This window comes from Heloderma suspectum, chromosome 2 (assembly GCF_057233095.1).
Source record: "Heloderma suspectum isolate Gila_16-S chromosome 2, 16-S_ref, whole genome shotgun sequence".
Taxonomy (NCBI): Eukaryota; Metazoa; Chordata; class Lepidosauria; order Squamata; family Helodermatidae; genus Heloderma; species Heloderma suspectum.
This window is the reverse complement of record NC_139459.1, coordinates 10,015,029-10,159,207: the sequence shown is the minus strand read 5'-3', so window position 1 is coordinate 10,159,207 and position 144,179 is coordinate 10,015,029.

Genomic DNA, 144,179 nt, shown 5'->3' with positions numbered 1-144,179 from the left:
GTTCTTATTGTTCTTTATGTTTAAACTAGAATTAAACCAGATAGCTGTTCTAATAGAGGACAGTCCTTCGGCAGCCCTTCGAAAAGAGTAAAAGAGGATTGGGAGGGATCGACGGGGCTTGCCATCTCTTAACCAGCATCCTTCAGACCCATCATGACATTGCCAGGCTGCCCTGAACGCTTCCCAAAGCTGGACTCAAGGAGACTGGCTGTGCCAGGGCGGGGGCAAGTGGCGACAGCACCAATGAAGAGCAGCGCCAGCCGGCAAGTGCTGGAGGCTTGCGCTAATCACTGGGATGGGACTCACCTGGAAGGGGGTGAAGAGGCTGACAGGAGGAAAAGCAGGCTGACACTGGCTAAAAAGTGGGAAAAGAAGATAGAGAAGAGATGGGAAGAAGAACAGAGAACCAAACGGCAGGAGTGAGGAATGGCTTTTTACTTGGGAGATGGCAGCCTCCACGCCTCAGAAGCTGTTTGGACTGCTGAGGACAAAGGAGGCCTGCCCCTCTTCCTCCACTGCCCCTTTAAGAGCAAGCTCCGAGAAGGCTGCAACAGACTTTCCTGATCAAGACTGGAGGGGTTGATGTTTTCTCCAGGAAAGATACCAGGAGGAAACAGAATAGAAAGATTTAGCAGTCGTGGGCACTGTTGCTTCTGGCGCTGTTGGCAGACAAACTGTGTGTGGGGGGGCTATTTTCCGGCCTGGTGTCAGCCCTTGCCATAGGTGAAAGAGGAGAGAATTCTCCTAATGAATGAGCTATTCCCCAGTGGTTTTTAATGTTCTGTTTGAAGACGACCAGTGTTGTAACTAGGAGAGACTTTCTTAATAGACTTCTGAGGTAAAGCTGCTGTGTCTCTGATGGAGTCGATGGACCAAGGAGGTTTTTGATATGCCTTTCCCCAAAGACCCACTCATAAGGATGCATTGGGCACCCTATGAGTGGGACCGAAGTCGTGGTGGCGGTGTGTGCGGAGGCAGAGCCCAAAGTAGGATCTCTCTCTTCTCTCTCTCTCTCTCTCTCTCTGCTGCTGGAGGTGATATGATTACTTTTGATGAGCTTTGGAAATCAGACTAAGGACTGCATGCCAAGAGAATGGCCCCTCTGGAATATTCTTCTCCACTCTTGAGGTTAGGGAATAAAGCCTAGTTTCTCATTCCCCCATTCACTGAACTAATATAAATATGGGCATGATGTAGAGTAGTCCCACACAGCAGTCTCACACAGCATATAGTCCCTCCAAGCTGAATACAGGCTACCAGCCATGGATAGTGTCCCTTCTAAGGTCTCAATCAACCCCTGTTGACTGTAGTCCTATGCAGAGTTACATGGGAATAAGCCTGATTCAGTTCAGTGGGATTTACTTCCAAGCAAACATCAGGCTTTAAGACAGCTGACTAGGGCTGCAAAAGACACTGGGTTTTCCAGGTATCTGGCAGGCTACAGTTCACGGCTGAAGTGTTGGATTCCATGCAGGAATGGAGCAGGGCCTTCTCCATAGTGGCACCTGCAGAATGTCCTGCCTGGAGAGATCTCTCAGGAGATGGCTTTCGGGTTCATCAGGTTCTCATTGTATCTAAACGCATTCCTGCCAATCTCCCCATTTCTTTGCTGCGAACGTGTGGTGTTAGATGCTATTGTTTTAAAGTCTTCATTGTATTACTGTTTTAGATAAGTCAGTGTCATGATCAATTAACTTTGTGTTTGATTTTTTTTCTTGTGAGCTGCATTTTATATAGAAAAAAATGACTAATGAATTTACTAAATAACCATGCTATAGTTAAGACTTCATTGCAAATGTTTAATCTAAGCCTAAATGCTTGCAATCCAAATCTTCTACAATCAATTCAAGTAGAAAAAGCTGAATTGAACTTAATTGATCAATTGAAATAGAAATGCTTGAGGAGTCCAGTCTTTGCAAATTCCTGGAAGGACTGACTTTCCAGACTAATGTACAGATTGAAATGCTATCCATTGGAATATGCACTTGCAAAATGTTGTAACAACATTCTTGGGTTGAACAGTATATCACAATATATTATCACATGCATTTTGGGAGAAAATAATGTAGAAATGTAAATTTTAAGAGAAAATGTGTTCAAAAATACATAGAAATAGGAAGATAAAAATGAGGGGGGGTTTACAAAAATATGATACTTACAAATTAATGACGAAATGAGACAGAATGGATTTATGACTCAACATGTGCAGCGGCAACATGCCTCAGAAGTTTATCATTTCCTATGTTAAAGTATCTTCTTTGGTGGAGCCTTGGAACCTGTAGCTCTTGACCCAACTTCGATGGATCTAAAGAACACCTGATCCCCATTTCAATGTTATTTTATCTTCTTTTCTTTACGCCAGAATCATAAAATTTCTCTGAACTGAAATTGTTGCAAATTTGGAGATCCCTGCTCAGGCAAAACATTTGAGAGATTCAAGTGAAGCTAAAAGGGAAAAAAAAAATTAAAGTTAAGGGTGGGTACCCACACATCCATCAGCTGCCAATGAAGCAACCTATGAGTAGTTAGTCCAGTATGGGGGGGGGGGTACACCAAACCATTTCAAGGGAAGAAACAAACAGTGATCCAAGAAGAGTTGTGGTATATTCCCTGGGGGCGATTTCATACCCTCACATTAAACTAGAACTACTCAATTCCTTCCATATATTTTCACCCAGGATTTACCATCTGCAAATATATCTGTACTAAAGCCTCCCAAAATGACCCTGTTCTTAAAATCATTTTGGGCATTTGCATAAGGTGGGGATGTTTAGAAATCAGGGGAAGGGATCCATTTCTGTTCAAGTTTCTGATCCTTTAGATTCTTGTTTGACATTAAATTAATGGGATTGTACATAAACTTAGAAAGAATCAGGGCCCATATATATTAGCTTGGTTATACATCTGTTCTTAATTGCATATACAGTACAGCATCATTTATCTGAATGGCTTTGGAAGACAGCCAACACTTTGGGATAATCAGGCATTTGGGAAACATAAGGGTAATTTTCATAGGGCTACATTTACATAGGGCTAACACAGGCAACGTACTTTGGATTTAGGTAACTGGGATGTCTGGATTACTGGAGTTTTGAAAATGGGGTTTTTATAAAAGCATTCATAGTAGGGGGTCACACCATTGGTACATGAAGCACTCTGAAAGCCAGTCATGCAATGTTTCCATCTCTCATGCTCTTTCAGTCATGTTGGAAGATCTGGGCTACATGAAGGGGACCCACAATCTGTTTCTTTTCCTGATCCTGACAGCATCACAGGGCTAATTAGTGATGGGTAGAAAATTCTCTCCATTGTGCTTTTTGTTTTGTTTTGTTTCAGATTTACCTGTTCTGCACAACCTAGAGCCAAATGGAGAAAAGGACACTACTTGCAGTCAGAAATCCATACGTTACCACATTTGCAATGCAATCTACAAAAGAACAAAAAATGTGTTAGACAACATTTGAAAAATGAACAAAATAAACACTGTGTACATTTCTAAAATGCATGTGGACATGCTTTGTTCAATGGGGGAATGTGTCTATGAATGCATCTATTAATGTGTCCATTTGAAAAATGCACACAGAAATATGTACAGATTTATTTATTTTTTCCTGGAAAACAGCGACAGTTCAGAGGAACCAGCCTGGAAAAAACTTGGAGGAGGGAAAAGGAGGAAGTTTGCAGAAAAAGACTTGACAGATCTATCCATCCCTAATGCTGATGTGGAGAATGCCATCTCATGAGCACTTCATCTTCCAAACTTTTAGGAGTAGTGTGGGAGGAATTCACAATGCATCAGCTCCTCTGTCTCTTAAGGAAATGGCCCTGAATGGCCAATATGTGGATCCTGGAGAAAAGGGATATAGAAAAAAGAAGCAGATGTAACTAGGGATGCTGGAGAAATTCAAGATGGGCTAAAATGACCTTGGAATTCTAAGAATCCAACCTGTGGAATCCGCCATGGACCTACCTCCTCAGGTTGTGCATAGCCTGTGGACTTTCAGATCATATATATATACACACACACATACATACCGATATATACTTTTGTGAAACGTACACATATTTATTCATAGGAAAATACGCAAGTTTCTGTTGTGGAAAATTGAATGGAATGGGAGACAATGCACTCATTGTCACATACTAAGGTAAATTATGTAAATTGTTGTGGACCCTCTTACAGAAGTATTTACATATTTTTCTGCATAAAAAAGAGAAAGAAATCCATCTGTGAATGGACAACAGAACAAAAGGTACCTGCAATCCATGAAACACAGATGGAGTAGATTTTACACAGTCCCTCCATCCCTAGATGTAACTCATTCAAAACACTGCAAGATTTGGCTCTCAGATTCTTTGATACCATTTTGTTGACTGGAAATAACATGTCCAACGATATATGCTTGCATTCCACTCCTACCACCACTGTTCTATAGAAATGACACTTGACCTTCTTACATAGCTTATAGTTTGTTTTCCAATTCACATGATGAGGCATACTGCATACACAGTACTGTCATAGTGAATCCAGTTCTCTCCTTCTTGTTCTTTTTTAAGCTTCCAAGTGAGTTTATTGCAGATTACAATGGGGGACATAGCGAAACAAAGTTCAGCCCCCTTTGCCACAGTGTTAAACTAGGTCACAAGAAAATATAGTAGTTGAGATTAGGGATGGCGCAGGGACCCATTTCCATCCGGAAATGTGGTGGAACTGCCCATGCCTGCACCCCAGAGACATGCTCATTGAGCCCCTCCGCCTGCTTGCCCCCTGGCCTGCACTCACCCCAGCAGCCTCATCAAGCTTTGTGGTTGCTATTTGTTGAGAAATAAAATGGAGATCATGAAAAAGAATGTTTTTGCATATGCACAAAAATGCACATTTTTACAAATGTGCATATCCGGGCATGCGGAAATGCACATTTTTGAGAATGCACATATTGTGTAGGTGCAAAAATGCACATTTTCACACATACACAAATAGGCGCATTCACAAAAAGCACATTTGCACACATACGCAAATAAGCACAGTTCACAATTGTCATTTTACTTTTTTTTTAATGGTGACTGCAGAGCTCCACAAGGCCGCAGGGGTGAGTATGGGCTGCTCACCAAGTATGGGAGGGCCTTGGTCCAGGGACTGGCGAGTGGTGGCAGGGGCTGGGCCTGGGCCTGGGCCTGGGTGGGATCGCAGAGAACCCAGACAGGGGTGGTACCTAGTTTAGGTTGTGAGTCCACCATCAGTAATTGCTGTTTCTTTGACCTAGCAGTAGTTATGTTCAAACAAGTATGAACATCTTGAATCATTACATATTAGGATGTCTTTCATATGTGTGTTAGACAGGAAGTAAGCTTAGACATTGTTGTTGTTGCCACTGTTGCTGGTTTTATTGTCAGCTTTTATTGTTGTTTTTATTGCTGTTTTATTGTCTTTATGTTTGATCGCTTTTGATATTTTAACTGATTTTATGCATTTCATCGCTTTAAGCCACCTTGGGAGGGCTTCTGACCTGAATGGCGGCCAAAGATTTTTATTAAAGATAAATAAATAATTAGACTGTAAGCCTGTGGGCAGGGATCTATGTACATTTAATGTATTTTCAATATCTAGCTAACATATTTTAGGTGCTTTTACACATAACGGAGGAGGAGCAGGAGGTGTTGTGATTGTGGATGGGGGAGTAATTCATTCAGATCACATTTTGATACAGCCGTACCTGATTTTGTAATTTTGAATGGATCTGTGAACTGAAATTCAGTTATCTTTCAAAATTCACACTTCTCCTACATTTGCAGTGGAGTTTTCCCATCTAAAACGTGCATTGAAAATACCTGTATTGGGGGAAAGGGTACACACATTGGTATATTAGTGGAAATGACCATCATCATCATCACCATCGTCATGATTTCTATACTGCCCCATAGCCAAAGCTCTCTGGGCAGTTTACAGAACTTAAAACACCAAATACAATATACATGGGGATGGCAGAGAATTCCGCCACGGATCTCGGTGTGGCCGAATGCCAGTGCATTCGGCCCCCTGAAATCTGTGGAGGAATGGCCTGCAAACCCCCCCGCCCCCCGCAGATCCCCCCCGGGACAAGACTTACCTGGGGCGGATAATTCGGGCGGCAGCAGCAGCGGCTGGTCTTCCAACCGGCTTCCGCCGCCACCATTTCCAGTCTTAGTAAAAAAAGAAAAGAAAAGAAGACGAGATAGGCTACGTAAATCTTTATGTAGCCTATCATGGCTGGGTGGGCTTTTTTAAAAAAAAGACATGATAGGCTACGTAAATCTTTACGCAGCCTATCATGGCTGGGTGGGTTTAAAAAAACAACAACCCGCATACGCAAATGGCGGCAGCTACGGCCGCCGCCATTTGCGTTCCTTCTTTTTGGCCATCTTGGTCTACATAAATATTTACATAGACTATGACAGCGAAAATAAAGGGGAACGCAAATAGCGTAGTGGGTGCTATTTGCGTCCCCTTTTGATTCGCTGTTTTAGGCTATGTAAAGATTTACGTAGGCTAAAACGGTGAATCAAAAAGGTATGCAAATAGCACCTGCTACGCTATTTGTGTTCCCCTTTATTTTTGCCGTCATAGTCTACGTAAATATTTACGTAGATTGAGACAGCCAAAAAGAAGGAACGCAAATGGCGGCGGCTGTAGCCGCTGCCATTTGCGTACATGGGCTTTTTTTGTTTTGTTTTTACCCAGAGCCCTCCGTGGCCGGAAATCCAGCTGCGGACGGCTCTGGGCTGGCTGGGCCTGGCCGGCTGCTCCATGGAGCTGCTGCGGAGCACAGCCAGCCGTTCGAGGATTCCAGGTGGGAGGAACGGAGTGCCTCCCCCCCGTCGAGGATTCCAGGGGGTGGGACGGAACGCCTCCCCGGCATCATAAACATAATCCGTGAACAGGTAAGTCACTTTCGTACATCCCTAATATACAAAGTTTAAAAGCCATTTGCGTAAAAGCACACAGGCAATATACACAGAAAGCATAACTAAAAACAACTTTGAACTGTAATTCGTAACTAAAGACACATCTGGGACTGATTAAATCTCATCATGCGCTGCCAAATGCCTGGGAAAAGAGATAGGTCTTAACCTGGTGCCAAAAAAGATAGCAATATTGGTGCCAGGCGGACCTCATTGGGGACCTCTTTCCACAGATGGGGGGGCACCACTGAGAAGGCCCTCTCCCTTGTTGCCACCTTCTGAGCTTCCCTTGGAGAAGGCACCCAGAAGAGGACCTTAGATGCTGAATTCTAGGGGACGGGTGGGTCCATTTCAGGAGAGGCGTGCTGTCAGGTATTGCAGAAGGGATGTATGAAAGTGACTTACCTGTTCATGGATTCTGTTTGCAGTGGAAGGAGGGCACTCTGTCCCTCCCCCTAGAATCCTTGAAGGGGGGGAGGCGATCCGGTCCTCCCCCCCGGAATCCTGCCTGGCCGGCTCTGCTCCGCAGTGGCTCCGCGAAGCAGTCAGCCAGGGCCATCTGCAGCCAGACTTCTGTCCGCGGACAGGCTGCTGCGGATGCAAATGGCGGCCGCTGTAGCAGCCGCCATTTGCATTCTTTCAGGCTGCCATGATAGGCTATGTAAGTATTTACATAGCCTATCACGGCATGCCCTCCCCAAAAAACGGTGTACGCAAATGGCAGCGGCCATGGCGGCCACCATTTGCATTCCCTATTTTTCACTGTAGTGAGCTAGGTAGCGTAGTGGGCGTTATTTGCGTTTTTTTTTTTTGCCGTAAAAGCCTACGTAAATATTTACATAAGATAAAACAGGGGGGAAAAGAATGCAAATAGCGCCCACTATGCTATTTGCAGTTCCCTTTTTTTCCCACCATAATTGCCTACGTAAATATTTACATAGGCTAGAATAGCAAAAAATAAGGAACGCAAATGGCAGCTGCCGTAGCCGCCACCATTTGTGTACACTGGTTTTTTTGGGGGGGTTTGATTGGCTTGCTGTGATAGGTTATGTAAGGACTTACGTAGCCTATCACAGCAAAGACCAGAATGCAAATGACGGCCGCGGCAGCCGGTCCAAAGACCAGCTGCCGCCGCCGCTGCCTCCGCCGCTACCACTGGAGCCACCGTGGTCCGGAACATTCTCCCCAGGTAAATCTCATTCCAGGGGGAATCCGGGGGGGGGGGGGCGGGCGGTGGCAGGCTGTTCTGCCACGGATTTCGGGGGGCAGAATTCCAGTGCATTCGGCCTCACTGAAATCCGTGGTGGAATTATCTGCCATCCCTATATTACAGTCCCAAGCTGTGCAGGGCTTTATAGGTTAAAACTGGCATCGTGAATTGAGCTTGGAAGCATATAGGCAGCCAGTGCAAGCATTAGAATGCATCATGTTACAAAAATTGCTGTAAATGTTGTATATTAGGCAACATTGTGCATAAAATGTATGTATTGGGTGAAACGAACACAACAATGCATATGGACTTTAAAGAGAACCTTAAAAAAAAAAAGAATGCTCAAAAGTTTGGTACAAGATTGGAAAAGTCAGTGAGGAACAGAGAGAACCTCAAATTACATATCTGGCCATCCCTAATAGTGAGCCCAGAGAGTGTAAGAAGATGAATGAGGAGCATATCCCTCTCTGCCTTGTACAAGTGGGACAGGACCGCACTGTTAGGATATTTGAGACCCGCTTGGGGACAAGGCTCCAACTTCTTGAAGTAACTGTTTAGGGGTGGAGCCTAAGGGAGATCTGGTGCCTCAAGTTACTTGCTATTTTCTATTGACCCACCAGGAAAAGGAATTGAGCAACACTGATCTGCAGTGATTACAGTAAATATTATACAGTCCAACATAATCATGATTCAAGCATCCACACACATAAAAATCTATTTTGTGTTCCATCATCTAAAAAAGAGAAGAAGGGATATTAGTATGGCCTACTCCAGCAAATCCTGATAGGGTAGTTTGATGTATACCCATATTACCTTCAAACATATTAGCATTTCTTATGGTACCAAGGTCAATGTCTCTTTCTCAAATAACATTTCAGACCTATAATTGTTCATCTACAAGCCGGCAATTATGGGAGAATTGATCAGCCAGTAATTAATGCTACACTATTACACTTTTTAATTTGGAGATTATGCAGCAGCGAGCGTTCACACATTTTTAATTTGTATATTATGCAGCCACAAATGTTTACAATGCCCTTTTTAATCTCCTTACACTACCCAAGCCATTATTCACTATAGATTAATGATATGCTGGATGCTGTGGTTTATTTCATTTACCACTCTTACCAAGAGAGCTGTTAACATTAGTGTGTTCTATTACTTAATGTCTTACTGCAGCTGTTCATGAGCATTGGTTACCTTTTAAAATATTACCAGTCAATTAATTCCTTCCCACTTTCTTCCACTCTTTCTCTTCCTCACTCTCTCATTCAAATGAAAAGCAGGGCTGTGGTGCTCTCCATTTAAAAAAAATAAATAAATGCCAACCAATCCAAATTATGTGAATTCCACCACAAACAGAATTCTGCAACCCTACTGCATCATGTCAGTTAAGAGAATGTATGCCAATCTGCCTACTTGGAAAACTGAGTCAGCAGTGCTTGCTGTTCAGCATACTTTTTTCTGTCTTTCTCATTTTGCAACTTACATGGAGAGGCATGAGATATACAAGGGACTGAAGCTCTGCTCTGAACTTAGGGAAATCATCTGTTTATTTAAGGTTTTGGCATCATGCCTTAGTTCTCATGGCTTACTAGGGATGGCAGAGAATTCCTCCACGGACTCCAATGAGGCTGGATTCTAAGAATCCAGCCGGCTGGAGTCCATGGCGGAACGAAAGACTCACCTCCGCCACCTGGGGGAAACCGTGCTGGCTGGATCCTACCTGCCGCCGTCCGTCCGCTGCCATCCATTGCCATCTGCTGCTGCCTGTCTTCGGACGCAAATGGCATCCGGCATAGTGGACGCCATTTGGGTCCCTGCCTTTTGCCGTGATAGGCTATGTAAAGATTTACGTAGCCTGTCACGGCAAAGAGCAGGGACACAAATAGCATCCGCTACGCCATTTGTGTCCCTGTGTAAATCTTTACGTAGCCTATCACAGCAAAAGACAGGGACACAAATGTAAGGGTGTACGAAAGTCACTTACCTTTTCGAAGTGTGACATCTGCGGTGGGGGGGAGGCACTCCGTACCTCCCCCCCAAATTCTCCCTGGCTGGATCCACTCCATGGCAACTCTGCGGAGCTGCCGGCCAGGTGCATCCGCAGCGGCAGGTCTGCGGATGCAAATGGCAGCTGGCGTAGTGGCCGCCATTTGCGTCCCTTCGCTGAGCCATGATAGGCTATGTAAATATTTACTAGCCTATCACAGCAAAAGCGGGGATGCAAATGGTGTAGCGGCCACCATTTGCTTCCCCGCTTTTGCCGTGATAGGCTACGTAAATATTTACGTAGCCTATCACGGCTTGCCAGGGATGCAAATGGTGGCTGATGTAGCGGCCGCCATTTGCGGCCACAGCCCAGCAGCGGCCACAGCCTCTGCTGCCGCTGGAGCTGCCTCTGGAGCTGCCGCTGCTGCTGGAGCCACCACTGCCGCAGCCGCAGCCAGGTAGGCTCCATTTCAGGGGACTTCCGCGGGATGGTGGGGTGGGTTGCTCCATTCCTCCATGGATTCCAGGGGTCCAAATTCACTGGAATTTGGCCTCCCTGAGATCCGTGGAGGAATTCTTTGACATCCCTACACAAATGGTGTCTGCTACGCCAGACGCCATTTGTGTGACAGGGGCCAGAATTCTGGCTGTGGATGGACCTGGCCGGCGGCTCCGCAGACTCGCCACAGAGCAGAGCCGGCCGGGGAGAATTCCAAGGGGAGGGACAGATCACCTCCCCCCCCCCCCCGTGGACCCCTTCAGCAGACTGGTAAGTGTGTTTCGTACACCCCTATGGCTTACTGTAACTTAGCCAATATACACGTAACCGAAACAAATGCAGTTGTTTCCCTATATACCCCTGCCTTGTGCAGGGTACAAAATCAAAGGGAGACTAGACCAGTAGAACTGGCTCCTGACTACAAATGCTTGCCCTCCATCACATGGAGGGTGATGGAATGGAAAGATGGGAATGCAGCAAAGGGGCCAGGGCTAAGGAGCATTGTCCCGCTCTCTCTCACACAGTTCTAATCATGGGGAGGATGAACACTTGAATAGGGCTCATTGCGTACCTTTCTTTACCAGCATGCTGCTATGCCATTTATAATGTGTTAAGAACATGAGCCCAGCTGAATCAGACCAAAGGCCTATCTTAGTGCCCCTAAAACCTTTTGAGTTGGTGGGCACATTTGGAATTTTGAGTATCACGAGGACTCTCACAAAATGGCTGGCATGGGTTCAGGACTTGCTCATTCATAAAACGGCTGCCACTCACAAAACACTCATTTCCCAGAAGGGAAACTGGTGATACTCAAGGAAAACTAACCTGCCCAAGAAACTGAATACAAAGCAGAGGTGGGTTCTGAGCGTGAGCACCAAACACAAAACTACTCTTTTGAATCTGACTAAAGATGGTGCTTGAGGGCAGGACTAGGGATTAAGGATGTATGAGAAATTCGTTTCAGTTCTTTTTTTGATCCAGATTTACCTAGTTTGCACCTTCTGGACTGAACATGGACTTGGAAGCAACCCAGAAGTCCATCCATTTCTGAGCTTGCAATGTGATTTGTGGACCAAAAAATATATATGTTCAACAGCATGCACATTTGAAACATGAGCATGAAAAAAATGCATACTTTTGAAAAATGTGTATAAATGCACTTTAATCAATGGAAGAGGAATGCATGGTTTTGAAAGATGCACACAAGTGAGGTGTACATTTGGAAAAATACACACAGGAATGAACACAGATTTCCATGCAAAAAAGAAAATGAAAAAAATCAGAAGCTGCAATCTGATATGGATTTGAATTGGAACAAGCCTCACCACAGAATTTGGAGAACTTTGGCAAGCTTGCTTTTTGCTGATTTTCACATCTAGGACTTTGCATTGCAGCATGCCAGTCCACTGTTATTGTTTTTTAACCTTAAGAAATAAATAAAATCAGAAGAGACGGGGAGCCTAGTGGGCACCAAGAATGCTATCCACTGCAACCCCAAGATCTCTGTCCTTGTAAGTCACCACCAGCTCAGATTCTGTCACTGTATGTGAAGATAGCCCGCCCTGCCCCCCTTATCTGCAATCCAGTGTGCATCACTTTACATTTGCTTACGTTGAGCGGCATTTGCCATTTTGATGCCAATTCTCACAGTCCGAAAGATCCTTTTGGACCTCTTCTCAATGTTGTTTTGTCTTAACCACCCTATATAGTTTGGTATCATCAGCAAACATGGTCACCTTATTGCTCATCCCTAACACCAGATCATTTATGAATGAGTTAAGAGGTATTGATCTCAATACAGATCTCTATAGGACACTGCTGTTTACATCTCTCCATTCTGAGAATTGACCATTTATCCCAGCTCTCTGCTTCCTGTTCTTTAACCAGTTACCCATCCATAAGAGGACTTCTCCCCTTACCCCATGATGACTAGGTTTTCTCAGGAGTCTTTGGTGATGGACTTTTGGTGAAGGTTTTTTTAAAATTCCAAGTGCACAATCCCTATCATATCTGCTCTATCCACATGTGTTTATTTTAAATCTATCCAATGACAAAAGTTATCTGGGCGGATCATAAAACAGAAAGAATAAAATACATCACCCCACCCCCAACCAAAAGGCAGCACATAAAAAACAATGTAAAATATATAAAACCAACAATATTATCTAAACTCTAGAACGTATGGGGGGAATAGAGGTCTCTACCTGGCAACAACACTCTGGTGGCCAGATATGTTTATTTCAACCCTCCATTTATTGATCTCAGGACAGTGTGCATGGCTTACTCCCTTTTTATTTATGCATTAACCTTCTGAGGTAGGAAAGAGACAGTAACAAGCAGATCCATTGAGTTGCATGGCTGCTTAGGGATTCAAAATCACATTTTCCTCATCCTAGGGATGAACAGACTGTGTAAAAATCTGCTCCGTCTGTGTTTCATGGATTGTCAGGCACTTTTTGTTTCATCATCCACTCACAGATGGATATGATTTTTTTTCGTCATGCAGAAAAAGTGCACAAATAATTCCATAAGAAGTTTTGTAACATTTTGCATAATTTACCTTAGTATGTAACATTTAGTGTATTGCCCCCATTCCAGTCAACTTTTCCTCAGCAGAAACTTGCGTATTTTCCTACCAAGAACATGCGCAAATTTTGAAAAAAAAAATTTAAAAATCCGGAAGTCCACGAACTCCATGCGGCCTGAGGGGGTCACTCCACAGCAGATTCTGCAGATTGGATTCTTAGAAATCCAAGCTCATTTTATCCATCTCAAATTTCTCCAGCATCCCTACCTCATCTTAACCCATCACTTTAAGTATCCCGGCTCTCATAATCACCGTAGGGTGCAATCCTATGCATGTTTAGACAGAGAAAAGGCCTACAACTCACAGCATTCCCCAGCCAGGCCAGCTGGGGAATGCTGGGAGTTGTAGGCCTTCTCTCTGTCTAAACATGCATAGGATTGTGCCCTTAGTCACTCTTTGTGACAACTAGGCCTGTGTCCTTTGTGAACAGCTCTCCCCATTTTTAAATACAAGTTCTCCAGTCTCAAAAGCTTTTCCAGTCTCAAAAGCTCAAAAGTTGCAGGAGCTTTGCAAATGAGTTTCTCCTCTCCTCCAGTATTCCACACCTCTTTCACCATGGAGATTAAGGAGTTTATAAAATACAACTTGTTACAGCCATGAGGGATTACTACTATATATTATCACTCACAGCTCATTAACCCCGAAGCCCTGCTAACTAAGAAAATCCTCTCTAATGAGGTTTCCTTCACTGCACTGAAGAACAAAAAGGTCTCCAACTTTTGCCTATTACCAATCTCCCTCAAATTATTTCCCCGTAATTAAAACAAAACTCTAAGGCCATTAAATTACAAATCTAAATTTTCTCAACTCATGAAAAATCCAGGGTCAGTAATTCCTCCCTCCTAGCAAAAAGAAAGAGAGAGAGAGAGAGAGAATGAGATTGCTAGAAGTTGCAGCACTGTTTTGTATGTTTGCCGGGGGGGTGTGTGTGTTTGCTACTTAGTAGACACGGAGTTGTGCATTTCGCCCTATTGAATTCTTCACTCAAATGCTTTCTGCAGTAGTGAAAAGGTAAAGCGAAAATGCCAAAAAAGCTGATCTAAAAGGAAGCATTTTTGTTAGACCTGCAAAGAAGAGCTTAGGAAGGCCTGTCTAGGGTGGCAGTTCCAAAAAGAATTTGCCCTCAAACTAAGACAATGGCCGTCTGTGTTCCTGCCAATCTAACACCATTAGGTGAGACTTCAGCACACAACACTTGTGGGCCACTCCTGGAGCCCCTATGCCCCAACAAGGGCCACTGCAGACACCTGCCTTGGACCCGAGAGCTGCCATTTTGATTTCCCAGAAAGCAACAATGTGATCTGTGCTGGGGTCATTGTGGGAAATAAAGACTCAGCTGCCCAGGACTATAAAGAGCAATGCTGCTACCGCTGCCTGCAGCCACCAGTTAAGCCAGTCATCACAGCCTGCCAATAGAGGAGGGGGGCATTAGAGGGACGCATGGATGAACCTGTCAGTGTCAGTTTTCCTCAGTTTCTCATTTCTTCAGCCTTACGTTTGGTTCATCCCAAATATAAAGCTTTTTAAAAAGAGGTGTGCATGAAAATTTATAGACAAGCTTATGCACATTTCCTAATGCATGCATTTTTATGCATTTTTTTCGTGAATGTACACATTTTTGCAAACATGTTTCCACATATAATGATTTTTTTAATGCCATTTCCCCTGATATATGCATTTTTGTACAAATGTTTTTGACTGGAAAACCCCACTGCAAAATTTGGACAAGTGTAAATTTCAAAGGATAACTGAGTTTTGGTTTGCATAGTGGTTCGAAAGTATGAAATTAGGTAAGTTCACATTAAAATGTGAACTGAACGCAATGCTCCCCATTCTTTATCAGAGGGCACTTTGCTGTGGGTCCCTACAAATCTAGAGCTGGTCCTGAACATTATGTATGGATAAGATCCAGAGCTGAGCCTCTCCTGTTGTTGTTGTTCAGTCGTTCAGTCGCGTCCGACTCTTCGTGACCCCATGGACCATAGCACGCCAGGCCTTCCTGTCCTGCGCTCTCTCCCGGAGCATGCTCAAGTTCATATTCATTGCATCCGTGATGCTATCTAGCCATCTCATCCTCTGCCGTCCCCTTCTCCTTTTGCCTTCAGTCTTTCCCAGCATCAGGGTCTTTTCCAGGGAGTTTTCTCTTCGCATTAGGTGGCCAAAATATTGGAGCTTCAGCTTCATTATCTGTCCTTCCAATGAGCACTCAGGGTTGATTTCCTTTAGGATGGACTGATTTGACCTCCTTGCAGTCCAGGGGACTCGTAAGAGTCTTCTCCAGCACCACAGTTCGAAAGCATCAATTCTTCGGCGCTCAGCCTTCCTTATAGTCCAGCTCTCACAGCCATACATTACCACTGGGAAAACCATAGCTTTGATTAGACAGACCTTTGTCGGCAAGGTGATGTCTCTGCTTCTTACTATGCTGTCTAGGTTGGCCATAGCTTTCCTCCCAAGGAGCAAGCGTCTTTTAATTTCAGGGCTACAGTCACCGTCTGCGGTGATCTTGGAGCCCAAGAAAGTAAAATCTGTCACTGCTTCCATTTCTTCCCCTTCTATATGCCAGGAAGTGATGGGGCCAGATGCCATGATCTTAGTTTTTTTAATGTTGCATTTCAAACCAGCTTTTGCACTCTCCTCTTTCACCCTCAACAAGAGGCTCTTGAGATCCTCTTCGCTTTCTGCCATTAGGGTGGTATCGTCTGCATATCGGAGGTTGTTGATAATTCTCCCGGCAATCTTAATTCCGACCTGTGATTCATCCAACCCGGCATTTCTCATGATGTACTCTGCATATAAGTTAAATAAGCAGGGTGACAATATGCAGCCTTGTCGTACTCCTTTCCCAATTTTGAACCACTCGGTTGTTCCATGTCTGGTTCTTACTGTTGCTTCTTGACCCTCGTACAGGTTTCTCAGGAGACAGGTAAGGTGGTCTGGTACTCCCATCACTTTAAGAATTTGCCACAGTTTGTTGTGATCCACACAATCAAAGGCTTTAGCATAGTCAATGAAGCAGAAATAGACGTTTTTCTGGAATTCTCTTGCTTTCTCCATGATCCAGCGAATGTTGGCGATTTGATCTCTAGTTCCTCTGCCTCTTCGAAACCCAGCTTGTACTTCCGGTAGTTCTCGGTTCGCATACTGCTGAAGCCTAGCTTGTAGGATTTTGAGCATCACCTTGCTGGCATGTGAAATGAGCGCAATGGTGCGGTAGTTTGAACACTCTTTGGCATTGCCCTTCTTTGGAATTGGAATGTCAACTGACCTTTTCCAGTCTTGTGGCCACTGTTGAGTGTTCCAGATTTGTTGGCATATTGAATGCAGCACTTTAACAGCATCATCTTTTAGGATTTTAAATAGCTCGGCTGGAATACTGTCATCTCCGCTAGCTTTGTTGTTACTAATGCTTCCTAAGGCCCACTTGACTTCACTCTCTAGGATGTCCGGCTCAAGTTCAGTGACCGCACTATCATGGCTATCAGGGACATTCAGATCTTTCCTGTATAGTTCTTCTGTGTATTCTTGCCACCTCTTCTTAATCTCATCTGCTTCTGTTAGGTCCCTGCCTTCTTTGTCCTTTATCATGCCCGTCTTTGCACAAAACGTTCCCTTGAGATCTCCAATTTTCTTGAAGAGATCTCTAGTCTTTCCCATTCTGTTGTTTTCCTCGATTTCTTTGCATTGTTCATTTAAGAAGGCCTTCTTGTCTCTCCTTGCTATTCTCTGGAACTCTGCATTCAGTTGGCTATATCTTCCCCTTTCTCCCTTGCTTTTTGCTTCCCTTCTTTCGTGAGCTACTTGTAAAGACTCATCAGACAGCCACTTTGCTTTCTTGCATTTCTTTTTCTTTGGGATGGATTTCGTTGCTGCCTCCTGAACAATGTTACAGACCTCCGTCCATAGTTCCTCAGGCACTCTGTCTATCAGGTCTAATCCCTGAAATCTATTCCTCACCTCCACTGTATATTCATCAGGGATATGATTTAGGTCATACCTGAACGGTTTAGTGGTTTTCCCGATGTTCTTCAATTTAAGCCGAAATTTTGCAAGAAGCAGCTCATGATCTGAGCCACAGTCAGCTCCAGGTCTTGTTTTTACTGACTGTATGGAGCTTCTCCATCTTTGACTGCAAAGGACATAATCAATCTGATTTCGATATTGACCATCTGGTGACGTCCATGTGTAGAGTCACCTCTTGTGCTGTTGGAAAAGAGTGTTTGCTATGATCAGCATGTTCTCTTGGCAAAACTCTATTAGCTTTTGTCCTGCTTCATTTTGTACACCAAGGCCATGCCTGCCTGTTATCCCGGTGATTTCTTGACTTCCTACTTTAGCATTCCAATCCCCTATGATGAAGAGGACATCTTTTTTTGGTGTTAGTTCTAGAAGGTGTTGTAGGTCTTCATAGAACCAATCAACCTCAGCTTCTTCGGCCTCAGTGGTTGGGGCATAGACTTGAATGACTGTGATGTTGAATGCTTTGCCTTGGATTCGTACTGAGATCATTCTATCATTTTTAAGATTGTACCCCAGTACTGCTTTTCCCACCCTTTTGTTGACTATGAGTGCTACTCCATTTCTTCTAAGGGATTCTTGCCCACAGTAGTAGATATGATTGACACCTGAATTAAATTCGCCCATGCCTGTCCATTTTAGTTCGCTGATTCCCAAGATGTCGATGTTCAATCTTGCCATCTCATGTTTGACCACCTCCAGCTTACCTTGATTCATTGATCTGACATTCCAGGTTCCTAAACAATATTGTTCTTTACAGCATCGGATTTTCTTTTCACCACCAGACACATCCACAGCTGAGTGTCCTTTCGGCTTTGGCCCAGCCGCTTCACTCTTTCTGGCGCTACTTGGAAATACCCTCTGCTCTTCCCCAGTAGCATATTGGACACCTTCCGACCTGAGGGGCTCATCTTCCGGCGTCATCTCTTTTAGCCTTGTGATACGTTCCATGGGGTTTTCTTGGCAAGAATCCTGGAGTGGGTTGCCGTTTCCTTCTCCAGCGGACCACATTTTGTCAGAACTCTCTGCCATGACCTGTCCGTCTTGGGTGGCCCTGCACGGCATAGCTTATGGCTTCACTGAGTTACGCAAGCCCCTTCGCCACAACAAGGCAGTGATCCATGAAGGGGGAGCCTCTCCTGTAGATCTCCACAAATCCGGTGTTATGAGTGAAGTTGCTCCCAAATATGTTATAGTACTTGCTTAGAGGAAACAGGCTTTCTTAATAACTTGCAAGATATCCAAGCAGAACAGGCCTCCAAGTATCAAACTTTACTTCTCAGGAACTTCCCTCAGAAACAACAAGAAGAAGGCAAGATACAGATATGAGGGAAGTCAGAGAAATCCTCAGTGGATTCAAATGAGTTCAGATGTCTATGAATCCAACTTGTGGATGCTGCAGGAGGAGACCAGTGTTTTCTGAATCATGCAGATACCATGGACGTCTGGACCAGTGTTTTCTGAATCATGCCAATACCATGGACTTTTGGACCTGGATTTGTTTTGTTTTGTTGTTGTTTTTAAGTTTTGGGGGATTAGCGCAAATACAGAAATGTATATTTGTAAACAGGAACAAAATTCTCATGCAAAAATCCAATTCCATCAACGTGCAGATGATGGAATGAAAGCCGCCTGGCAATCCATAAAACACAAAAGGAATGGACTTAACAAAAGCTGTACCTCCCGAACAGATACAGAACCTACAGAACACATGAATCCACTCTGCCATGTTCAGCTTCTGTGTGCAGTTTCAATGATGATCTTGGCAGATGTCCAATAATTCCCCTCCATTCTCATTGTGATGGCTCACGAACAGTACCAATACTGATCAGACACCAAAACATAACAAAATGTGGGGCAATCACCATCCTCCATTTGGCTTCACATGCTCAGATAATACTCAGCCTCAGAAGTGTGGTACCACCTTAACCTGTCTCACTGGGAATGGATGTATAGGTCAGTTTTAGTTTCTTTCTCCTGTGTTTTATTTTACTCATTCATTGTTGTTGTTTTTTAAATGAAGTTCTTTCTGCCCTTTTTATGGAGAAATGTGTGAATTCTCATCAAGTTCTCATCAGACAATGAACGAAACATAATTTTCACCCATCTGCACAAGCCAAGTCCATAGGTAGAGCTATTTCCAGCAGGGTGAGAACCATGATGTGCCAGTCTGACATATAGCTGTTAAACAGGAGGAGCCGAGCCAGACCAAAAAATAGAGGTGACAAGCTCAATTCATCACTATCATTAAAACCCAGACTTTTAAAAGCTAAGCACTTAGAGCCCCACGCCTGGATGGATGAATCTGTCACTTAAGGATATTGAAGCAACTTTATGCTTCTGCTCCGTCTTGGACCACTGGAGTCCAAATAAGGATATCGAAATACCTCTATGCTTCTGCTTCATCTTGGACCACTGGAGTCAGAGGACCGCTACCCCTTCTACTATGTGTAAATCCCCTGTGCAAGGATTTCGATTTCAAACTAGCAATTGTCCAATTCTGAAGGCACCAAATGAGGCTGTCAGTGAGACAGCTTGGAAAAAACAAAAGCAAAAAAGCCAGTGCCTAATATTCAGAGAAACATAGGCCTCCCCATTTTTCAGATGGGCCTAGCTACAGATGTCACAGGCACCCAACTGGGTCTAGGAACCTGCTGAATTCCCCCCCCCCCATGCCCCTGAACACAGCTCAGTGAATTCCCACCCTGTATGTGAGGCCGGGACTTACCATAGCCACCTGGTACCCATGTGAGCATCCATTTTTGTGCGAGATGAGCCATCTTGCTGTAGAAATGAACCTTTATGGCCACCGTTGTGTACTGTAGAGCTACTGTGAAAACAGTAGATCTACAAAATACAGAGCCCCATCTTGCACAAGCATGGAGGTTCTTCAAAACAAACCAAGAGCTGCTAATAGCCCCCCTGATGGCCCAGCAGCTTGCCCCACACTGCTCACTGGGTTGGGTAAGTAGCAGGGGTTCAGTGAGCAGCATGTGGGGCAGGAGGAGAGGTTTTGTCCATCCCTAAGCCTAAAAGAACTTCCAGGGTTATTGATTGCCTGGAATCAATTGCCAGCAAGGCAGGGTGGTGGTATTTAGCCCATCCCTCAATCATCTTCTTAACCCTAAAGTCTGCATTAGAGCCCCCACCACTCTAGACCTAGCCAGAAAATCTAACCCTGCCTCAAATTGTCCTTGTAGACAGGCCTTGATGATGCAACAACATACCGGACTCCAAAATGTGGTCAGCAAGATCACACTAGGGGAAGCTGCCTCTTGATCCCTAAAATTGTGGAACTCCTGCCCTGCCCTTGAATAACCCATGTGGGTGCTGCATTGCCGGCACCTCAGATTTCCAAGATTCCCAAGCTCCAGGGGTTAACATCAAAGTAGAAAATGGAGAAACTTAACGAGCTTGAACATGGCTTGTTCTCCCATCCCTAGGCTGATATAAACAAACATCAAATGTATATTGGTTATTTGGATTATACTGTTTTCAGGGTGCTGTGATTTCTGACAAAAATCCTTCCACCCATCTTGGGAACTATGGCTCATGGGAAGAGGGAATGCCTAGCCAGTCTACTTATGTATTGCCAAAGAAGAGGGAATTCAATTCATCAACCAAAAAGAGGACAAAAGAGAATGCACCTTTGCATACCATTTGTATGTGTTGTTTTATATGTATCATTGCAAATTTAGAAATGCTTCTGGTCATAAAACTGAAGTATAATACATCTCAACCTAGTGGGGAAAATGTGGCTTGGTGACCTGTGTGCCTGCCTGTCGGTTGCCAACATGCTGCTTGTTGATGGAGAACGTCAAGGCCCCTGTTGTCCTTACCTTCTTAGGGTTCTTTATCTTTAAACCCAAACTTAGTTTGGACAGCCTATCATAGAGAAGATATCTTCAAGTGGAGGACTATCCTCTATAGATTAGGACACACCCACTATGAGGGTTAAACCAGTGTGAGTCTGTAGCTTGGATACTCCCCATACCTTTCAGAATGAGATATTTGCTGTAGTTGAAATCTATGTGCTTCTTTCCAGTTCACATTGCAAGTTCCCAAATTGAGTGGTTGGAAAAGAGACCAGTAGAACAAGTTAAGTGGACCACAGTTCAACAAGCTCAATGAGAGTTGATAGGAAATACTTTGTCTCTAGATCGTACTTGATACTTGAGCTATGATACTGTCATTGAGTCGTTAAAATTAAAGGGGGGATGTCTTCACTCTTATTAGAATATCCATCTGGACATTTATGGCATAAAGCTTTAATGGTTCACTTTTGTTAACTCTAAATGCTCTGTTTCTGGGAAGCGAAGCTGCTCATCTATCAAGGATAAAAAAATCATATCAGAACCTCCAAGCCCTTAATATATCCATCCAGGAAGTGAAATGGTTAATGACGTTAATGTGCCATCTGAATTTATGGCTACGTGCACAGCACGTACAGATGAGTATCTGTCTCTGGGGTTCTGTACAACCACAGCCAGGTTACTTACAAGGAGACACATTGGCAAGATTTCTCTTCATTATTGTTCTAAATTATGTCATTTGCAAGTCTGAAAGTGACTTTGGACTTCACGCTCCAAACCAGAAAGTTTCCACAGTCACCTCTGCTGATGAGAACATGCTTCCAAGAAAGTCAAAATTCTTCAGAGGAAGGTTTGTTAAAAGCGAAGGGAAGAATAGGGAGGTGAGAATACCAAAAGACAAATGCAAATAATATACTTACACTTACTTGCTTAGGTTCAGTAGAGGATGAGTCCACTGGATAGGAAGGGAAAAAAAGAGAGGGGAGGGGGTGGCACAAAAAGAAAACCCTAGCCACTTTTGCTCTGGCCCCATGCCCCCAGCTACTGGTGGCACACAGCTCCTGTCAGATTACCCCCTAGGGATTTATTTTAGAGCTGTGCACAGATGGCCTCTTGAAAATCCCACCTACTTGTGGGCAGAAGAATTTGGGAGACAATTTCACCAAATTTCTCCAGGGGGAGGAGAAATTATCCACAGTTTCTCACAGTAGGGCTCCCTCTTGGAAAGGCTTGTAGCACAGCTTCTTTCTTTTCTGCTAAAGCATTTGGGGTTTTTCATACTGCAACAGTATCAGCTATGTTAGCAGGCTGACTCCCCCCCCCCATTTTGCATTCACCACAATGAGGTGTGTATGTGCAGGGGCAGTGTTGTGTCTAGCTCCAGAGATGAGGTGGAGTTAGTGTTCTGCCAAAATCTGTCCTCCAATTTCCTGAAAGTTTTCTCCCCCATGAAAGGGGCTACCACTGTTCTTTCTCAGTCAGGATGTTTTATAGAGATGTTTGTACAGTGAAAAACAGGACACTTGTGCTCATAGAATCATGGAATCATAGAATAGTAGGGTTGGAAGGGGCCTACAAGGCCATCGAGTCCAACCCCCTGCTCAATGCAGGAATCCAAGTCAGAGCATCCCTGCCAGATGGCTGTCCAGCCTCGTCTTCAATGCCTCCAGTGTGGGAGAGCCCACTACCTACCTAAGGTCATTGGTTCCATTGTCGTATTGCTCTTACAGTCAGGAAGTTTTTCCTGATGTTCAGCTGGAATCTGGCTTCCTGTCACTTGAGCCTATTATTCCGTGTCCTGCACTCTGGGGTGATGGAGAAGAGGTCCTAGCCTTCCTCTCTGTGACAATCTTTCAAGTACTTGAAGAGCGTTACCCTATCTCCGCTCAGTCTACTTTTCTCAAAGCTAAACATGCCCAGTTCTTTCAGTCTGTCTTTCAGTCTCTCTCATTCCTTGGCCACCTCTTAAGTAAGGGAAGCCCAAGAAACCCAAACCCAACCCAAGGGAATTTATCTGAAATTTATTCACTGTTGAATTTCTTTTTGAAAGCAATTTCTCTTCTATCAAATTAAATGAGAACAGTCGAAAACAATGTGGGAGAAATTGTCAGCATTTATTAACTAATTTATTTTATTATTTGTTTATTATTGAATATTAATATCATATATCATTTATATACCACCTTATCTACTAAATAAAAACAGGTAAGACAGTAAAAAGAAATAAAAACAAGAGAATTGAAACAGTAAAAAGATTCCAACTACACATTTTGAGAGACCAAATTTCAAAGATGAGTCTTTAGACCTGTTCTGAAGGCGAAGAGAGTGGGAGCCAATCACAGTTATCCAGAGAGTGCATTCCATAGTATGGGAGCAGCACTGGATGATGCCCTTTTGTGCATGCCCAATGAATAGATTTCTGTGGATAATGATGTCCTCAAATGGGCCTCTCCTGCAGCTCTTAATAGTTGGGCAGGTCCATAGCGAGACACCTGAGGATGACATGCAGCCCCTGACATTACCCCCCAGGGAATGCAGCCTTCAATAGAAAATAAAAAGATCCCCCTCTCCCAAATTAAGCCAAAGACTTCACAGAAAACCCCCCTGCCTACACATATGGCCCCGTTGGGGTGTGGGGTTCACAGCCAGGCAGTGCCGCCTGCCCACTTCACTTGGAGGTGAGAGCAGACTAACAGAAGGCAGTTGAGTCTCCTGATGGTGAGAACCTGGAAAAGGAAAGATGGCTTCCAATGTAAAGCCATTACAATGTACCAGCCGATCACCTGCATAGCCCCCAGAATAATCACTGAAGAACATTCTCTAAAGTCACTGAACTACTTGGGTTATTGGGTGGTTTAGAAGGATAAAGTATATATAATAGAATAAGTAAATTTGAGACACTGTCCTTTCCCCCCAACTTTCCTGTATTTCATGGAAGAAACCCAGCCTCTTTTATTCCTAAGTGAAGAGCTCTCCCATAAGCTACACCCCAGAGATTTATTTTATTTTTGAAGGCCAAAGAGAACCACCAGCAATGACCTCTCCTAAAGGTACATAGTCTCTCTTCTGATGCCCATTTCTTCTCATATGCCTGCCTCAGGTCTGTCCACATAAACCATATGGTGGACATGTCTGTGGTGGTGGTTATCCATTTAGGGCCAGCCCTTCGCCAACTCCATTTCTGGAAAATAAGTTTCCCAGTCATAAATGACATTTCAAAGAAGGAGATTACAGGGCAAGCTGTAGGAAGTGGGATGCCCACCCATCACAAGACTTTGGGAAGAGTTTTAGTAAGATTAGTACCATTTCTCATGGGAGAGAGGACCATGCACCTCTAATCAACTTTTGCTGGTTCTCCTGGACAGGGATAGCTTGGCCACAGTGGTACAGCCACTTGTAATCTCAAGACTGGATTACTGCAGTGTGCTCTGTGTGGGACTGCCCTTGAGGCTGCTGCTCCAGAAGCTGGAGCTAGTGCAGAATGCAGCAGCTCGGCTGTTGTCAGGAGCTTCCTCTTTCCAGCATGCAACTCCTTTGCTGAGGGAACTGCACTGGCTGCCTATTCGCTACTGGGCCAGGTTTAAGGTTTTTAGTACTCATGTACACAGCCCTAAATAATGTGGGACCAGGATACCTGGGATAGTGCCTTCTCCCTTACCAACCTGCCTGGTCACTCAGGTCATCAGAGGCCTTGCTGCTGGTGGTTCCACATGGACCTACAGGCTGCTTCGAGTCTACCAGGAGAAGAGCCTTCAGTGTGGTGGCCCCCTCCTTTGGAAGTTCCTGCCCCTGGAGGTCAGGCAGGCGCCAACAGTGCATTGTTTCCAATGCATCCTGAAAACAGCACTCTTCCAGGAGGCATTCCTTAATTGACCAGTTATGTTTATTATTGGCATTGTGTTTTTAAACAAGTGCAATTTTAATGTGTCATTTTAATCTTTTTCTGCTCTTACTGTTTTATCCTTTGCATTCACTGATCTGAAATCGAGATATGGTGTGGTATATAAATATTGTATGAACTTGAGCACACTAGAGGAGAGAGCAGAGGACAGGAAGGCCTGGCGTGCTATGGTCCATGGGGTCACGAAGAGTCGGACACGACTGAATGATTGAACATAAATATTGTAAATAAATATACTCAGGTCACTCAGGAGAGTAGGAGGCAATAGAGCTGCAGTACTTCATCCACCACTGCTACCACCATTGAGGTCGATGGGGAGAGACTTTGTGCCCAACCTTGTAGGAAGGAGAGGAAATGGTGGGCCAGTTCCACAGCCCCATGCAGTTGGCCACAGGGACCAAGGGGCAGAGGGACCCAGAACAATGTTTAGCAAGAAGCTTCCCAATTTACCAATTTCTCAAATATTTGGCTGTCAGCCACCCACTGGTAAAGTCAAGTTCCACTGGTCACCTCCTAATGGAATCGAGTAGGAACTACCCTCCCCCCCCATTATGAATCTTGATTATGAACTAAGGAGGAAATAAGAATATACATCAGTGTAAGGTACAAGAGATCACTTTATACCTGTATTACAGGTGCCAGGACTGAGGCCTAGACACAGAGGTTTGTCTAAGTCCACCTAGTGAGGACACCGCCGAGGCGAGATTTAAACCAGGGCCTTCCCACCTCTTACTCTTAGTCACTACACTACACCACACCAGCTCCCATGTAAGTAAAAGTATTTGGCAAAAGGGTGTTTAATGTGGGTGCTTCCCAATAAGCCTCTTTGGTGGGCCAGTGTCATGAAAGGAGATACTAGACTAAATGGAACTTTGGCCTAATCCAATAGGGCTCTTCCTGTGCTTTTATGTTTTTGACTAAACTAAAGGAAACAGAATGGATTATTAAAGCACCGCCATATACAGTTTAAGAGAGAGGGAGAGGGAGAGGGAGAGGGAGAGGGAGAGGGAGGGAGGGAGAAAGATGAGTACAAATGTCCCAGTCAGGGACAAAAAAAGGCATATTTTCCTTGCAAAAAGGAAGAGCAAGTGTCACTTTCCTGCCTCAGCAGAAACTAACATGAGGTAAAAAATAGCATAACAAATGAAATGATGGCAACAAATTAATATGGACCTTCTGAGAAGACAAATCAAGAAGTATTTCTGGAGACAATAGATGCTTGCATAACAAAACAGGCTGGAATATTAATGGCAAGTTTCACACACCCTGCACACACCTTCTTTAACACCCCCACACACCAACAATCATCCTAGTGCTAAGAGAGGTAGAAGATGCACAATGTTATTGTCTAAACAAGGCTTGTGGTCTTTTCCTGTAATAAGATGGATTCATCCACTACAGAAAGCATTCAAAAAAGATCAAAGACTGCTTTGGGCCTAGCCAGACCAGAAATCCCCACAAGAGATCAGCTTAACAGTGTGGCAAATGATATACAGGATCACTACTGACTCTGCCTCTCTCATTCATATATTTTGTTGTTGTTTATTCGGTCAGTCGCTTCCGACTCGTCATGACTTCATGGACCAGCCCACGCCAGAGCTTCCTGTTGGCCGTCACCACCCCCAGCTCCCCCAAGGTCGAGTCCATCACCTCCAGAATATCATCCATCCACCTTGCCCTTGGTCGGCCCCTCTTCCTTTTGCCTTCCACTTTCCCTAGCATCAGCATCTTCTCCAGGGTATCCTGTCTTCTCATGATGTGGCCAAAGTACTTCAGTGATGCCTTTCATATCATTCCGTCAAGTGAGCGGTCTGGCTTTCTTTCCTGGAGTATGGACTGGTTTGATCTTCTTGCAGTCCAAGGCACTCTCAGAATTTTCCTCCAGCACCACAGTTCAGAAGCATCTATCTTCCTTCGCTCAGCCTTCCTTATGGTCCAGCTCTCACAGCCATAGGTTACTATGGGGAATACCATTGCTTTCACTATGCGGACCTTTGTTGTCAGTGTGATGTCTCTGCTCTTCACTATTTTATCAAGATTTGTCATTGCTCTCCTCCCAAGAAGTAAACGTCTTCTGATTTCCTGGCTGCAGTCAGCGTCTGCAGTAATCTTTGCGCCTAGAAAGACAAAGTCTGTCACTGCTTCCACGTTTTCTCCCTCTATTTGCCAGTTCTCAATCAAGCTGGTTGCCATAATCTTGTTTTTTTTGAGGTTGAACTGCAACCCAGCTTTTGCACTTTCTTCTTTCACCTTCGTCATGAGGTTCTTCAGCTCCTTCTTGCTTTCAGCCATCAAAATGGTATCATCTGCATATCTGAGATTGTTAATGTTTCTTCCAGCAATTTTAACTCCAGCCTTGGCTTCATCAAGCCCAGCATGTCGCATGATGTGTTCTGCGTACAGGTTGAATAGGTAGGGTGAGAGTATACAACCCTGCCGTACTCCTTTCCCAATCTTAAACCAGTCTGTTGTTCCATGGTCTGTTCTTACGGTTGCTACTTGGTCGTTATACAGATTCCTCAGGAGGCAGACAAGATGACTTGGTATCCCCATACCAAGAACTTGCCACAATTTGTGATGATCCACACAGTCGAAGGCTTTAGAATAGTCAATAAAACAGAAATAGATGTTTTTCTGAAGCTCTCTGGCTTTCTCCATTATCCAGTGGATATTGGCAATTTGGTCTCTAGTTCCTCTGCCTTTTCTAAACCCAGCTTGTACATCTGGCAATTCTCGTTCCATGAATTGCTGGAGTCTACCTTGCAAGATCTTGAGCATTACCTTACTGGCATGTGAAATAAGTGCTACTGTTAGATAGTTTGAACATTCTTTGGTGCGTCCCTTTTTTGGTATGGGGATATAGGTTGATTTTTTCCAATTTGTTGGCTATTGTTGTGTTTTCCAAATTTGCTGGCATATGGCATGCATCACCTTGACAGCATCATCTTGCAAGATCATTCATACACACACAAACACACACACACACACACACACTATATATATATATATATATCCTTTCAGATGTGTTGGGTATTAGGCAGGCCGTGATTAAAATGGAAATATTATCATCTTGCTGATGTCAGCAATGATCAAATTAGATATGGAAGCTAGGAAGGAAACAATTTGGTGTAGTAACCACAGAAAAGGGGAGGAGAGACTGCTTGAAATCAGGGGGTCAGATTTGAAAAAAAAGAAGGAATAGAAGATTCATAATTATTGAAAGGCGCAGATATAGGTTTGGTGGTGCCAGAAGAGAATGAGCATTGAGATAAACAGTGCAGGCCTCTATCAGCCTGATACCAGCATGAATCTCTGAAACACAGAATGCCAGTTGCAGAAACATTAAGTCGGAGTCTTGTTGATCTCTTCCATATTTACAGCAATATGGATATGGGCTAACAGATCTGAATTTCACTAGTAAGGGAAGCATTAGCACTGAGGCTGTCTGAAAGACACATCACCCCTTATGCCCTGTGTTAGCAGCTTTCCAACTTTCTAGCTGCAGGGAACCCATTCTCTGCATTAACTGATCTGCTGAAGAAGAACCTCTGTTGTGAGACCCCTGCATGGTGCAGAGGAATCTGGGAAGTCTCTAGATGACATCCAATCCAGGCAGGGCACTGGCCAGGCCTGATTGGCTGCACTGTTGCTCCGCATGAACCAAGAGTGTGCCTTAAAGTGACTCAACACACCAGCAGCTGCACATTTGAGGGAACAATTCATACTGGCAGGCAAGTTTTCATTTAGGGAAGATTGTCCACCATATCTTAGGAGACATATTAACGGAGGGCAGATTGAGCATGATCCTTCCCCATCCATGTATGTAAGACTGCCCATAGGGATTCATCAGAAGCCTGCCTTCCAGTCCCTCTGCCAATACATGGGTGCACTGATGACTGGAGAATGGTCAATGTAACACCATTTTTTTTTAAGGGATCAGGGGGGAAGGGATCCAAGAAATTACAGGCTGATTAGCTTAACATCTGTTCTGGGTAAATTGGTTGAAAGCATTATTAAAGACAAAATTAGTAAGCATATAGAAGGACAAGTCCCGCTGAAAAAGAATCAACATGGCTTCCACAAAACTAAATCATGTCTCCTTAACCTTTTAGAGTTTTTTGAGAGTGTCAGTAAAGATGTAGACAGGGGTGATCCGGTAGACATGGTTTACTTGGACTTCCAAAAGGCTTTTGACAAAGTCACTCACAAAGGCTCCTGAGCAAACTTAGCCATCATGGAATAAGAGGAGGGGTCCTCTTATAGATCAATAACTGGTTAAAGAACAGAAAGCACAGAGTAGGAATGAAAGGTAAATGCTCCCAGTGGAGAATTCCAGTGGGGAACTCCCAGTGGGGTCCTACAGGAATCTGTATTGGGACCAAAGCTTTTCAACTTGTTCATAAATTATCTGGAATTAAGGGTGAGCAGTGAGGTGGTCAAGTTTGCTGTTAACACCACATTATTCAGGATGTTTAATAATAATAATAATAATAATAATAATAATAATAATATTGTGAAGACCTCCAAAAGGATATCTCTCCAAACTGGGACAATGGGCTTCAAAATGGCAATGCAGTAAAATGTAAGCAAGTGTAAAGTGATGTATATTGGGGCAACAAATCCAAACTTCGTGTATACATTGATGGGATATGAGCTAGCAGCGACTAACCAAGGAAAATATATTAGGGCTCTGGTGGACAGCTCATTGAAAATGTTGACCCAAGGCAAACTCCATTTTTGCCTTTTTCCAAACTCCTATTTTTCCCAAACTCCTAGGCACAATTAGGAAAGGAATCAGAAAGAAAACTGCCAGTATCATACTCCCCTTATACAAATCTGTGGTATGAATGATTAGACTTGGAATACTACATACAGTTCTGGTCACCGCACCTAAAACAGGATCTTGTTGAGTTGGAAAAAGTGCAGAACAGAGCATGGGGCTGGCACAACTTCCCTGTGAGGAAAGGTTACAACATCTGGAATTGTTCAGGTTAGAGAAAAGGCAAATGAGGGGAGACATGATAGAGGTGTACAAAATTATGCATGGTGTGGAGAAAGTGGATAAGGAGACATTTTTCTCTCCCCCCCCCCCATGGTGGAAGATTCAGGACAGATAAAAGGAAGGCCTTCTTCACACAGCACATAGACAAACTATGGAACTCACTACCACAAGATGTAGTGATGTCCATTAACTTGGATGGCTTTAAAAGGGGATTAGACAAATTCATGGAGGAGAGGGCTATCAACGGCAACTAGTCCTGATAGTTCTATGAAACCTACACTATGACAGGCAGTATGCCTATGTACATCAATTGCTGGGGAACATGGGTGGGAGGGTGCTGCTCCACTCATGTTCTGCTTGTGGGTTTTCCATGGATAGCTGGTTGGCCACTGTGTGAACAGAATGCTGGACTAGATAGACCCTTGGTCTGATCCTACATGATTCTTATGTTCTTTTGTTCATATGTGCTGTGGTTAATGGTGACCAAGAGTCTGTTGCACATTACCTTGCCAAATCTAGTGCCTACTGTTCTCTAATGTGCACAAGCATGTGAATGGTGCAGCACAATGTCATACAACAGAGCCAACCACTGGCAAACTGAGGTCTTTGGTGTGCCATGAATGGCAATGTGTGTAGCAACCTAGAAATGTTCTGATAAGCAACTATGGGGAGTCTTCTGTGGGCTCCCCTTAGGGTTGCCAACTTCGCGACTGGCTGCTACAACTGCCTGTAACACTACCACAGCTTGATGTTCAGAGGTTAGCTAGTGAAAAGTACAATATACTGGATATTTGCTCATCACCCTTCTGTTAAAAGGACAAGAGCAGTCTTGGCTTGACTTTTTTCTGGTCAGTTGGAAAGCCCAGCTCTCCTCCAGACTTGGAAGGAGATGTAATGTGCCGATGCAAATATCAAGCCCCAAACCCCATTTTACTTTTAGCCATATATTTCCAGAATTGAGGGGTAGGAGTAGCTATACTTTTTGAGGTCTCAATACCGTCCAGAAGTCTCAATGGACCTGGAGTTGTAATTAGGGCTGTGCACCGCTTTGGCCCGAGGCCTGAAGCCTGAGTCAAAGCAGGCTGCTTCGGGCCACTTTGGCCCCCTTCTGAGGTGAAGCGGAGGGGGCATGAAGCAACCCGGAGCGGGCCAGGGGTCCCTTGAAGTGCTTCGGTGTACTTCAGAGTTTTGGCACCCCCATCCCAGCCATGCTGGTGCCTCCAGGTCTTTACCTGAGCTGCCCATCACCATCACTGCCGCCGCTGCTGCCACCCCATCACTTCCATCACCACCGCCGGCAACATAGGTGTCGCTGCTTCCATTGATGCTGTCGCCATCGCCTCCATTGCCATCACCGCCATTGCTGCCTTCATCGCCTCTGCTGCCATCATTGCTGACACCAAATCCTGACCCCTGGATGCACGCCATTTAAAAAATGGTGACTCCCTGCAATAAGAGCTGCCACACATCCAGGGGTCAGGACCTGGCAGTGGTGACGATGGCTGGGGTGATAGTAGCTATCGGGTTCAGGGCTGAGTCAGGTCGAGGGCTCCCTGAATCAGCCCGAGCTAAATCAGGCTTGCCTCGGAAGCCACAAAGTGACTTCCGAGGCAGATTGGGGGGGGTCCCTGCAGAGCCCTAGTTGACTTGTAATGTACTTTTTTCCAGTTGGCTCCTGAGGTGTATAATAGGGATGGGGAACTTGTGGACATCCAGAATTTGAATTTGTTGGACTGCCACTCTCATCACCCATTACCATTGGCTATTCTGTCTGGGGCTGATGGGAGTTGCAGTCCAAGAACATCTGGAGAGCCTCTTGTTCTGCACCTTTGCTGCATAAACTGTGCTATAATTATGAGATCGACTTCTCTTTCCTTTCAGATATTTATTTCTGTTCTTCCGTAATCTTTCCCTGGTGTTTTGGACCAAACAGAAGTATAATTTAAGTGAATAAGATACAATTAAATACAATTAAATAATCTCCCGAAGCTAGAAGCAGGAATAATAATAACAGGGATAGGGAACTTGTATAATAATAACCTGTATAATAATAACTTGTATAATAATAACAGGAATAGGGAACTTGTGGACATCCAGAAGTCGTTGGACTGCAGCTCTCATCATCCATTACCACTGGCTATGCTGTCTGGGGCTGGTGGGAGTTGCAGTCCAAGAACATCTGGAGAGCCTCTTGTTCTGCACCTTTGCTGCATAAACTGTGCTATAATTATGAGATCGACTTTTCTGTCCTTCCAGGTATTTATTTCTGTTCTTCTGTAATCCTTCCCTGGTGTGTTGGACCAAACAGAAGTATAATTTAAGTGAATAAGATACAATTAAATACAATTAAATAATCTCCCTAAGCTAGAAGCACTAAAGCAACTCACAATTACTTTTAAAGTCATGCAGTACATTCATAAATGTATTGAGCTTTATTGAATATGGGGTCTACAAGACCTACAAAACATGTTTTTCCAACACTTCTTGGTAGTTTTGGTAAGATCCAATGTAAAATCTGTCTTCAATACCAGAAGGACTTATCCTTGATACCTATGTTGTTGTTGTTGTTGTTTATTCGCTCAGTCGCTTCTGACTCTGTGACTTCATGGACCAGCCCATGCCAGAGCTTCCTGTTGAGTCCATCACCTCCAGAATATCATCCATCCATCTTTGCTTGGTTGGCCCCCTTCCTTTTGCCTTCCACTTTCCCTAGCATCAGCATCTTCTCCAGGGTGTCCTGTCTTCTCATTATGTGGCCAAAGTACTTCAGTTTTGCCTTTCATATCATTCCCTCAAGTGAGCAGTCTGGCTTTATTTCCTGGAGTATGGTTTGATCTTCTTGCAGTTCAAGGCAAGGATAAAGCAGAGAGTCAGCCAGAACCATTGCCCACAGTCCAATATGGCTTTGTCAAATGTCAAAATCTGATTGGCTATTTGGCTCACTGAGAATCAAAATCAGAGTGAGGACAATGCTTTCTGTCCTTGCTCTGACATCAAGCAGCATAGTTGTGTTACTTTTGCCACCTGTAAGATGGCCAAACATGTTGCAGCTGTTCTTCAAGGCCAAAGAATCACTCAAAAAGGAAGCACCCTTGTGGAGATTACCATCAGGACAATTTCAGCTCAGCTCCATTACAGACTTTTCAAGCTGTCACAGGAAAAGACAGACAATGGAATTATGGGTAATTCTATGCTTTGTAGCACAGCAGAACATGTGTTTCCCAGCAAAGAAACAAACTCCCTGTAAGGGGAGGCATAAAAGAAAACTTCCTTCGCTCGAGACAGAGCAGAGGAGGAGGCAGGGGGCTATATGCCTCAGGACTCTCCAGTTCTGTTGTCTCTGGGAAGCAGCATTGAGGTTCCGCACTGGTTGACTACCAGATGTTCAATCCTGCATCGCTATTGGAAGGTTGCGACAAAGCCCCGGAGAGTTGAATGACAACAATCTGTCAACTAGTCATCATTGTCTCGTGTTTTACCCCCACTCTCATATTCCATTATTCTCCACCTTATGTCACTGTTTTTAGTCTGTAAATTGTTCATTGTTTATTTCTGCTCTTTCTTTCCATCAGTATTTTTTTTTTTAATTTTAATGACATTCTGCCACTGTGCCTGTTCTTTGGAGAGTTGATGTCCCTTTCCTCCAAAGGGGGAAAAACAGAAGCAGGAAAGGCAAGGACAGAGCAATTACTCATCAGGATCCAGAGGTTCAAGATGTGATGACACCAAGGGTAGGAAGTATGATAAATGTGACTCTTTGTGTCCCACTCTCATCAGATACTTTTGGAAAATGATGATAAAGTAATTATTTACAAGTGAAGTCTTTCCAGCTTTGAAAGGTGCATTCACATCAGCCAAAGGAAACAGCATTTAATACTCCAGTAGGGGTACTCTGTCCCCCTACTGGACCAAATGTGCTCCTTTTTTATTTTCATGTTGATTGGGGGGGGGGCATTTCTTTTGCGGAGGTCAAATATATCTCCAAATTGTGAGAATTGTACATTGTGAGAATGTTCAACATTTTTAAACACACTACTGGATTTCCCCTATCTGCTGCTCATTTAGAATCATTTCCCCCTTCTCCTTATTTTGTTTTCTTCCTCAGTAAGTAATATTGTTGAATTATAATCCCAGCAAAATGAGGTTTGAATAATGAACAGGATGACACCCCAACCAATCAGATTGGGCTCTGTGATTATGTCACCAGGGGCAAAATGACACCAATTAAAAGTGAGGAAAATGTTTCCTGGATCAGTCACATGGGTGATCCCAACCAATTGGGAAGGTACAGAGTAAATAGGATTCCATCATGATGCTCATATCACTGAAGGCAAATAAAGCCCATTCAGAGTGAAGGCAATGAATCATAAATAGGGAAACACTTCCATCTTCTTCTGTCTGTCTGTCTGTCTGTCTGTCTGTCTGTCTTTCTAATACATCTAGGCTGCATTTCAGGACAGGAGCACTCCCAAGGCAGTTTACAACAATAGAATAAATGGATACAATTTCATAAAACCAACAATAAAAACAACAACAACAGCAACACATAATAAGGGGAAGGGCAGAGTAAACAAGTAGGTTTTCAGGGCCTTCCTAAAACTTTGCAATCATGGTGCCTGGTGGGCCCCTGATGGCAACCCCTTCCAGAGATGTGGGGCCACTGCAGAGAAGTCCCTCTCTTTTGTACTTGCCTCCCTAACTGCCCTCAAAGGTGGCCAAGTGAGAAGAGTCTCTGTTGCTGCTCTTACACAGTGGGCAGGATGATATGGGTGAAGGCCAAGTAATTTGGTCCCACACATTGTTTAAGGCTTTAAAAGTCAAAATAAACACTTTACATTGGGCTCGGAGGTGCATTTTCTAGGCAATCACTGAAAATTCCCCAGAGCAGGAGTGTTTTTGGACTCTGCCAAATATATTCATAAAAGGGGGAGAAGTGTTCACTTTTGTATCACCCCCAGTCCTTGGCAATAAGTCTAAGGGTTATAGACAGGCTCCAGCTCCTACCAAACCAGTGCGAGGTGATTTACACTTCACACCAAAATGTGCAGAAGCAATGGACACAAGTCATGAAGCACTGCAATGCTTATAGACAATTAACATGGACACAATCACAACTCAGACACTTCAAGTGACAATTTTCACAGGTGAAAACCTTACATGGCAATTTCCACTCTGGCTCCAAGCAATGGACCAATCTGAGAATGTATCTATGTTTCTCTTTAGGGAATAATAGTTCTATCAATGTTGGTCTTGCTGACATAGTCTTGTGTGTGTGGGCAGGAGTGGGGTCATTTCTACATGACCTTGCTATTCTTTAAAAACACACACATGGAAATCTATACAAATAGTTAGTAATGTATGCATTAATGTACACTTTTTGGTGCACATTTTTAAATGTATGCATTTTGGGATGCATGCAAACCTTGTGTAAACCATGGTTTGTGCACATTTTGGAAATGCACCATTTTTCTTTGTACATTTTGTTTTGTTTTGTGGAACACATCACAAGGTCAGAAAGGTACAGCAAAATGCTGTGCTGCAAAATGCTCTAACTGCAAAATGCATTTGAATCCAACTTCAGATCTGGGAGGTGCGAATTCGGTAAATCCATTAAAAAATAGCCTTGATGATGGAGAAAACTTCTCACATATCCTTGTTGTTGTTGTTCAGTCGTTAAGTCGTGTCTGACTCTTCGTGACCCCAAATGGACCATAGCACGCCAGGCCTTCCTGTCCTCTGCTCTCTCCTGGGGTGTTCTCAAGTCCATATTCATTGCATTGGTGATGCTATCTAGCCATCTCATCCTCTGCCGTCCCCTCCTCCTTTTGCCTTCAATCTTTCCCAGCATCAGGGTCTTTTCCAGGGAGTTTTCTCTTCACACACATATCCTTACTTTTTTATCATGTATTCATCTAAAGGTGTGTTGATCTGACATCTGACAGCCTCTTCCCACACTGGTTGGCTAGCCTTTGATGTGCTTCTGCCCGGTGGAAGCTCACAATGGAAGCTTCCCTTCCGAATCTCATGCTGGTTGGCTGTGTGAAAAGTTGGCTGGGTAAGTGACCATTCACCATCAAGATGCTTCAAGTTCCCTTTCAGGGTAGCCATCCATCCTACCCTTGCACTAACCTGCCAGCTTTGACCAAGATAAAATATGCCCAATAAGTGAGATTTGATATTTCTGCCACAAGGATTCCTGTAACATGACATAGATGAAAAAGGTGCTCCCCAGGTACCAAATGTGGGAAACACCACAAAAAATCCTACTCGCTCCCCTCAAGCAACTGGCTAATTCTCAGGTCCATTTTAGCAGCCTCAAGCTGTGTTGATGCAGGGGTGACTGTGGTGTGATGGTGCCATAATGGCTGGAGACCTGAGAGCCCAAGGATGGCAATGCAACCACCCCTAGATGCAGGGTGGGCAGGTGTACCGAGGTCCCTCAGGAGGTAGAAGACTCATTACACCTTTCTGTAACTGAGTCCTCTCCCTGAACCATTAACCCAGGAGCATCTGTTCTCTGGATGAGGGGTTGAGATCCTGTGAGGACAAGGCCTTTACGTCCTGGACTATGACAATTCTCCATTCATTGGCACTTGGCTTCCATTCCTCCAAAGAAGCCAGGGCAAAATTACCCCAACCACAAGGTATAGACTGGTGGAGCACCATTCTCTTGACAGCCTCTGTTACCAGATGATAGCATGCATGACCAAAGGGATCAGGTGACTCACACTGAGCCACAGTGAGTATGGTCGGCAGGAGCAATGCTGCTACAAACTGGTCGAAGATTCTTCACTTCTTTGAGCACACATTGTAATGGTTTGGATTAATCCTTGTTAATTTCTCAGCTGAGAATTGACTAGAGGAAGGACTTCATATCTGATCAATGGTCAGGAGAAACTAGTGAAGAGACTCTCTCTACTTTTGAATAAATATTGGTTTATACATACACCAGAATTAAGTGGACCTCCATGCTGCAGAGAGTATGGAATTGATTGTCATGAACTATTCCTGGCATATGGAAAAAAAACAACAACAGCATCACATGGGAGAAGGCTAGGATCATGAACCTTTCTCAGACACACTGATTTTCTTTTGTTTATCTGCAGCTCAAAGTGGCACAGTCCAGGAAGAATTTGGATATGGAATTCTGTGGATTGTATAAACTGGACCTAAAACCTTTTACCTTTAATTTACTCCAACTGCTCTCCAGAGTTGAAAATGCACTGGGTTGTTCACTAAATGTCCTCTTTGTGATGACTGAATGCTTCTAATCCCAACCTGTCTGAAATGATGGTGATGAATAGATGAAATACTTCCTCTTATAGCACATCAGACAAATGTCCATAAAGAGAGGCATGTGGCAGCATGGAAAAATTGGCTCCACTGAATTGCAAGCTGTTGCATCCCATGTGGTTGCCAGAGCAGGTGGAGCACCCCACAGAAGCATTTCAACAGTTGAATAAGCTGTGTAAAGAGGTTGTAGGATTGACGCCCTTGATGGTTTTCAATGTATGGTAGGAAGCCACTTTAAGAATTGTGGAAAGGCAGAGTCAAATGTTCTCAATAAATAAACATTCAGTGCTAAGTAACCTGTCTTGAAAAATGGGATTGGAATTGGTGGTATTTTCAGACAGACAGCATGGTGTAGTGGCTACAGCGTTGAACTGGGAGCCGGGAGATCCGGATTCTAGTCCCCACTCAGCCATGGAAGTTCACTGGGTGATTTTGGGCCAGTCACAGTCTCTTAGCCCAACCCACCTCACAGGGTTGTTGCTGTGAGGATAAAATGGAGGAGGAGGTGAAGTATATATGCCGCCTTGGGCTCCTTAGGAGGAAAAAAGGTGGGATAGAAATGCCATCCATCCATCCATCCATCCATCCATCCATCCATCCATCCATCCAATCTTACAGATCTCTGATTTCAGGGCTCATATCTACTTTCAGCAGCTTGAGGGCACAGCCAGCGGCACTGTACAGGGGAACTGAGGCCTTTATGTGGGAGTTGCCTCCATAGCCACTGCGCTTTGCACTATCACAGAAGCCCCAAAGGTATCCCCACGATTGTGTAATTCATGATAGCCATGAAGCCCTCTGTGAAGTTATTGGCTGTCTGAATTGGGCCTCCATGTGAATGCTGCCAGGATGTGAATCTGAAAATCACACACACACACACACACACACACACACACACACACTGTAAGTTCCAGATGATTGCAGGTCATGAGCTGGCCTTCTGAGTCCATGACATGAGTGTGCCTTGATCTTGAAAAGGATTCCACTGAGAAAGCCTTCGCAAAATGGAACAACTAACTGGCATAGGCTTCTTTCCTTCTGATCATCACCAATATCTACTGCTGTTCAACGGAGGCGATCAGTCTTAAATGCTGCCCAAAAGATGTCACATGAATTAAGTTTGAGGATTGGCTACAGAAAGGATGCAGCATATTACTTCACTCTACCAGACTCCCCTCTTGTATTCCACCGCATGCATTAACCTTCATTTTATTTGATGAGGGAGGTCTGATTTGTGTATTTCTGTGTATATCATGAATAATTTCATTAAGAAACTTCCCCCACTGTATCTTTTGCTGCTTCCCCAACATCCTTGAAATATTTACAATTCACAATGCATAATATATATGGATGAGGAAGGATATGATTTCTCTGGCTTTACTATTATCAGAGCCTGCCATGTCCTATAACCTTTCCCAGTATATACAATATTCAGTTCTTAAATTCAGCATTGCATTGTGTTATCTCAGTGTGATGATGAGACAACAGGCACATTGGCGCACTCCAGTCACTAATCATGTCTCTTTTGATTTGATTAGCATAGAAATGTTCTTGGATTTATGCAACATCAGGGGAAATGTGTTAAAAATACTTGTCAGTGTCCTTACAATTTATCTTGGAGCCTTGGAGTGTTGCGGCTTGAGAAGGGGAGGGGGGCGGTAAAAGTGTTAGTGGAACTGGAGAGACGGATGTTATGTGGCCTATAATATGACTTGCAGTAGGGATGCTTGAAGAATTTGATTTTTTGCAAATTTTGGTATGAAGTGACCCAATAAGCACCTTCCAGACTAACATGTGGATCACAATGGAGCTAGTAGCTATTAGATTTCACACTTCTCGAAATGTTATGATGCAATTTTTGGCTCAAGGAATGTATCGAAAATGTTTTTAGGAATGCATCTTTTAGCGGAAAAATACATTGAGAAATTTGTTTTTTGCCAGGAAATGCATGTAGGAACCTGGGTTTTCAGAGAACACGTATATGAAGAAATGTGGATTTGGACAGAAAAATACATATTTAAATTCAAATTGTCCTGCAGCTTTCTTTTTTAAATGCAGATTAATCAGAAATGGGAGGGGGGATTTATGAGTGACACAGATGAAAGTGTCACAAACCAAAAATAGACTCATTTATCCATCCCTTCATTGTACTCCTATTCCACATCTAGTTTCTAGCCTATATGTTGGCAGAGAACATGCTTAGATTACTCTAATTTGCAGTCATGAGAGGGATAGCCAATCAGATCTCCATCCAGGGTCCAAACAACAAAATAAAATGGAGATGCATGAATGCAGCTTGGTCTCTTCCTTTCAAACAGCAGCTGCGGGGTGGGGGTGGAGGGGAGGATTGGGTTTGGGACTCTGGCATGGGGAGATGGGTGATGCATCTATTCCTTCATTTTCCTGATGAAATTTTCTCCCTCACCCCACTGAGTCCCCCACTGATTCTATTTATCTATACCCATTGTGATCACACCCTTATTAGAATATATTTTCTAGTTATATTATGAACGTTGTGCTAATGATGGAGATCTGCAATGCAACCCCTGTTAAATTAGATGTAAATCCCATTGAGTCCAATGGTACTTTCTCCCAAGTGAACAGGGTAATCCCGGATCACTGTGGCATTCTTCATCCTGAAAAATAACTTGTCCCTTTTACTGTTATGCAAAGAGACCTTCTGCAATGGACAGAGGTCAGAAAGGGAAAGAGGTGACCTTTTGTTGAGTTGCCTAGGCAACCAGACAAAGCTGTATTACACATTTCTTTATTGGGCGTGCATGCCCCCAGGCATTGTTTGTTTTTTTAGAAACTGCCTAGAATTCGTTCATCGAAATAAAGGTAGGTCTGATAAATTCTCTAAAAGGATTCTAAATGAATTAGTTTATGGAGGAAATTTGTATACATTTGCAGATGTTTGAGCAAATCTCCCATTCGATTGCTGCTCAATTTGCGCAACTTTCCCATTTGTGCCAAGCAAGCAGTGATCATAAGCACAAATGGGAAACAGGCATGAGATGAGCAGTGAGATGATGTTTGGAGAATCCTACAGATCACAAACATTGCTTGTTCGCCCATCTCTAATGGATTCCACCAAAAATTCATGAAATTGGGTAACTAGTCGATTTCATGAATTTTTGATAGAATCGTTTATTCAAGCCAGTCCTACACTTCCCTACTCCCTTGGTTTCCACCACCCCACAGGGTTGCTGGTTGGAAAGGAGGCATTAGATTTTGGAAGCACCTCTGGTCCTCTGGGACCTGGGTTTTTTTACATACTGGAGTGGATGGGGGGAAATATGCTGGCCCTAATCTAGCATGCTGTGCCTCCAGTTCACCAGGAACCCCCCCACACACACACACAAAAAAAAAGCGGGTGGGGAAAAAGCAGTGATAAACGCATAAAACAAGAAATATGATTTATTTAACAGAGATGTATTTAACAGGGAAGGGAAACAAGTGGGGGCAGGGTGGGGGATGCAAAACAGACATCCAAATGAATACACAATTTAAAGTAAGTGTCTAAACAGGGAAGGGAGTCCAACAGCAATACAGTCCACAAAGGTAGGCTATAAAACCTCTCTGTCGCTATGCTTTCTAGGACTCAAAGGTAACTGTAGGCCTCAGTTGTTGACTTTTGGTTTTGGTGCTGCTACTATCTAGTAACTGGGAGAAGGGGATAAAGGTATTACTGCTGCTGTTCTCTTTTCGGGTCTTTACTCAGCTCCCTCAGGACTTATTTTTGTTTGTTTGTTTAATTTTGTTTTTTATCTGCTTGTCTTTCCCTCTTCACAGTTTCCTCAGAAACTATTTTCCTGATCTCGGTCTCCTCTTCTTCTCACAGTCTCCTCAGAAACAGTTTTGAGGTTTAAAATGCTAACTTCCAAATAGTACTGACATCTTGAAGGAAAACCTGATTAATGCCTCCTACCCTAAATGGTCCTATCCTATCCTAAAAGGCATAGCCTTTTCAAAATGTAATGAAATTCAACAAACAGACCCCCAGAAGGTGCTCACCCCTGCTCTGTACTCTGAATATCTCTTGCTCAGACATCAAAATATGATTGTTGCCCCCCTCGTGGCCTTCTGTGGACTTCCCAGCAGAAGCAGCTAGCTGATCAGTGATCACTATTTGGAAACAGTATGTTGGGTTAGATAGACCTTTGTTCTGATCCAGCAGTGTTCTTTTCATGGACCTACATCATACTTAGCTTACAATGGTTTTTCATTCACCTAAAGCCTGTAAGATAGCAAAACTGATAGGAGTATAGGAGAGAACCCGAGAATCTGTCATTTGAGCCCCACTCCACCCACCTGCTGTTTCTTTCAGCACACTTGCCCTCTTAGCACACTTATCCTTTTACAATGGGATAATCACATGCCATCTGTTTTCTCCTCCCCTAGAGAGAAGTGAACTTTTAGGACTGGAGTTATTTAGGATTAGGTATTTCAGAGAAAAAATCTTTCCCTCCTCTTTAATGGTCCTTTGACAGAAATTTAAAGAAAGAAGAAGATGGAATAGTTTAGATTTAGATGGTTTGGGCTGTTGGTTTTGTTTTAAATCAACATTTAAGAAAGCAGCCATAACAAAGTCTCAAAGGCATGTTTTAATGAGGCTTGACTCTGAATAATAATCAAATCAGATGCTAATAATCAGTTTAATAAAAGTCTTCAAATTAACTGCTTTGAAAATACTTTGCCAGGCTTCCAGAGTGTGGTTAAGTGGACCTCCGTGGTGCCAACAGACATGGAAACTGAACTTCCTTCCTTTTCTCTTACATCCCTCTTAATCTCAATGGTCTTCACAGATTAATCTGCCATCAGGCTCTTTTGATACCTTATCCCATTCATCTTTTCCTCTTCTGCTTCCTATTTCTCAAATGAAAAGCCAGAGAATTTCTAAGAAAATATTTGAGCGGTTCAGAACAAATCAGCCCTCTGTTTGTGTGCACAGACATATGTGTGTGCATGTATGTGCGTGTGAGAGAGATTGCATAAGAAAAATATGCCTGTGCATCGATGTGCACATCTTCATACATCAACTCAGTATATTTTAACTCAGTATAAGGCAGCTTCCTATGTTCTTAAATCTGTCAGGTATGGATTCTCATTTTTCCAGTCTTCAGTGCAAGACTACATAACACCATTACCACCATGATTCTAGGGATGTCATGAGAGTCCGCAGGGGTGCAGTCCGACAGACTCCCCGTCGTCCACCCTCCTAGACCCCACTTGCTAAACTGCGGGGCACTTGCGGACCCACTTGGCAAGCATCCCACAGCTTGAGAAGCATGCAGCAACTGCCCATCCTCCCTCATGAGCCACCATTTTGCACAACAATGGAGGCTTGGGCGCTTCTAGGTAGGTAATGTTGCATATTTGGCGGCTGTTAAAGACCATTCATCATGCCTGTAATGTTGCATAGATGGACCCTTTATGGCTGCCAAGCACGTGACATTACATACCTGTAAGCATCCGAGCTGCCATTGTTGCACACAATGGCGGCTCGCTGAGCAGGGGGGCAGGGGGAGGCTTTGTCAGGCACTCTCCAAGTTTTATGTTTCTCCATGATCTTTTGATTTTTTTTTAAAGTTAAGAAACATCTATGCATTTTTGTATACTTTCCCTCCCAATATATGTATTTCTATGCATGTTTACCTAATATATGCTTTTTTTCCCAAGTTTTCCCTTATATCATGCTGTTTTCCTATGTTTTCCACTAATATATGATTTTTTTGTGCACAGAATATTCTCCCCCGCCCCTTTCTTTCACTGACAACAAGGAAACTTCCTTCCAAACAGGACAAGGTTCCAAGTTCAACTAGGGATGTATAGATTTTGTTAAATCCATTCTGTTTGTGTTTCACAGACTGTCAGGCATCTTCCATTCCATCATCCACTGGAATGTGATTATTTTTTTAAGAAATGTTCAAGAATTTTGTTCTACTTGGGCACATGTACCTTAGTGCAAGTGCTCATTAGCATTAATGCTCATTAGTGCAAGTGCACACCTGTGCTAATGCTCATTAGCACAAGTGCAAATTTGCGCAACCCCCACCCCCATTACCCCTTCATGGATCACTGCCTTGTTGTGGCGAAGGGGCTTGCGTAACTCAGTGAAGCCATAAGCTATGCCGTGCAGGGCCACCCAAGACGGACAGGTCATGGCAGAGAGTTCTGACAAAATGTGGTCCACTGGAGAAGGAAATGGCAACCCACTCCAGGATTCTTGCCAAGAAAACCCCATGGAACGTATCACAAGGCTAAAAGAGATGACGCCGGAAGATGAGCCCCTCAGGTTGGAAGGTGTCCAATATGCTACTGGGGAAGAGCAGAGGGTATTTCCAAGTAGCGCCAGAAAGAGTGAAGCGGCTGGGCCAAAGCCGAAAGGACACTCAGCTGTGGATGTGTCTGGTGGTGAAAAGAAAATCCGATGCTGTAAAGAACAGTATTGTTTAGGAACCTGGAATGTCAGATCAATGAATCAAGGTAAGCTGGAGGTGGTCAAACAGGAGATGGCAAGATTGAACATCGACATCTTGGGAATCAGCGAACTCAAATGGACAGGCATGGGCGAATTTAATTCAGGTGACCATCATATCTACTATTGTGGGCAAGAATCCCTTAGAAGAAATGGAGTAGCACTCATAGTCAACAAAAGGGTGGGAAAAGCAGTACTGGGGTACAATCTTAAAAATGATAGAATGATCTCAGTACGAATCCAAGGCAAACCATTCAACATCACAGTAATTCAAGTCTATGCCCCAACCACTGAGGCCGAAGAAGCTGAGGTTGATCGGTTCTATGAAGACCTACAACACCTTCTAGAACTAACACCCAAAAAAGATGTCCTCTTCATCATAGGGGACTGGAATGCGAAAGTAGGAAGTCAAGAAATCACCGGGATAACAGGCAGGCATGGCCTTGGTGTACAAAATGAAGCAGGACAAAAGCTAAGAGAGTTTTGCCAAGAGAACATGCTGATCATAGCAAACACTCTTTTCCAACAGCACAAGAGGCGACTCTACACATGGACGTCACCAGATGGTCAATATCGAAATCAGATTGATTATGTCCTTTGCAGCCAAAGATGGAGAACCTCCATACAGTCAGTAAAAACAAGACCTGGAGCTGACTGTGGCTCAGATCATGAGCTGCTTCTTGCAAAATTTCGGCTTAAATTGAAGAACGTCGGGAAAACCACTAAACCGTTCAGGTATGACCTAAATCATATCCCTGATGAATATACAGTGGAGGTGAGGAATAGATTTCAGGGATTAGACCTGATAGACAGAGTGCCTGAGGAACTATGGACAGAGGTCCGTAATATTGTTCAGGAGGCAGCAACTCAATCCATCCCAAAGAAAAAGAAATGCAAGAAAGCCAAGTGGCTGTCTGATGAGGCTTTACAAATAGCTGAGGAAAGAAGGGAAGCGAAAAGCAAGGGAGAAAGGGGAAGATATATGCAACTGAATGCAGAGTTCCAGAGAATAGCAAGGAGAGACAAGAAGGCCTTCTTAAATGAACAATGCAAAGAAATCGAGGAAAACAACAGAATGGGAAAGACTAGAGATCTCTTCAAGAAAATTGGAGATCTCAAGGGAACGTTTTGTGCAAAGACGGGCATGATAAAGGACAAAGAAGGCAGGGACCTAACAGAAGCAGATGAGATTAAGAAGAGGTGGAAAGAATACAAAGATGAACTATACAGGAAAGATCTGAATGTCCCTGATAGCCATGATAGTGCGGTCACTGAACTTGAGCCGGACATCCTAGAGAGTGAAGTCAAGTGGGCCTTAGGAAGCATTAGTAACAACAAAGCTAGCGGAGATGACAGTATTCCAGCCGAGCTATTTAAAATCCTAAAAGATGATGCTGTTAAAGTGCTGCATTCAATATGCCAACAAATGTGGAACACTCAACAGTGGCCACAAGACTGGAAAAGGTCAGTTTACATTCCAATTCCAAAGAAGGGCAACGCCAAAGAGTGTTCAAACTACCGCACCATTGCGCTCATTTCACATGCCAGCAAGGTGATGCTCAAAATCCTACAAGCTAGGCTTCAGCAGTATGCGAACCGAGAACTACCGGAAGTACAAGCTGGGTTTCGAACAGGCAGAGGAACTAGAGATCAAATCGCCAACATTCGCTGCATCATGGAGAAAGCAAGAGAATTCCAGAAAAACGTCTATTTCTGCTTCATTGACTACGCTAAAGCCTTTGATTGTGTGGATCACAACAAACTGTGGCAAATTCTTAAAGTGATGGGAGTACCAGACCACCTTACCTGTCTCCTGAGAAACCTGTACGAGGGTCAAGAAGCAACAGTCAGAACCAGACATGGAACAACCGATTGGTTCAAAATTGGGAAAGGAGTACGACAAGGCTGCATATTGTCACCCTGCTTATTTAACTTATATGCAGAGTACATCATGAGAAATGCCGGGTTGGATGAATCACAGGTCGGAATTAAGATTGCTGGGAGAATTATCAACAACCTCCGATATGCAGACGATACCACTCTAATGGCAGAAAGCGAAGAGGATCTAAAGAGCCTCTTGTTGAGGGTGAAAGAGGAGAGTGCAAAAGCTGGTTTGAAACTCAACATTAAAAAAACGAAGATCATGGCATCTGGCCCCATCACTTCCTGGCATATCGAAGGGGAAGAAATGGAAGCAGTGACAGATTTTACTTTCTTGGGCTCCAAGATCACCGCAGACGGTGACTGTAGCCATGAAATTAAAAGACGCTTGCTCCTTGGGAGGAAAGCTATGGCCAACCTAGACAGCATAGTAAGAAGCAGAGACATCACCTTGCCGACAAAGGTCCGTCTAATCAAAGCTATGATTTTCCCAGTAGTAATGTATGGCTGTGAGAGCTGGACTATAAGGAAGGCTGAGCGCCGAAGAATTGATGCTTTCGAACTGTGGTGCTGGAGAAGACTCTTACGAGTGCCCTGGACTGCAAGGAGGTCAAATCAGTCCATCCTAAAGGAAATCAACCCTGAGTGCTCCTTGGAAGGACAGATACTGAAGCTGAAGCTCCAATATTTTGGCCACCTAATGCGAAGAGAAAACTCCCTGGAAAAGACCCTGATGCTGGGAAAGACTGAAGGCAAAAGGAGAAGGGGACGGCAGAGGATGAGATGGCTAGATAGCATCACAGATGCAATGAATATGAACTTGAGCACGCTCCGGGAGAGAGCGCAGGACAGGAAGGTCTGGCGTGCTATGGTCCATGGGGTCACGAAGAGTCGGACACGACTGAACGACTGAACAACAACAACACCCCCATTAAAAAAATGATCCTGAAATCTGTGGAATCTGGGGAGTTTAGAAAATGCTGGTCCACTGTAGAATGTGGAAGGTCTATTTCATGGAAATCTGAACTCATTTGAATCTGCTGTTGATTTCTTTGACATCCTTCAGTTCAACCCCTGCCATGTCCAGTTGGAGGTTCTGGTAATAATACATCAGATAAATACTCCCCCCCTTTTTTTTTTCTAAACTTCAGATAATAATTGCTTGCCAGGTTCAACACTACTGCTAGATGTACCACTATTCTGAACCTCAACAAAGCAACTTCTTGCATACTTGTATAGTAATTAAGCCTTAAGATTCAACAGAAGACTAATAATTATATTCATTTTTAAACAACCCTGCATGATGTGGGGGCCATGTTCACCCAATTATCCCAAAGGACTAAAACAGATTTTCCCCCAGCCATGACCACTTTTTTATGTAGAGATTAAACAAAAGTTATCTTAGGAAAACTCTCCAAAGCTGATTACCTGTCCCCAGAGCCATCCATTTCTCCATTGAGAGATATTAAAAAACAACAACAACAACATCAGGGGCTCTGCCCAAACATATGAATTAAAGTGGAAATTGAAAGTATTCAAACATAAATTAATTTATACCCAAGGGTTACTCATGCCAACTAGCAATAAATATGCGGGACCCCACCCCCCTCCGGGGCCCAGGTAATTTGGATGAATACAGGCCAGCAGAAAAAGCAATCAAGAGCAAGAAAGAGGCATCTGTGAATGTTAAAGCATCAGACAGAGAGGACAGATAGAGTGAGAAAGATTAGAGGGAAATTAAAAGGAAGAATGGCCAGAAAGAGATGCAAGGCAGTTGGGTTGCCTTTTAATGGCTCAACCGATAAATCTGCTTGTCCGCTGTGGACCTCCAGTTTAAATTCTCTCCCAGTCATGAGTGAAATTTTAAAGATGAAGCTGGGATTGTCACAGCTTCTTGCTAGACAGACATTTACCCATTTTGTCTTGCAGAGAACCTATATGGCCAACTGAGGAAAATGTTGGTCTTGATCTGATCTGACCTCTCAAACACTGATGATGCAAGTTACCCATTTCACAGATTCAGGGCTGAGGTCCTGATGGAATTACTTCCTTAAGACTACATGAGGATTGTGTTGCAGAGACTGGCACTGCCGCTAATATTGATTTAGCAATTTTTTTTCTTCTGGTTTTACAGAACCCTAGGTGATGGCACCAATTTTTACTTAATCTAACATTTTGAAGCACTTTTGAACATAGTCCTGCTCAGGCTGAACAATAGTGGACATATGAAGGAGTCTACAAGGATTCTGAAATTATTAGTCCATCAGGAACCTAATGGGATGAACTTGAGCACGCTCCGGGAGAGAGCGCAGGACAGGAAGGCCTGGCGTGCTATGGTCCATGGGGTCACGAAGAGCCGGACACGACTGAACGACTGAACAACAACAACAACCTAATGGGACAAAGACAACAATTGGGAGATCCTTTATTTACGTACTTACTTACTCACTCACTCACTCACTCACTCACTCACAACTAGGGATGGCGGAGAATTCCACCACTGACTCCCCAGAGTCCACGGCGGAAGGAAGGACTCACCTCCAGCACCCAGGGGAATCTGCGCCGGCCAGATCCTCCCTGCCACCGTCTGTCCACTGCCATCTGCTGCTACCCACTGCTGTCTGTGTTCGGATGCAAATGGCGTCTGGCGTAGCAGATGCCATTTGCGTCCCTGCCTTTTGCCGTGATAGGCTACATAAATCTTTACGTAGCCTATCACGGCAAAAGACAGGGATGCAAATGGCATCCGCTACGCCAGACGCCATTTGCATGGCTGAGGACGGAAGTCCAGCTGCTGATGGGCCGGGCCGGTGTCTCTGCGGACTCGCCGTGGAGCAGAGCCGGCCGGGGAGGATTCCAGGGGGAAGGGACACATCGCCGACCCCCCCACAGACCCCCCCAGCAGACTAGTGAATCTGTTTCATACACCCTTACTTACAATATTTATATACCACTCCACATCTAGACAGATTCCAGAGCAGTGAAGAATCAAAAGATAAAAAATATGGAGAGAGAGAAGGAATACTGATAAAACCATGGCTGGTCAGTGTCCAGTTTTTTTCGGTGTCGGAAACAGTACAGTGTTGGTGCCTGCCTGACCTCCAGAGGCAGGGAGTTCCATAGAAAGGGGCAGGGGACACCACACTGACAGGTCTTCTCCAGGTGAGTCTAATTGGGCCATAGGTCCATGCAGAACCACCAGGGGCATGCCATCTGATTACCTAAGTGACTGGGCAGGTTGGTAAGGAAGAAGGTGCTCGCCCAGGTATCCTGGTGCCAAGTTGTTTAGGGCTTTGTACATGAGTACTAAAACCTTAAATCTGGCCCAGTAGTGAATAGGCAGCCAGTACAGTTCCCTCAGGAAAGAAGTTGCATGCTGAAAAGGGGCAGCTCCCGACAACAGCCAAGCTGCTGTGTTCTGCACTAACTCCAGCCTCTGGACTAGCCTTAGGGGCAGCCCCAAATGGAGCACATCGCTGTAGTACAGTCTTGAGGTTACTAGTGCCTATACCACTGTGGCCAAGCTATCCCTACCCAGGACAGACCATACCTGGTGAACTAGCAAAAACTGGTAAAAGGCACTCCAAGCCATCATGGCCACTTGGGCCTCTGGGAACAGTGATGGATCTAGGAGTACCACCAGGCTATAAGTCTGATCTTTCAAAGGGAGTGCAACCTCATCCAAAACAGGTAATGAGCCTATCTCCCAGACTGGGGAACCACTCACACACAGGGCTTCCATCTTCCAGGATTCAGGTTCAGTTTATTGGTCCACATCCATTACTGAGTCTAGGCACTGATTCAGGACAAGCATATCCTCTCCTGATTCAGATGTCACAAAGAGATAGAGCTATGTGTCACCAACATACTAATGGCACTTGGCTCCAAATCCCCTAATGACTGCTCCCAGTGGCTTCATATAGATGTTGAACAACACTGGAGGCAGTACCCTGCAGAACCCCATAACTCAATTGCCAAGGGACTGAGGAATGGTCACCCAATGTTACTTTCTGAAATCAGCCCTACAAGTAGGACTGGAACCACTGTAACACAGTGCCTCCAATACCCATCCCACGGAGTTGATTCAGGAAGATACCATGGTCAAATAGAGACAAATAGGGATGTCAGAGAATTCCACCATGGATCTCGGGGAGGCCGAATGCCAGTGCATTCAGCCCCCCGAACTCCGTGGCAGAATGGCCTGCCACCCCCCCCTCCACCCCGCTGATCCCCCCTGGGACGAGACTTACGTGGGGCGGATATTCCAGGCAGCGGCGGCTCCGGTGGCGGCAGCGGCAGCTGGTCTTCCAACCGGCTGCCGCTGCCACCATTTCCAGTCTTGTTAATTTTTTTTTTAAAAAAGACATGCTATCATGGCTGGGTGGGTTTAAAAACAAAAACAAAAAACCGCGTACGCAAATGGCGGCGGCTACGGCTGCCGCCATTTGTGTTCCTTATTTTTGGCCGTCTTAGTCTACGTAAATATTTACGTAGACTATGATGGCGAAAATAAAGGGGAACACAAATTTGCGTCCCTTTTTGATTTGCCGTTTTAGCCTACATAAAGATTTACGTAGGCTAAAACGGTGAATCAAAAAGGGACGCAAATAGCGCCCGCTACGCTATTTGTGTTCCCCTTTATTTTCGCCGTCATAGTCTAAGTAAATATTTACATAGATTAAGCCGGCCAAAAATAAGGAATGCAAATGGCGGCGGCCATAGCCGCCGCCATTTGCGTATGCGGTTTTTGTTTTTGTTTTTCCCCAGAGCCCTCCGTGGCCAGAAATCCGGCTGCGGACGGCTCTGGGCTGGGCTGGGCCTTGCCGGCTGCTCTGCAGAGCTGCCGCGTAGCACAGCCGGCCATCGAGGATTCCGGGGGGGAGGAACAGATCGCCTCCCCCGTCGAGAATTCCAGGGGGAGGGATGGAACGCCTCCCCCCCCACCATCAATATAATCCGCGAAAAGTAAGTCACTTTTGTACATCCCTAGGACAAAGCAGAATTAACAGGGTTGCACTCCCCCTGTACCTTTCTTGATGAAGGTCATCCATCAGGGTGACCAAGGCTGAACCAGGTCCTATAACCAGTTTGAAACCCAGACTTGAATAAGTCTAGATAATCAGTGTGCTCCAAGACTGCCTGCAATTGCTCCAATATGACCCACTATGACTCTCTGCTATGACCCTCTTTGATAAAACCCCTAAGAAAGGGGTATTTGTGACTGGCAGTAGTTTTCTAATACCATTGGGCCCAGAGAGTGGCTTCTTCAGGAGTGATCACACTACTACTTCCTTAAGGACAGTAGGAACCACCCCTTCCCACAGACAAACATTTACCACTCCCTGGGCCCACCCAGTCATCCTCCCTCAGCTAGCTTTTATTAACCAGGAGGAGAAAGGATCAATAGGGCACATGGTTGGTTACATTGCTGCAAGCACCTTGTCCACATCATCAGCCCAGAGCAACTGAAAGTGATTAGAGATGTGCGAACTCATGCCTGCATGGTTCTCTGGAAGCCTGCCCAGCCCCTGCCTCCATTTTCCAGTCCCTGGACTGCGCTCGAGCCCCTCCTATGCTTGGTGAGCATCCCGCACTCATCCCAGCAGCCTTGCTGAGCTCCACGGTCACCATTTTTTTGAAAAATAAAATGGTGATTGCAAAAATGTGCATGTTTCCATATGCGTGAAAATGCACATTTTTGTGAATGTGCATATCTGCGTCTATGAGAAATGTTCATTTTTGCAAAAATGTGCATTATCCCACATACACAAATATGCACATTCACAAAATGTGCATTTTCTCATGCGCAAATATATGCATTCCCCCAAATGCACGTGTTGCACGTGTGCTCATTTTTGCGATTGCCATTTTATTTCTCAAAATATGGCGACCATGAAGCTCAATGAGGCTACCAGGGTGAGTTCAGGCCATTCACTGAGCATGGGCAGGGGGTGAATAGGGGCTCAGCAAGTGGGGCTCGGGGGTGCAGGCAGTCCACCAGATTCCTGGACTGAATTGGGCACCTGTGCTATCCCTAAAAGTTATCCCACTAGGGATGTACGAAACACTTACCTGGCACCGCAGGCAATCTGCAGTGGGGGGGAGGTGCTCTGTCCCACCCCCTGGAAACCTTGACGTGGGGGGAGGAGATCTGGTCCTCTCCCCCGGAATCCTGCCCGGCTGGCTCCGCTCCGTGGCCAAGCTGCAGAGCTGCCGGCCAGCTCCGGCCTCCCACAGCTGGACATCCGGCCGCTGGGCAACCCTGCAGGGATGCAAATGGCGGCTGTCGTAGCCACCACCATTTGCGTCCCTGTATTGCTCCATGATAGGCTATGTAAATATTTACATAGGCGTGCGAAACGGAGCACTTACCTGCTCCCGTCCACGCTGCTTTGTGAATGGTGGCCGTCCTGTGGCCGCCATTCGCTTTATCTTCATAGCTGTGATAGGCTACATAAATACTTATGTAGACTATCACGGCTAACACAGGGACACCATTTGCATCCTTGCACAGGTTATGATAGGCTATATAAGTATTTACGTAGCCTATCACAGCAGGGGGAAAAAACCCAGCGTATGCAAATGGCGGTAACCGCTGCCATTTGCGTACGCTGGGTCCCCCCCCCCTCCGTGATAGGCTACGTAAATACTTACATAGCCTATCACGGCCTCCGCAGGGATGCAAATGGCGTCCCTGCAATAGCTGTGATCGGCTACGTAAGTATTTACATAGCCTATCACGGTTATGAAGACGAAGCGAATGGCAGCCACAGGACGGCCGCCATTCGCAAAGCAGCATGGACGGGAGCAGGTAAGTGCTCCATTTTGCACGCCTTTTGTGGGGTGAGTGCAGCGGGGACTTCATCCCACGCGCCTTTCGTGGGTTGGGGGGGCGGGGGCTTCGTTCCGCGATGGATTTCAGGAGGCCGAATGCACTGGCATTCGGCCTCACTGAGATCTGTCACAGAATTCTCTGACATCCCTAGATCACACAACATCACGCAGATGGTGTCATCAGACACCTCAAATGGAATTTTGATAACAACTGCATTACCATTCCTTTCTTCTTCCTGGGCAAATCCCATCAAACTGATGATCAGAGTATTTTTTTGGCTATGCGGACATAGAATGAGGGAAGTATGTATCCTTTTCAGGAACAAAGTTCAAAATCTGGAGTTTACAGGAGATCCCCCCCCCCCATCAGTGAGGGTATTGCCACACACACACTGCTGTCAATTTCTTCTGAATATATATATATATATATATATATATATATATATATTTAAAAAAGAAAATAATTTAAATTCATATTAGGATTTCTTTCTTTTTCTTCTTTTTTTTAAAGGAAGGAAAAGCACAACTAAAGCACAGCTAAATTTTTGGTTTCAACTACTTGGCCGTGTCTGATTAATTAAGCTCAAGGCTTTTCCGATACTCCCCACAGATTTTGTCCCTGCCTTTGATTAATTTAATTAAGGATTTTCCAGCCTTGGTTCCCCCAAGGGGTGTTGTGTGGAAGATGCTAAATACAATTTTTTGAGAAAGTTGGAGAGGAAGGGAGGGGGAAGCTGAGGAACACAAAATATGATAATTTTGAGTTAAGTTTGAAAGATGTTTTGAAGAACCTCTTGCGGTGGGGTTCTGCTGGTGGTCCTTGAAACAGCCCCTCCTGCACCAAAATAAACACTTTCAGAAAGCCCAGCATGCTATCTCTGTAAGCCAGGGAGAGTGTTTACTAGAGATACATTTTTTAAAGAGTTGTTTTCTTTTTTGTTTTTTTAAGTAGCTTCTGAATGGATGTATGAAGTTGACTAATCTGAGTTAGCTATAGCCCGCCATGGCCAGTATTGTCTACACTGACCGACCGGTAGTGGCTCTCTAGGGTAACAAGGAGAGGTATTTCCTAGTATTGTCCAGTGAAATCCTTTAACTCAGGGTTGGAGAACTATGCTGGTGTTGGCCCCAGTGGGTGTGGACAATGACTGTCAACATCTGGCCCTCCTCCCTACTGATTTTTGCTTTTCACCATGCTTAGAGAAGCACAAAATTCCATACACCACCAACAATGGAGGGAGTGGACACTCCTCTGCCTGCTGACCAAGTCCCTTGCTTTGCACTGTGCCAAGCATCCCTGTTGACATCGTGCACTGCACAAAGCAACTCAGTTGTACTGACAAGAGGAGAGTCTTCCACTTCCTGCATCTTTGCTAATATCTCCATTCTGAGATTGGAGATACAATCAGGGATTCCCTCTGGGGAGATTATTCCAGGAGAAAGTATTTGGAGGCCAAGGTCTGCCCTCTGGAGGAGCTCCATGGACCAGATAAGGGAGACTGGCAAACCAGATTAGGCCTATTGGATGCAGGTTTTACACCCCTGCTTTAGCTGGAAACACCAAGTATTGAGCCTAGGACCTTTGACATACAAACTATGACCCATATCACAGATCTATGGTCCCTCAGCAAAATGGATCCACAAGAGTTTCAACTACTGCTATTTCTACCCTAAAGCAAGCCATCCACCAAGGACTCCAGGTTTTGAACAATAACATATTTGTCTGACTGGGTAGTAGTGGTGCTCTGGGATGTGTGAATCAGCTCATTCTGACATGAATTTGTATCAATTTGCAAGCTTTGGTGGTGGTTGCTGATGTTTTTCACATGAGAATCTGTGCATATTTCCATGCATTTTTTTCCACACAGAAAAAATCAATTGTGTGCATCATTGAAATGTACGCTATTCCCCCATTGATTCAAGTGTATTTGTGTGCATTTTTTGCACACATTTTTTCATGCACATTTTTCAGCTGTATGCATGCTGTCAAATGCATTCTTTTCAGTCTGCAAATTACATTTGGACCTTGGAAATGTGTGGACTTCGACCACAGATTGCATCCAAGTCTGTGTTCAGTTTGAGAAGGTGTGAACAGGGTAAAATCTGTTAAAAAACCAAATTGAAACAAATTTCTCATACATCTTTAGTGGTGCTACCTTACTGAGCTATTTTGGTTTACATATAATTGCAACACAAGTATGTTTGTAAGTGCAGCACAAATGTAGGAAAGATCTTGAGGTGAGTAAATTTTTCAACATGGGTGCATTTTGGTACAGGTTTTTCAAATGTATGTGATTTTGTATGCACACACACATTGACTACAGTATGTTTATGTGCATTTCAGAAATGTACACATTTTTCCTTGCATGCTAAGTACACCAGTTGTCTAATACTTTTTGGTAGGGATGTGCGAGCCCACCCCGTTTTCTGTGGGTGTCCGGACAGCCTCTGCCCCTGCTCACTGGTCCCCGGACTGTGCTTGAGGCCCTCCTGTGCTGGGCAAGGAGCCCACGCTCACCATGACAGCCTTGTCAAACTCCATGGTTGCCATTTTTTGAGAAATAAAATGGCGATCGCAAAAATGCACATTTTGGGGAATGCGCATATTTGTGTACGAAAATGCACATTTTTGCAAAAATACACATTTTCACACATACACAAATATGTGCATTTTTGTGATCGTCATTTCATTTCTCAAAAAATGGTGCCTGCAGAGCTCGATGAGGCTGCTAGGGTGAGTGCAGACCTCTTGCCGAGCAGGGGCAGAGGGCGAGCAGGGGCAGGGGCTCGGGAGTGTAGCTCAGGAGAGTGGGCTGGGGCAGTTCTGCTGTATTCCCAGATGGAATCAGGTGCCCTTGCCATCCCTACCTTTTGGTTTTCTTTTATTAAACATATCACAAACTCAGAAATGTACTGATTTGTGACCACAAATCGTTTTGGCATCTGCATTCACTTTCAGGACCCCTTCATGGATCACTGCCTTGTTGTGGCGAAGGGGCTTGCGTAACTCAGTGAAGCCATAAGCTATGCCATGCAGGGCCACCCAAGACGGACAGGTCATGGCAGAGAGTTCTGACAAAATGTGGTCCACTGGAGAAGGAAATGGCAACCCACTCCAGTATTCTTGCCAAGAAAACCCCATGGAACGTATCACAAGGCTAAAAGAGATGACGCCGGAAGATGAGCCCCTCAGGTCGGAAGGTGTCCAATATGCTACTAGGGAAGAGCAGAGGGTATTTCCAAGTAGCGCCAGAAAGAGTGAAGCGGCTGGGCCAAAGCCGAAAGGACACTCAGCTGTGGATGTGTCTGGTGGTGAAAAGAAAATCCGATGCTGTAAAGAACAATATTGTTTAGGAACCTGGAATGTCAGATCAATGAATCAAGGTAAGCTGGAGGTGGTCAAACATGAGATGGCAAGATTGAACATCGACATCTTCGGAATCAGCGAACTAAAATGGACAGGCATGGGCGAATTTAATTCAGGTGACCATCATATCTACTACTGTGGGCAAGAATCCCTTAGAAGAAATGGAGTAGCACTCATAGTCAACAAAAGGGTGGGAAAAGCAGTACTGGGGTACCATCTTAAAAATGATAGAATGATCTCAGTACGAATCCAAGGCAAAGCATTCAACATCACAGTAATTCAAGTCTATGCCCCAACCACTGAGGCCGAAGAAGCTGAGGTTGATCGGTTCTATGAAGACCTACAACACCTTCTAGAACTAACACCCAAAAAAGATGTCCTCTTCATCATAGGGGACTGGAATGCTAAAGTAGGAAGTCAAGAAATCACCGGGATAACAGGCAGGCATGGCCTTGGTGTACAAAATGAAGCAGGACAAAAGCTAATAGAGTTTTGCCAAGAGAACATGCTGATCATAGCAAACACTCTTTTCCAACAGCACAAGAGGCGACTCTACACATGGACGTCACCAGATGGTCAATATCGAAATCAGATTGATTATGTCCTTTGCAACCAAAGATGGAGAAGCTCCATACAGTCAGTAAAAACAAGACCTGGAGCTGACTGTGGCTCAGATCATGAGCTGCTTCTTGCAAAATTTCGGCTTCAATTGAAGAACGTCGGGAAAACCACTAAACCGTTCAGGTATGACCTAAATCATATCCCTGATGAATATACAGTGGAGGTGAGGAATAGATTTCAGGGATTAGACCTGATAGACAGAGTGCCTGAGGAACTATGGACGGAGGTCCGTAACATTGTTAAGGAGGCAGCAACTCAATCCATCCCAAAGAAAAAGAAATGCAAGAAAGCAAAGTGGCTGTCTGATGAGGCTTTACAAGTAGCTCACGAAAGAAGGGAAGCGAAAAGCAAGGGAGAATGGGGAAGATATACCCAACTGAATGCACAGTTCCAGAGAATAGCAAGGAGAGACAAGAAGGCCTTCTTAAATGAACAATGCAAAGAAATCGAGGAAAACAACAGAATGGGAAAGACTAGAGATCTCTTCAAGAAAATTGGAGATCTCAAGGGAACGTTTTGTGCAAAGACGGGCATGATAAAGGACAAAGAAGGCAGGGACCTAACAGAAGCAGATGAGATTAAGAAGAGGTGGCAAGAATACACAGAAGAACTATACAGGAAAGATCTGAATGTCCCTGATAGCCATGATAGTGCGGTCACTGAACTTGAGCCGGACATCCTAGAGAGTGAAGTCAAGTGGGCCTTAGGAAGCATTACTATCAACAAAGCTAGCGGAGATGACAGTATTCCAGCCGAGCTATTTAAAATCCTAAAAGATGATGCTGTTAAAGTGCTGCATTCAATATGCCAACAAATGTGGAACACTCAACAGTGGCCACAAGACTGGAAAAGGTCAGTTTACATTCCAATGCCAAAGAAGGGCAACGCCAAAGAGTGTTCAAGCTACCGCACAATTGCGCTCATTTCACATGCCAGCAAGGTGATGCTCAAAATCCTACAAGCTAGGCTTCAGCAGTATGCGAACTGAGAACTACCGGAAGTACAAGCTGGGTTTCGAAGAGGCAGAGGAACTAGAGCTCAAATCGCCAACATTCGCTGGATCATGGAGAAAGCAAGAGAATTCCAGAAAAACGTCTATTTCTGCTTCATTGACTACGCTAAAGCCTTTGATTGTGTGGATCACAACAAACTGTGGCAAATTCTTAAAGTGATGGGAGTACCAGACCACCTTACCTGTTTCCTGAGAAACCTGTACGAGGGTCAAGAAGCAACAGTCAGAACCAGACATGGAACAACCGATTGGTTCAAAATTGGGAAAGGAGTACGACAAGGCTGCATATTGTCACCCTGCTTATTTAACTTATATGCAGAGTACATCATGAGAAATGCCGGGTTGGATGAATCAGAGGTCAGAATTAAGATTGCTGGGAGAATTATCAACAACCTCCGATATGCAGACGATACCACCCTAATGGCAGAAAGCGAAGAGGATCTCAAGAGCCTCTTGTTGAGGGTGAAAGAGGAGAGTGCAAAAGCTGGTTTGAAACTCAACATTAAAAAAACTAAGATCATGGCATCTGGCCCCATCACTTCCTGGCATATAGAAGGGGAAGAAATGGAAGCAGTGACAGATTTTACTTTCTTGGGCTCCAAGATCACCGCAGATGGTGACTGTAGCCATGAAATTAAAAGACGCTTGCTCCTTGGGAGGAAAGCTATTGCCAACCTAGACAGCATAGTAAGAAGCAGAGACATCACCTTGCCGACAAAGGTCCGTCTAATCAAAGCTATGGTTTTCCCAGTAGTAATGTATGGCTGTGAGAGCTGTACTATAAGGAAGGCTGAGCGCCGAAGAATTGATGCTTTCGAACTGTGGTGCTGGAGAAGACTCTTACGAGTGCCCTGGACTGCAAGGAGGTCAAATCAGTCCATCCTAAAGGAAATCAACCCTGAGTGCTCATTGGAAGGACAGATACTGAAGCTGAAGCTCCAATATTTTGGCCACCTAATGCGAAGAGAAAACTCCCTGGAAAAGACCCTGATGCTGGGAAAGACTGAAGGCAAAAGGAGAAGGGGACGGCAGAGGATGAGATGGCTAGATAGCATCACGGATGCAATGAATATGAACTTGAGCACGCTCCGGGAGAGAGCGCAGGACAGGAAGGCCTGGCGTGCTATGGTCCATGGGGTCACGAAGAGTCGGACACGACTGAACGACTGAACAACAAATTCACTTCCAGGAGGTATGAACTGGGTAAACTTGCATTAGAATGTGGAGAGAGAGAAAATGTCACTATCCCCGGTGTTCCCTGCTTCTTTTCCAACTCCAAGCTGGAGAGGAATGTTGGGGGTGTAATGTCAGCCTTGGATGGCCTTCTCAAGATCAGCCTCGGATGGCCTTCTCAAGATCAGCCTCGGATGGCCTTCTCTCTTTCCCATCAGCCAAGCTAGGCTGGTGAGGATGATGGGAAGGGCCTTCTCTGTGGTGGCCCCCACTCCATGGAACTCCCTCTCTAGGGAACTCCGCCATGCCCCCTCTTTAAGGAGCTTCCACCACATATTGAAAACTTGGTTGTTCAGGCAGGCATTTGGGGTGGGCTAGGGCATTTTTAGAAATATGATGTTTAATGTTTAATTTTTACTGTTTTAGACTGTGCTGCTGTATCTCCCAGAGAGGCCAGGTGACCGGCGAGATGGGCGAATAAGAAATTAAATAAACAAACAAATAAATAAATGTTTGCTGGAGGGTAATGGAACACTCACTGTGGCAGGGATGGCAGCTAGAATGATGGGTGCTCTGACTTTGGAGCACCAGACAATTAGTTTACAGCCTGCCCTGCCTTCCTACCCCAGTGTATTTCCCCGACCTTAGGCCTGAGCCCCTGAAGGCCAAACTAGATGTGATAATGCCCATTCTCTGTGCTTGAACAGATGAAAGTACCCTAATCATGTAGAAGGAGGGGGTTCCAATTTTAAAATTAAAAAAAAATCCACATGGATAAGGTGTATAGAACCTTTCCCCTATCTTCAGCTTATCTTCTCAAGTGTGTGTATTTGTGTGTTTCTGTGTGTTTTCCCCAGCCAAGGTCAGGAACCAGAATTGAGGTCAGTGGTGAGAAAAGTCCTTGGGGAGGTAAAGTGTAGGTCAGGGAAATGGAGGCCTCTGTACTCCTTACCTATCTGTTATTACCTACCTGTTACCTATCTTCTGTATTAAAAGTGAGCCCCACATCTCCATTTGCTCTGTATTTGGTGCAGGTCGATGTTTAAAACACATGGAACTGCTGCTGCCTCATCTACTTGGACCTGACAATCAGGACAACTGTGTGTAAAGAGGCCTGCTGTTAGGTAATTATCAATTGTGCTTGGATGAGTCTTAGCTTAAAAAACACTGCCCGCTACCCTCTAGTGAGAGCCAGTGAGTTTTCAAAAGCTGTGTTGACCCAGGAGCTGTGGTGTACAGCAAATCCCAAGGAAAGAGACAAACTGCCATTGCAGTTCTTATAATGAAATTTAAGTGATCAGCCCCATAATTTCTCTTATTAGCTGCAGCCAGGATAGAAAAGGTCAATGCCCTGGCAAGCAATGATTCGCAAATAACAGGTGCAGCCATTTTCTGTTACACTGCCATGGGATACAGCTCTGTCACTTTTATTTACTGAATTAATCCACCAAAGTCCAGCAGGAGAACAACAGTCAAATGGCCATTAATTGTAGTCTGATGTGTAGATGAAACAAATCTCCAAAGGGACTATAAACCTTTGTTCTTTTAGCCTCTTCTGGCGCCCCATGCTGGGATTATCAGTAAATCACTCAGCGCTTCATCTGCTTATTAAAAATTTACCCTGCCGATCATCCCAGGTGACTTCCGACCAATCCATTAATTTGTCGGTTGCTCCTTGGCATTCCCCTGTTAAGACAATCCATCATTTAATATGGTGGTATCCATTAAGAAATTGACAAAGCCCAAATTGAATGGAGGGGATGCTTAATAGTACCGCAGGAGTAATAAAAATGTGTTAGTGGTGAAAACAAAAGTTCAATTTAAAACATAATGGGGGGGGGGGAAGAAACCAGGTGCCTATTTCAAATGTAAATCTGCACCAATATTTGAGTCAGATTAGAAGTGGATTGGTGTTGGGTCATGGTGTCAGAATGCTGCCCCAAAGCCATAGACCAGAGCTAGTCCAGGGAAAAGAGCTCAAACCTAATCTACTTACACTGGAGTTCCAAAGCAAATCCAACAGTCTTTGCAGAATGAGATCCAAGGGTTTCAAGACAACTAAGTCACACCTGTATACTTGTCATAGGCAGTAGGTGGAGCTGAGGCACATAAAAAAAAAAGAAAAGATGAGATAAGGCTAGGCCAAGGTCTCACTCCTGACAGATAGGTTGACTGAATATAGAGCTGTAATTATATTCTGCTGGGAAGACATTCCCTTCGCTGATTAATAGCTCAGAGTGGTTGGCTGATGGGGCCTAATGGTTAGGAGATAACTGGGAATCTCTGAGGTTTGGAATGAGATGCCATTTAAGGTATGAATAATAGCCATCTGAAATGTGGAAAGGATGGACAGAGATAAGGGGGAAGAACAATGGTATCTGAAGCTGGAATCCAGGGTGTCCCTCTGTAAATCCCTTGGAACTCATTCTGCAAAAGGCATTGGACTTGCTTTGGAACTTCAAAGCAAGTCCAACATCAGCAGCACACCTGTTTCATTGTAGGAGTGCCTCTTTGCTTCCACTTATATATTTGTGAATTAAGCAAATGTTATGAAGACACCGTAAGTTTTCAGCGCTGTCTCACCCAAAGGAAAATAACAGGCCAGTCCTAACTAGGGATGTATGAGAATGCCATTTGGTTTCAGTTTTCACTCAATTTTTTTTTCCATTCGCAGCCCTGAACATGTCATGAATGGGAGCACAGTTTTCAGAAAAAAAGCTCACACGGTCTCAAGCTTATGACCATGTTCACAAAATGTGCACTTTAGAAAAAATGTACACTTTAAAAATGTGCATTAAAAAAAATAATGTTCACACTTTAGTCTATGCAGGGAAAGTGTTCATTTGGATGCACACTTAACAAAACAAAAAACTGAAATGTTCACTTTCCCCACTCGAATGAAAAGGAAAACAGATCATGAAAGAAAATGGGACTGAGGTGTTCTGAACTTCAAGGTCAGAGAAGTATGCAAGAACTCCAGAAGACAGAAGCAGGTGAACCACCCTGCTGTCATGAATAGATCGTCCTCCCCCTTCACAATCAACACTGCAGAGAATCAAAGCTTTATGACTTTATTTTGCTAAAGACTAGCCTTTCTACAAATGCAGACTCAAGGAAGCTCTCAGACTGCCCCAGGCCCTGAACAACTAATCTGTGATGTCCAAATAGAGAAAGACCAACTGGAGGGTAGTGAAGTTGCCAAGAGTTTGCCCATAAACCTCATGGCCAAACATGCCTTGCAGTGACGCCCTTCTCTTAGGGCGTCTCCCTCCCACATTGGCTTCTAAGAGTGGCTATCCTGGCAGAGCATCTGAGTCCCACCCTAACTTTTCCCACTTTGCCTTGCAACGCTCCTTAGCATCTCTCAAGTCATGCCCCTCTTTTTCCCCCTCCCGCTCAGAAACTTGAGTTCTCACAGTGGAGGGAGGAGGCAGTGATTTGGTCTGGGCCATCTGTTTGTCAAGGCCTTAGGAGGAATCTCTCCTCCTGGTGACTTGGGGCTCTGGGGAAAGTTCCTCCCCTGGACTCCTATCTAGCTGTTCCAACTCTGATTCAGAATCAGAGCTGTCAGACATCTCAAGGGGTTTGGACTCATCCCTGACACGCACTAGCTACAAGGGACCAAAGACATATCATACTGCGCGTATACATTATAATACTGAGGAATGACTCATTTTTTAAAAATAATTCTGAGGATATTCTAGGAGAATATATTTGGCCCATGCTATAGCCAGGGCACAAGAAGGCTGGCAGGAGTGATGGAACAGTATGGTATGCTTGAACGATATCCCATTCTTTAGGGATTTGCACTGAAGGCCCTTAACTGAGCTAGAGGGAGAATTATGCTAAGGCTGCTGTCCTATGTTCACATACCTGTGAGTAAGGCCCATTATTAGTAGAGTTGGATTTCACTTCTGGGAAAACATGCATAGGATTGGACTGCACCAATATAACGTGGCTGAGGTATACTTTTGTTCTTACAAAAAAATCTAATGTGACACTAGCTGTTTACTATGAAGAAACTTGTAGACAACATCTGTTCTACCTTGGATGCCAATTAACCCCCAACCAGCTCCACTGAGTCATGCCAATTTCCCACTTTTCTCCCTCCTCTGAGTTAAACATTCTACTGGCATGCCATAGTTGCTCTGTGCAGAGGCCTGGCATCAGTGCACAGCACCCTTGCACAGCTGCCCAGACCCCATAGCTCTGACAGGGCTCGCTGGTGGTGCTGCTAGCTTTGCACCCCCACATTAGGGGGCTGGGTCTTCAAGTTACCATAATTTTCACACAATGACCCCAACATAGCATCACCCTTGTGGGTTATGGGGAACTTAAATGATGAACCCCTAATGGAGCAATACAATGTTGGGGACTATATGGGAACTGTAAATTGGTAACTTCTAGCCCCCATATATATCTGCAATTCCACCCATGTAAGAGGGAGTCTCCTAGAAGGCATTTTCCCAAGGGCCTCCTCAAACTTGGAGCTGACCTTGTCTATGTTGGAATGACAGGGTTCAGTCCCTTGCCAGGGTGAGGGACAAATTGTCCATGTCCTGTTTTAGAAACTTTTGAGACCTGGGAACCCTGGTCTTATCAGTCTTCCCGGTCATACCAAGATGTTCAAGTGCAATGCACATGCACTTAGAAACTAGGGATGGGTGAGAAATTTGTTGGGTTCACATTTTAATGCAAACATTCCAAATTTGCAGTTCCCCAACCAAAACCTGAATGCGATTTACCATTAAAATCTGTACTTTTCTGAAGCTTGTGATGCATTTCACACACAAAAAGAATATGTAAACAACAGCAAAAATGTGGATGGAAATCTGTGCCACACAAAAAGGCTTTATTAATTGGAAAATCACTTTAAATTAATGTGTTCATTGGAAAAAGTGTGCCTCGAAATGTACACATTTTTTGAAAAATGCCCTTCCCCCAAGTGTATTTTCCAAGATTGCACAGAAAAAAATCTGTACAAATTCTCAGGTGGAAAAAAATCAAAATCAGCTGTAGAAACAAGACATTTTTCTCCCGCTCTCAAAATACTAGAACCCAGGATCATCCTATGAAGCTGATTGGTGGGAGATTCAGGACAGATAAAAGGAAGGACTTCTTCATACAGTGCATAGTTAAACTCTGGAATTTGCTACCACAGGAAGTAGTGATGGACACCAGTTTGGATGGCTTTAAAGGGGAGTTGGAGAAATTCCTGGAGGAAAAGGCTATCAATGGCTACTAGTCTTGATGGCTATGTGCTAACTCCAGTACCAGAGGCAGTGGGCCTATGTACACCAGCTGCTGGGGAACATGGGTCGGAGGGTTCTGTTGCGCTCATGCCCTGCATTGACCAGCTTGGGCAAAAGCTGGTTGTCCACTGTGTGAACAGAATGCTTGACTAGATGGATCCTTGGTCTGAACCAGCATGGCTCTTCTTATGTTCTTATGTTTTTAAGATGGAATATTCTTGAAAGTGAAAAAAAAAATCTGAACCCTATTAGAAAACCTTTTTTCAAAACTTTCTGCTGAAAGCACAATGACCTACAGAGAAACATGCATGCCTGGTGATGTTGTGGGTAGGACCTGTGCATGCATTTCTGCCCCCTATTCACTTTTATCCCATTCATATTCAGGCAAAAGCCTGAACAGGCCTTTAGTGTTTTATGTGATGTGACAGTTTTGTCTTTGGTCCACAAAGGCTCATTCACACATGCAACTTACCATTCAGTGGTCCAGTTATCAAGTGAGATGTATGAAAGTGTGAGCCATTTCTGAATTCAATGTCTCATGAGATCAGGTCATGTTTGTATTTAAAATGGCAGACTCAAAGAGTTGTTCTTCTGTTATAACTTTGCTTCATGGCATCAACATTCAGACTTTCATTCACATCATCTGTATGCAAGGTTGATCCCCATATCTCACCACCAAAGACTGTATTGAGAGCAACCCACTTGGTATCAATTGTCAGACAGTGCTTGAGGCTTCTTGACATATTAGGGAAATATACATACCTGATTTAAAGGGGTGGGGGGAATGATTCAGTTTTTCAACCCCAGTCTTGATGACACCAGAAGTTCTTTGTAGTTCCCAAATTCTCGATTTCTTAAAAAAAACAAACAAGTTATTTATTTATGACCATTTTCATGATTATTTTATCATTAACTTCTGTCCCAGGGCAGTTTTGCTTGATGCTTCTCTGACATACCAAGGCTGCCAGATTCTTGCTGTGCAGATCTTCAGCATGGCTTTTGACAGAGAACACAACACAGAAAGTTATGGGGTGCCAGCAACTCCATTGCATGGGCACTACTTTTTGTTTGCTCTTCAGAACTGGTGCCGCATTAAGAAGTTGGACGTGGGGTTTTTTTTAACACTTGGATCATGAGAAAGAGCACTGCCAATCTAGGAGAGGTCTTTGATGGTGGAAATTCTTCTGTCATTGTCAAACGTGCTTCATAAAACATCCACCAGTTTCATATCAGAAGCAACATTCTCTTATTTCCTTTCTTTCTTTCTTTCTTTCTTTCTTTCTTTCTTTCTTTTGTGAAAGAAAATCTTGTAAAAAGGTTTTAAATAAGGAGTCCCAGAAGAAGAAGAATGGGAATGGGGACTTGGATGGAGAAGGGTCTTGAAGCAGATTGAAAGAAATCAGTCATTTTGTTGGTTGTTAAAACATTACATTGGGGGGGGGGGTAATGTGTAAAGCAGCACAACAGCAAAGCTGTTAGTTAAAGCTGCACTTCAACAAGATATTTGCACCCCAGGATCACATCCATGTCAGTCAGTGTGTTGCATTACCTGCAGTTATCTCCAAGAAACCACTTCTTTCAGGAGCATTGTTGTTGTTGTTGTTAAGTCGTTCAGTCGTGTCCGACTCTTCGTGACCCCATGGACCATAGCACGCCAGGCCTTCCTGTCCTGCGCTCTCTCCCCGAGTGTGCTGAAGTTCATATTCATTGCATCAGTGATGCTATCTAGCCATCTCATCCTCTGCCGTCCCCTTCTCCTTTTGCCTTCAATCTTTCCCAGCATCAGGGTCTTTTCCAGAGAGTTTTCTCTTCTCATTAGGTGGCCAAAATATTGGAGCTTCAGCTTCAGTATCTGTCCTTCCAATGAGCACTCAGGGTTGATTTCCTTTAGGATTGACTGATTTGACCTCCTTGCAGTCCAGGGGACTTGTAAGAGTCTTCTCCAGCACCACAGTTCGAAAGGATCAATTCTTCGGCGCTCAACCTTCCTTATAGTCCAGTTCTCACAGCCATACATTACTACTGGGAAAACCATAGCTTTGATTATACGAACCTTTGTCGGCAAGGTGATGTCTCTGCTTCTTACTATGCTGTCTAGGTTTGCCATAGCTTTCCTCCCAAGGAGCAAATGTCTTTTAATTTCATGGCTACAGTCACCATCTGCGGTGACTGTACCATCTGCGGTGATCTTGGAGCCCAAGAAAGTAAAATCTGTCACTGCTTCCATTTCTTCCCCTTCTATATGCCAGGAACTGATGGGGCCAGATGCCATGATCTTAATTTTTTTAATGCTGAGTTTCAAACCAGCTTTTGCACTCTCCTCTTTCACCCTCAACAAGAGGCTCTTGACATCCTCTTCGCTTTCCGCCATTAGGGTGGTATCATCTGCATATCAGAGGTTGTTGATAATTCTCCCAGCAATCTTAATTCCGACCTGTGATACATCCAGCCCGGCGTTTCTCATGATGTACTCTGCATATAAGTTAAATAAGCAGGGTGACAACATGCAGCCTTGTCGTACTCCTTTCCCAATTTTGAACCACTCGGTTGTTCCATGTCTGGTTCTTACTGTTGCTTCTTGACCCTCGTACAGGTTTCTCAGGAGACAGGTAAGGTGGTCTGGTACTCCCATCACTTTAAGAATTTGCCACAGTTTGTTGTGATCCACACAATCAAAGGCTTTAGCGTAGTCAATGAAGCAGAAATAGACGTTTTTCTGGAATTCTCTTGCTTTCTCCATGATCCAGCGAATGTTGGCGATTTGATCTCTAGTTCCTCTGCCTCTTCAAAACCCAGCTTGTACTTCCGGTAGTTCTCAGTTCACATACTGCTGAAGCCTAGCTTGTAGGATTTTGAGCATCACCTTGCTGGCCTGTGAAATGAGCACAATTGTGCGGTAGTTTGAACACTCTTTGGCATTGCCCTTCTTTGGAATTGGAATGTAAACTGACCTTTTCCAGTCTTGTGGCCATTGTTGAGTGTTCGAAATTTGTTGGCATATTGAATGCAGCACTTTAACAGCATCATCTTTTAGGATTTTAAATAGCTCAGCTGGAATACTGTCATATCCACTAGCTTTTTTGTTAGCAATGCTTCCTAAGGCCCACTTGACTTCACTCTCGAGGATGTCCGGCTCAAGTTCAGTGGCTGCACTATCATGGCTATCAGGGACATTAAGATCTTTCCTGTATAGTTCTTCTGTGTATTCTTTCCACCACTTCTTAATCTCATCTGCTTCTGTTAGGTCCCTGCCTTCTTTGTCCTTTATCATGCCCGTCTTTTCACAAAACGTTCCCTTGAGATCTCCAATTTTCTTGAAGAGATCTCTAGTCTTTCCCATTCTGTTGTTTACCTCGATTTCTTTGCATTGTTCATTTAAGAAGGCCTTCTTGTCTCTCCTTGCTATTCTCTGGAACTCTGCATTCAGTTGCATATATCTTCCCCTTTCTCCCTTGCTTTTTGCTTCCCTTCTTTATTCAGCTACTTGTAAAGCCTCATCAGACAGCCACTTTGCTTTCTTGCATTTCTTTTTCTTTGGGATGGATTGAGTTGCTGCCTCCTGAACAATGTTACGGACCTCCGTCCATAGTTCCTCAGGCACTCTGTCTATCAGGTCGAATCCCTGAAATCTATTCCTCACCTCCACTGTATATCCATAAGGGATATGATTTAGGTCATACCTGAATGGTTTAGTGGTTTTCCCTACGTTCTTCAATTTAAGCTGAAATTTTGCAACAAGAAGCTCATGATCTGAGCCACAGTCAGCTCCAGGTCTTGTTTTTACTGACTGTATAGAGCTTCTACATCTTTGACTGCAAAGGACATAATCAATCTGATTTCGATATTGACCATCTGGTGATGTCCATGTGTAGAGTCGCCTCTTGTGCTGTTGGAAAAGAGTGTTTGCTATGATCAGCGTGTTCTCCTGGCAAAACTCTATTAGCTTTTGTCCTGCTTCATTTTGTGCACCAAGGCCATGTCTGCCTGTTATCCCAGTGATTTCTTGACTTCCTACTTTAACATTCCAATCCCCTATGATGAAGAGGACATCTTTTTTTGGTGTTAGTTCGAGAAGGTGTTGTAGGTCTTCATAGAACCGATCAACCACAGCTTCTTCTGCCTCAGTGGTTGGGGCATAGACTTTAATTACTGTGATGTTGAATGCTTTGGCTTGGATTCGTACTGAGATCATTCTATCATTTTTAAGATTGTACCCCAGTACTGCTTTTCCCACCCTTTTGTTGACTATGAGTGCTACTCCATTTCTTCTAAGGGATTCTTGCCCACAGTGGTAGATATGATGGTCACCTGAATTAAATTCGCCCATGCCTGTCCATTTTAGTTCGCTGATTCCCAAGATGTCGATGTTCAATCTTGCCATCTCATGTTTGACCACCTCTAGCTTACCTTGATTCATTGATCTGACATTCCAGGTTCCTAAACAATATTGTTCTTTACAGCATCGGATTTTCTTTTCACCACCAGACACATCCACAGCTGAGTGTCCTTTCGGCTTTGGCCCAGCCGCTTCACTCTTTCTGGCACTACTTGGAAATACCCTCTGCTCTTCCCCAGTGGTATATTGGACACCTTCCGACCTGAGGGGCTCATCTTCCGGCGTCATCTCTTTTAGCCTTGTGATATGTTCCATGGGGTTTTCCTGGCAAGAATACTGGAGTGGGTTGCCATTTCCTTCTCCAGTGGACCACATTTTGTCAGAACTCTCTGCCATGACCTGTCCGTCTTGGGTGGCCCTGCATGGCATAGCTTATGGCTTCACTGAGTTACGCAAGCCCCTTCGCCACAACAAGGCAGTGATCCATGAAGGGGTTCAGGCGCATAGTTACTAATAAAACTTATTGCATTAGACAATCGGTAACATGCACTTCAATTAATGAGGTTTATTTAACTGAATGTTTGTGTGTGTGTGTTTTAAAGGATGTTGTATGCAATATGTAGGGAAAACTACAGTGGACCTAAGAACAAGATTCTGTAGCCATAATCTGTGGTTCTTAACAAAAAACTGGAGCGGCTTGTTGCAAGACATTTGATTTCAACTCACCTGCACACAGTCTGTATGATTTACAGTTGCTTCTAATAGAGCAAACAAAAGTGACATGCTTGATGAAGGGAAAATGTCTGGATCTACAGGCTTAGTCCAAATAGCCTTAATCAGGAAGACAATTTGTAAGCATAATACCAGTCATACCTCTGTTGTTGTTGTTGTTGTTGTTGTTGTTGCTGTTGTTGTTGTTCTCCTAAGGATTTTTCATCTCCCGTAATTCCAAACTGCCAGTCCTGGTATCCATTTAACAGCACAACTACTTGCAGGGGCCAAAGCTGAAATGTTTCACTCAAAATACATATTTTTAAAAATACTGTGTTGTTAGTCTTTCTGTCTTTCAGTGAGTTTGCTTTCCTATTTGGGAAGGGAAGAGCAAAAAAGAGTGTGGGCACAATGTTTTCGCCTGCTTTCCCTTCCACTCAGAGAACTTGGTGCTTCCAGTCCAGTACACATCCACATTCGGATGTATCCTGTCCACCCTGCAGTGTTTTAGTGGGATGAGCTTGCAGGGCACATCCAAATGAGCATTCCAAATGCACACCCAAATGAGCAGAACCCTCCACATTATGGCCAAGCTAGTTGCATGTCACTATACATTAAATATGGCTGGATCAGGGCTAGGGATAGCGTGGGAGTCCAAAGAGGGTGTAGAGTCAGACACACTCCCTCCCCCCCCAGCCTCCCAGACCCCACTCGCTTAGCCCATGGGTGCTGACAGACCTGGCTGCTGAGCTCCCCAGAGAGTGGCTGGGGACACTGCAGCACCCCAGAGGTCTTGCCCTGGCTGAGAGCACTGGGGAATCCCTTGGCAGCCAGTGCACAAAGGAAGGGTCTCGGCAGCACCCCGTCACTCTTGCTCTGGCCTCCTCGGGGGGAGGCTGGGGGAGAGTACTGGGGGCTGGCTGCACCAGGACATGTCCTGAACCTGAGATTCATCAGCTGGAGACTGGTGCAAAAGAATTAAAGAATTTTGAACCCAATAATTTGTGTTTGAGTGCCAGAACTGAGCTCAAAGTCCTTCAGCACAAAAATCCACATCTTCCCCAAGCTAATTTAGGGTGGTAGAGGGGAATAATTTCTCTATTGTTGCTGCTGCTGCTGCTGCTGTTTGACATTTGGGTATCAATAATCCTTTCCAATCTATGGTAAATCTACCACCATATCCGGATGATCTACCTTCAGCCCAGTCCTTCTGTAAAATGATCTGCTCTGCTCTCTGCTTTTGTTTAGTTTCACAACTTGCTTCCAAATCATACACAAAAGGAAAAGTGCCACATTCACAAAGCATCTTCTCTCTCTTTGTAAATAAGGGCATATGCATTCGCAGGTCAATAAGGTAACTGAGTGAAGAAAGGAGGGGAGAAAAGTTGTGAATAACTGAAATTGATTTTTATGCAAAGCTCTGCGGAGAGACATGAACTACTTATGAGCTCATCATGGCTTCAGGCCTGTGTTAGCTGTTAGCATTATTAGTGATCTAAGGAGGCACTGGTCATGTTGGTTGTGGGGAGGGATATATTGTTGTTGTTGTTGTTGTTCAGTTGTTCAGTCGTGTCCGACTCTTCGTGACCCCATGGACCATAGCACGCCAGGCCTTCCTGTCCTGCGCTCTCTCCTGGAGCGTGCTCAAGTTCATATTCATTGCATCCGTGATGCTATCTAGCCATCTCATCCTCTGCCGTCCCCTTCTCCTTTTGCCTTCAGTCTTTCCCAGCATCAGGATCTTTTCCAGGAAGTTTTCTCTTCGCATTAGGTGGCCAAAATATTGGAGCTTCAGCTTCATTATCTGTCCTTCCAAGGAGCACTCAGGGTTGATTTCCTTTAGGATGGACTGATTTGACCTCCTTGCAGTCCAGGGGACTCGTAAGAGTCTTCTCCAGCACCACAGTTCGAAAGCATCAATTCTTCGGCGCTCAGCCTTCCTTATAGTCCAGCTCTCACAGCCATACATTACTACTGGGAAAACCATAGCTTTGATTAGACGGACCTTTGTCGGCAAGGTGATGTCTCTGCTTCTTACTATGCTGTCTAGGTTTGCCATAGATAGCTTTCCTCCCAAGGAGCAAGCGTCTTTTAATTTCATGGCTACAGTCACCATCTGCGGTGATCTTGGAGCCCAAGAAAGTAAAATCTGTCACTGCTTCCATTTCTTCCCCTTCTATATGCCAGGAAGTGATAGGGCCAGATGACATGATCTTAGTTTTTTTAATGTTGAGTTTCAAACCAGCTTTTGCACTCTCCTCTTTCACCCTCAACAAGAGGCTCTTGAGATCCTCTTCGCTTTCTGCCATTAGGGTGGTATCGTCTGCATATCGGAGATTGTTGATAATTCTCCCGGCAATCTTAATTCTGACCTCTGATTCATCCAACCTGGCATTTCTCATGATGTACTCTGCATATAAGTTAAATAAGCAGGGATATATAGATTTTGTTAAATCTGTTGCATCTGTATTTTGTGGATTGTCAGGCATCTTTTGTCCTATCATCCACTCATGGATGGAATCAGGTTTTTTTTCTGTACAAGAAGTTCACATGTTTGCAAAAGTACACTTGTGCAAGTGTGCATTTGCACAAATCCCCCCCATTAAAAAAAAAAATTGTCTGCAGGTCTGTGGAGACTGCATGACTTGGAAAAAGTGAGTTCACTGTGGAATCTGCAGGTCAGATTCACATAAATCAGATCTCATTTGAATCCACTGTGGATTTCTCTGACATCTCTCCTTTTAGGTACTGGGCTAGATGGACAAATGTTCTGACTCAGTATAGGTAGCATGCTGTGTTCCTAGGTAGCACTGTGCCAAAAACTCACCTGCCCTTGTACAACCTCTTTGTTTCACTGTGAAAGAGGCCATCATTTTCTTGCCTCTTTCACAGGGATGTTGAGAACTTTGGAGAATTTTTTCAGGGTGCAAGGCTTCAGTGCTTGCCTTACTGTAAGGGGGTGCATGTGAGTGTGTGTGTGTGTGTGTGTGTGTGTGTGTTCATGTTGGTGGATGAGACCTTCAGGGACCTATTACCTGTGTCCCACTCCCAGGGTGACTGCTCCTCTGCTGTCATGGAGAATGCAGGTCTCAGGGAAGGAGCCTTTTCTGTGGTGGCCCCCACTCTGTGGAACTCCTTCCCTAGGGAACTCCGCCATGCCCGCTCTTTAATGAGCTTCTGTCATGCATTAAAAACGTGGTTGTTCAGGCAGGCATTTGGGGTGGGTTAGGGTATTTTAGAAAATGTTTTTACTGTAGAATTTTATTGTTTTAAACTGTTTTATTGTATGCTGTACATCGCCCAGAGTGGCTGGGTGACCAGCCAGATGGGCAATTAATAAATATAATAATAAATAAATAAAAAGGAGGGAGTCATTCTAAGGAAGAGGGAAATGATCCCTTAGGAGGGACACATTCCTTGGAAGCTGAACAAATATCCTCTTGCACTGAGGATGTGCCTCTGGGGGGAGGGGGGCTTGTGGTAGTGGGAGGTTCTTAGTGGAAGTGGGAGATCATTAGACACATAGACAGCTAGGTATGTGATGGACGAAGGTTGTGGATATGATGTGCCATCTAGATACCCTAGTAGATAGTGCTGGGGTGGAGTCAGTGGTTGTGGTCCATGTTGGTACCCAGAATGTGGAAAAATGAAGTCGTGAGGTCCTGGAGGTTGAAATCCAGGACCACCAAGGTGGCTCTCTTGGAATGCTACCTGTTCCATGTGCAGGGCCAGCCAGACAGGAGAAGCTGAGGATCCCCAATGCATTGATGTGATGGTGGTGCTGGGAGGTTTTTGTTAGGTACTGGGGAACATTCTGGGACAAGCCAGGCTTGTACAAGAGGGACAGACTCCACATGAACTAAAATGGAACCAGACTGCTGGTGCTAAATAAAAAAAGGGTGGCCGACAAGAGCTGGGAAGCATCCAGTTCAGGTTAAATCATCCCAAAGGAATGAAGATGAAAAAGTTTTTGATTGCCCAAATGTACTGTAGAACGGGAGGAAATAGGCCAGGAGTACATGAACATAATAGCCAATCAAAGGGGCCAATGTCCCAAAGAAAACAATACACATGCCAGAGGCATCTGGGGAGGGATACCATGTATACGTGTTTAAATGAAAAGGCTAGAAGTGTCCGAGCCAAAATGGGAGAGTTGGAGAACTTGATTTTAAAGGAAATCCTGGACATAGTGGGCATTACAGACACCTGGTGGAGTGGAGAGAACCAGTGGGATATGGTCATCTCTGGATATAAACTCTATAGGAAGGACAGGGAAGGGGGTTCTGGGGGAGATGTTAACCTGTACGTCAAAGAAGGCATAGTGTCGGGAAGACTAGAACACCTAAAAGGGATAGGCTCTTCCACAGAAGCGCTGTGAGTGACAATACCAGGCTCCAAAACTAATTTAGTGCTAGGAACATGCTATCGTTCCCCAGACCAGAAAGCTCAGAGTCACCTTGAGATGGACATTATATCAGGGAGGCCTCCAAATAAGGAAGTGTTGTAATAATGGGCAAGTTCAATTACCCCCATATTGATTGGATGAATGCATGTTCCAGCCATGACAAAGAGGTTAAACTTCTCAGTGCCCTAAATGACTGTGTGCTAGAACATTTGGTAATGGAAGTGGCCAGAGGGGAAATGACCTTGGAGTTAATTCTAAGTGGTGTCATGCAGGACCTAGTATGAGACGTAAATGTTGTTGAACCAGTTGGAAACAGTGATCACAGTGCTATCAGATTTAATATAAATGTAAGTGGAAAATTGCCCAGGAAGTCCAACACAGTCACATTTGACTTTAAAAGGGGAAACTTCACTAAAATGAGGGAACTGGTAAAAAGGAAGTTAAAAGGGGGGAGTCAAGAGCATTAAATCCCTTCAAAATGCTTGAACCACAATAGCAGAAGCCCAGATAAAATGTATACCACAGGTTAGGAACTATACCAAGTCCAAGAGGTTGCTGGCATGGTTAACGAGCAATGTTAAGGGGAGCTATTAGAGAAAAGACAGCTTCCTTCAGAAAACGGAAGTCTTGCCCAAGTGAAGAAAACAAAATGCAGTACAAGCTTGCAGAAAAGCAATGCAAGCAGACAATGCAAGATGCAAAAAAGAAGTTTGAAGAACATATCACTAACAACATCAAGGCCAACAATAACTAATTCTTTAAATATAGCAGAAGCAGAAAACCAGCTAGGGAGGCAGTTGGACCATTGGATGACAATGGAGTTACAGGAGTACTGAAGGAAATTGCAGAGAAGCTGAATGAATTCTTTTCATCTGTCTTCACTGTAGAAGATATAGAGCAGATACCTGGGGGTGTGAACTGATGTTTTCAGGAAGGAAGTCTGAGGAACTGAGGCAAACAGTAGTGACAAAAGATGACGTTCTCAACCTTATTGATAAATTGAAAGCAAATCACCAGGCCCAGATGGTATCCATCCTAGGGATGGTGGAGAATTCCACCACGGACTCCAATGAGGCTGGATTCTAAGATTCAAGCCCCCCCCCCCCCGCCGGAGTCCGTGGTGGAACAAAAGACTCATCTGCCACCCGGGGGAATGCACCGGCCAGATCCGACCTGCCACTGGATGTCCACTGCCATCCGCTGCCATCCACTGCCATCTGCTGCTGCCTGTCTTTGGACGCAAATGGCATCCGGCGTAGAGGACGCCATTTGCATCCCTGCCTTTTGCCATGATAGGCTACGTAAATCTTTACGTAGCCTATCATGGGACACAAATGGCATCCGCTATGCTGGATGCCATTTGCATCCACAGACTGGCCATGGCTGGAAGTCCGGCAGTGGCCAGAGCTGGCCAGCGGCTCCCCAGACTCACCGCAGAGCGGAGCTGGCCAGGGAGGATTCCAGGGGGAGGACCGGATCACCTCCCCCCACCACACGGACCCACAGGTGGAGGAGGGTGAGTACAATCCGTACACCCCTAATCCATCCTAGAGTTCTCAAAGAACTCAAGAAATTGATGATATTCTAACCAAAATATGCAACATGTCCCTAAGATCAGCTGCTACATCAAAGAACTGGAAGATGGGTAATGTAACACCAATTTTCAAAAAGGGATCCAGGGGGATCCAGGAAATTACAGGTTGGTTAGCATAACGTCTGTTCTGGGTAAATTGGTGGAAGGCATTATTAAAGATAAACTTAGTAAGCATATAGAAGGACAAGCGACGCTGAAAAAGAATCAACATGGTTTCTGCAAACATAAGTCCTGTCTCACTAACCATGTAGAGTTCTTTGAGAGTGTCAATCAACATGTAGACAGGGGTAATCTGGTAGAAATTGTTTACTTGGTCTTCCAAAAGGCTTTCGACAAAGTCCCTCACTAAAGACATCTCAGCAAACTTAGCAGTCATGGAATAAGAGGAGAGGTACTCTTATGGATCAGTAAATGGTTAAAGAACAGAAAGCAGAGAGTAGGAATAAATGATAATTTCTCCCAATGGAGGGAAGTAAGTAGTGGGGTCCCACACAATAAGACCAATGCTTTTCAACCTGTTTATAAATGATCTGGAATTAGGAGTGAGCAGTGAAGTGGCCAAGTTTATGGATGGCACCAAACTATTTAGAGACTGTGAAGAGCTCCAAAAGGATCTCTCCAAACTGGGAGAATGGGCATCTAAATGGCAAACACAATGTAAGCAAGTGTAAAGTGATTCATGTTGGGGCAAAAAATCCCAACTTCAAGTATAGCCTGATGGGATCTGAGCTAGCAGTGACTGACCAGGAAAGAGATCTTGGGGTTGTGGTGGACAGCCCGATGAAGATGTCAACTCAGTGTGCAGCCACTCTAAAAAAAAAAAAAAGGCCAAGTCCATGTTAGGCAAAATTAGAAAAGGAATTGAGAATAAAATTGCCAATATCACACAGCCCTTATACAAATCTATGGTGCAACCACAGTTGGAATACAGTGTACAGTTCTGGGTACCACCCCTAAAAAAAAAAAAAGAAATTGTAGAGCTGGAAAAAAGTGTAGAAAAGGGGCAACTAAAATGATCGAGGGGCTGGAGCAATTCCGCTATGAGGATTAGTTACAACAGCTGGCGTTGTTTAGCTGGGAAAAAGGAGGGTAAGGGGAGACATAGTAGAGGTCTACAAAGTTATGCATGGTGTGGATAATGGAGATAGAGAGACATTTTTCTCCCTCTCTCAAAATACTAGAACCCAATGGGGGTCATCCTATGAAGTTGATTGGTGGGAGATTCTGGACAGATAAAATGAAAGACTTCTTCACACAGCACATAGTTAAACTATGGAATTTGCTACCACAGGATGTAGTGATGGCCACCAATCTGTATGGCTATAAAAGGGGGTTGGAGAAATTCCTGGAGGAAAAGGCTATCGATGGCTATTAGTCATCATGATGGCTATGTGCTACCTCCAGTACTAGAGGCAGTGAGACTGTGTACACCAGTTGCTGGGGAACATGGGTGGGAGGGTGCTGTTGCACTCATGCCCTGCTTGTGGGCTCCTGGTTGACAGCTGGTTGGCCACTGTGTGAACAGAATGCTGGACTAGATTGATCCTTGGTCTGATCCAGTACGGCTCTTCTTACGTCCGTATGTGTGTACTCTTTATTTCACCATTTTCATCCTGCTCTGTTCTCCCAGCCTCTCCAGCTGTTTGACCTTTCTGAAAAGCACCCCTAGTGCAGCTTTCCCCAACCAGGTGCCCTCCAGATGTTTTGGACTTCAACCCCCATGAGCCCCAGCTAGCATGGTCAATGTCCAGGAATTCTGGGAATTGTGGTACAAAACATCTGGATGGCACTAGGTTGAAGAAGGCTGTCCTAGAGGACTTAGGGACTTCCCCTTTTGAAGCTTTCCAATGCTGCTGCCTGCTGGGTGCCTAAAAGCTGAGTGAGGTGTTTCTGGTTTTGTTTTGCTGTTTTTAAAAGCCCTTTTTAAAAAAAGGAGAAGCAGAACAACAACAAGACAACTCCTCACTCACCTTTCAGCACTCAGTAGGCAGCAGCCCTGGGAAGTCCTAAAACAGGAAGTCCCAGTTAAGTATTCTAGGGGGCTTTTCAAAAAACACAACCAACCGGAGAGGCTGCAAGGACAGATGGGATAAAAATTGTGGAATAAAGAGTGCAACTCCCCTCAGTCACCTCCTTACAGTAAGGTAAGCACTGAAGCCCTGCACCCTGAGAAACCCCTCCAAAATTCTCACCTTCCCACAATTTTGGGGTGTTTATTTTGCCCAACACCCCCCCCCCAATGAATAGTCAAAACAATACATTGGAAAATTCCACATGGGGCACACCAGATTCTTCCAACATCCGATCGTTGAACTGATGGAAACAGTTCTGGGAAATGCCATACAACTCCTTCAGTCTTCTTATATTTTTGGATTTCTGTGTGGGGTCTTACATTATAGTCATAGGCCCAGTTCTCATGCTTCCTTGGCTGATTCTCTTCTTTCTGCATTAGAGAAGCCAGTGTGGTCCACCACTTCCTTAATATAAAGGAGTAGGGCACCCGATTCTGTCCAGGAATCCGGCAGAACGCTCCCTGCCCGCACCGCCGAGCCCTGCTCAGTGAGCCTCTGCCCCTGCTTGCCCCCTGCATGTGCTCAGCAAACAGCCCACACTCACCCCGGTGGCCTTGTTGAGCTCCGTGGTCAGCATTTTTTGAGAAATAAAATGGCGATCAGAAAAATGTGTGTATTTATGTATGCACGGAAATGCGCATTTTTGCAAAAGTGTGCATTTCTGCACATGCATAAATATGTGCATTCACAAAAATGTGCATTTTCACACTTGTGCAAATATGTGCATTTTGTGATTGCCATTTTATTTTTCAAAGAATTGTGACTGCAGAGCTCAACAAGGCTGCTGGCGTAAGTGTGGGCTGCTCGACAAGCACGGGAGAGGCTGGAGTGCAGTCTGGGGAACAGTGAAGGGGAGCGAGAGCTGCGTGGGCACCTGGAGAACCCAGACGGGGGTGGGTCTGCACATCCCTATAAAGGAGTCCGTGGATATTTATTTATTTATTTATTTATTTATTTACAACATTTGCATGCCTCTCCACATCTAAACAGATTCTGGAGCAGTGAATAACAACAGATAAATTGAACGAAAGACAAAAAGAAGAAACATCGTATTAAGATAATTCTTAAAAGAAATAAAAAAAAAAGAGTGCCAAAAAAACTGAGGCTGGCTAACTGAGGAAGGCTTCCTAGAAAAGAGCTGTTTTCAGGAGTTGCTGAAAAGAACCCACTGCTGGTGCCTCCCTGACCTCCAGCAGCAGGAAGTTCCATAGGACAGGAGCCACCACACTGAAGGCTCTTCTTCATGTGTACTCCAGTCAGGCCATAGGTCCATGTGGAACCACTAGAAGCAAGGCCTCTGATGACCTCGGTGACCAGGGAGGTTGGTAAGAGAGCTGGCACTCTCCTGGTGCCAAGTTGCTTAGGGCTTTGTACACCCATATCAAAACCTTAACCTGGCCCAGTAGCGAATAGGCAGCCAGTGCATTTCCCTCAGCAAAGGTGTTGCATGCTGAGAAAGAGCAGCTCCTGATAACAGCCGAACTGCTGCATGCTGCACTAACTCCAGCTTCCAGAGCAGCATAAGGGCAGCCCCACATAGCGCAGAATTTTCTGTTGGAGATGCATCCATTCAACAGCCCCTCAGGAAAAAGTGGGAAATTTTAGGAGTGGCAGAGAATTCTGCCACGGACCCCAGTGAGGTCAGATTCTTTAGAATCCGGACCCCCGAAGTCCGTGATGGAATGGGGCAATCCCCCCGCCACCCCACAAAGTCCCTGCGGACTGGATCCTACCTTCCTCCAGCGGTCCGGATCCGGCCGCTGCTGGCCGCTGCTCCGGTGTGCGGCCGCGAATGACGTCCTGCATGGGGGACGCCATTTGGGTCGCTGCTGTAGCCGTGATAGGCTACGTAAATATTTACATAGCCTATCATGGCTACAGCAGTGACGCAAATGGCATCCCCTACGCAGGAGGACTCCATTTGCGTCTGCAGCAGCCCAGCTGCGGACTGGCCTGTCCGGTGGCTCCGCAGACATGCCGCGGAGCAGAGCCGGCCAGGGAGGATTCCGGGGCGGAGGAACAGATCGCCTCCCCCCCCCATCAAGAATTCTGGGGGGAGGACCAGATTGCCCCCCCCCCCGCAGACCCCAGCGGAGCAAGGTAAGTGGGGTTTTGTACACCCCTAGGAAATTTACATTACATTAGTCTCCAATTGGCACACCCATTTCATGTTATGTGTGTGATGGGGGTAAGTGCACATATCTGCTCTGCTGCCATAGGAAGAGGTTTGTGTTAACTAGCCTATAGGGGGGTGCTGGAGAAGACTCTTACGAGTCTCCTGGACTGCAAGGAGGTCAAATCAGTCAATCCTAAAGAAAATCAACCCTGAGTGCTCATTGGAAGGACAGATGCTGAAGCTGAAGCTGACATATTTTGGCCACCTAATGCGAAGAGAAAACTCTCTGGAAAAGACCCTGATGCTGGGAAAGATTGAAGGCAAAAGGAGAAGGGGATGGCAGAGGATGAGATGGCTGGATAGCATCACCGATGCAATGAATATGAACTTGAGCACGCTCCGGGAGAGAGCGCAGGACAGGAAGGCCTGGCTTGCTATGGTCCATGGGGTCACGAAGAGTCGGACACGACTGAACGACTGAACAACAACAAGGGGGGTGGAAAGTAGGATACCGGGTTATACTGCTGAGTGATGCTTGATTGACGGTGACTTGCTATTTAGATCCCTGGTAAAGGATCAGGTGGTAACGACATTGCTTGCTTGTGAAACTAACCTTGGAAAGGAAGGGCAAACAGGAATCACACCATAGCTGCCACTCTTTTCAGTGAGGTCATTCCCTTCAATGGATCCTCTCTTCTTCTCATAAAGCATGGAATTTCCGTGGCCATGATCTAGCCAAAGTAAAACACTTCTGAGTTAAGTCCCATTCATTTCAATTGTGAGGGAAAGAGTTAGGCACATACAGACTTTCTCAGTAAAATAACAGGGGCATTAAAATAAAAGTGCTTAACTCTGGCTGGATTGAGGCCAACCTACTTCTGTGTGCATGTCTGGGGAGTAAGGTTCACCTTGATGGAGCACAGAGGTGCTTTTCTGCCAATGCCAGAGAATGGCCAAAAGCTTATTGACATCCTCAGAAGAATGGCAGCCTTTTGGCTGCAGACTCCTTGTGCTTCTCTGCCTCTCTTGCCCTTAAGGCAGTTTGCTGTCTCATTTATTTGATTGTGGTGGTCAAGTTGGGAGTCTGAGTGCTAATAGACAGCTGCTCTCTCTTTTAGTTGCTAATGAGTTTGATGGTTTTGATCTGTCTCACTTTGCCTGCTTTAAAAAGAAAAAGAAAAAGAGGAGGATGAGGAATATGGTGCAGGTTTATTAATCTCAGCTAACTTCATATTAGACTTGTTCAACAACAAATATTCAGATATTCTTAGCAAGACTCATTTAACTTCTCTCAACAATCAGATGTTCTGCCCAACTAGGAACACCCAAATTCACTTCAGATTTTGGTCTAAGCAAAGCTTGGTGGCAGCTTTGCTCTGTAATATGGAGGATGAGGCATGTCCATACAACTTTGCCCAACTGGGTTATCTGTAGTGTTGGTGTTGCAGTGGTTTTGTCCAGGTGCCCCATTCCATCCCCCAGTCTTCCAGTTTTGAGTCTGTAGATCTGAGGGTGGGTGCTCTGGACAGAACAGGTTGAGGTACTGCCTATCCCATGGCCCAGCATCCGCCCTTCCAGAACTAGCTGGAGTGGTCTTGGGGGTGATGCTGGAATCCCCCAACTTGTCGTGTTGGAGGACTTCAACATACATGCTAAGGCTGTTTTGTTGGGAGTTGCGCAGAACTTCATGGCCTCCATGGGTCTGTCCCGATTCGTATCTGGCCCCACCCAGAAGAAATAAATCGATTAGGATAAGTAAATGGGAGAAAATAAACAATATCCAAAGCACCTGATTTCATAACTTCAATGCTTCTTTTAATCATATGTTTTGGAAATGCCCAATGGCTGCCTCCTTTTGGGAGGAAGTTATTAGACGGATAAATTTTGTATTGGAAAGCTCTTTAATATCTACTGATGTAAATGCTCTTTTAAATTACTTACCTGCTTCTTGGAACATAAGATATGGTCAGCGTAAATGGATTTTTTGCACCCTTTTGGTTGCTAAAAGACCGATATTATGATATTGGAAGAATAAAAGCCCACTGCCTATAATAACGCAATGGACTGAAGAAGACCTAACAACACTAGCAACATTTGGAAGAGTGGTGTATAGGCGTAACTTGCACATGGGCTTATATGTGGATATTTGGTCTGCTTTTACTGAAGTGTATGTGTAACCTATTCCCCCCCCATTTCCCCCCCTCTTTCTTTCTCAAATATTGTAATATTTGAAACTGAGGATTTTAGAATATGTTGTTGTATTTTTGTTGTTCTTTTTTGGTTTTGCTTTTGTTATGTTTTCGCTTTGTTTTGTTAAAATTCACAATAAAAAATTGGAAACAAACAACAACCCTGTATCTCTACAGGCAACACAGAATCATCATACAATGCAAGAAAGCATGATCAGTGTGTAGTCATGTTATTTAATACCTAAAGTAACCAAATGTGTTTCAACCATAGCTCTTCTTCAGTGACGTAGTATGTAAAAAGGTATATAAAAAAGACACACACAGAGAGAAAAGTATCCAAGCTTCTCACACATATACACAATGTAAAATATTGTCTCCATCTCTCTCTCTCTCTCTCTCTCACATACACACACACACACACACACACACACACGTAAAAAAACCACATGCTATATCTATATCAATGACTATATCTATAAACACATACACACACACACACACACACCCTTGCCAATTCATGGACCTTGCCAAACCATAAATAAGATAAATACATGCAAGTACATACGCATATATAAATAAAATCAAACTAAAAACAGCCTCAGGCATCACTGCAGATATACAATTCTACGAAAGGGAAGGAACTGTAGAAGTCCTGTAAACAAATTCATAAAGACAAATTTATCATTTTGGATCAAACTAAAAATGCACATTTTTTTTCTCCCTATAAAAAATTACATACATATACCAAAATATTAACCTAAATATTAATGATGAGATCGCTCAGGAGGCTTCTTTTCCAAGAACCTACCAGCTGTTCACAAAAACTGAGAAAGCTTGGATCCCTCTTTGAATGCTAGGCTTCACAGGTGTGGTTAATGGAGCCTTAGAGCTGCAGCTGGTTCCTTAAAAGGCACCCACCCCAAACAGCAGCAGCAACAGAAGCCACAACAACCCTATCTACTTTTTTTTTTTTCAAAAACTTCACCCGTTCTCCAAAACACTACATGACACATAATGAACAAACTTCTATAAGTTTTTCAAACAATATACATAGCATGCTTGTTAAGGCTTTGTTTTAGCTAGGGATGGCGGAGAATTCCGCCATGGACTCCGGAGTCCATGGCGGAATGTTCCCACTCACCTCCGCCTCCCGCCGGATCGTTGCAGAGCTGAATCCTCCTCGCCAGCAGCTCCATTCCACAAGCGATACAGCTGCCATTGCCATCCGTATCGCTGCAAATGAGAAACAGGAAGTGATCCGGACGCAAATGGCATCTGCCACGCCATTTACGTCCCTGTTTCTTCTTGCGATAGGCTACGTGTCTGTATTTACATAGCTATTTATGTAGCCTATCGTGTGAAAAAAACAGGGACATTTTTTCACGTGATAGGCTACGTAAATAGCTATGTAAATACAGACGCGTAGCCTATCGCAAGAAGAAACAGGGATGCATATGGCGTGGCGGATGCCATTTGCGTCCGGATCACTTCCTGTTTCTCATCCGCAGCAATACGGCATGGCAATGGCAGCCGTATCGCGTGCGGAACTGACTCACCATGGAGTGGAGCCAGCCAGCGAGGATTCCAGGGGGGAGGAACAGATCGCCTCCCCCCCCCCCGCAGAGCCCCCTGAGGAGCCCAGGTAAGGGGATTCATACATCCCTAGTTTTAGCACATAACCATCCAGTTCATCTCCTCGTTTAAGCTGACTGGAGATTGAGGGAGAAACCCTATGACTCCTAGACAGTGTCTGGGGAGCCATAAGATATTGCAGATCCAGGAATCTGCAACCTTAGATTCAGGAATCTGCGCTCCTTCCCCCCTCCCCCTTGCACTGCAGCCGATGTGGAGAGAATCACGTTGGCGGACTCTTCAAAGCTGCAAAACTGACCTTGGAGATGAAGTGAAGGGAACATTTATGTGGCTGGACTGGGGGGGCCATTGGAGAGGATGGCTTGCAAAGCATCCCCAGGCCTCTCCAACTTCCTTCCCTCCCCCTCTGCAGTGCCCCAGCTAGACAGGAGAAAAACGCCATCTAGTGAAAATGCAGACTGGGAGGAGCACAGAGGCAAACATGGCTTCTACCCCTTCTCCCACTCTGCACTGGATGCCTGTAAGCCTCCAGGTTTGGAGGCTTCCGAGCATTGGGATAGGATTGTGCCCTTAGTCTTCAAGGTGTAGGTCGAATATGGTTCCTTCTGTAAAAGTTTATGGTGCAGCTGCTGTCTGTGGGCATCAACCTTTTCCAAACAGCAGAACTTCAAATCTCTCAGATTATGTCCATATTCAAAGCAATGCTGGACAAGAGAGGCTTGCATCCTCCCTTTTCTTATGCAGCTTTTATGTTTAGGGCTGTTGTGAGTACCGAGCTGGGTCCCAGAGTCTGCCATACTCCCCAGTGTCTGCCCTCCTGGACCCCACCTGCCAAGCTGCAGGTGCTCGCTGAATCACTGCTGCCGCCCACCCTGCTTGCTGGACTGCACGAGACCTGGAGGGCTTTGAGAGCACTCTGGGCGCACCCTGCAGCTGCGCACTCCTTGCTGCGAGCCACACTTTTTATGCAAGATGGAGGATCTATAATTTCTGTATATATCATGTTGCACAAAATGGCATAGAGGGCCTTTTCTGCAACATTAGAGGTGCAACATTAGAGGTGTAAAGGGCCCATTTACACCTCTAATGTTGCGGAGATGGCCCTCTATGGCCGCCATTGTGCACAACATTAAATATGCAGAAATTATGGAGCCCCCATCTTGTGTTAAAATGGCAGCTTGCGGCAAGGAGTGGGTGGCTGCAGGGCTCTTCCATACCGTGCAGTGCTTCGTGAGCATGCACGTGAGTGCCCCATGGCTTGGTAAGCAGGGCCCGGGGTGCTGGGCATGGGGGACTTCTGGACACAGTCGGGCACTTGTGATGTCCCTGCTTTCTATCCCCTGGTGAGTCTGGTGTAGCAATAGCTCACTTCTGTTACTATGCAGGTCCCTATACATGCCCCTGCTCATTCAGCCCCCTTCATGGATCACTGCCTTGTTGTGGCGAAGGGGCTTGCGTAACTCAGTGAAGCCATAAGCTATGCCGTGCAGGGCCACCCAAGACGGACAGGTCATGGCAGAGAGTTCTGACAAAATGTGGTCCACTGGAGAAGGAAATGGCAACCCACTCCAGTATTCTTGCCAAGAAAACCCCATGGAACGTGTCACAAGGCTAAAAGATATGACGCCAGAAGATGAGCCCCTCAGGTCGGAAGGTGTCCAATATGCTACTGGGGAAGAGCAGAGGGTATTTCCAAGTAGCGTCAGAAAGAGTGAAGCGGCTGGGCCAAACCCGAAAGGACACTCAGCTGTGGATGTGTCTGGCGGTGAAAAGAAAATCCGATGCTGTAAAGAACAATATTGTTTAGGAACCTGGAATGTCAGATCAATGAATCAAGGTAAGCTGGAGGTGGTCAAACATGAGATGGCAAGATTGAACATCGACATCTTGGGAATCAGCGAACTAAAATGGACAGGCATGGGCGAATTTAATTCAGGTGACCATCATATCTACTATTGTGGGCAAGAATCCCTTAGAAGAAATGGAGTAGCACTCATAGTCAACAAAAGGGTGGGAAAAGCAGTACTGGGGTACAATCTTAAAAATGATAGAATGATCTCAGTACGAATCCAAGGCAAACCATTCAACATCACAGTAATTCAAGTCTATGCCCCAACCACTGAGGCCGAAGAAGCTGAGGTTGATCGGTTCTATGAAGACCTACAACACCTTCTAGAACTAACACCAAAAAAAGATGTCCTCTTCATCATAGGGGATTGGAATGCTAAAGTAGGAAGTCAAGAAATCACCGGGATAACAGGCAGGCATGGCCTTGGTGTACAAAATGAAGCAGGACAAAAGCTAATAGAGTTTTGCCAAGAGAACATGCTGATCATAGCAAACACTCTTTTCCAACAGCACAAGAGGCGACTCTACACATGGACGTCACCAGATGCTCAATATCGAAATCAGATTGATTATGTCCTTTGCAGCCAAAGATGGAGAAGCTCCATACAGTCAGTCAAAACAAGACCTGGAGCTGACTGTGGCTCAGATCATGAGCTGCTTCTTGCAAAATTTCGGCTTAAATTGAAGAACGTCGGGAAAACCACTAAACCGTTCAGGTATGACCTAAATCATATCCCTGATGAATATACAGTGGAGGTGAGGAATAGATTTCAGGGATTAGACCTGATAGACAGAGTGCCTGAGGAACTATGGACGGAGGTCCGTAACATTGTTCAGGAGGCAGCAACGAAATCCATCCCAAAGAAAAAGAAATGCAAGAAAGCCAAGTGGCTGTCTGAGGAGGCTTTACAAGTAGCTCACGAAAGAAGGGAAGCGAAAAGCAAAGGAGAAAGGGGAAGATATACCCAACTGAATGCAGAGTTCCAGAGAATAGCAAGGAGAGACAAGAAGGCCTTCTTAAATGAACAATGCAAAGAAATCGAGGAAAACAACAGAATGGGAAAGACTAGAGATCTCTTCAAGAAAATTGGAGATCTCAAGGGAACGTTTTGTGCAAAGACGGGCATGATAAAGGACAAAGAAGGCAGGGACCTAACAGAAGCAGATGAGATTAAGAAGAGGTGGCAAGAATACACAGAAGAACTATACAGGAAAGATCTGAATGTCCCTGATAGCCATGATAGTGCGGTCACTGAACTTGAGCCGGACATCCTAGAGAGTGAAGTCAAGTGGGCCTTAGGAAGCATTAGTAACAACAAAGCTAGCGGAGATGACAGTATTCCAGCCGAGCTATTTAAAATCCTAAAAGATGATGCTGTTAAAGTGCTGCATTCAATATGCCAACAAATCTGGAACACTCAACAGTGGCCACAAGACTGGAAAAGGTCAGTTTACATTCCAATTCCAAAGAAGGGCAACGCCAAAGAGTGTTCAAACTACCGCACAATTGCGCTCATTTCACATGCCAGCAAGGTGATGCTCAAAATCCTACAAGCTAGGCTTCAGCAGTATGCGAACCGAGAACTACCGGAAGTACAAGCTGGGTTTCGAAGAGGCAGAGGAACTAGAGATCAAATCGCCAACATTCGCTGCATCATGGAGAAAGCAAGAGAATTCCAGAAAAACGTCTATTTCTGCTTCATTGACTATGCTAAAGCCTTTGATTGTGTGGATCACAACAAACTGTGGCAAATTCTTAAAGTGATGGGAGTACCAGACCACCTTACCTGTCTCCTGAGAAACCTGTACGAGGGTCAAGAAGCAACAGTAAGAACCAGACATGGAACAACCGAGTGGTTCAAAATTGGGAAAGGAGTACGACAAGGCTGCATATTGTCACCCTGCTTATTTAACTTATATGCAGAGTACATCATGAGAAATGCCGGGTTGGATGAATCAGAGGTCGGAATTAAGATTGCCGGGAGAATTATCAACAACCTCCGATATGCAGACGATACCACCCTAATGGCAGAAAGCGAAGAGGATCTCAAGAGCCTCTTGTTGAGGGTGAAAGAGGAGAGTGCAAAAGCTGGTTTGAAACTCAACATTAAAAAAACTAAGATCATGGCATCTGGCCCCATCACTTCCTGGCATATAGAAGGGGAAGAAATGGAAGCAGTGACAGATTTTACTTTCTTGGGCTCCAAGATCACCGCAGACGGTGACTGTAGCCATGAAATTAAAAGACGCTTGCTCCTTGGGAGGAAAGCTATGGCAAACCTAGACAGCATAGTAAGAAGCAGAGACATCACCTTGCCGACAAAGGTCCGTCTAATCAAAGCTATGGTTTTCCCAGTAGTAATGTATGGCTGTGAGAGCTGGACTATAAGGAAGGCTGAGCGCCGAAGAATTGATGCTTTCGAACTGTGGTGCTGGAGAAGACTCTTACGAGTCCCCTGGACTGCAAGGAGGTCAAATCAGTCCATCCTAAAGGAAATCAACCCTGAGTGCTCATTGGAAGGACAGATACTGAAGCTGAAGCTCCAATATTTTGGCCACCTAATGCGAAGAGAAAACTCCCTGGAAAAGACCCTGATGCTGGGAAAGACTGAAGGCAAAAGGAGAAGGGGACGGCAGAGGATGAGATGGCTAGATAGCATCACGGATGCAATGAATATGAACTTGAGCACGCTCCGGGAGAGAGTGCAGGACAGGAAGGCCTGGCGTGCTATGGTCCATGGGGTCACGAAGAGTCGGACACGACTGAACGACTGAACAACAACAACAAAGCTCATTCAGCAGGACACACTTTGGAACCGGTTTTCTGTGTTGGGTGGGATGATAGAGAAAATGATCTGGAGTCGGAGGAACTTTCTATAGTCTGTTGTCCACCTCATTCTGTTTAATGGAACAACTAGCCCTGGGACCTCCCAGCAAACTTCATAGGCAGTACAGAATTGCTCCTCTATTCTCCTCATTTATATCCAATGGCTTTTTCATGGCATTCCATCTGGCTGCCAAATAGGGATGGACAGATCTGTCAGTTTTGCCTTGTCCCATATACATTTTTAATCAAGTTATTTTATTCATAAATCATCTCATTTATTAATAAATTTTAAATTTTTGGTATGTTCTTATCAAAAACAAAGCAAACAAAATGTTCACTAATCTGCACCAGCTAAATCCAATAGGTTAAGCTGCTTCCAACATGGAGACGAGTCAGAGGGCTATGCTGTACCTGTCTGTCATGGAGCTGTTAAAGATGAGGAGACTGTCAGAGCAAAACAAGAGGGGGGGGGGAGAGAGAGAGAGAGAGAGAGAGAGAGAGAGAGAGAGCTGGCAACCCTAATTAACATGGCTGAATGCACAGGGATTCAAGCCCAGACTTTTAATTACTAACCACTCAAAGCCCTGAGCCTGGATGGATGAATCTATCCATTCTGGTTTCTCATATATGTGTGTGTGTGTGTGTGTGTATATATATACACACACACACACATACATACATACATATATAATCTCAGGGTCTTTCTAGCCTATGGATGAAGGAATTTGCATTTTTTTGTAAATTCTTTTTGTTTGTTTGCTTGTTTTGCTTAAAGACCAAAATGAAATTCTCACACATTGCTGCTGCAGAAAAGGTTGAGCTGGGATAACACACAACCCACTGCCTGAATTGTTTGCATTCAGGCTGATCATTATAAGAACCTGGATTGGAGCCTGAGTTTGATAGTTTTGCTCCTCCCTCCTCAACCCATTTTCCTTCTAGCCAATGTCTTTCAGGGCAGGGACTGTCTTTTTTATTTTATTTTTTATTGAACTTAAGTAAGCTGCTCTGAGAACCTTTTTTGGCTGAAGAGTGGGATAGAATTGATCGATGATGATGTTAGCCCTGTTGGATGGTCCAACTGATAACATTTGGCATGACAGCTGCTTTTGTCTGTGCATATTTTGGGATTCATGCATACATTCAGGGTATTCAAAAACATTGTGGATTCTTTCTTTCTAGCTGCTTCTGAAATGTTTCTGTAATTAGCAATCCTACGGCAAGACGGCCATAGGATATCCTGTTTTCCAGGAACCCACCTCAGAGCCCGTGCTCTGAGGTCGGTTCCCAGAGAACCAACCTCCCCCCACTTCCACGCTGCCTTGGAGGCAGCGCGGAACAGCCCCATCCTCCGCACTCACAAGAGGAGCATGGAGGGGCCAGAAAGGGGGCATTCTGGGGTGGGGAAGGAAGAAATGCCTGTATGGCATCCAATGTGTCATACAGCAGCCTCCTCCCCTGCTCAGCCCTCCTGCGACTAGACAGCCTCCATCAGCCATCTAGCCGAAAATGTAGGGCAGGAACCCTATGCAAGTTTAGATGGAAGAAAGGCCTACAACTCCCAGCACGCCCCAGTCAGCCATAATAAAGGGAACAAAATGCCAAGAACCTGTCGGCAATTCTATGTTGTTGTTTTGCGTGTTGTTTGCTTTATGTCATTATGTGAATTGTTTTATATATATATATATGTATTTTAATGTGTTTTTTTTTTGTGTGTGAACTGCCCAGAGAGCTTCAGCTATGGGGTGGCATAGAAATACAATAAATGAAATGAAATGAAGACCTTGATGATCTCTGGCACCTGTGCTAGATCATTCAGATGGATGTGTGACTTTTGAGGGCTATTGAACACTGGGAACTTTCTCTGTCTATCACAGTCACCAAAAACTGTGCCAAACTACTTTGGGCACAATTGCTAAAACAGCAACAATATATATTATTATTTCATTTAAAAAGATATAAATTTTCATTTAAATATATATATTCACACCCACACACACACACACATGAAGCTCAACGGGCCTCCAGTTTTGCGCCCCCCCCCCCGAAAACAATCAAGCAAAGATGCGACGGGCATTTATTTATTTAATTTCCAATAACATTGCTTTGGAGCTATCATAAGTTTACCCCAAGGAGATAAAGAGTTCTGGGCTCATTTACACATTGCTTGCATGTTGCTAAGGGACCATCATTCAGAAGAGTCTCCAGTCTCCACCAGTTGGAGTCAGCACTAAGAACATCATGGATTTTGCAGTTTGTCATCATGTATAGAAGAGAATGTATTTCAGTTTAGGGATGTTGGAGAATTCTGCCACAGACTCCAGTGAGGCTGGATTCTTTAGAATCCACCCCCCACAGAGTCTGTGGTGGAATGACCTCCCCCCCGCCACCCCCCAAAATCCCCCCCAGAATGGACCTACCTGGCAGTGGCAGCGGTGGATGAGGCAGCAGCAGATGCAGTGGCAGCTCGTCTTCAGGCCGCTTCCGGGCTGCTGCGGCCGCAAATGGCAGCCGTCGTAGCGGCTGCCATTTGCGTGCCTGCATTAGGCCATGATAGGCTACATGAATACTTACGTAGCCTATTACGGCAAAGAGCAGGGGCGCAAATGGTGGCCGCTACGCCATTTGCGCCCCCACTCTTTGCCATAATAGGCTACGTAAGTATTACGTAGCCTATCACAGCAAAGGGCAGGGACTCAAATAGCGGCCCCACTTCCTAAGCAATTTTACTCTTGCTGCCCCAATCCGATCTGCTTGCCATTCCAATCATTGTGCAACTTTGCTTTATAATAGGGATGCGGGAATTAGCAAAACTCAAGCTTGTGGAAGTTCTCCAAATCTGTATCAAAATCTTTAAGTCTCTATCAGATTGAGAAGGGGTTTGTGTGTGTATGTGTGTGTGTGGGAGGAGTGAAAATCTGTGCATATTTTCATGCATATTTTTTTCCCCAAATGTATGCCTGAATTGTGTACATTGTTGAAATGTACACATTCTTCTTCCATTGATTGAAGTGTATGTTTCTGTATTTTTCAAAAGAACAGAACTTCTGAAGGGGCAGGTGGGTGTGTCCAGTACTTGTGAAGGCTCCTGCATGATTTAGAGCCCTGGATAATCAGATTTCTAAATCGCATGAGTAATCGCCAGAGTACAGGACACTCCCAGATCCCAAAGGTATGCTCAGCTCAGCAAGAATGACTGTGGGGACAGAAATAGTGGTGTGATTTTGAGGACAGAGATAAAAAATGGACTCATTGCTCCTTCCATCTCGATCTCCTATCCTTATGAGTAAAACATGAACACGTCTCAAGTCTCACTTGCTTGACTCATCACAATTCAGGCTGTAAAGTCAACATATCATTGGTAAGTGCCTTAAGCACCACTGAAATTAAAGTTGTGGTTTGATGGTTTTTTGCTTATCAATCAACATCCATGTATTTAAGGCTATAATGACATCCCAGCAAGCGAGAGGCACAAAGCAAGCTTGCCAGGAGACTGGGTACTGCTAGTTTAGAAAAACAGTTTTCATAAAACAAAGCAAGCAAGCCAAATGTTTTTAGCATGCAATTGAAAAATTGTCCGGGCAATAAAGGATATGGAGCAAGGAGCAATGGCATGTAAATATTCCAATCAACAAAAGCGCAGGCACGTATTTTGTCCAACAATAATACCTGGATTGTTAAATCTCTGTCACAGGTACTTTATGTTCCTTTTCAATGCTAAGCATTTTGTCTCTGAATTGGACACTCAAAACACATGTACTGGTGCTAAGGGTTGCTTTTTCTTTGTTTCATGTGCTTCCTTCTGGTGAAATTGTAATGGCTGCTGCATTTTATGCTAATTTAAAAAGAAGAGATAAAACAAAAGTCATAGAGTATCGCAAAGAAAGGGGTAAACAATCCTCAGAGCAAGTCACGATCATTCCTAACTGCTGTTTCTTTCTTCTTGTTGCAAAATCTTTCTTTTCTTTTCTTTTTTTTCTGTCTTTTTAAATTTATTTTCCTTCTAGTCTAACATCCTGTTTACAGACATTGTCAGTCAAACGAAAGCCAATGTGGTGTGGCAGTTACCTCACTTTCAAACCCTCTCAATCCCTCCCACATTTGAAATTAAAGCAGAAATGGCCAGAGCTCTCACTACCGTCATGCTTCCCCCCACCCTTCCGGCATGCTTCTGGAATCAGTCCAAAGACAATTTGGGAGTGGAGAAATATGGCAGTGGCTTAATTTTAAATGTGGGAGGGCCTGGGGGAAAGAGAGGAAGTCTGGCTTTTAGTAAGTTATTTTCTAAAAAATAAAGGCCGCTCACAGCCTCAAAGACACCCCACCATCACTCACGTATATGTCCCCTCCAAACTGGAAGAACTGGCTTGCCCCACCCATCCTAAATGGCTGCCCCAATTCACTTCCTCCTGTAAATAGGGGTGACAAATTGGGCCATCTGTTTCCGTTCATCCCTAGTGTTCTCTACTAGACCTCTTGCACATAGGAACATCTGAAGCTGCTTCATTCTGAATCAGTCCATCTAGATCATTACTGCCTGTGCTGACTGGCAGCACTATCCAGGGTTTCAGACAGGGGTAGGGATGGGGGAATCAGAGAGGCCTGAGCTTGTAGAGGTTCTCCAAGTTCCACCTTGAAGCTCGGTCCAACTCGTTCTCATTCCTTAATGTGAACTTATTGTTGTTTGTGTTAGTAAGTGTGCATTTAGGTGCATTTTTAAAGTGTGCACTGAGATGCATACCCTCCCCACAACGACTAAAGCATGCATGTGCATTTTTTTCCAAAATTCATATTTTGAATGTACAATTTTTTTCTGATGAATGCATTTTGCGAGCTTTTTCTGAAAAGAAAAATAATGTGCTCAGATGCATGTTTGCATGGGGGGCAGGGGGGAACCAGGCAAGTTCTGCTGTTAAACAAGCTGAAATGAAATTATTGTACCTCCCTGGACAGGGCACTTTCTCAATCCTACCTGCAGATGAACCTAGCAACCTGGGATTGAACCTAGGAACTTCTGCATGCAAAGCATGTGCTCTACCACTGTGCTATGACCCTTCCCCAAGAAATGCCCTTCTCTCAAATACATTGCTTGGGGACACTTTTGTGGTGAGACTGAGAGGCATATACCCTGAGAAGCCAGTTCCTCAAAGACAGGGATCTCACAACAGTCTGTGATACATCTGTGCCCAAAGAGATACAGGCCCTTCTTCCTTCTGCAGAAAGACATGCCACCCATCAAAATGATGGCCATTCTGCTCATTTAGAAATGGAAACAAAATATGTTCTAGCCAAGAAATAAGTACATAATAGCCTTGGTGTCAGTGTAACATATCCCAGAAGTAGGTTTCTGCTATGAAGGCTAACCACAGCCATTTGAGCAACATCTTCTCCGTTGCTTCAGGCCTACTCACAGTAACACTCACTGCTATCATTCTGAGCCCATCCAAATGTACCTATTATAGCTCACCTGCAGGTTAACTGCTCCCTCCTGAAAGGGGTTTAAATAGGAATTGTACTTGATAGCTGTTATTGAAGATAGAAGAGGAGACTGATGTTACCAGATGGCCTGATCCAACAGCTTGCAAAGTTGTAATCAGCCCAGTCCTTGATGTACTTACGCAAAAGTAAGGCCCATGGAATTCACTGGTTTTTACTTCCAAGTAACTGGGCTTAGATTTACAGCCTGTGAGTGTCATGTCTCCAGTCTTGACAGATCAAGCCCAGAATTCTGGTTTTATTCTGGTTGTATTGTTTACTGTGGTTTTAATGTTTTATATATTTTGTATTGTTTCACTGTGCACTCCTTGGTTTAGAAATGAAATAAATAAATAAATACAATGCACAGCCAGGACACACTTTCTAATGAGACACAACTGAAGAGGGGCAGAGAAGGCAGTTAAATATAAGCCCTTTTCATGTGCTACTCATGTGCAGGGCAATCACATGTAGAAAGGGGAGTAATGCCATGTCAACCTGCCCCACCTCAATAGCTGCCGACTGAGCTCAGATGTCTGATGAGGAAGGTCTATGCGTGAGCACTCTCTTGGGATGAATGAAAACTGTCCCTAAAGGACCAAGCATGGCCCCACCATTTGGAATGTGCTGCCGCCTGCCAGCCACCCAAATCTGCTGTGTATCTCTGTGCAGCGCTTTCCTCTCTCTGCTCTAATGAAAAGTATCCAATCTGCAGGCAGCCAGTGTGCACTTATGTAAGGATCACATGTGAAATCACCACATGTGTGCTGTTGCTGTAGGTCGTATAAAGCCAAATGCACATATAACTTGTGTGTAGAGCTCTCGCGTACAGAACAGGGAGCAGCTGGTCTGGTCTGCTGGCATCATCCCTGATATTTTGTGCCCCAGCTACCCCCCCCCCCCCCACCACCCATGGCTGTATATTTGGAGATTTGGGGTAAGGTGCCACCAGTACATGGATGACACCCACCTTTATCTCTCCATTCCAGTGCCAGTATCCAGAGGCAATAATTTATTTTAAGTATTTATTTATTACATTTCTCCACTGCTCATTAGCCAAAGCTGGGCTGGATGAGGGCCAACAGACAATCCGTGACAAGACAGAGGCACTGCTTGTGGCTATTTCCTCAGTCTGGAAAGTGGGGAGATGGCCTGTTCATGATGGGGGGTTGTCCTCCCGCTGAAGGAGCAAGCGCATCGCTTGGGCGTGCTCCTGGGCCCAACTTGCCATTGGAGGCACATCTGGCCGCATTGTCAGGCCTGGCTGATTTGCCACAGCTGTGGTCCTTCCTGGACTGGCATAGAGCGGCCACAGTGATTTATGCCTTAGTAACCTCAAGTCTGGACTACCATAACGCACTGCATATGTGGCTTATTTACTGATATAATTTATGAACTGCCATTCAGTACTGAGTACTCAGTACTTAGTGCTGTTCAGTACCTGCCATTCAGTTCTTCTCTCAGTGCCACCACCACAGAGGCACATTTGGTGGGGACATGAGAGAAAGCCTTTTCAGTGGCTGCTCCCAGTCTCAGGAACTTCCTTCTAAGGGAGGCTAGACCAGCTCCCTGTTTGCTGTCCTTTCACCAGCAGGCATATATATATATTTTTATTCAAGCAGGCCTTTGGCAGGTAACCTAGTCTGTTGGGTTGGTTGTTGTTTTTATTCTTATATTGTTGCGTGCATGTTTTCATGGTGTTATAATATTTTTATTCATTCATTCATTCATTTCATTTCTATACCACCCAATAGCTGAAGCTCTCTGGGCAGTTCACAAAAACTAAAACCAAAAGCGCAAAATAAAACAATATAAAATATGAAAGCATTAAAACCACAATATAATGATACAAGCAGAATAAAACCTAGCAGCAATGCAGGGATTTAAAATACAGATTTAAAACACCAGAGCTGAAAGAATAGGAAGCTAAAATGCTACTGGGAGAATAAAAAGGTCTTCATCTGGTCCCAGAAGGAGTACAACGTAGGCGCCTGGTGAACCTCTCTAGGGAGCTCATTTCACAGACAGGGTGCCACAGCAGAAAAGGCCCTCTTCCTGGTAGCCACCCACCTCACTTCCTTTGTCAAGAGCTCATGAAGAAGTACTCCTGAGGATGATCTTAGGGTCCAGGCAGGCACATATGGGAGGAGGCTATCCTTCAGGTAACCTGGCTTTGCATAGCACTCAATAACCAAGCAGCAGCGCTCTCTCTCTCTCTCTCTCTCCCCATGTGCGTGTGCCTGTGTGCGCATGCGCTTTATAATTGTTTTAACTAGGTTTTATTTTCACTACAAAATTTGGTTCTTATTGTTCGCTGCCTTGAGCACCCTTCCCTTGGTTGGAAAGTGGGTTAATATGAATAAGAATACATTTCCACGAAGGAAAGGGTGCTCAAGGCAGCAAACAATAACAGGGAACCAAAACATGGAGTTCCAAAGACTGGGAGCAGCCCCTGAAAGTCTGGGAATAGCCACCAAGAAGACCCTCTCTTGCATCCCCTCCAAATCTGCCTCTGAGGGATAACAGATGGGCCTCCCGTGAAGATGGTATGGGAGAAGGTGGTCTTTCAGGAAGCCTGGTTCCAAGCTGTAGGTTGCCCTTGATGATGGTTTGGAGGCTTCAGCTGCTGCAGAGTGGTTGGTTATCGAGTGCTATGCAACGCCAAAATCATATTTTCCATCTCTGGTGTTTGCCTGTTCACTTCCAAGCCTACTCAAATATATTAATGTTGACCTATAAGGCCCTGAATGGCTTGGGGCATAAATATCCATTGGATGCCTCTTCTGGTATGTACCAGCCCGGCCTTTGAGTTCTTTAGAGGGGATCCTAACTGTGGTCCAACCTATAGGCAATAACCATGGAGCAGTGACCTGAGTGAAGGCCTTCTCACTCATGACACCTTTCTTATGGAACTCTGTGCCTTTGGAGGTACGTCAGGCATCTTCAGTACCTTTGTTGTTGGTGGTGGTGGTTGCTTAAGATGCATCTCTTCACCCAGGCCTTTGGATCCTTTTGATGAGGCCTTTAAGTCTTCTGTTTACTGAGCAGGTTTTGGTATGTATTATATCAGTACTGGTCTGGTTTGGATGAAGTTTTAAAGTTTTATACTATGTTATTAGTGCTTATGTTTAGTATTTTTACTATTTATTTTTAACCCAGTCTGTGAGTTGATATGAAGAGTGGTATATAAATCTAATAAATAATGACTGTCCAAGGTATTGCTTCTGCTGACTGCATGACTATTCTCTTTCCTGTAGGGATACGTGCCAAACACACACACACACACATATGACCTCCCATTTGCACCAAAACTGGTATGCTCTATTCTGTCTACTGCCTCTTCCAACTCTACTATTCTATGTTTGGACTTGGATTCCTGCACTGAGTAGGGGGTTGGGCTCGATGGTCTTATAGGCCCCTTCCAACCCTAGTGTTCTATGATTCTATGATGAATCTCCATGGGCAGATTCTGCCCTCTAATTCATATTGCAGCCAACTAAACACAAAACCCACTTGTCCCCATGTGGATGAAATGAGCTCTGCAAATGCTGAAAAACTCTTGTGGAAAGTTCATTACTATCCTCCACCTGGGATGATCTGGGGACAATTTACTGAAGAGCCAGCAACAGCCCAGAAATTGCATTGTCAGAGCCAAACAGAACACAGACTCCCACATTTTGTTCTAAATTTAGAGCCTGCCATTTTCCAAGTGGGTTCTTCTGTTTCCGATAAAACAAGCAGTCTCCTCCTCAGCGCCATCATTTTGTAGATAAGTGCAATCTGAAAAATCTTGTGTTCACAACCCCTGATTAATTGGGGTCATCCAGTATAAACCTGGTAAAATAATTGTGTGTTTTTGTACTTGATTGGATACTCTCCTTGTTATGTTTCCCTTTTAAAGAAAAAAGAGTACGGTTATAAAGCTGTCATGGAGGATACTACCAAATACATCCTGCATAGGGATGTTAGAGAAATCCGCTGCAGATTCAAATGAGGCCGGATTCTTTGGAATCTGACCTCTGGAATCCACAGTGGGACCATCCCACTTATCTCCACTTCAGGAGGATTCCGTGTGGAACGGCTCTTGGTTGCTTGCTTAACCTGAGCCGTTCACCTCCGCACCGATCAACATAAAAAAAAAAAAAAAAAATGGCGATGGGCAGGATGTGCCCATAGACTTATATGCAAAATAGAGCCATGATTCTTGCATATAAGTCTATGTGTCCTGTGTGCACAGATATGTTCCTGGCTGTCACAGCTTGCATAGAGTTTGCAAATATATTTTCTTGGCTGTCACAGAACACCCCATCCCCAATATGAATGCTTTTACTTGGGAAATCTCTCTCTCTCTCTCTCTCTCTCTCTCTCTTTAAGGGCTCAGGGAGAAATTAATTCAGTTCATATTTTAATGTGAGCTTATGTAATTTCACACATTTGAATCAATATGCAAACCAGAACTCACTTATCCTTCCTAGTTGACACTACTCTGAAAGTAGGATAACTAGGAGTTATCCAATTTCTTTTAAAAATGCATACACAAATGTTTATATTAGCAGAAAATACACACAAAAATGCATATAGTCATAAAACTAATAACATTACAATTGCATTATATTTGAAAATGTCTTACAAAAATATGTATATTAGGTATTAGGTAAAATTGTATACAAACATTTGTGTACCTAGAGAAATGCACATGAAAACATGTACATGCAACTTTTTTTTTTTTTTTTAAAGTTCTCAATATTTGGGATGAACCAAATGTAATATTTGAGGGGGAAAAAGACTGAGAGAAACCAAAATTAACAGATTCATCCATACCTAATATTTTAATTGTTTGCATAGCCATTTTAAGTGCTTTGGAAGTAACAATAATACATTGTTATCTTGCCCTTCTTCTAAGGAGCTCTGTTTCACCCTTATAATAACCCTATTAGGGTGGCTGCAAAGAGCAACAGTCCTCTGGTGATCTCCACATGGCTGTAAAAAAATTGGATCAAAAAAATGAAACAGAGAACGAAATTGTAAAGCCAAGTTCCAGCCTACCAGACAAGTAGCTTTTAGTGCCCTGCACAAATGATGTCTGACCACTGTGCTTAACAACTTGGTGAAGTGTTTGGTTCATTTGATTATCCAGCTGCCCCACAGATCTCCTCAAGCCAACCCATTCCATCAGAGCATCACTATGCTTAGCAACTTCTTCTGTAACTGGATACTGACTAATACAAAGTTATAGTTCCAATGCTTCAAGGTGGGGTGGGGGAGGGAAAGCACAATACATTTAGGCAGAGGGTCATGCCTCTTCTTCTTTTTTTAATTTACAACAGTCCCTGTCTGGTAGTATTTCCTGAGGAGAGTGAAATAATAGTGAAAACTAAACAAGGCACTGTTCCAAAAGACATATTTTTGTCTGCCTCTTTCTACTAAGTTTTGGAAATGGACCAGCATCAGCCATCCGTTGACTAATTATCCTGAATTGCTATGGCAGGAAAGCATCCCACTTGCTTCCCCCTACTGATGAGGTGCGACAACTCACAAGGCTGAGCATGTATGTATGGGTGCAAGCTGAACCAAGCTTTGAAGTGAGATCTCTGGTACTCCCATCCCAAGCCCCATGCATTGGAATTGCCATTGGATTGGGAAGAACAATGGAATATGTCTATTGCCTACCTGTCAGGTTGTTGGCTTCCCATAAGCATCTGGGTGGTCATTGTGAGAAACAGATTGCTAGACTAGATAAGTCCTTAGTCTGATCCAACTGAGCTCTACTTACATCTCAGCTTTAGAATGGGGAATGATTAGTAATGAAGCCAATTTTCCATGCAGCTTGCAAAAACTAGAACCTGGGGCCATCCTATGAAGCTGATTGGTGGGACATTCAGGGCAGAGAAAAGTACACAGCACATACTTAAACTATGGAATTTGCTACCTCAGAATGTAGTGATGGCCACCAATTTGGATGGCTTTAAAAGGGTGCTGGACAAATTCCTGGAGGAAAATGGCTACTGGTCCCGATGCCTATGTGTTACCACCAGCACCAGAGGCAGTGAGCCTATGTACACCAGTCGCTGGGGAACATGGGTGGGAGGGTGCTGTTACACTCGTGTCCTGCTTGTAGGTTTCCCATAGGAAGTTGTCGGCCACTGTGTGAACAGAATGCTGGACTAGATGACCCTTGGTCTGATCCAGCATAGCTCTTCTTATGTTTTTATGTTCTTAACTGTGCATCAGGAATTCTGAAAATCATATTAATGTTAAAACTGTATGTCTGCTTTTGCTGAAAAGTATCCTGAACATGGTCAAGAAGATAGGAATATCTACAAAAACAAATGGGAAACTTTCACATGCCCCTAGCAGGGCCTCATGTAAATCTTCAGGAGAGGGACCTGTACCAGAAATGAAGAGGTGCTTTTTGTGGTATGCAGGTCTCAGGTTGTCCATCCTAAAGGTAAGGATGGGTGAAAAACTAGTTTTGTTTGCATGCCATTGCAAACTTACCAAAATCTCACTTCCCAAATCTGGACATAAACCAAAATGCAGTTTGATGTTAAAATCAGGACTTTTCTGAAGTTTCCAATGCAGTTTGCCAAATAAACTAACAGACCAAAACAAACAGACAAAAATCATAAAAAGCTGTACATTTGAAAAAGTGCATACAACAATGCATATATGAAAATATGCTAAACATTTTTTGGGAAATTGTTTTAAAATGAATAGATTTGAAGGGGGAAAAAACGAGCACAAAACTATGTACCAATTTTCACACCGAATTTTTAAAAATGCAATCCACTGTGGAAATGGGATGAGACAAACTTATCAGTGGAAAAATAAGAACCTGAGCAAAATCCACAATGACAGATTGGTCTATTCCTATTCAAAGTTAAGAACCAGCACAACCCAGTATTCAGGCTGTTAGTCTGTATATATACAAGACTCTTAAAGGGGATGAATAGGGTTCCAGGCAACCTTTCTCTCTAACCACAGCATTCTATTTCCCCACCCATGTTCTTTTTTTTTTTTTCCATCTGTCACTCTACATTTGATTTCCTAGCAGCTACTGAACATGCTCAGACCCCAGTGGGCTATTTTTTACAGAGATTTGCCCCCTTTTTTTTCTGAAAGGTTTTTTTATACTTCTTCAAACCTCAGAGTTACCCTGAGTATGTTGATACCTTCTCAGTAGCCCCATTTTTGGCTACAAACCTGTTGGCACTCACCACCTGAATTTGCTATTAGGAGGAGTGGTGCTTGATGAAATATTGATTGTTTGGGGGTAACGGGGAAAGAGGAATTCTTAATTCCAGCTGTCTTTTTCCATCTGGCCATCACATTCATAGTCAAATTGAGGTGCTTCCAGATGTCAAGAAACATATTATGCCATATACTGAAAGGCACTCAGATGGTTTGGACAGCAGTGGTGAAGCAAGGTCTGCTTGAGTTCATATGGGAGAAGTTAATTACAAATGGGCAAGGAAATCAATTGTGCCTCCATGATTGCCAAAGGTTTTCCCAGTCACATTTCAGAAGGCTCAACAGAGTCCGTCTGCTTCTCAGCGTCAGCAGCTGCACTAACAAAAAAAACTTTGCTCCTCTGCCTTGTATAAATATGGTACAATAAAATTCATAAAATACATACAAAAGTAGAACCTCTGATACCATAAACAATAAGTGAACATGAATGACCATCCCCCCACCTTGAATGACCATACCCCCCAAGTGGTAACTTGTCATGCTTTACATGGAACCACCTTTTAAACTAAAAGTGAAGGAGAAATTTGTTTCCTGCATTTTAAAGAGAACTTTCCTCATTTTGAAGGTTTGAACCGATATCTCAAAGTGAAACTCATTTATCCTTCACAATACAGATGTCTCTGAATTTTGTAATGGAAGTCTCCAATTAAAAATACATATATGGAACCGATTACCTGTGGAGGTGGTGGTGGGCTCTCCCACTGGAGGCATTCAAGATGAGGCTGGACAGCCATCTGTCAGGGATGCTCTAACTTGGATTCTTGCACTGAGCAGGGGGTTGGACTCCATGGTCTTGTAGGCCCCTTCCAACCCTACTGTTCTATGATTCTGTGTGCCATCTGCAACCATTCCTGAGTCAGTCTGATCTGGCAACAGTTCTCCATGCCTTATAGAATCATAGAATCATAGAATAGTAGGGTTGGAAGGGGCCTACAAGGCCATCGAGTCCAACCCCCTGCTCAATGCAGGAATCCAAGTCAGAGCATCCCTGACAGATGGCTGTCCAGATGGTTACATTACTATTATTCCAAAGCACTCTATATGGGTCTGCCCATGAAGAGCATCCGGAATCTTCAATGGGTGGAGAATGCAGCAGCTAGGGCACTAACCACTGCACAGAATCATGATTGCATCACCCAGTGCTAAAAATCTGCACTGGTTGCCAATTGTTTTCTTGGTTCAGTTCAAGGTATTTCTTAGTGTTAACCCTTAAACTCTAAATGGCCTAGGGCCTCCTTGTATTGTACTGAACAATTTATCCAGCTGCTCTCAATTTGTATAATTTATTTGTATAATTTATAATTATACAATTATAGCAAACAACCTAGAGAGCTTTTGCTGTTGGGCAGTACAGAAACTAACTAACTAAATAAATAAATAAATAAATACATAAGTCATTTGATGTGCTACAGAACACCCCACTTTTGTTAACATGATAATCTGAAAATATGATAACCAAGATACCTTGATTAGATCAAATGACAGTTCCCTGTATGTAACATGGAACTGTGGTTTGTTCTAAAGCAAAAGAGGAAGCTCTTATTACTTTCCTATTGCACATTAAAGAAGGGGAAGGAGGAGATGGAGCTACAAGCCTAAAGCTTGTAATGGATTGTTTCTGATAATCTAAATCAACTCCCTTTAGACTTAGCCAGCATATCTAATGGTAAGGGGGTGATGGGATTTCTAGCCAAAACATACGGAGGGCCACAAGTTGCCCACCTCAATCTAAATCATGGTTTAGATCAACCTTCCCCAATCTGGTGCCCCGCTCAAAGGTTTGGACTTCAACTCCCATCATCCCCAGCTAGTATGGTCAATTCACAGGAATGCTGTAAGCTGTAAACTGAAACATCTGGAGGATACCAGGTTGGGAAGGCTGATTTAGATTATCATCTGTACCAGGACAATTTGTGATTCAGGCTTCCCACTCCCATGTGCACCCTCACACTGTACCTAGTCAAGGTGAATAAGACTAAATCACTGAGTCTGTCTGAATGCATGGATTTGGATTTTTATTCCATTTATTCCCATTAAGCCCCTGGGCGAGTTGCAATAAATGTAACCTTTATACAGGTGGTGACCAAAATAAAATCAGACAAAGGGTGCCCCATTGCTCACCCTGTTTACTTACCCACCTGATTCCCATCTACTTCCCCTGTCCCTATACTACTCCCCAAACTCTACATTTAAAAGACCTCCATTTATGAGAATTTCGCATGTATGCCAGCCTGACCTTGGTGCTCAAATTTATGGTTGTGTGTGGACCCCCCGATCCGACTCAGAAGCTGCTCTGGGGCTTCTGAGGTGGGCCTGATTCAGCTTGGGCTGATAAACGGGGTGACCCGCCTCAGCCTACGAAGCCAAAACGGGATTTGGACATCCAAATCCCACTTTGCCCCTCCCCCACATGCCACCCAGCCCTCGGCTCCTTACCTGGGCCCTCGTTCTGTTGGGGGGGAGGGACGGCCACCAGATGATCCACTGCTGCCACTGCTGCTGGTGCCGCCGGGGAAGGAAGGTGCTGCCGGGGAAGGCACTGCCCGTCACAGCCCGCCAACTGCCAACAGGCACAAGGGCAGGAGTTTCTCTCTAACTGTACTCTCTCCCTTCCTTGGAAGGAGGGGAGGGTACCCCACTGGAGGACAACTCCTGCCAATGAGAGCAGGCTGCTGCCACGAGCTCCTAGGCCCTCTGGACACATTTCGGCAGCCATTTTGTTCTGGGAAATGGGAGGAGCCATTTTTCCCTGTTCTGAGCTGTGCTCACAAGTGACAGATCCATGATTTGCCTGGTTCATTCCATGGAGGCAGATGTGCTCTGTGATTGGATGGTGGTTTTGTGGGTCTCCCCTTTAAACATCATATGAAATCATAAGGATCTGTCTTTGATTTTATGGATCCTCATTTTACCCAGTCCCCGTAGCATACACTTTCTTCTTGGTTTCATTCTGCCAAAGGAAAGTAGGAGGGGTGAAGGCTTCCTCTGCCATGCCTGGCAGAGACTGGGGCTCTTGCTCCCAGTGGCTAGGACTGGAGCAGAGGGAGAAATGCCATGAAGCTTCCTTCTCAGCTCCCATCTCATCCTGCTGCTGCCACCGCCACTGCCCCCACCATCATTGCACACAACGGCAGCTTCTCAGGGCAGTGGGAGGCTGTTCAATTATCAGGCGGCTCATGCACCCCAATGGATCATGCCCCCCCCAGGTGCATACATTCCACTTTGGAGGCTGCTGCTCTAGCCAAATAATGACAGCCCTCTCCTCTCCAGTAACACCACCAATCTCACAACGAGCAAACAGAGCCTGACTCACAGCAAAGCTCCCTCCCTCCTCTCCCCTTCTCCCACCTCTCCCGATGGCCAGATCTCTCTCAAATTGATATATTGGGCACCTCCATGTCCTCTCGTCTTCCCCCCTCCATCTCCCCCCCCCACGTGATCTTTCAGAAGTTGACACATTTTGGAGACAGCCTGTCTAGGCTGCTCAGAAGGCAGAAGAGAGCTCCAAATATACAAGGCAGACGAGGTGTTTCATGGAGGAGCTACTTTGCTTCAGGAAGCCTCGGTGCTGGTCTGATCTACTTCATATCATGACGAGGCACCTCCAAATCCGCCTGCTTCACCTCGTTATTTGGGCTTCATACCGAGGCAGTGCACAGCCCTACTCAAATTATTTCAATTGAAACAGGAGGGAGGAAGTTCTGAAGTAGAAATATAGTTCTTCCCCTCACCCCTACAAATAGCCCATTGTTCATGGGGGAAAAAAAAAATCATGTTACCATAGGGGGTGTAAATAATCTGCTTTCAATGAGTCTGTGAGACTGACAGGTCTGAAGGCATCTTAGTGCTGGCTCTGTCAGGCCCCAGCACCAAGTATGGAAATATCCAATGCTTGCGAGTGATCCTAGCTAACAAGGAAGGATTTTGAAACCTAAGCAATTATTCTATATGGCCTCGTCTTAGATGCTCAGCGCTTAGATTTTACTGCCTAGATTCTTTAGATTCTTTCTTTTGGTGACCTATACAGTAGCATTTTCCTCCTGAGGCTGACATAACTGCTGGCTGTTCCATTTCACATGAGCAAGATGGTGATCTTTTCTTTGTTGCCTCTTCAGCATGGCTGAAATGATAAGAAAGAAAGAAAGAAAGAAAGAAAGAAAGAAAGAAAGAAAGAAAGAAAGAAAGAAAGAAAACGTTTGGCTTTATTGAAGAACATGCAGATATTGGAAAGCAAAAAGGTAATGCTCACAAACTTTAGATCTTGTGCCCTCCCCCAAATGTTTTGGAGTACAGCTCACACAATAATCTATCATTGATCATGTTCTTTGGGGCTGATCGGAATTGTAGTCCAAAACATCTGGAGGCCAGGTTGCCTACACCTGTTCCAGATCAGCCCTGCATAACTTGAGACCTCCCAAGGTGAGTGTAACTTGGCAACCATGTTTTGTGGCCTACCAGGGGTTACACACGCACGCACGCACGCACGCACGCACACACCTACCTATGTTTGCAGTCCCAGGAGGAAAGCAGCAGGTACATTTATCAAGCCACTGGTGGGCCAGCATACATGGTTGGTAGGGCCATATTTGGCATGGTGGGCCACACGTTTTGCAGACCTGCTTTAGAACCTGAAGTTGTAAACCTGAAGTGCTCCAGAGTCCAGCCTTTTTGTTGCCTCCTTGACTTACCAATAGTACATTATTCTGACCCTTGTACAGATGACACTGAAATCTGGAATTACTGAGATTCTGGTGGTAGATGCTCATATATGAGTTTATAAGGCTCTCACTCCCACAGCATTTTGCTGGATGTTTGTTTGTTTGTTTATTGTTTTCCCCCTGCCTACATTTGTATGGAATGAAGATGCATGTGTGTGTGTGTTGTGTGTATGGAATCATAGAATAGTCGGGTTGGAAGGGGCCTATAAGACCATCGAGTCCAACCCCCTGCTTAATGTAGGAATCCAAGTCAGAGCATCCCTGACAGATGGCTGTCCAGCCTTGTCTTGAATGCCTCCAGTGTGGGAGGGCAGTTGGATGTGTGAGCTTGGCTCTGCCAGATCACTCAGCCAATAGGAGGGAAAGGTGGTGTGTGCTCTTACAAGGGGCCCTGCCCCCAATATCACCCTTCCAGACACCCATTGTGGCATCCCACCCATCCTTGTGCAGCATGCTTTTTGCCAACTCCTTTCTCTTTATCACTTAGGGTTGGTGTTAATATTGACACGGGTGATTGGCTTCTGCACAATGATTTGGTCACAACATCGGTAGTGCGGGCCCCCAGCAATACCCCGGTGAGCACACTGAGGCACTTGGAGGGTTGAGGGATGCTTACTCAACCTAGCTTTCATTACCATCCAGTTCAAGCAGACAGGGAGAGGGTCATTTGTTAGCTCCTGGAGACCTTTGCTCATCAAACAAAGAGAGCTTCGGCTATTGGGCGGTATAGAAATAAATAAATAAATAAATAAACAAACAAACACTGCCCAATGGAATGGAGGAGTCAGGGACTTCACTACTTGCCTTTATGTTGGACAGGTGATGAAGGGCATGGATCAGCAAGTTATTGGATCCATTACCTTGAGCTTTCCCCACAGTCTCCTTGACTATTTGGGTGCCTGTGATCTGAAGTGCTCATTGTGAATCATAAATGTTAAAATTAATATAGTTGTGACTTAATGCGCAATACTCATGTCTTCATTCGGGGGGTGGGGGTGGGGGAGGATTCTTCCAGCCAAAGTTAAGCATTTAACAATGCATTGTCTATAAATGTCTACTCAGGTAAGTCCTGTTGAGCTCAATGGGGTTTATTCCCAGGTAAGTGATTTTAATATTTCACCCTAAGCCCCTTCAATTTCAATGTGAAAATTAAGTATCATTCCCATTGAAACCGACAGGATTTAGACACACTTAGGTTGTAATTCTCTGCATGTTTAGATAGAAAAAGTCCTACTACTACAAGCATCCCTAAGCCAGCAAAGCTGGCTGGGGAATGTTGGGAATTTTACAACTTCTTTTCTGTCTAAACATGGATAGGATTGCACCTTTAATGTGGCTGGATGATGATGTGTCCACTATGCATTTCCAATTCAAAATTTCAATGATCAGATACTACTTTTTAGAATTTTGTGATGAAAGTGTATTGCAGTTCAAGAGTTAACCATAACAAAATGAAGAAATCAGTTAGACATTATTTCCAAGTGCAAATTCATTTAGGGCCCTATCCTATGCAGATAGGCGGCTGCCTCCAAACTCGGAGGTGACCATTAATCATAGATCAGTCCTTCCATGCTTCTCCTGCCCTGCATTTTCAGCTAGACAGCCGAATGTGGCTGTCTAGCTGTGGGAGGGCAGAGCAGGGGAGCAGGCCGCTGTATGACACACAGGCATTTCCACCCTCTCCGCCCCAGAACACCCTCCAGGAACACCCCATTTTGGTCACTCCATGCTCCTCTTGGAAGCGCAGTGTGAGGGGGAGCTCCTGTGAGGCAGCACAGAAGTGGGGGAAGGTCAGTTCTTCGGGACCTGTCAGTTCCCAGAAAACCAGATATCCTATGGCCATCTAGACAGTGACTAGCAGCCAAAGGATTGCTCCCTTAAAAAGTAAGCCTGCGTGATACTTCTGCATAATATCAGAAATATGATGATGCAAATGCGTTTAAAAAATAAATAAATGAGCAATTACTCAGTTACTTCTAATGAGGTGTCTTACAGTGCAATCCTTGGCATGTCTGTTGTTGTTGTTGTTCAGTCGTTCAGTCGTGTCCGACTCTTCGTGACCCCATGGACCATAGCACGCCAGGCCTTCCTGTCCTTTGGCATGTCTACTTAGAAGTAAATCATATTGAGTCCAATGGGATATAATCCTAATTAAGCGGGTATAGGAATTCAACCAAAGACTGCGGTCATGTAGGCATTAGCTGGGAGTAAGTCCTATTGATCTCACTGGTGCTTATTTTGAGTAAGCATCTATAGGATTCCAGATTCTGATTCCAGAAAGTGGTATTGGGGGATTCCTGTTCTACCCCATGGCTTTTAAGCTGTGGGGTGCCAGTGCCACAGGTTTCTATTCTATCCCCCATGCTGTTCAACATTTATGAAGCCATTGGGAGAGGTCATTAGGAGTTTTGGGTGTCACCAGTACACTGATGATACTCCGCTCTATTTCTGCTTGTCGTCGGAGTCGGCTGAAGCAGTGAAGGTGCTGGACTGGAGGCTATAACTGGTTTTAGCAGGTTTAATAGTTTAATATGTTTTTAGGTGTTTAAATTATTTATTGTTTTGTATTGTTTACATTGTTTTTATCTGCATGCTGCCCTGAGATCTTAATGATATAGGGTGGGATAGAAAAGTTATAAATACATATATACATACATACGTACATTAGGATTGCAGTGTGTGTGATCTAGGCACTGAACTCTGACATCATAGCAAAAACAAACAACCACACTTTTGAGCTTATCCTTGTGCAATCTATTTTTGGTATTTGGCAAGAGGTGCCAGGAATGTCACTGCCCCTGTGTGTAACAGTTACGACTTCCGTAAAGCTATTCTATTTCTTTTATGTGAAATAATTAGTGCTAAAAAGTCATAATTGAGGCTCCCACCCACTGCTAGCCATTTCAGAGCTGACCAATTCCATCACAGTTTTTGACAAAATCATTTTCTGAAAGCAGACAAAGGGGGGGGGGAAACCCAAAATGATTAAAAACTCCAATTCACAAAGTGACTTTTATTTTGATAATAAATAACATACGAGTCACATTGCAAAATGAGACCCTTAATCATTTGCTGCCACGTTATCTGTCAAAATATAGACAGGGGGGGAAAAATGATCAGTCATAAATAAAAGGTAACTTTCCATTTTTGCCATATGAGAGACAAGACGGGGAGGGGGGCATTGTTTTGTCCCTGTTTTCTGATACAAATCCTTGATGTGAGTGGAGAAAATGCTCAACTCGCATAACCTCATATCCTCTTTGTTCATAATTTGTGCATAATTATTATCTCTCACTCTCAATAGAAGCTGGAAGTTGAAGCATCATGATTACAATTATTAATAGAGGGGTTTCAATGGAGGAGGGGCTTTTCAAATATGCAGTGAGAACTTAGGAGACTGATAATGTAGAGTTGAGAGCTTAATGTACTTTGGAAAGTGACTCTGCTGTAGAACTGGAGGGATTTAGACTAGGAATGTAGGAGAAATTCATTTCAGTTCATTTTGGTCAGGATATATCCAGATCGCACCTTCAAGACGAAACACAGATTCAAATGCAATCTGCCGTCAAAGCCTATACATTTCCAAGCTTGCAATGTGAATCATGGACCAAAAAAATATTATTATTTTTTTAAAAGTGTTTGGCAGCATGTGAATATTGAAAAATGTGCATGAAAAACATGTGCACTTGAAAAATGTGCACAAATAGCCTTGAAGCAATGGAAGAAGAATGTGTACATTTCAAAGATGCACACAACTGATGCGTACATTTGGAAAAGTAGGCACAAGAATACACATGATTTTCATGCAAAGAAGAAACGAACTTGCACTCTGATATGGAGTCAAGTCAGAACAAGCTTCAAGATGGAATCTGGAGAATTTGCAAGTTCGAGTTTTGCTAATTTGCACATCCCTAGTTTAGAAAACTTCATTGAAATTAACAGGAGTATAGAGCAGTCCCTTAGCTAGTTACCATCCTATTGAAAACCCTTTACCTAGCTAGCTAGCCAGGTAAGAACTTTCAGGATGATGGTCACGATCATCAGACCAATCCCATGAGATCTTTTACTTCATATCTCACTTTTTCTTCTTCACTATCTCTGCCTTGTCTTCTTTCTATGTCTTCTTTTAGGGATGTCAGAGAATTTCTCCACGAATCCCGGGGAGGCCAAATGCCAGCGCATTCAGCCCCCCAAAATTGGTGGAGAAACGGTCTGCCCCCCCGCCCCCCCCGGGACGGGACTTACCTTGGTCGAATGTCCCTGGCGGCGGCGGCTCCAGCGGTTCGGCGGCGGTGGCAGCGGTGGCCAGTCTTCCGACCAGCTGCCGCCGCCGCCATTTCCAAGTAAACAAAAAACAAGCAAATGTGATAGGCTATGTAAAGATTTACATAGCCTACCGCGGCTAGATTTTTAAAAAACACCATGATAGGCTACGTAAATCTTTATGTAGCCGTAGCCTATCACGGCTGACTTTGGAAAAAAAAAACAGCGCGTATGCAAATGGCGGCGCCCATGGGCGCTGCCATTTGCGTTCCTTATTTTGGCACATGTAGTCTACGTAAACATTTACGTAGACTACGGCGAAAATAAGGGCAACGCTACATGTGCCAAAATAAGGAACACAAATGGCGGCGCCCATGGGCGCTGCCATTTGCGTACGCGCTTTTTTTTTTTTAAGTCAGCCATGATAGGCTATGTAAACATTTACGTAGCCTATCACGGCTGACTGCAGGGACGCAAATGGCGGCGGCTATGGCCACCGCCATTTGCATCCCGGCAGGACTAGAGGATTCGCAGCCAGAGGGACGGGGCGCCTCCCCCCCGGCCAGAATTTTGGGGGGAAGGACGGAGCGCCTCCCCCCCACCACGAAGCCAGCTTCGGGATCAGGTAAGTGACTTTCATCCATCCCTACTTTTAATGCCACGGGTTGATTGGCTATGATGTCACAGTCTGATTTGTCTTATATCTGCTGATGAGTCAGCTCTCCAGGGGTATGGCCTGTGCGCTCTTCAGATATAAATAGATGATGATAGATGATAGATGATAGATAGATAGACAGACAAGACAGACAGACAGACAGACGGACGGATGATTTATACCCTGCCTTTCTCTCCCCCCCCGAGAGTGTTCTCAGCAATTATTCAGTTACTTTATAATTAAGTGCCTGATGCTGCAACCCTGTACTCACTTACTTGGGTTTTGTGTTGGCTTGTAAAAATGAGGAGATGGTATGCTTTGCTGGCTAAGAATAACCCAGGAGGCAATATAAAAAATGCCAATTCATTACATTTTTTTTTTGAGATTTGAAAAGAAGCTTGATGCTTATCCTATTTCATCAAAGGGTTATGTTTTGTTTTGTATTCAGTTCAAATAGATCAGAGTGAAGGCCCATTTAATTCAGTATTCTGTATCTGACAGAGGCCAGCCAGATGGTTCTGAATGCTCACAAGATAGGGCATGAATGTGACAGTCATTTCCTGTTATCTTGCCTTAGTATTTGGTATTATTCAGTGACATAGTGCTTCTAAACATGGAGGCTCCATTCCTCCCCCACCACTAGAATGAAGACACCACTCTTCCTGCCATGTCCTATTTTAATGCTATTGGTTGATTGGCTATGATGTCACATATGCACCACACAAGTACATAGGGTGAAGTGCCACCCCATGGTGTAGAGAATGTGGATAGGGAGACATTTTTCTTCCTCTCTCGCAATACTAGAATCCAATGAGGTCATGCTATGAAACTGTTTGGTGGGAGACTCAGGACAGATAAAAGGTAGGACTTCTGCACACAGGACATAGTTAAACTATGGAATTTGCTACAACAAGATGCAGTGATGACCAACAATTTGGATGGCTTTGAAAGGAGATTGGACAAATTCATGGATGATAAGGCAATCAAAGGCTACTAATCCTGGTGGCTATATGTTACCTCCAGTGTCAGAGGCAGCATGCCTATGTACACCAGTTGCTGGGAACATGGGCAGGAGGGTGCTGTTGCGCTCATGTCCTGCTTGTAGATTTCCCATGGCCATCTGGTTGGCCACTGTGTGAACAGAATGCTGGACTAGATGGATTCTTGGTCTGATCTAGTATAGCTCTTCTTATGTTCTAACTAGCACTGTGCTGAAAATTTCAATTCTTCCATTTTCAGCGGGGGGCAGGGGGTGAAAGCTCTGGCAAAAGAGGCTGGGAGAAGTGAGAATTTTGGAGAATGTTCTCCTTGGGGAGGGGGACAGGGTTTCCACATACCTTTTTTAAGTGTAGGCAATTCTTGAGGGGGATGTGTGTGTGTGTGTGTGTGTGTGTGTATATATATATATATATATATATATATATATATATATATATACACACACATACATGCATGCATGCATGCATACATACATACATATAAAAACACCTTCTGCACTTGCAGGAGCCCAGGACTCTTCTCCAGCCTGGCAGGTTTTTCTGAAGTCCTAGGAGACCATGTGACCTCTCCTCTCCAATAGGCATCCAGAAAGAACTCCCAGCTGGAGAAGATTCCTGGGCTTCTGCAAGTGCTGGGGGTGTTTTTTCAGAAAAGAAAGAAAGAAAGATCCCTCAATAATTGCCTACACTTAAAAAGGGGATATGTGGAAACCCTGTCCCCTCCCAGAAGAGAACATTCTCCAGAATTCTCACCCTCTGTGTGAAAAAGGTAGAAAAAACAATGCCTCTTTTTCAGGGAGAGAAAAAGTTTCTGAAAATAAGGGGAGGATTCAGTACAGCACTAGTTCTAACTTTATTATCTTTAACATGAATCTGAAATCAGAGAAAGAATACACAGGTTAAGTGTGGGCACAATCTAAACTTGGGAGACACAAAAATCCTCTGTCCTGCCCTCTATTGGGTAATTAGTTGATTTCACACTATTGCACAGAGAGGGAGGGTGCATGGCTGCACTAATGGAAAGAGGCCAGCTGAAGGGCAAGGGCCACTTAAACAGGCATGCCTCTGGCTAGCCTGCCAATGGGTAACCGCACTGTGATGTGGGGATGCCTTCCTCTGTGTCTCCATGATTCCAGCCTAAATGTGGGGAGGGGCAAATCTGTCCCTGGTAAGAGCCAGCAGAGTGGCCTTTTGCTCTCATGATGCTGCATACTAAGCATGACTCAGTACTGGGTTTTGTGGCTTTTCCGGAATTACGAAATGTAGGAAAATAGGATGTTGCCTTCTACCCAGTCAAATCAATGTCCCATGTATCTCAGTATGGCCAACACGGGCTGGCAGCATATGTCCACTGTTTCAGAAATTAGTCTTTTCCAGCCCTACCTACAGATATCAGGGATTGAACCTGGGTTATTTGCAGCATCCAAAGCATGTGCTCTGCCACTGAAGTGCCTGTCTCCTAAATAATCACGTTCACATCCCTATGGTTCTGAATAAAGGGCTGGTTTAAATAGGAAGCAGCACTATACTGAGTCCATCTAGCTCAGTATTACCAATGTTCCCTGACAGCGGCTCTCCTGGCCTTCAGGAGATACCAGGGATTGAATCAGGGACCTTCTGCATACAAAACACGTGCTCTACCATTGAGCTATGGCCCTTACCTAATTCCAAATGGAATTACTACCATCACTTCACCCCAGGGTTTAATGAAGTCATCCTTCCCTGTGGGAACAATACATGTATCACTTTATGGCTTTCTACATACACTTAGGTGAGGAGAACTGAACAGAGACTTTGGACTATGCCTGAAATCCATGTCCCCCCCAGATACTTTATGCTTTTTGGAATCGTCCCTATACTGCCATGGTTGCTGTTCATCAGTAACTACAGCAGATGGCCACCTGGACTCCATCACTGTTCTGATTCTTTCCTACACATCTCCTTGACTGAACATTTGGGGAACAGGTGTTCTCCTTGCCCTGAAAATCAATGAAACAAGAGGAGAATGAATTCTTCAGTTTCTGCAGCTGCCCTTTCCTACAGTCCTATAACAACCCAGGACTAAATTCCTTCACAAAAGAGGAATGTCCACCAGCTTCACCTCTTTGTGGCAGTACTGCAGGGGGAGTGGAGGGGAGGGGGGGAGAGAGAGACTAATTACATTTGGATGTGAAATCCATAAAGACTAATGAATCCTGCAGACCAACGATCAAGTCTGTTGTTCCCTGGTAACAGCTTGTGGGCTTTATTTTCATTGCAGGTGAGTTTAAGCGCCACCCTTGTTTTTATTTGCCCAACAAGGAAAATGCAGCTGTTCCATGATTGTGCACATTTCTTCTCGATAATTTCAATAAAGGCCTTTCCAATTTATATGCAAAGTAGGTTCAGCTCTCAGACCTCTAGCAAGCTGTCGGTACGGCCTTTGATATCTGAAGTCTTGGATGGCGGCCACATTTGGGAACATTTTCTTCAGAAATGACTGCGGAGGAATACAATTCTCTCTCTCTCTCTCCCCCCCCCCTTACATGGCAACATTTTACAAAACTCATTTCATGCAGCTGAGCATTGACTCACATAAAGGCTGGTCTTTGCATAGGATGGAGGGGACACATGCCATCATGTTGGCACTTCAGTAGAAGTAGGTGGCTGGTTGAACATCTCATGTTGTGATTCCCTAGTGACCACAGACAGTTTCCCTTCTCCTGGAAATTGTCAAATGGCTAAGGGAAAAGAAATGAAGCTAGCCAACCAGATATCCAAGAAAGACAGAAAAAAAGAAAAAAAAACATGAAAGAACAGGACCCTGTGAAGGTTTGAGGCCTACAGAGGCAAGAAAAGGGGGGGAAAAAAAGGTCAAGCCAAGAGGCTTGGAGTTTTTGTTGAGAGGGGGTATACTTGAGAGGAGTAGTTTCATTTCCCCAATTATGTTTAATTTCTTCAGGTTTTGAGGGAGGAGGGTATAACAAGAAAGCAAGACAGCCAGTAAGGGGAAAGCTGGTAGCATCCAATGGCAGACAGAACAAGGCAAAAAAGAAAATAGGACCCTGGATAGCTGCAAGTGGGTCCTACTGGCTGAAACTCTTTCCTACTAGAACAGGAGGATGTTGTCTCAGCAGTGAGCTAAAGCCAAATGAATGAAACCTTATGTAGGCTGACAAAACCTGTAGTGTCTAGAGCATCTGACTGGATTGCCCTTGCCTGACTGTGTAGCCTGAGATTTTGACAAGGCTGGGCAGATGGAGGTTCTGCTAGGGATTCATCCTCTGAGCCAGAGAACTATGGTAGGGTTGCCTCCTCTGGCTGGGAGAGCCTTGAATAAGGCATTGACTGTCCTACCCCTGAGGAAGTGGCCTGTGCTTCATCTTCATCAGAATCCTTTGCTAAACATTGGAAAGTCTGAGTGCTGAGGGTCATGACAATGATGAAGTTCACTAGACATATTAGGAACTCAGGAGAACTAAGCACAGGGATGCCAATTTTAGTGGCAGCCCCATGTCAACCTAGGGATGTACAAAAGTCACTTACCTTTCGCGGATTATGTTGGTGTGGGGGAGGTGTTCCATCCCTCCCCCCGGAATCCTCACCGGGGGGGAGGTGCTCCGTTCCTCCCCCCGGAATCCTCCGCAGCTGGCTGTGCTCCACGGCAGCTCCGCCGAGCAGCCGGCCAGGCCTAGCCAGGCCAGAGCCGTCCGCAGCCGGATTTCCGGCTGCGGAGGGCTCTGGGTAAAAAACAAAAACAAAAAACTGTGTATGCAAATGGTGGTGGCTACGGCCACTGCCATTTGCATTCCTTATTTTTGCCATCTTAATCTACGTAAATATTTACGTAGACTATGACGGCGAAAATAAAGGGGAACGCAAATAGCGTAGCGAGCGCTATTTGCATCCCTTTTTGATTCACCGTTTTAGCCTATGTAAATATTTACGTAGGCTAAAACGTGGAATCAAAAAGGGATGCAAATAGCGCCCACTACGCTATTTGTGTTCCGCTTTATTTTCGCCGTCATAGTCTACGTAAATATTTACGTAGATTAAGATGGCAAAAATAAGGAACGCAAATGGCGGCGGCTGTAGCTGCCGCCATTTGCGTATGTGGGTTTGTTTGTTTTTTAAACCCACATAACCATGATAGGCTACGTAAAGATTTATGTAGCCTATCACATCGTGTGTTTTTTTTTTTAAACCTAGCCATGATAGGCTACATAAATCTTTACGTAGCCTATCACGTCTTTTTTCTTTTTTTTTTACAAGCCTGGAAATGGCGGCAGGGCACAAGCAGGACATGAGCACAACAGCACCCTCCCACCCATGTTCCCCCAAAACTTGTATAATATGGGAGAAAATGAAACTGACAAAGATGTCCATCCCCACATCTGTAGATTATTGTCTAATTCTGCATGAAGCTAAATTCTAAGCAAAAGTATGAGTTCGTCTCTGAGTCATTTTGAGAGAAGCCAAAAGAGTTTCAGAAAGATGAGAAAATGTATCAAGGGGTTTCACAACTTCCCATTCTCTGTCATTCTTTGTTGATTTTAAGAACTGCACTGGGGTAGAGAAAAAGCCAGTCTTTTGAAAGATGGCAAGCAACCAAAGTCACTTAAAGCTTCACAATGTAGCCCACTTGGCATTCAGAGTGGGAAAAGAAGCCAATCTCATACCTTGGTGGAGAGAGAGAGATGCTTTCCTCTTAATGTGATAAAGACTGACCCCATAGGGTTGCAAGTGAGATACATTAAATGAAGTAAGTTGAAGCTGCCTTCTGCTCCACTATACTGAATTTGGCCTATGAATGATAAACAGGTTTGCTCCTCCATTGTTTCTTCTCCTTTCTCTTCCCCACCCTCCATTTCACCAGCACTAAATGTATCTTTTTTCCCCCAATGTTAAAAAAGGAAACCAGATGCCGTTGCTATTAACTTTTGGAATCGACTGTCATCTTCCTATTAAATCCTTCCATCCAAGTAAAGCCAATTATTTGCTTGATCTAAAAAGGTGCCGAAAATGGAGACGCACAGGGTTTCCAAAAGTCCACTTTAATAAGACAGGTGGGTAACTAATAATGTGGAAAATTGCCTGCAGATTGAGGAGACTGGGAATGACTAATGGCCAAAACTAAGCGAGTAAATTAGTTGCCAAATGATACCATTTGCAGGAGTTGCGTGAAAGGGGGACTCGATGGCCCAGAAGCATGTGGCACTGATCGGAGAGCAGAGCACTTGAGTGTGGCCCAAATTCAGAAAAGCATGCTATCTACTTATGGCTGTGTGTGTGTGTTTCCCCCCTCCCCTTGACTTTTTAATTAATATTATTATTCTTTCCATGTATGGGATGCTATTTGGGTAATTGCTTAATAGCACGGGCATGGGAGCCTACTTAGCTCTGCAAAGTTTAACAACGAAGTTGCCATCAAGGTCAAACATGCTGAAACAGAGTTGCTCACGTTGTTCTGAAAATATCAAACAGAGCTGGTCTAGAAAAGAAAGGAAGAGAAAAGTAACCGGGGGTGGGGGGAATCACCATATTCCAGTGGGGTAGCTGTGTTAGTCTGTTGCAGGAAAAAAACAAGAAAGCATCTTTTGATGCTTTAAAGATTAACAAATATATTCTGGTGCAAGCTTTTTATGCACCCTGTCCAATCCATCAGATACATATATTAAGGACGTGCTTCAGATTTGGACAAAGCCCAAAGTCTCAGCAGAATCAGGCCAGTTCTGTTGCTTCAGGAGGTGAAGTGGGCTTCCCTTCGCAGCCAACAGACATGAACCCTCTCCGGAATGAGGATGTGTTAGCGACTCCTATTCCAGAGATGCACAGACTTCATGTCTCCTGCAACTGGCATCTTTGGGGTTTTGTTTCTCTAAATGCTGATTATGAGAAGAGGAGGGGAGGGAGTGCAGTTGAGTGACTGACAGGTCCCCTGTCTAATCCTAGGGCACACTTTGCCAGGGGTCCAATCATTGTGCTTTGTGCAACATGGTGGCATTGACCATTCTTCCAAAACCACTAGGTTTCACTATGGAAAAAGCCTTCAACTGGTTCTCAATAATCCTAGTCCCTGCACATATCCTTCTGAAATTTTTCAGGTTTCTTTTATTGCCAGGCTGTCTGCTATTTTTAAAACAATGCTCCACATGGAATATATGAGGATAAGTGTCATGTCCCTGCTGGAGGAATCCTCCTTTGGGGAGGAGCTAGAGCTCCCAGAGGCAGCTAACACCAAGGAGCCACCCATGGCAGGAGACCCAGGGGAACCTGGGCCCTCAGAGGAGATGAGCATGGTTCCATCCTCACAGGATGAGGAAAGGTCTGCCTCTGAGGCAGAGGCTGGGTGACCACCTAGCCTCTGAGAGTGTCATCGCCTCAAAAGGCAGGCCAGTAGGGCTCCTTTAAGGAGAAATGTTTGAATATAAAGAAGGACTCACAAGAGGAAGGGTCTCCTTAGGGGCAAAGCCTGTAAGAACTGCAGCTGAGCCCTGAGTGAGACTCAGGAAGCTCTGGCAATGTAAGCCTGCAGTATCAGTTTAGCCACTGCTGGAAATGGTGTCTTTTGCCAGCTCCTACTGCCTTGTATCTTGTTTTCCTCACCTTCCTTGTGATTGAACCTGCATGCTACTGACCTGCTTGACTGCTTCTTGGATTGCATGTTGTGTCTGACTGTTTATCTGTGGTTGGACCTTGATTGCTCTTCAGACCTCGCTTTTGGAATTCTTCCCATTGCCTGGTAAAACTGTGCCTTTGACCATTGGCTGCTTATTGACTTGCTTTTGGATTGCCCCTTAGTCAACCTAACACTTAGCCTGATCCAGCCATGGAAGGACAACAAGTGTATCCTCTTTGGGATACCCTTGAAATGTGAAGGCTGCTCTTACAGAAAACTCCCTTTATCTATTCCTCTGAAACTTGGCAGGCTTGATCCACACCAGAAAGGTAACTATTTGTGCAAATATTGTCCAATTCTGCCCAGAAATAAGGGGGGGGGAAATGTACTGGCAGTTCCCTTTAAAGAAATAAACAAGAACACACCGAAATATAAATGTGCATAGCACAAAACACACTGCACCTTTTTTTTCTGAAACTTGGCAGGTGTAACCCCCCCCCCCTTAATGGATTACTATTCCTGCCAATTAATCCACTTTTGACAAACATGAAGACGTTATAGCCAATTTTTTGGTTTTTCGTGATAGTCAATGGGAGGCAAGAAGCCTGAGATTTCTGAATCTTGATTTGGGCTCGGTACCTGAGTTAAAGCGGACAGCCTCCATATAGCATTCCTCTGGCTTCTAGGACTTTGGTAAGGAAGGAATACTCAGTAGTAAGGAATCTGACCAGATGTTCATTCCCACCTCCACTGGGATTAGCCAAGGGCCATTCCACAGTTGGATGTGTAGAATATGCTATGATACAAATTGAAGGGAAAGCATTCACTGACCAAAATGTGCCAAGGGGGTCTCAATATTGTGACTCCCTTGTGTGGAAGACATTTGAGAACAGATCATTTTAAGAGGCTGATTTGTTGAATGTGGATAGGTTATGACTACCCTGGAAAGAGATATTGGGGTTAGGTTGGCCAGTTCACTCAAAATGTGAGATGAAAGGAAGGGGGCAGAACAGAAGGCACTGGAACTGGAAAAGACAAATTGTATGTGGGGGACTGAAAACCAAACAGCCACTATTGCAATGCATTATATATATATCTCCAAGTGGCTGCATTTGGACTATTGTCTGTAGTACTGGTTGCCCATCTCAAAAAGCTGGAAAAAGTGCAGAAAAGAGAGGCTAAAATAATAATGGGGTTGAAGAAAGGCTACAGTGTTTGGGGCCCTTTAGCGAGAACTACCGGAAGTACAAGCTGGGTTTCAAAGAGGCAGAGGAACTAGAGATCAAATCACCAACATTTGCTGGATCATGAAGAAAGCAAGAGAATTCCAGAAAAACGTCTATTTCTGCTTCATTGACTATGCTAAAGCCTTTGATTGTGTGGATCACAACAAACCGTGGCAAATTCTGAAAGTGATGGGAGTACCAGACCACCTTACCTGTCTCCTGAGAAACCTGTAAGAGGGTCAAGAAGCAACAGTAAGAACCAGACATGGAACAACCGAGTGGTTCAAAATTTGGAAAGGAGTACGACAAGGCTGCATATTGTCACCCTGCTTATTTAACTTATATGCAGAGTACATCATGAGAAACACCGGGTTGGATGAATCACAGGTTGGAATTAAGATTGCCGGGAGAATTATCAACAACCTCTGATATGCAGACGATACCACCCTAATGGCAGAAAGCGAAGAGGATCTCAAGAGCCTCTTGCTGAGGGTGAAAGTGGAGAGTGCAAAAGCTGGTTTGAAACTCAACATTAAAAAAACGAAGATCATGGCATCTGGCCCCATCACTTCCTGGCATATAGAAGGCGAAGAAATGGAAGCAGTGACAGATTTTATTTTCTTGGGCTCCAAGATCACCGCAGACAGTGACTGTAGCCATGAAATTAAAAGACGCTTGCTCCTTGGGAGGAAAGCTATGTCAAACCTAGACAGCATAGTAAGAAGCAGAGACATCACCTTGCCGACAAAGGTCCACATAATCAAAGCTATGGTTTTCCCAGTGGTAATGTATGGCTGTGAGAACTGGACTATAAGGAAGGCTGAGCGCCGAAGAATTGATGCTTTCGAACTGTGGTGGTGGAGAAGACTCTTACGTGTCCCCTGGACTGCAAGGAGGTCAAATCAGTCAATCCTAAAGGAAATTAACCCTGAGTGCTCATTGGAAGGACAGATACTGAAGCTGAAGCTCCAATATTTTGGCCACCTAATGCGAAGAGAAAACTCTCTGGAAAAGACCCTGATGGTGGGAAAGATTGAAGGCAAAAGGAGAAGGGGACGGCGGAGGATGAGATGGCTAGATAGCATCACTGATGCAATGAATATGAACTTGAGCATGCTCTGGGAGAGAGCGCAGGACAGGAAGGCCTGGCATGCTATGGTCCATGGGTTCACGAAGAGTCGGACATGACTGATCAACAACAACAACAACAAAGCTTAAACAAACAAACAGGTAAGTAGAAAGGGAATATGATTGGAGCTGACCAAATTATGAATGATGTAATGGGAGTAGGGATGTATGAATCCCTTACCTGGCTCCGTGCAGGGGCATCCACAGTGGGGGGAGGCACTCCATCCTCCCCCCGGAATCCTGCCCAGCCGGCTCTGCTCTGCGGCCAAGCTGCGGAGCTGCCGGCTGGCTCTGGCCACCCGCAGCTGGACACCCGGCCGCTGGGCACCCCTGCAGGGACACAAATGGTGGCTGTCGTAGCCACCGCCATTTGCGTCCCTGTATTGAGCCTTGATAGGCTACATAAAAAGTTACGTAGTCTATCACAGCACGGGGAAAAACCCCAGCGTACACAAATGGCGGTAGCCACCGCCATGTGCGTACGCTGGTTTTTTTTCCCCCCAGACGTGATAGGCTACATAAGTATTTATGTAGTCTATCACGGCTAGGAAGAGGAGGAAGCGAATGGCGGCCAGGACAGCCGCCATTCGCAAAGCAGTGCGGACGGGAGCAGGTAAGTGCTCCATTTCGCACGCCTTTCGTGGGGTGGGGGCAGTGGGGACTTCATCCTGTGTGTCTTTCGTGGGTTGGGGGGGCAGGGGCTTCATTCCGTGATGGATTTCGGGGGGGCGAATGCACTGGTATTTGGCCTCACCGAGATCGACATCCCTAATTGAGAGTATAGAAAGAAATGGTTCTTCATCTTACACTAGGACTGGATGAAACTGTCAGTTTTGTTTGGTCTCTTTCAGGTTCTCATCTTTGCAGTCTTAAAAGTTCCATGCATTCTGAACTTTGGTCATTTTTCTAATCTTATGTTTGGTTCACCCTGAACTTTGATAATTTTTTTAAAGGCTGGCATGAAAATTCATGAACATTTTTTTGTGTGTTGTGTTCCTCTAATACAGATAATTTTATATGCAGGTTGCTTCATATACACATTTTGACAATCATTTTTTTCTCTCTCAGTATAATGCATTGTTTGATGTCATTTTCACAAATACATGCATTGTGGGCACTTCCCCCTAACATATACATTTGTGCATGCAGTCTTTTAAAAATGCAAGAGCTCCATTACAAAATTCAGGCAAGCACAAATTTCAAAGGACAACTGTTTGGTTTGAAAGTGTGAAATCAGATAAATTCACATTAGAATGCAAACTGAACCAATTTCTTCCCCCTCCCTAGCTAGCAGGCCATCCAGTGAGAGTTCTTGACACCAGGGTCAGGACAGCCCAAAAGAAGTACTTTTTCATGCAACACATATTTTATGTATTGAACAACAAGAAATAGGTGATGGCTACTAGCTTTGATGGGTTTTTCTGGGTTTTTTTAAAAATAGGATTAGACAAAATTATGGAAGAATGGTGTATCGAAGGCCATAAGCCACAATAGCTATGTGGAACCCTCATGTTCATAGGCAGTATACTTCTGAATACCCAATGCTGGGAACAAACCATTTTGGAAGTTCACACCTTTCATGTCCTCTTTGTGACCTTCCTGGGGGGCCCTAGCTAGCCACTGCAGTTATAGATAGATAGACAGACAGACAAACAGACAGACAGACAGAGATGGATTAGAAGGACCTCTGGTCCAACTGAGCAGGTCACCTCTTACATTATTAACTGTAAAGAAGGGCTTGGGAACCAAATCAATAAAGGTTTGAACAAAGGTTTGAACACAATAAAAGTTTGGGAGATGACACATCACCCTTGTTAGAAAACACACTGCTGGCTTCTTTTCACTCTGTCTCTGTATTTCCTTCTAATAATATGCACTTCCTATTTCAGATTTATCTTGTATCTGCTACATGCAACCCATCACTTCTGGAATGCTCCCTCCAATATATTTCCTAGGTGGAGTGGTAAAAAGTCTATAATTTGATACAAGATTTCACAACAGGTGGCTAATTGTTTTTGCTCTCAGCCCTCCAGGACCTTAATGTGAGAGTCAAGCTTTTGAAATCAAGAGCGAATGTTGAGCAAATAAGCAAAAGATTGAAAAAGAAAGACCCATCATAAGAAACACAAGGGTAAGGATGAAGCACTGTTTCTCAGGTTTCAAGGCTCAGAGTGAATTAACATGTTTGAAAGTATACCGTTTAAGATGTGGGTGCCAGCCAGTTAAGGATTTTCTTGACCCAAACAGAATTTCATTCTCTTGGCTGGTTGCCATAGTTGGAGGATGAAAATAAACATGTGCATGCACGTTTATGCATTTAAACATGCACATGCACACCCGATAGATTTCTCTTGCTGTTAGTGTATGTGACTGAATTTGGCATGCCTGCCTCTATGAGACTGCCAAATAGTCAAAAGAACAGCAACTCAAACTAGCTGAATGTAAAATCAAGGCTGAAACAAGCTACAAAACATGCTGAAATGCATGCATAATAATGAAATATTTGCTGGATATTGAAAGGTATCAAGGCTGGTGCCAGGCATGCTTGTCTGGGAAGAGCATCCCATGCTTGAGGTGCCACAACTGAGAAAGACCTCTCCTTGGTCACTACCAAGGACTTGGAAGAGGGCCTCCAATGAAGAATGCAAGGTTTGGACAGGCTCATATGGGAGAAGGCAACTAGGTAAGTAGAGTGGACCACATCTTTACTGGGAGATGTCAGATGTGCGGGTTAGTTGCTTGCTGAACTACAATTCGTGCTCAATTTTCACTTCCTTCACTTACAGGAGGGAGTCTGGCCAGAATGGCTGGCCACTAAATCTCCTCCCTGATTCCATCTCTTGTCCCTCAGCTCAGAGCTGCATTCTCTCTCAGTGCTCCTTGTGGCTTTAGCCTCCCCACTGATGCAGCTTCCAGCTGTTCTTAACACTGCCCCCTAACTGCTCCTCTGCTAACCTCCTGTCCCCACATTCTTGGCCTTTTCATCCTTCTGGATCAACCTGCATCTGCCCATCCCACCGCCAATGAACTTGAAGTCACAGGTGGCTTCATCATCAGGCATCTAAAAGCCCCAGCCAAGGCCATGATGAAGTGCCCGCAGTTTCTTTTATAATCAAATTGGCCATTATGAACAATTCATCAGCTTCTCTCCCTCTTTCTCTCTCTCTCTTTCTCTCTCTCTCTGTTACCAAATAGACACCTGCCATTGTTTTTTGCTGCCTGCTTCAGCCCTTGGTTTGCATACAATATTAAACAACCACAAATGAAAAGAACAACAGAAACTGGAGGCATCAGTGATTGAGACATTAAGGGAGCAATCCTATCACCGGCCGCTAGACAGCAGCTAGATGGCCATAGGATATTGGGTTATCCAGGAACTGGCCTTGGAGCATGTGCTCCGAGGTTGGTTCTTGGAGAACTGACCTCCCCCCACATCTGCACTGCCTTGGAAGCAGTGCGGAACAACCCTGCCCTCTGCGCTCGTAAGAGGAGTGTGGAGCGGCCGGAAAGGGGTGTGCCTGGGTGTCAGGATTCCTTTAGCCCCCACTTTATTTCAATGCCAAAGACAAACACAGACAAAAGGCTTTGGTCTTCAGCTTTTAATCCATTACTTCAGGGTCATATAGATGCAAATTCTCACCCTCCGAAATCTTTGATGTGGAGCGGTATATAAATATTGTAAATAAAAAAAAAAAAAATTGTGCCCTTAGCTTACCCAACCTTCTCTCTGCCACCTCTTCATTTCTGGGTATGGTCATGAATCAAGGGGCAGGTTTTACACAACTTTGTTTATTAAGAGAGTTGCCAAAATGTGACTAGTCCATCAAAATTAGAAAAAGGTAGCATTCCTGCTGGAGACCCATGTCGAGTGCATTATCCATACTCATTCAGCTTTCTAATGAAACTCCAGCAATGACTTCATTTTCACACAATGGAAAATAGGTACCATTTTCCTCCAAACCTTTTCTTTTATTCTCTTGCTTTCCATAATTTTCCTTGACATCAGTGAGAATTATTAGTTGTGCTCACCCGTGCCACACATCCTGGTTACCTCTAATTGAAATGGAGGTAATCTTGAGTGGCAAAATTGGTTAAGAAACTCTTTCAAGTGCCTCGTTTGTATAATTTATCAGGGGAATCAAATGCTTCTGAGTTTGGATCATTTAGTTCTTGGGAGCTTTTAATCTCTGATCATATCAGGAGGTGGGACAGGACTTGATCGTAGAAGAACTTGATGATAACTTGGAAATTTATTTACTGTGTCAAATGCTGATGTTGCCAGAAGAGCAGTTTGAGGTGAGAATTGCCTTTCACAGAAAATTAACTACAGGAAGCTACTTAATTTGAAGGAAATGCAGACCTTATAACTTTTTTTTTCTCAATAAATTCCTGACATAGAATGGGAACATATTTGTACTCTCTCACGCTTAAATGACTTCTTTCATCAAGCGCAAGAGTTAAAGGAGAGCTGCTTACAGAGGGCATTAAAGTCTTTTTGATGCAACTGAAGAGGGAGAATTGATTTGGTAAAAGCTATCCACCTCTCTGCTCCAAGTGTAGGGCCACATGTCCATGCTCAGACTGTGTATATCATCACTTAGACTTGCTCTGTACATGTAATGGGATGTGGTGGAAAACAAGTGGCAAAGTCTTGAGGTGGTAGAGTAGAGAGTGGTTCAGATCGGGCTGCATCTTAGACCCCAGTACCAGGGCTCTACAGCCCAGGAGGGCACTAATGGTCACCCAGAGAGCGACAGGTGATCAAGGCTGCAGAAGCAAACTCCATTTTATTCCTGTAGTCCTGATGGTGCTGTGGTTTAAGTGAGTTTAACATAAAAAAAACTACACATGCTCAGAGTGTTTAAACAACAGCAGGGCTGGCAAACAGATTTGTTGTTGCTATTCTAACATATCAGGAATGTTGCAAAACATGGAATTCTGGCTTGCAGGATAGAGAAATATTAGTTCTGTGTTTTACAACTGAAGTAATGGCTGCCTACCCCCCATCCCCCAATCATCAAGTCCAGGGTCTAAAACTACCTAGTTACACCATTGAGAATAGATTGCAACACTTCAGACTACAGGGGAGGTGATGGGGCAAAAATGTGAATGTTCCACTAGTAAGTAAGTAAGTAAGTAAATTCCTGCAAGTAGAAACTAGGGACTGTCTTCATGAGTGATTTGGTGTGAAGTTGGAGTGGTCTGTGAACGATGATGTCATCAGTAATCCATTGCCAACCAGCCACTTCCCTCTTAAAAAGCTACATTATCTGAAACTCCTTTTATTCTGATTGTTAAAAACTGAAAACAGCTCCCTGGCAGTTTTACCACAGTGTGCCATGCTCCCATCCCCCCTCACACACATACATACATTCAATCCTAGGTGTGCCTCTGTGACCTGGCAGTGATGTGATCAAGGGGTGGGGGGCATCATTCCCTCTTGTTTCCCCAATCGAAGTAGTTTTTCCCATTGAGAAAATACCCAGGAGCACAGCAGCCGCACCTCACATTATTGCAGTAGTGGGGACATTCACCTTAGGTAGCCTGCTTTTAATCTTTAACATATCCCCCCCACCCCCCATTCTGTGCATGTTTACTCAGAAGTAAGAATTACATCTCGCTCCCCTGTAGTGAATCTTTGGAAGCAGGGTATTTTGCTAAAGCATTAAAGGGTTAAAGGCTAACTTTAGTATAACTCACCCTAAAGTGCTCTTTCGCTTCTCCGATGCTTTCTTAAATCACTATTGCAATGCTGTGTTCTTGGATGTTCTGTAGCTTCTCTGATGTAAAGTCATTTCTCTGTTGTTATCTAAAATCCCTTCTCTGCTTTATTGCAGTAATGAACTTTTGGGTTTACGGGAACTTCTCATTGTGAGCAGGGAGAAGGAGAAGGCGGGGGGTTGGAAGCAATACGCCATAGCAGAGTGGTGGAATGGGGTGAAATTGGGGGACTGGGCTGCTCTTAGGGAGAGCCTTCAGATGCTGCACTTGAGAATTGGGGATTTTGGCTTCTCAAGCAAAAGTGTGTGCATGGGGAAAAATAGGGTGGGAACACTAACTCTGTAGCACATTACTGAGGTGGGGAGAAATTAGGTGGGCGGGATGCTCTCATGGGAAGCCTTCAGATACTGCACTCAAGTATCAGGGATCTTGGCATCAGGTCGAATGTGCACACATTGGGGAAAAAGGGGGGGATAATGTAGTAGCAGGAGGTGCCTTCAGAATTTTGAATTAGTTGCTCTCCATTCATAATAACATAGTAGCAGGGGGGAGCCTGGACAGGAGCAGGAAACAAGCCTCTCTAATTGATTGAGCAGCCCCTGCCAGGTTGATAACATTCAGTTCTACTCCCCCCCCCAAATATGTTCCTTTCAAGTACTGTGTGACCCGTGAAAAGCAGATTGTAAAGGTACAGTACACTTAGGGATGTGTGAACACACCCCGGCTCGGGTTCTCCAGGCACCCTCTAAAGCGCCGCCCCTGCTCATCCCCCTGGACCCACGCTTGAGCCCCCACGAGATCAGTGTGTCAACCACACTCACCCTGGGCCTGTCCCATGAATGCCTGCCATTTCCATTAACGGAAAAAAAGGAAGTTTAAAAAATGTGCATATTTATGCACCTTTGTGGGCTGGGGAAGCTTCATATGCACAATATTAGATGGGGCGGGGTGAGTCTGAGAGGGCTCGAGCAAAGGCAGGGGCTCAATGGACACATTCCAGGGGTTGCAGGTGGCAGGGGGTGCTGACGCACTCCTGGACCCAGTCAGGCATCCACAACATCCCTAGGCACACTTGGCTTGTCTTGCTTCATGTCCCTGATGGACCAAAGCTGATTCCATGAAAAACTGGGTAATACTCCAATACGCTTCTTATTCCATTGTCATGAACATACCCCCTTAGCATAGCAGGGAGTGTGCTGGCTGGAACTAGGGCAGTGCAAAGTCTCTCCCCCCCACACATGCACACATGTATTTGGAGGATTTTCTTCCAAACAAAAGGGTGGGGTGAAATACTTTGCCATTTGTAGTGTTGGGGAGAAATTCTCAGGACTTGTATATCATAAATACAAGGTGGTCTGAGAGCTTGGTTCATTTTCTCCCCACTTCTTGTTTTCATTTTAAAAGTGAAACCATGGCTTGGTCAAGCACCTGGGGAATCATGGCTACTGCATGCCTTGTGCTTTGAAAATAACTGGGTCTAGATTCTAATGCCCCTGGGAAGAATGCCCATGGCAGCAAAAATAAGACCACCTTGTGCTATACTATGCAAGCATTACTCTCCATCAACGTATTGAATATGGCATCTCTCTCTGAAAAGCCACAGGATACTGCACTCATGTTTCTAACACCTCATTCTCCCGCACATGCAGACCAGGCCTCAGTGATTTGTTGCTTACTTACTCATGTACTAATATTTTCTCTGTCCTGGTTATTTCACGAGAGTAACATCCAACACTTAGTTTCCAGTAGCAGTTAGACAGCTATCTCCAGAAGTTTACAAGCAGAATGTAAGTGTGATTGCTACCCCATGCTGTTTCTTACTAGCATCTGGTACTCAGATGTAGATTGTCTCTGATCATATGGTTTCAATTTAGCAGTCATGGGTAATACACAGTGATAGTTCTCCCTGAGCTTGTCAGATGCAATGTGGTGTAGTACCCATTCCAGTTACTATCAAGACCAAGACCCCTTTTGAAGGAACTACAAAGGCATCTTCAATTAATTATCCAGGGCAGCTTCAAATGGGTTGTCATTTGTGTGTAGGCCTTCAGAAAATTCTCTCTGAGCTACTTCATTCATTCATTCATTCATTCATTCATTCATTCCATTTGTATACCTCCCAATAGCCAAAGCTCTCTGGGCAGTTTATAAAAACCAGAACCCCCAAAAACAGTATAATAGAAAAACAGCATTAATGTACAGAAAATTAAAACTTGAATGCCTCCACACTGGAGGCATTCAAGACGAGGCTGGACAGGGATGCTCTGACTTAGATTCCTGCATTGAGCCGGGGGTTGGACTCGATGGTCTTGTAGGCCCCTTCCAACCCTACTATTCTATGATTCTATAAAAACAGTTTGAAACAACAGCAATACAATACCGGGACCCAATAAAAACAACTCACATTTTAAAAGTGCATCACTAAAACACTACCCATTAGCTGAAGACCAATGAAAATTCAATACACAGATATTTCAGAGAAAAGGCACATGAGAGACCTGGGTGGTCACTTTGGCAGTAGTGTGGTCCCCTCTTTCACTTCCATTAGACTGTTATTTTGGTTAGAATAACAGTTGCTGTTTTTAACTTTCTGCCTTCAAAATAAACCTTTCCACATTGACTCATCTGCCTAGTAAACTCTGCATCTTTTTACCAAAGAATTCTTGCATGTTGCAGATGGGTCTGGGTATTTCACTCGGTTCATACAGGACATTACTCTCAACTGCTGGCATCAACTGCTATCCCAAATGAACTTAGAGTGTGGCATTAAACACCCAACATTGTAGCTAGACATTACATGGGATGATTAGTGATGGAGGATATTAAGGGAAGCTTGTTTGTCACTAATGGATTCTCATTGAGGAAGCCCTGAGAAACTTTCAAGGAGCCCGAGGGTTTCTGGAACACAATTTTATTAAAACTATGAGCTTGGGGGTGGGGTGGGGGTGAGAGCAGATAAAGAGAGTGGGGACATAGCTCAATGGGAAATCAGATGCTTTGCTTATAGAAAGTCACTCCATCAGTCTTTAGGATCTCCAGTTAGAAGGCGATAGGCAGTAGGAAAGATCTATGCCTGAGACCATGTAGCCAATCAGAATATATTATACCGGAATAGTTGGGCTGATGGTTTGAGCTGGTATAACTCAGCTTTCTTAAGAAGGAAAGGAACCGAGTTGTGCGTGTGTGTGCATTTGTCAGGTTCTTTTTTTTTACAGTGGCAGCTATGATGGAATCTATTATTAAGGGTAGAAAATAGCATTACAAATTGCAACTGAATATAGGGATACACAGCATCTTAAAAAAGAAAAGAAAAGAAAAGAAAAGGCCACAGTACTGATTATTAGAAAGCCCAAACAGTTTAACTTTGTATTTTATATCTTTCAAAAAAAAAACCTATCTAAAGAAACAATTTGTCAGTACCCCAAGGAATGGGTTGACACTGACCATGGAAGGAAGGAAGGAAGGAAGGAAGGAAGGAAGGAAGAAAGAAAGAAAGAAAGAAAGAAAGAAAGAAAGAAAGAAAGAAAGAGAAAGCTGTGTTGCTTTGAGGGAGGAGGTGGTTGTTTGTTCACCAGAATAACTACTTTTTGGAATTTGACACACTGTGTGAGCACAGCTTAAACATTTCCAATCTAACTTTACAGTGTGAAAGGGAGGAAAAGAAGAAAAGAAATAAACCAATAACAGAAAAGCACAGATTACTCTGAGAAATGATACTGCAAATAACTGGGGGAAAAAGCCATCTTCTTCATGGTAAGTTTCACAAAGTAATTCCATGGCAGACAAACCAAGGTAAATATTTACTGTAAGTTTCCTTTGAACCTGCGGGAGCCTGCAATCTACACTGCCTGCTATCCTTAATACTTATCTTAGTCCTTTGTAGATTAGTTTCATGACCGTTATTTCCAAAAGGGTATATTATTTGTCAAAACCGTCACTGCAGACCTGCGTTCAGACTTGGCGGTAAGAGGCCTGGGGGTGGGGAGGGGGAAAGAAGACTGAAAACTGAACAGAAAAAGCAAGAAAAAAGATTAAAATAACTTCTGCTTCCCAGAGAGTTGCTTGCTTGTGATAAGTACGGCTGTCTTATTGTTGTGGTTTCACAGTACGTATAAGCAAGGCCTAGTTCTCCCTGAGGCGGATGGTCTACCTGTGTCTGCCATTTCAGACTGAAGGTGTATGGGTTGTGTCACATAACTGAATGTTTCTTCATAGACAGACTGACAGACAGACAGACAGATAGATATAATCTCCATGTACAAAACTAGACATCATAGAGAATGGGACTAGAATCATAGAATCATAGACTAGTAGGGTTGGAAGGGGCCTGTAAGGCCATTGAGTCCAACCCCCTGCTCAGTGCAGGAATCCAAGTCAGAGCATCCCTGACAGATGGCTGTCCAGCCTCGTCTTGAACGCCTCCAGTGTGGGAGACCCCACCACCTCCCTAGGTCATTGGTTCCATTGTCGTATTGCCCTAACAGTCAGGAAGTTTTTCCAGATATTCAGTGGAATCTGGCTTCCTCTAACCTGAGCCCATTATTCTGTGTCCTGCACTCTGGGATGATTGAGAAGAGATCCTGGCCTTCCTCTCTGTGACCACCTTTCAAGTCCTTGAAGAGCACTCTCATATCTCCCTTCAGTCTTCTCTTCTCAAGGCTAAGCAGGCCCAGTTCTTTCACTCTCTCCTCATAGGACTTTGTTTCCAGTCCCCTGATGATCTTCGTTGTCCTCCTCTGAATTCTCTTCAGTTTGTCTGCATCCTTCTTAAAGTGTGGTGCCCAGAACTGGACACAGTATTCAAGATTATGCCTAACCAGTGCTGAGTAGACGGGAACTAGTGATTTGTAAGCTATACTTCTATTAATGCAGCCCAAAAGAGCATTTGCCTTTTTTGCAGCCACATCACATTGTTGGCTCACATTCAGCTTGTGATCTACAACAATTCCAAGATCCTTCTCACTTGTAGCACTGTTGAGTCAAGTATCCCCCATCTTGTAACTGTGCCTTTGGTTTCTTTTTCCTAGGTGCAGAACTTGGCAATCTGCTCCAGAATTTTCCCAGGGATTGATGTCAGACTGACTGGTCTGTAGTTCCCAGATTCGTCCTTTTTGCCTTTTTTGAAGATAGGGACAGCATTAGCTCTCCTCCAGTCATCTGGCACTTCACCTGTCCTCCGTGATTTCTCAAAGAGAATAGACAGCAGTTTTGGGAGTTCTTCTGCCAGTTCCTTTATTACTCTAAGATGCAGTTCATCTGGCCCTGGATATATCCTTGGTTTCTCTTTATGTGGCAATTTTCTGTGTTCAGGGTAGGGATGTATGAAAGTCACCTTTTCGCATATGTGATTCGCGGTGGGGGGGAAGCACTCCGTTCCTCCCTCCGGAATCCTCGATGAGGGGGGAGGCAATCTGGTCCTCCCACTCGGAATCCTGCCTGGCCGGCTCTGCTCTGCAGCGGCTCCGCAGAGCAGCCGGCCAGGGCCGTCCACAGCCAGAGTTACAGCCGCAGATGGGCTGCTGCGGACGCAAATGGCAGCCGCCATAGCAGCTGCCATTTACATCCAGCCAGGCTGCCATGATAGGCTATGTAAGTATTTATGTAGCCTATCATGGCAAGCAAAAACAAACAAACAAAAAACCAGCATACACAAATGGCGGCGGCTACGGTGGCCGCCATTTGTGTTCCCTATTTTTTGCCGTTTTATCCTACGTAAATATTTATGTAGGCTATTATGGCAAAAAATAGGGAACGCAAATGGCGGCTGCCGTAGCCGCCGCCATTTGCATATGCTGTTTTTTTTTGCTTGCTGTGATAGGCTATGTAAATACTTACGTAGCCTATCACAGCAAACAGCAGATGCAAATGGCGGCCATGGCAGCCAGTCGAAAGACCAGCCTCTGCCACCGCCACTGCCACCAGAGCTGCTGCCACCAGTGGAACATCCGCCCCAGGTAAGCTTTGTCCCGGGGGGGCGGAATCCATGGGGGGTGGGAGGCTGTTCCGCTACGGGTTTCGGGGGGCCAAATGCCAGTGCATTCGGCCTCACTGAAATCCGTGACGGAATTCTCCACCATCCCTAGTTCAGGGTATTTCTTTATATGCCAGAGTGTTCAGTTATATGTGTCCCCTTTGATTGAATTTGTGATGAATTGCACACTAGAGGGACCCCATCAGAGGCCTAGTGTACACTAGTAGAGTTTCAGCTATTGGGCGGTATAGAAATAAATACATACATACATACATAGTACTGGGCTTTTTTATTTGGCCCTGGCATTTTTGGCCACTTTGGATGGTGATGCAAAATCCCACCCCCCACACACACAATTGGAGTAATCTTCAGAGAAGCCAAAATCTCAGAATGGAGTAGGGGGTGGGCTTACCATTACAGATGGAGTGGCTTAAACGTTCTCTCCCTTTTCTTTTCTTTTCTTTTTTTTGAAGGAAGATGAAGTTTTGGATTGCTTCAAGCATGCCTTGGCAGTCTTCAACAGCCCAGCAGTGGTAATTTGGAACAGAATGCCCCATAGGAATGATGCTAGTTCATCGCCAATGCGAACAGCCATCTTCCCCCACCCACCCAAGAATGTGCATGGGATAAATAAATGTTTCATCATGATATAGCATTGTTTCCATGGGGCACTCTGTCCCAAATCACAAAGGAATACCAGCAGGGTAGAATACCCCACCACACACACACACACACACACACACAGTTTCTGATTCCCAGCCACATACACACACACTTTAAGAGGGGATGAACAATCCCACAGAAGTAGTGGGGAGGATAGAAACACTCACTGCCTGAATTCTACACAAAGACACAGAAACAACGGATGCAGAATGACTGAGAAAGGAAAACAACAGAAAAGATAAGGGGAGATAATATCACATAGATAATATCTCAAAGAAAGATTTTTCAAAGTAAGAAAACATCTGAGAGAAGAATTGAGTTGATATTTGAAGGGAAAGGAAAGCATTTTGGAAACATGAACAAATGGAAATTGAAGCCGTTGCACCCCAACCCAGCACAGAACCTCTGACTTCCTAGCTGCTTGCTACAGAATGACTTACAAACATAGAAAAGGAAGCTGAGAGACACCGTTATCTGTAACTCACAATCCCTCCACCCAAAGCACAGTGATTGAACAGCCCCTGGCAACACATGTCATAGGATTAGAAGGTAGACCTATCAATCACTCAATCACACTCCTTCCCCTCCCCCTTCAGTGTTTACAGGTAAACGAAACCAAAAGACACTACGTTTTGAGACAGATTGAGTTTCTAAAGCCCAAATCATGCCCAAAGCTTTGTGCAGGATCCCGTTTCAGTTCTAGTTGCTTTGAAGCCCACTTTGCTTGGGAAGCACCAAAAACTGTCCAAAGGGGTCTGATAAAGCCCAGGATTTGGCCAAATGTGATGCACATCACTACTACCTCGATGGAGGTATTATTACCACTGATGTGCACTTGTTCCACTAAGACCTAGCAGCTAGGCCTGCCTTGACCTGGGATGAGCTGTATCTGCCCCCTTCTCCGTCTTCAGGTGTTGAGGGAGTCCTCCCTGGGTCACTCACCCATCACCTTGAAGGTGCCTCAGAGTGCTCAGTGACATTAGTCCTGCCATTCTTATCAAATAACTTACTAAACAGATTAAGGGCAACTAAAATGATCAAGGGGCTAGAGTTAGGGATATATGAAACAACTCACCTGTTTTGTTTTGTGACATCCGCGGTGGGGGGAGGCGCTCCATCCCTCCCCCTGAAATCCTCACTGGCCGGCTCCACTCCATGGCAACTCCACGGGGCCGCTGGCCGGGGCCCCCCGCAGTTACATCTGGCTGCTGCTGGGCTGTGCAGGGACACAAATGGCGGCTGCCGTAGCCGCCGCCATTGGCATCACTTTTTTCACTGTGATAGGCTACGTAAATATTTACGTAGCCTATCACGGCGAAAAAAAGGGAACGCAAACGGCGGCCACCATTTTCATTCCCTTTTTTTCCCCATGATAGGCTATGTAAATATTTACATAGCCTATCACAGCCTCTGCAGGGATGCAAATGACATCCCTGCGTTAGCCGTGATAGGCTACATAAGTATTTATGGAGCCTATCACGGGAAAAATCGTGAAGTGAATGGCAGCCGCAGATGCGGCTGCCATTCGCAAAGCAGCGCGAACTGCACCAGGTTGGTGCTCCATTTCGTGCGCCTTTTGTGGGGTGGTGGGGCAGGAGGGCTTCATTCTGCCATGGATTTTGGGGGGCCAAATGCACTGGCATTCAGCCTCACTGAGATCCATGGAGGAATTCTCCACCATCCCTAGCTGGAGCATCTCCCCTATGAGGGAAGGTTACAACAGCTGGGATTGGTTAGCTTGGAAAATAGGAGGGTAAGGTGTACAAAATGGGTAAGGTGTACACAATTATGCATGGTGTGGAGAATGTTGATGGATACTTTTTTTCCCTCCCTCTCTCAAAATACTAGAACCTGGGGTCATCCTATGAAGCTGATTGGTGGGAGATTCAGGACAGTTAAAAGGAAGGACTTCTTCACACAGCACATAGTTAAACTATGGAATTTGCTACCATGGGATGTAGTGATGGCCACCAATTTGGATGGCTTTAAAAGGGGGTTAGACAAATTCTTGAAGGAGAAGACTACCAATGGCTACTAGGCTTAAAGGCTCTACGCTCCCTCCAGTAATCAGAGGCAGTATGCCTATTTACACCAGTTGACTTGATGGACAACATGGGCGGGAGGGTGCTGTTGCGCTCATGCCCTGCTTGTGGTTTCCTGGTCGACAGCTAGTTGGCCACTGTGTGAACAGAATGCTGGACTAGATGGACCCTGGTCTGATCCAGCAGGGCTCTTCTTATGTCCCTAAGACAGACCCCAATCAATAATTGTTACTCTCACCAGGTGAACAAGGTAGACTAGGCAACAAAGCAAAACCCTAACACTGTGTGCTACAGTCAAAAATTCCAACTTGGCCCCAAAGCAACCAGCTAATTCTACACTGTAATTGTACACATAAAACAGGGGGCAGGGATTCAGTCTAGAGCACAGGGGGCATGTGGGTGAGGGGAGCTGACCTGTCTCCACAACCACCATTTACCTTCTTGTAGCCTCTGTCCGCAGGCACTTTTCTCCCTTCTGAGCTCATTTCTAGTGGCAAAGCTCAGATGGGGAGAAACACAGACTTCAGGAAGGGAAGTAGCAGATGGAGGGGAGAGCTTAAGCACTCCCACCAATGCACTCGTTTTGCTTTAAAAATTGCATTTCCTACCTCTCACTTTATATGTCCTTGGAGCAGGCCGATGAGATGGTTCTTCCATAGTTTTGCCCTTATATTTCATTGTGGCCTTCTCCTCCTTTGATGAAAAGAGCAGCCAGAAAATCTACTGATCATTTTGGTTTCTATCTTCATCAGCAGCTGCCTGTGATGTGTGTGTCTGTAGTGGAGGCTGGTGGCTCTGATTTCGGTGGGGCTGAGCATCCATTCTGGGTTTCAGTCAGAACCAGCCAGAACTCTAGAGGAGCTATCTCAGGTGCTGAACCTATTTGGGAGTTGGTTTCAGCACCTTGGATAGCTCCTTTAGAGCTCTGGCTGGTTCTAACCGAACCCTAGAACGGACTCAGATTGTGTAAAATCTGCTCTGTCTGTGTTTCACGGATTGTCAGGAGCCTTTTGTTCCATTATCTGCTCTCAGACAGATGCTGTTTCCCCCCCCCCCATCATGTGGAAAAATTCACAAATAACTGCATGAGAGGTTTCATCAGAATGTACATAATTTACCTTAGTAGGTAACATTTAGCATATTGTCCCCCATTCCATCCAACTTTTCCTCAGCAGAAACTTGCGTATTTTCCTATGAATAAATATGCATAAGTTTCAGGAAGGTGGTTGTTGTCGTTGTTTAAATCCAAAGTCCATGGACTCCATGTGGCCTGAGTGGGTCGCTCCACAGCAGATTTTGCAGGTCACATTCTTAGAAATCAAAGCTCATTTTAGTCCATCTCAAATTTCTCCAGCAACCCTACTCACAGCCCCACCAAAATCAGAGCCACCAGTCTCCACAGTCTCTCTCTCTCTCTCTCTCTCTGTGTGTGTGTGTGTGTGTGTATACACATACACTCACATATATACAGTATATGTACATATACACACTAATTTTAAGAATCAATGTAAGACTTGCCTTGTTGGAACAGACCGCCATTCTCTTCCCAATAGTGGCCAGCCAATTGCCTCCAAAGGTGGCTATGAAGATATTGGATAGAGCATGTTGTTGTTGTTTTCACCAGTATCTGTTACTCAGATTTATGTTGCCTCTCAGCATGCCAGTTTCATTCAGCTGTTTTGGCTAATGGCCCGTGAAAGGCCTAGCCATCATTCTTTTCCCCTAATATTTTCAAAAGACATCTAGGGCGCAATCCTATCTTGACAGGCGGCGGCTGCTTCCAAACTCACAGGCGACCGCCTATCCAAAGCAAGGCAGGAGAAGCACAGAGAGGATCGTTCCCTCCGTGTTCCTCCTGACCTGGTTTTTCTGCTAGACAGCTGATTGCGGCTGTCTAGCCTCAGGAGCACGGAGCGGGGAAGGAGGCTGCTGTACGACACATAGGATGTGTCATACAGGCAGCTACCCTCTCCCTGCCCTGGAATGCCCCCAGCTGTAATCCTTTCCAGCTGCTCCACACTTGTCTTGTGAGCTGAAGGATGGGGCTGTTCCACACTGCCTCGGAGGCAGCACGGAAGTGGGGAGAGGTCAGTTCTCTGGGAAGTGACATTGGAGCGCAGGCTCCAAGGTTGGTTCCCAGATAACATCATATCCCATGGCCATCTAGCCACTGTCCAGCAGCCATAGGATTGCTCCCCTAAGCTAATAACTAAGCTAGTAAGGATGGCCTTCTCTCTGCCCCATCAGCCAGGACAGCTAGGCCGGTGAAGATGAGGGAGAGGGCCTTCTCTGTGGTGGCCCCCACTCTGTGGAACTCCCTCCCTAGGGAACTCCACCATGCCCCCTCTTCAATGAGCTTCCCCCGCGCATTAAAAATGTGGTTGTTCAGGCAGGCATTCGGGGTGGGTTAGGGTATTTTTTATGATGTTTTTTTAATGTAGAATTTTATTGTTTTAACTGTTTTGTTGTACATCGCCCAGAGTGGCTGGGTGACCAGCCAGATGGGAATTAAATAAATAAATAAATAAATAAATAGTAACTACCACATTTTGTGGTCATGAATTCCATGTAAGTGGTGGGTGGCCTGTGTTTTTGTCAAAGATGCTACAAATCAAAGTCTCTTGAGCAATGCTCCGGTGGGTTGGTCCCCCATCCCTTCACAGCAGATTTGGAGGGTGAATGAAAACATAGACTGAATTGCTCAGACTGTAAAGAGGGCTCTTTTTGTAGAAGACAAAGAAAGTTGCCTCTCCTGCATGACCCCCCCCCCGCCATTTGCCACCATTACCACAGGTCCCCCAAGCCCTGTTCTTGTCAGAGAAGAGTTGGATTTGCTCAGCATGTTACCACTTCTGTCACATAGTTGACTTTCCTGCTCTTTACAATGGTGGGATCCTCCCTGCTGTCTTTGCTGCAACTTCATCAAACAAACCAAACTTTGGTGAGCGGTTAACTTCTGCATAGCCTTCATTGGCTGCTGGTCAGTACATCCATTGAGGGACTCTGCTGCCTTTGCTCTACCAATGCTGCCCCTAGGGAGAGATACATTATATATCATGGTCACCAGCAGCATCATGGTTTCAGGAAACATGCTGCAAAGATACAATTATCTAGGTTCATTTGCTGGTCCTTCAGTTGCTGGGGCCTCTGCCACTGTGAGACATCAGTTGGGCCAGCCACTAGCTAATAATTTATGACCTTATCATAATAATATATTATTTGCCATAGCTGAACAGTACTCAAAGAGTATTCCCCCTCCCTCATTTCCATTCTTTTTCCGTCTCTTGGACCTCCAGAATACCCTTGGATTCTGTACATTTTCCTGCTGCACCCTCAAAATCCCCCAAGACAGACCAAGCGGTAAAACTTGCTAAACCATCCTTCCTGCTGCATTAGCCATTCCTTCAGTTGCCAGCACCTCTGCATCTGTGGGATATCAGTAGTGCCAGCCAGTAGCCAGAGGCTGCATGACAGAAGTATGTATTTTGAAGAAAAATACAGATTTAAATATGCACTTTTGAGGAAAAAGTATGTATTTAAAAATATTAAAATATGTAGTAAAATATGTATTTTGTTATATTGTTTTTTTTTTTAAAAAAAGTGCAGATAAGTGGAAAAAATGGAATGGAACAGAATGGAATCATGGGTAAAACATGGAAAACGGTCAAGGACTGGAAAGATTTGTCCTCCATCTTACCTCTTTCAGCACTCTGAAAAACACACACAATAAATAAATAAATAAATAAATAAATAAACAAACTGTCTCCAGCAGATCTCAGAGCTTAATTCTTTTCATGCCTCAGTATTGTCGCCTATAAAATGGGGATAAGTGGCTGCTTACATGCTACATTGGTCCAGGGACTCTGTGACTTCTTCCGATATCACTGGGACGTATGTGGAACAAATAGATAATAATACGAATTAACATTTCAAACGTCTCTCAGATCCGTCACTCAAAGGGCCCATATAAATGCCAAACATTATTAATACTAAGACTGCCTCATATGGGAGCCATGAGGATTAATTAGTTAATGTTTGCACAGTGGCTTTGAATATGAAGAGTATAATCTCAGAAGTACTGAGTGTTGCTGATTATTTATTATCCTGAAAGATGTATAAGGCCCCTCTTGAGTCGCTTTTGTTCTGCTCCAGTAGAGCATGGTGGACCAGCTTAAAGCTGTTGCTTTAGATAAGGGATGAGAGCTCTGAGCTAGTGCATTGCACTGTGCATTCCCTGCTGACCTCACCATATCTGTTCTAGAACAGAGTTGGCACTGAAATTTGCCCTGTAGTGGCATTCCTCCCCTAATAGGGATCTGCTAATCAAAATACTCAGAGAGGAAGGCCCGGATCTCTCCTTGATCATCCCAGAGTGCAGGACACAGAATAATGGGCTCAAGTTACAGGAAGCCAGATTCCGGCTGAACATCAGGGACAACTTCCTGACTATTAGAGCAATACGACAATGGAACCAACTGCCTAGGGGAGGTGGTAGGCTCTCCCATGCTGGAGGCATTCAAGAGCTGGACAGCCATCTGTCAGGAATGCTCTGACTTGGATTCCTGCCGTGAGCAGGGGGTTGGAATCGATAGTCTTATAGGCCCCTTCCAACCCCACTATTCTACATTTCTATGATTCTATGACACATATCATCATCATTTAATTTATATGCCGCTTTTCCACAAAAAGTGCCCAAACTGGCTAACAGAACAGCAATGCAACAACAAAAAAGCATACCAATAAATCATTATAATAGGACCACATTACAATATGGTGTGCAAACACACACACACACACACACACTCACACACGAGTTCACTGAGGTTCTTTGAATTCCACCTCAAAGTTCATTCTAATTGTGTCCATATCAGATTGCGAGTCTTGCCGTGTGGCTTTGGTTTGCATCAAGATTTTTGTGCATTTCAGTGCGCACCAAAAAGTACACAATGTTCTCCCATTGATTAAAGCATGTTTGACCATATTTTTCAAGAGCACACATGTTTTATGTGTATTTTTCAAACATATGCATTTCCAAACACATCTTGCTTTGGCCTATGAATTACATTGCAAGCTCAGAAACGTAATGTACAGACTTTGACTGCAGCTTGCATTTGAGTCTACGTCCGGGTTTGTAAGGTGTGAAATGCATCAATTCTGGTCTAAAATGGACTGAAATAAATTTGTCATACATCTTCAACCCTTTCAGTTGAACAGCTGGAAAAGTCAAGATACCCTAGTGCTGAACAACGATGCCCCTTTGGAGGCCCATTTTCAGATTGTGAAAGTGTACCATAGGGATTTTGGGTGATGGGTGGAGTAAATTTTCTGGAGTTCCTCACAGGGATGACTTAGCCCCTCCTGGATACTTTGTAGAATGGAAACTGGTAGCCACCAGCCAAGGACTCACAGGAATTGCTCCAGGCAGTAGTGGTTAGGGATGTATGGACCTTCCACTGATACACTAATGGTGGCCGCCATAAGCCTATCATGAGAAAAATACAGCTGTAAATGGTGTATTGTATGCTATTTGCCCCCTTCATGGATCACTGCCTTGTTGTGGTGAAGGGGCTTGCGTAATTCAGTGAAGCCATAAGCTATGCCGTGCAGAGCCGCCCAAGGCAGACAGGTCATGGCAGAGAGTTCTGCCAAAATGTGGTCCACTGGAGAAGGAAATGGCAACCCACTCCAGTATTCTTGGCAAGAAAACCCCATGGAACATATCACAAGGCTGAAAGAGATGACGCCGGAAGATGAGCCCCTCAGGTCGGAAGGTGTCCAATATACTACTGGAGAAGAGCAGAGGTTATTTCCAAGTAGCGCCAGAAAGAGTGAAGCAGCTGGGCCAAAGCCGAAAGGACACTCAGCTGTGGATGTGTCTGGTGGTGAAAAGAAAATCCGATGCTGTGAAGAACAATATTGTTTAGGAACCTGGAATGTCAGATCAATGAATCAAGGTAAGCTGGAGGTGGTCAAACATGAGATGGCAAGATTGAACATCGACATCTTGGGAATCAGCGAACTAAAATGGACAGGCATGGGCGAATTTAATTCAGGTGACCATCATATCTACTATTGTGGGCAAGAATCCCTTAAAAGAAATGAAGTAGCACTCATAGTCAATAAAAGGGTGGGAAAAGCAGTACTGGGGTACAATCTCAAAAATGATAGAATGATCTCAGTATAAATCCAAGGCAAACCATTCAACATCACAGTAATTCAAGTCTATGCCCCAACCACTGAGGCTGAAGAAGCTGTGGTTGATCGGTTCTATGAAGACCTACAACACCTTCTTGAACTAACACCAAAAAAAGATGTCCTCTTCATCATAGGGGATTGGAATGTTAAAGTAGGAAGTCAAGAAATCACCGGGATAACAGGCAAGCATGGACTTGGTGTACAAAATGAAGCAGGACAAAGGCTAATACAGTTTTGCCAAGAGAACACACTGATCATAGCAAACACTCTTTTCCAACAGCACAAGAGGCGACTCTACACATGGACATCATCAGATGGTCAATATCGAAATCAGATTGATTATGTACTTTGCAGCCGAAGAAGGAGAAGCCCTATACAGTCAGTAAAATAAGACCTGGAGCTGACTGTGGCTCAGATCATGAGCTTCTTGTTGCAAAATTTTGGCTTAAATTGAAGAATGTAGGGAAAACCACTAAACCATTCAGGTATGACCGAAATCATATCCCTTATGACTATACAGTGGAGGTGAGGAATAGATTTAAGGGATTAGACCTAATAGACAGAGTGCCTGAGGAACTATGGACAGAGGTCTGTAACATTGTTCAGAAGGCAGCAACTCAATCCATCCGAAAGAAAAAGAAATGCAAGAAAGCCAAGTGGCTGTCTGAGGAGGCTTTACAAGTAGCTCACGAAAGAAGGGAAGCGAAAAGCAAGGGAGAAAGGGGAAGATATATCCAACTGAATGCAGAGTTCCAGAGAATAGCAAGGAGAAACAAGAAGGCCTTCTTAAATGAACAATGCAAAGAAATCGAGGAAAACAACAGAATGGGAAAGACTAGAGATCTCTTCAAGAAAATCTGAGATCTCAAGGGAATGTTTTGTGCAAAGATGGGCATGATAAAGTACAAAGAAGGCAGGGACCTAACAGAAGCAGATGAGATTAAGAAGAGGTGGAAAGAATACACAGAAGAACTATACAGGAAAGATCTGAATGGCCCTGATAGCCATGATAGTGCGGTCACTGAACTTGAGCCGGACATCCTAGACCGTGAAGTCAAGTGGGCCTTAGGAAGCATTACTAACAACAAACCTAGTGGAGATGACAGTATTCCAGCTGAGTTATTTAAAATCCTAAAAGCTGATGCTGTTAAAGTGCTGCACTCAATATGCCAACAAATTTGGAACATTCAACAGTGGCCACAAGACTGGAAAAGGTCAGTTTACATTCCAATTCCAAAGAAGGACGATGCCAAAGAGTGTTCAAACTACCGTACAATTGCGCTCATTTCACATGCCAGCAAGGTGATGCTCAAAATCCTACAAGCTAGGCTTCAGCAGTATGTGAACCAAGAACTACCAGAAGTACAAGCTGGGTTTCGAAGAGGCAGAGGAACCAGTGATCAAATCGCCAACATTCACTGGATCATGGAGAAAGCAAGAGAATTCCAGAAAAACGTCTATTTCTGCTTCATTGACTACGCTAAAGCCTTTGATTGTGTGGATCACAACAAACTGTGGCAAATTCTGAAAGAGATGGGAGTACCAGACCACCTTACCTGTCTCCTGAGAAACCTGTACGAGGGCCAAGAAGCAACAGTAAGAACCAGACATGGAACAACCGAGTGGTTCAAAACTGGGAAAGGAGTAGGACAAGGCTGCATATTGTCGCTCTTCTTATTTAACTTATATGCAGAGTACATCATGAGAAACGCCGGGTTAGATGAATCACAGGTCGGAATTAAGATTGCCGGGAGAATTATCAACAACCTCAGATAGGCAGACGATACCACCCTAATGGCAGAAAGCAAAGAGGATCTAAAGAGTCTCTTGTTGAGGTTGAAAGAGGAGAGTGCAAAAGCTGATTTGAAACCCAACATTAACAAAGCAAGACCATGGCATCTGGCCCCATCACTTCCTGGCATATAGAAGGGGAAGAAATGGAAGCAGTGACAGATTTTATTTTCTTGGGCTCCAAGATCAGCGCAGACGGTGACTGTGGCCATGAAATTAAAAGACACTTGCTCCTTGGGAGGAAAGCTATGGCAAACCTAGACAGCATTGTAAGAAGCAGAGACATCACCTTGCCGACAAAGGTCCATCTAATCAAAGCTATGTTTTTCCCAGTAGTAATGTATGGCTGTGAGAGTTGGACTATAAGGAAGGCTGAGCGCCGAAGAATTGATGCTTTCGAACTGTGGTGCTGGAGAAGACTCTTACGAGTCCCCTGGACTGCAAGGAGGTCAAATCAGTCAATCCTAAAGGAAGTCAACCCTGACTGCTCATTGGAAGGACAGATAATGAAACTGAAGCTCAAATATTTTGTCCACCTAATGCGAAGAAAACTCACTGGAAAAGACCCTGATGCTGGGAAAGATTGAAGGCAAAAGGAGAAGGGGATGGCTGAGGATGAGATGTCTATTGCAGCTTTTTATGGCTGTATTCAGGTAAAAGTCAGTGCTTTATGGCCGCAAATGGCATACAATACTCCATTCACGGCTGTACCTTTCCTGTGGTAAACTAATGACAGCCGCCATTAGCACATCACTTCTTATAGGGAGCCGGAGAGCTGCCCCATGGGAACTCCTCCAGACCTGGAGGTAATTGCAGCTGCTCCTCAATGAACTCCCGAGGTCAGATTCTTTGGAATCCGGGCTCATTTGAGTCCACAGTGGAATTCTCCAGCATCCCTGGTAGAGGTGTGTTCTGCCTCCACCTTGACTTTTGAGCTTCCACACTTGCAAAATAGTTTGAAGTCAGCCCTCAGTCTTCCTCCGCTATCCACCCTTCAAATTCAGCTCTGCACTACTTTCAATAAGACTCGGGGGGGGGGGGAATTGTGCGAGTGTCTAAATTCTTACCAAATTTTGTACGAAGCAAAATGTAGTGCAAATGTGAAAGTTCATCCTCGGGCAAACCACCTGAAAGTAATGTGTGTTTGTGTCTGTATGTATGAAAACGAGTTGCCAACGATCTCACTGTGATATGTCAATATTATTATTATATTTTGATGTCCCTCTATAAAACCCTCTGCACATGTTAAAACTGTCATCTTAGGGAGGAGAGAGTCAAAGAAGCTCAGTCAACATTTAGATAACCAATTTGCTTTCATTTTTGCAACCAATATAATCAAACCTTTACCCACAAGGCAGTACATCAAGTTTGTATATGTGTGTTACTTGTGTATATACTGTCCCATAAAAACATGTCCTTTCATTAAACTAGAAAACCAGAATGTGAAGAGCACCCTTCTCCTGAGAATGTGTGAGAAGGGTATTTTTGTTTGTTTCATATATGGGCAACTTGTGGCCCTTGGCCACTCTCTGTGTCATCCACAGAACCCTGAAATCACCCACTCACTTTTTCCTACCACCCAGCTGATAGCTATCAGTTGAGTATCAGGGAACAGATCTATCTATCTATCTATCTATCTATCTATCTATCTATCTATCTATCTATCTATCTATCACATTTCTTGGCCACCTTTCAGGGCAGAAGCCCTCCCAAGGAAGCGTACAGCTATAAAATACATAAAACTGTTACAATATTAAAAGTGATAAAAACATAAAAAAACAAAAATATATGCCAGCAATAAAAGCCAACAATAAAACCAGCAGCAACAACATCAACAGCAGTAACAGCAACAATGACAGTCATATCAGGAGAAGGACATGGTAAAGTAATATGTTTCCAAGGCCTTCTTAAAAGCCTGTA